The sequence below is a fragment of the Eleginops maclovinus genome, chromosome 4, assembly GCF_036324505.1.
Source record: "Eleginops maclovinus isolate JMC-PN-2008 ecotype Puerto Natales chromosome 4, JC_Emac_rtc_rv5, whole genome shotgun sequence".
Taxonomy (NCBI): Eukaryota; Metazoa; Chordata; class Actinopteri; order Perciformes; family Eleginopidae; genus Eleginops; species Eleginops maclovinus.
In genome coordinates, this window is record NC_086352.1 from 12283062 (window position 1) to 12426384 (window position 143323).

The window sequence follows — 143323 nt, forward strand, 5'->3', positions numbered from 1 at the left end:
ACTGAACTCATAATGAGAAACCTGTGCAGAAGCTCTCAGCGGTTATCAGTTACACAGAGAAGAGTAACAAGATATTGAGTGGCTCCAGTTATTAATGCATTTTACAGAGATGAATGCATTACTGTGACTTGTAAAAAGAACATTCCTTCTTACTTCTCCTAACATTGGCCTTGTGGATTTGTATCGACAAGTGTCTTGACTAAGAATTCACTGCACACATTAGTAAGATTTTGCATTTTAATATGAAATATAAACTAAACAGGTGTTTATTGTTTGTCAGTGTTTAGATTTGTATGGTTGGGACCTAAAGATTTAAATTATTGTTTTATTTGTTATCAGTTTATGTATTTTTATATCTTAGGGTGCCTTTTAAGATCTGGCTAGGGACAACAGATGGAAATTAGCATAGCAGCTAACTCTGGTTTATTTACAGTAATGTGTCTGTTAATCAATGAGCACTGTCCCTACCAACTAAATAAATGAATACAATTTTTTTTTTTAAAGATTGCTGAACTAAAGGTAAGTAAATATCCAAATGAACATTAATCATATTTTAGATTTTAAACAATAGTAGAAGAATAGAAGGAACCCTTAATCGTCCCACAAAGGGGAAATTTACAATCTGCATTTGACTCATCGTAGTGTCAGGCCATATGTGAGACGCTAGGGGGGGGGGGGGGGGTTGTAGGGAACGGTGCCTTGCTCAGGGACACCTTGGTAGAACTTGGTCTTTCGGGGACTTGAACCGGTGACCTTCCGGTTCCCAAGCCAAGTCCCCACGGACCTCGCTACCAAAACTATAAAACTCTATATATAGTACAAAGCAAAGTTATCAGTAAAACATTCAATTTTGAGAGAAAATATGTAGTTACAGACCAGGCAAAGCTAAATATTATTTAAAATGAGATTTGATAATAATCAAAAGTAGAAATATTTTTATCCTGTAATGCACAATATTATTCTTTGGTGGTAAATATGGATTGTCTTAAAGAGGATTTCAAAATTGGATGTAAAGGTCATGGACACAGTGCATGCTGTTGGGTGACAAAATCTATGGACATGCCGGCTTTTGATCAATGAAATCCTCTTTGTCATCTGTCTGCTGCATAAATCCATCTCTTCCATTACTGTGATATTTGCAAATACTGACAGATGTGTTTGTGTACTACCCGTGATTTGTGTTACATTTTAAAGTGTCATTTGCTTTTGGATGTCATTTTTTTTCTCAAGCTCAAATCAGTGAAAACCAAATTTGTCAAAATATGTTTTTGATTAAAAAAAAACTGTGCAAAATTGATAACACTTGCATTAAAAAAGAAATCCAACTGACTTGAAATGAAGAAAATATAGCATGCTAAGATAAAATGTGTCATGTTAATACCAAAAGTCTGGAGGTGTTATGAACACCCCGGGGTTCAAGAGGTTAATATGAAGAGGAAACCAACGGAGACGACTATAGCTGTGTGGTCAAATAATGCTATAAAATGATGCTGTAATCCAGATTAACAGATTGGGATTAGCAATATAATGCCCTCTAATGTATATTTTAGTGGAAGCTATCATCAGTCCCTGAAGCTTTTTCATCATATGGAATCAATGGTTTATGCAGGAAATGGAGCCTGTTGGCACTATTCAATTTGTGTCGGATAATGGTCAGAAAGGGACACACATAGATGTGTTTCTCTCATAATGCAATAATACCCGGCGCAAACACATCAGAAAACTCCATATAATCGTGTTCTGCTTTCTTGATAATCCCAGTAAACCTCATGCACTGACATTTAAGCAGACTTCTCAGAAAAGTAGTACATACCTTCTTGCTTTGAGGTAGTAGTTTACTAACCACTATGTCACTGTGTGGTCAAAATATCATCTGCTGAAAGCTTGTAAAACACCGCTCTTTTGACACCTTCAAGTTTGACGTCTTGCTTACAGAGTGTCTGGAAGAGGATTAGCACTGTGTAGACTTAACGTTGCATGATCACGAAAAGCCTTGATGTCTTGTTACTACTAGTAGAAAAAAAATCCCTTAAAAGCCAAAGATTGCTCTGGTCTCAGATTTAAATTTGGAATCATGTTGCCTGCTTGCTTTAAGTGGTTTGAGATGGCCGGATTAACAGAGAGGCATGCGGATGAGAGAGGGCCCAGAGATGGAGGCTGTTTGTGGAAGTATGAGGAGGATTCAGTCAGATAGAAACAGAGGCAGTGCACCGAGGGGAGAGAGGGGAGTGAAAACCAGAGAAAAAGGAAGTCTATCTTTGAATTATTGATGGACATCATCCACTATGTGGTCTCTTACACGGCACAGTATGCAGCAGCAGGGTGAACCGTGAGTCACGCCTCAACTCACGAAGGTCCAGACTCAGGAGGAACTCCACTCAACCGTGATTTACGCTCACCGACACACACACACACACACACACACACACACACACACACACACACACACACACACACACACACACACACACACACACACACACACCATCTCTCAACTCCATATGAAAAGGAAAGCTACGCTTACCTAAAAAGCCCTAATATAAACTTTGTATTGATCTTCAAATGTGATGCAGCACTTAAGATGGTGTGTGTGTGTGTGTGTGTGTGTGTGTGTGTGTGTGTGTGTGTGTGTGTGTGTGTGTGTGTGTGTGTGTGTGTGTGTGTGTGTGTGTGTGTGTGTGTGTGTGTGTGTGTGTGTGTGTGTGTGTGTGTGTGTGTGTGTGTGTGTGTGTGTAAATGTAGAAGGCTGATGATAAAAAGACCTCCTGAAGATTCACCTGACATTAAAATCTTCCTATTGTTAAAACTACATACTGAAAACTCACAATAATGTTTCTTAAAAAGAGAACTTCTTCATGTGTGTTTATTTTCTGGCATGTTTAGATAGTAGAGGAGATATTTACCACTCTTATGTCTGTCTATTAAATATAAAGTGACAGCCTGCTAGCTAAGCATGCATGCACAGCTGAAACAGACAGAAAGAATAAGCCAGGCTCTGTCCAAAGGTCACAGAATGTGCCTACTACTCTAAAACTCAGTATTTAACGCGTTATTTATTGCTAGTTTAATTTGAACAAAACCCCAGAATAGAAATGATAATTTGACGTTTAGAGGAGAGTTAATTACCAGTACTTTTTGACTCTGAACCGTTGCCATGCAACAGTATAGCAAAATAGTCTTTCAGTTAACAAAACATTTAAACATTTTTGAACAGGTTACATTAATAACATTTACAGCGGTTCGAAATCAGAGCAAGGCTGTTTCTGTACTATGTGCTAAGCTAAGGTAGGTATTTTGCTATAGCCTTATATTTTATGAATTTGCAAGTAAATGTTCCCATGTAGCTCTCCGCCAGAAAGTAAATACGTTTATCTCACAAAATGTCAAACTTTGCTTTAAACAATATATTACAATATTTTTCAGTCTGTGTGGTGACACGGACTGACCATAGAGTAGGGTTTTTAGATTTTCTGACAAGGAGTTCTAGTGAATTGGGTAGCTATGAAGCATTAACCTATTTTTAAGTGTTGTGGAATAAGGCTCTCAACTGTGTGTTATAAAGTACACTCTCCATGCTAAACTGAGATGAGCCAAAGGATTCCCTGAATCTGCTGGGTCAAGGCTTAGCTCTAATCCTATCATCACTTTAATGTAAACTTTGGCAAACCCAAGGGATGTTTGGCAAAAGTGAAAAGTGATATGGCTGTGGAAAATGTCATCACAACAGGCTTAGATGCATGATTATTTACTTTGAATGTTGCAGGTTTGAATTGGCTTCATTACCCAGTTTTTTTACCGGCCAGTTTTAAAACACAGTCTCCTGCCTGTCATTCTCTGATGTGTGCATCATGGATGTAGCCTACTTAGCCTACTACTACTTGTGATCTTTAATGGTCCTATTTGTGAGGCTTTTTGTATTAAATAGTGCTTTGCCAAGGATTGGGCACACTTCAACAAAAAATACAAGGAGAGCCAATGGCCTAAGAGGGCAAAAGGTCTTAACCCGAGTCTTGTTCTACTCTTGTGGTTTTAAAAAAGCCGACAGATTGTACCTCTCAGGAAATCCCCTCTGAAAGGCTTCTAGGATGGATTTGTGTGGCCGATGCAAAGGTGGTTGCAGCAAAGATAAGCCTCTGCAAGGTTAGGAGTCATTCCAACATGGCCCGAGTCCGTGTCTTTCATCATGTGGACAACCAACCCAACGGTCAAGACTTTGATCATTTTGCTCTGATTATCATTTCTTTTTCATATTTTAGAGATGTTTCTTGGATATCTCCAGCATAAACAGATGGCAGTGTGCAGTCACCAGAGCGTGGTCTGCTGTGTGGAATATGAATTAGTAGGTTAATACTATAACCTGCTATGAATTTACATTTAGAGAGAAGGCAAATCGATGAGCTAATCCCTGTTGGGAAATTCCGGTGTCAGAGCAGCAACAGCAGTTAGCGTGAAATAAAAGATATAAGAGGTACAATTTCACACAAGGAAAAAAAAGTAATGTAAGAAACGGGATAAATTAAACAACAAAGATTATGTAAAAGTGGTGAAATATTTACAGATATGAATAATTGTGCAATGGGTAAAAGTTTTGAACCTGAATCCAAATGTTTTCTTTACAAGAGACGGTTAAAATTAACATATCATTCAAATCACACACCATCCATTCGTGGTATATCTTTGCAACGCATGTTTCCATTCTACTTATACCCATAGTATTCCGTTAAGTATTCTAAATACCTTCATATAGCAATCCTACTGTACATGTACGTACTCTGCCTGGCCAACAAAAAGGTCACACTCTAATATTCGTTGGACCGCCTTTAGCTTTGATTACGACACGCATTCGCTGTGGCATCGTTTCCACAAGCTTCTGCAGTGTCACAACCTTTATTTCAGTCTTGCGTTAATTTTTCGCCAAGATCTTGCATTGATGACGGGAGATTCAGACCACTGCGCAAAGTCTTCTCCAGCACATCCCAACGATTCTCAATCGGGTTCAGGTCTGGACTCTGTGGTGGCCAATCCATGTGTGAGAATTATGTCTCATGCTCCCTGAACCACTCTTTCACAATTTGAGCCCGATGGTTCCTGGCATTGTCATCTTGGAACATGCCTGTGCCATCAGGGAAGAAAAAAATCCATTGATGGAATAACCTGGTCATTCAGTATATTCAGGCAGTCAGCTGACCTCATTCTTTGGGCACATAACGTTGCTGAACCTAGACCAGACCAACTGCAGCAACCCCAGATCATAGCACTGCCCCCACAGGCTGACCTTTTTTTTGGCCGGGCAGTGTAAATAACATGTCTCTGAATATCTGCTTGGCAATGATTCTGATACGACAATTTCTCATACCAATCATTCATTTCACCAAACTGCAGTTACGCCATTCTTCTGCCTTTTGTTCTCTCACTGTCTTTTTACCACAAATAAAGAGAAGTCAGGTCGTTGTGTTTAATTCAAAACACCAAGGCAATCCCGCTTGACGTGTTTCTCTATTTAAGAATTCATGAAGACTTTTCTGCTGTTTATTTTTAACAAAACATTTTCTTTCAGGTCTGAAAAAGGGCTCCACACTCTTACATTGTAGTTTAGGCCTGGGACTTTTGTCTTCTATCATATAATATAATTTAACTTTGGGAGGGGGGGCGGGTATGCAAGTAGTGCAAGTATGAGGATTCAATGCCAATTAATTCTACTTTTATGAAAGAAATTGTGTCCACAGGAGCAACACTGAGAAATGTTTTATCAATAAACTGCAGTGTTCTTTTGAACATCCCATGTTGCTTTCCAAGGATCTAATAAAACATGCATTTGAATCCTGAAAAAATAACCATGTGTTATCTTGAATGTTTAAATCGATGTTATCAATAGGAAAATTATTCCGATAATCAAAATGAATAATGTGTTGCATGGGATTACCCTTTTTATGTCTCTTGCTGCAAGTGAAACGAGAGGATTAATGGACCCCTCATGTCTTAGTAGTAAATATAAACCTACATTCATTCTCTGGTTATAGCTAAGCACAAAGACCCAACTCTTGGAAAGCAGTGATATCTGAAAAAATGAAGGAAAATGTTACATAAACAGTCTCTTAATGTCTTGTATTGCACCTTAAAATTCCACTACTCATGGATGTTATATAATTGTTACTAAGAAAACAACTCATTTATCGTCTCTGTGGTGTGAGTTTAACACTAGACCAGTTTGCCAGATTAGATAACAGACATTCTTTAAACACCCACAAATTCTTATCCTGTTTGTCTGCTCAATCTTGGAGACAGCAAACAAATAAGACTGCCCAGCTGTGGCTTTGTTCCCAGACCACATTGAAATAAGACTCGAAAGATTTTTCTGAAAATCATATTTTACTTGTGAGTTCTCCAAATGTATTTTTCTCTCTCGTTCCCACTGCAAGCAAAGACCCACATCCTTTTATTCCTGCAACAACACAAACCCACACTGTCAAGGGGACTCCCAACAGTCACATCAAACACCAAACCACTCGGCTCTCCACTCCACTTTGCTTCACTTCACTTCATTTCACTCCAAAAGCCAGCATGTCAACAGAGCGTTGGGGAAAGGGGGTGGGGCTGTGCCAAAACAATAATGCACATGGGAACCACGGCCCCCTAGGCGGGTGATTTTGTTTGTTACATGAGCACTTAGCATTCATTATTTAATCCAATACAAGACTCCTGATTAATTTGAGTAAAAATAAAAAAACTGGTTCCTAATCGCTGTTCTCTGTAATGCATATCCTGGTACATCTAAGTAGGATATGTTTTTAGGATTGTATATCATGGGGAGATACTTTAAGAAGATGCAGAAGAAAGTTTACATAAATCCATTGCTCTTTTGGCAGTGAGTTAGCTGCTCATGTAGCTATAATGGAGCGACTGAGAAAAGCAGTTCTGGAAATGGACAAGGCTTCTGTCCCCTCATTCAGCCTTTAAGCTGCTTTAGAGGATTGCAGGGTATTTTCTCTCTGCCTCTCTCTAAAACAGACAGCTGATATTGGCTCTGAATCATAACAGGACAGGGCAGAAGCCCTGAGCTTTCTCTGTGCAGCTGCACACACTGGTTAGAGACCCACAAGCTGCTTTTGTCTTGGCTTTTTAATCCACTCTTTGACCTGTGACAGCAAAACCTGCTGCTCCCTGCTGGGGACATGGGACATCTCTATGCAGCTAACCACAAGACACCCAGGGCAGTTAAAGCTAAATATATATCTCAAGTTTTTAAAGTTGTGACATCACTGAATGGATCCGATGTGCAACACACAGGACAGTTTTAGCTTCATAGCGAGCTTGACCCTTACAGTTGTCTTTTTTACTACCTATTAAAGGATTTTACAGATTTTCATGGTTATGGCTAAATGTGAAGAGGATCCAGTGAGTTAGTCTTTCATTACAGTCGTGGTTAAGATCAGGGACATGTAAATGCAAAGTATTTGTATAATTGTACTTTTCTTGCTTTCACGTAGTAAGTGACATATCAATATATGTATATGATATCAATATATCAAATGAATCTTAGCAATTCAGGTTTTGAGAGTTTGAATATGGAAAACCATGAGAATTAATATGTTATTGGAAACTAAATCTTAGACTGCAAGTCACAGATATCAGAATTTTTCTTTAGAGACGATCAACTTTCAAAAACACCTGTATGGTCCCTTAATGCAATTAAGTTGATATTAATAATTGGAAAATGTAAGTACTTCCAGGGCATACCATTTTGATTTAAGACAATTACTAACTTATAATATATTGTATAGGCTTTGGCTAATCTTTATAATAAAGTATGTATATTTATGTGCATCCATGCATGCTCTGGAGCATTTAGAAACTGCACTTTTAAAAGCTATAAATGATCCTAATGAAAGGCAAAGGGCTTTATTGTCATATGCACAGCTACAGTCTAGATATGCAATGAAAACCTGAATGAAAGTCACAGGCTCCTCAAACAATGCAACGTATATTGTATGTATAACAAAATTTAAAAAAACAATACCAACAGTGCAAGAAGAAATAGACTAGAAATAAAATATTGCAAGAGAATGTTGTAAATGTAATAAGCAAGTAATGCAGAATAAGTCAACTTTATGCAAGTAAAATGGGGGAAAAAATGAGAAAATATGCTGTACAATTAAATAAAATACTGCATATTGTAATAATGGATAAACATGTGAGATGCAAACAGATGAATGGTATGAAGTCGTGAAGGCACAGAGCTAAGGAGTTTAGCAGTCTAATGCTTGTGGGATAAAACTGCCCCTGATTCTGTTGGCGTGTGACCCTGTGCTGCCTTGCCGCCTTCATGACAGTTATAACTTTTACTTCTGTTTTAAATACTTTGAGTATTGTTTCTCAAAGTTAACTTGGGAGGGGTGTCATTTTATTCAGCCAATATCACCCACTAGTGGAAAACTGCAATTATCGCAGTTTTGTAGTGGCAATTCTCTCACAATCCACCAGGGGACGCTTTTCAAGCAAACACTATTTCTCCGGACATTCACGAACGCTGACGGAGAAAATCCGAGGCAAACCCCGGAAGCAGCGTCGTTACTGGTCACCGACTGTCAGTCAGCCCGTTGTTAGAGCGATATGTTGCTGCTGTTGCGGGCACGGCCGCGTTAAAACTGCACATTATCTCAAACGGGACTTCAAGATGTATTAAGACGGCGTTCCCACCACAATAAATTAACAGTATTAAGGTATGTCATTCAGCTGTCACTAGGGAGGCTCTGCACTGGCACTCCTCGGTCGTATCCTGCGTTAGCATGCTCGCGGTGTTAGCTTCTGTATGTGGCTAGTTAGCTAGACAGATTTACAATGCGCATGAGAAGTGTCAGTCTAGCAAACTGTGTATGTGAGTGTGTGTGTGTGTGAGTGAATGAGTGAGTGAGTGTGTGTGTGAGTGAGTGAGCGTGTGTGCATGCGCGCGCGCGTGTGTGAATAGTGTTCAGTTTAAGTCACGACCTTTACAGATATCATTGCTGCAGAGATTTCTGTTTAAATCAAAGTAGCCTAATATTTCGCTGGAAATGGAGGAAGGCTCGTCTATAAAATAGCGTTTCCTATATCCCAATTTCAATATTTAAACTGTCACTTACATTTCAGTGTAGTAAATGAAAAGAGGCTACAATGCATATTTTCGAGTTTTCAGTATCGACCAATCCGAATGGTTTCGCGTCAGGAAGGAGGGACACTCAAGCATAGTATTTACGAAATAAACCGCATGTTCTCGAAAGTGGTTCTCGGTTAATATCAGTCATGTCAGTATCTCAGTATAGCCACTGTGGTCAAAACACAGGACAGGATACATTTACATTCCAGATTCCAGACAGTATAGAAAGATCTGAGATCACTCAACATAATATTAGCAGTAAATACTCGCAGTGTCACTACATTGCTATGAATAGCAGTATTGTAGCAGTAAATGTTTTTAAATCCAGTTGCCAGTTTATAAGCCATTCATAACATAATGCAGTCTCATACAACTGACTACGTGAAGACTTTACTACAAACATTTCGGTGGAAGCTGTTAGAGAGAAGTGTTTATTCAACTTTTAGCCATTTCATTGAAAGGCATTTTTAAGGTTTGGTCCACACTCCATATAAATAAACCCTTTTAACAAAATTCATAGTGTTTTTAAGTGTTATAAAGAGCTTTAGTTTGGTGTATAATAAACAAACAGACTGGTGTGTTTGTGTGTTAATATATTTTGATTACATTTAATTCATTTTGTGTGTGTTTGTGTGACATTTTCCAGGTGTCAGCCTCCACGCCAGGCTTCATATGTACATTATCCTGAATGCTGCTCCAGGAGGTGAACAATAAATCATGTTCTTGTGAGGAGAGAAAATAAAAGGTCAGTGTGTTGTCTTCACTGCAGTGTAACAACTGAAGCTATCCAACAAGTTAAACTCTGACGCAATAACCAGGAGTCTGTGTCGTAGTTAACATTTCACTGTTGTTTACTGAAGATTCCAGCATTACATGGCAGAGTGAAAACTGCAACAAAACAAAGTTTGACATTTTTTAACATAAAGTTCAGCTTCACATGAAGTCTTATGAAATATCCTTGTAAATACATGTAAATAAAAACGATCTTTTAAGACTATTATTACCTTCTCTTTCAACTTTAAACTTAACTTAATCTATCAATTATTTAACTTAACAATGAGTTTTACTTACGACTTTGCTTCTAGCATCTTTCACGGTCAGGAATTCTTAAGTATTAACTGTTTTCAACAGATAGGAACTGAGTGGGAAGTAACTGATGACAAGGCAGGAAGTGGTAAGGAAGTTACAGGAAATTGTATCAAAGTAAAAGTTTGTATTCTTTCTCAATGTGTCAAAATAAAAGTCAAAATATATCGCCCTAATGGCGACACACTCCCCGCTGTGACCACTGTGAGGTCACTATACTAGCATGAACATTACATTCAACTAAGATCTACAACTGAAACATCAGTTCTTATGAAGAAGCAAAACCGTTTCCGTCACTGGTCTAAGGTAAGTCTTTGGTTGGCCTTGGTTTGCTGTCTTTAGTTCCACCTTACGGACTCTTCCATCTGTTCCTGGAATAGCCTTTGTGACCACTGCCAAAGGCCAGTTGTTGCGGGCAGCTTGGTTGTCTTTGAGGAGGACGATGTCACCGTCTTGCAGGTTCTGGTGGGACCTTGTCCATTTCTTGCGGCTTTGTAAGGTTGACAGGTACATTTGTCTCCAACGGTTCCAGAACAAGTTGGATAATGCTTGTACTTGTCTCCACTGCTTCGTGAGGAGGTCTCTGCCTGTGAAGTCACCTGGAGGTGGTGGGACGCCCACTTTCTGCGTTAACAGCATCGATGGTGTGAGGATGAATGGATTCTCGGGATCATTCGATACTGGAACTAGTGGTCTTGCGTTCAGAATTGCTGTCACTTCTGCCATTAGTGTGCACAGAACATCATGAGTTAGGCGAGTGCTGTGTTCGCGGAGCGTCGAATCCAGGATTCTTCGGGCTAACCCAATGAGGCGCTCCCATGAACCCCCCATGTGTGAGGCATGAGGCGGGTTAAACACCCAGGAGCATCCTTGATGTTGCAGATACCTCTGCACTGTGCTGTCTGGTTGATCTGCACTCAGCCCAAGTTCTTTGCAAGCCCCAATGAAATTTGTGCCGCAGTCTGACCTCAGTTGTTTGGCTGGTCCTCTTATGGCAAAGAAACGCCTCAATGCGTTTATGCAGCTTGAGGTGTCCATTGAGGTAATCACCTCGATGTGAACTGCCCTGGAGCTCATGCAGCAGAATAGTATGGCCCAGCACTTGCTCTGAGGTTGTGTCCCTCTGGTGCGTCTGGTGGAGACGTGCCAGGGTCCGAAGACATCCAGTCCCACATACGTGAAGGGAGGGCAGGTTGTAAGGCGTTCTGTGGGCAAATCTGCCATTTTTTGTTCCTGCATCCGTCCTCTAAGTCTGCGACAGGTGATGCACTTGTGAATAGTTGAGTTAACGAGCCGCTTGCCTCCCAGGATCCAGAGCCCAGCAGCTCGTACAGCACCTTCTGTTAACTGGCGACCCTGATGCTTTACTTGGGCATGGTGGTATCTGGTGAGAAGCAAGGACACATGGTGTTCTTTTGGGAGAATGACAGGGTTCTTTTGTTCAATGGACACATCTGCATTCTTCAGTCTGCCTCCAAGGCAGAGGAGGTCATCCTGTAAGACTGGGTTGAGAAAGCGTAGGCAGCTGCTTAACGGAACTTGCTTTCCTCTCTCCAGAGCTTCAAATTCCTTCACAAAGGTATTCCTCTGAACAGCTCTGATGATGACTTCTCTTGCTTGGGAAAGCTCATCCACTGAACGAGGTAAGTCACAGTGATGCCATCCCTTGCACTTGCCTGTCGGAGTGCTGAAGGATCTCCCTATATGAATAAGGAGTGCGATGGCTCGTTGGAGAGTGTCGAATGTGGAGAACCTTTCAAAGCGCTCTGTGCTGAGAACTTTCCCTTGTAGATCAGTAATGTAGCTCTTCACCGCTGGACGGACCTCTGCATCTGACTCTGGTGAGACTATGCTGAATGACTGAGGTATGACTGAGGCAGGGTCTGGCTGAACAGAGGGCTTGCGCAGGAAGGTTGGTCCGTTGAACCACATTGTCTTTGTGAGGTGTGCTGCTGGGACCGACCGCGACGCCAGGTCAGCCGGATTGTCTTCGGTGTTCACGTAGTGCCATTGTTCAGGGATGGTAGACTGGCGTATACGCTGGACCCGATTATGGACGTACACATAGAACCGTCTGGACTGGTTGTAAATGTATCCAAGGACAACTTTGCTATCAGTGTAGAACTTTGTGGCATCCAGCTTTAGATCCAGTTCATCCTGAATCAGCTCAGCTATTTCCACTGCTAAGACTGCTGCACACAGTTCAAGTCTGGGAATGGTCGGGTCTGATTGAGGGGCAAGTTTGGCTTTTGCCATGACAAATCCCACGTCTACTGTGTCTTCTTGGATGGCTTTCAGGTAGGCTACGGCACCAATGGCCTTCACAGATGCATCGCTAAAGACGTGGAGTTCTACTCGCTCAGCCTTGGCTGGGCAGATGCCTGTGTACATCCTAGGTATATGAAAGTGCCTCAAGTCTTGAAGCGAGTTTCTCCAAGCTTCCCACTTGCCTAACTTATCTTCAGGCAATGGGGTGTCCCACTCCGATGTCTCAGAATTCAACTCTCTGAGAAGGCCCCTGCCTTGGATCGTAACTGGAGCCAGAAACCCTAAAGGGTCAAAGACACTGTTCACCATTGAAAGAACCCCTCGACGGGTGAATGGTTTGGTGTCGGTTGACACAGAGAAGGTGAATGTGTCACTTGCTATTTCCCACAGGAGCCCCAAGCTGCGTTGGGTGGGTGACTCATCTCCACTGAGGTCTACATCCCTTTTGGCTTGTACGCAGTCCTCACTTGGGAAGGCTTCCAAGACAGCCTGACTGTTTGAGACAAATTTGTGGAGCCTCAAGTTAGACTCAGCAAGTGAGGCTTGAGTCCTATGAAGCAGCCCAATAGCCTCTGCATCAGTTGGGACAGAACAGAGGCCGTCATCAACATAAAAGTGCCGTTCGACGAAGTTGACTGTGTCTGTTCCATATTTTTCTGCGCCATCTCTGATGGCTCTTCTGAGCCCATAGATCGACACTGCAGGAGATGGGCTGTTCCCGAAAACATGAACTTTCATTCTGTAGTCAATGACCTCGTTGGCTACGTTGTTGTCCTTGAACCATAAGAATCGCAGGTAGTTTCTGTGCTTTTCGTCCACAAGGAAGCAGTAAAACATTTGTTGAATGTCTGCCATCACAGCGACCTTGTCCTTTCGGAACCGCATGAGCACTCCTAGAAGGGTGTTGTTCAGATCCGGTCCAGTCAAGAGCACGTTATTCAAGGAGATCCCAGACTGTTGGGCACTTGAATCAAACACTACCCTGATTTGATCGGGTTTCTGTGGGTGATACACGGCAAAGCTTGGTAAATACCAGCACTCTTCTTCTCTTAGCTCTGGTGCCACCTCAGCATGGTTGTTTTTCAGCAGTTTACCCATAAATTCCACGTATTGCTGTTGCATTTCTGGCTTTCTTTTGAATTGGCGTTGGAGTGAGCCAAACCGCTTGAGTGCTTGCTCGCGGTTGTTGGGAAGCTGTTGCCTAGGTAGTCTGAACGGCAATGGAGCAACCCAGCTGTGTGAATCGTTTCTGTAGACGTCTTTGTCCATCATTTTGAGGAAAGTTTCATCTTCGATTGAAGGTGCTAGCTTATTGTCCTGTTCCGTGCAGTCAAACACATTTTGACCCAGACTGTGTTCCTTAGCTCTGGGTGGTAAGGCACTGTTTCCTGGCAGTCTGTCGTGAAGTTCCTCTTTAATGTGCTTAAGGCTTGTGCATGGCTGGAAGAGTGAGGGCCGATGACAGTCGACCATGGCCGTCCGGAAGGAACTGACGTTCGGCTTGTGTGTGCTCCCTAGACAGACTTCTCCGACCAGCACCCAGCCTAAGTCAAGGCGTTGTGCGAAGGGTGCATTGGCGGGGCCATTTATTTGTTCCCTTACTTTGTGTGCCCTGATTGCGTCTCTCCCTAGCAGCAGGAGGATTTCAGCAGTGGGGTCCAGCTTTGGGATGTGTTCTGCTACCTTTGACAGGTGAGGCTGATGCAGAGCGGCATTTGGTGTGGGAATTTCAGACCGATTATCAGGTAAGTCATTACACTCAGTGAGTGGTGGTAAGGGAATCCTAACTTTTCCATTGAGGGACTCCACGATAAAATCTGATGCCCTTCTGCCGAAAGTGTCTACTATACCAGAACATGTTTTCAGTTGGTAAGGATATGGCTTAGTGTGGATGTCAAACTTGTCAAAGAAACTGGACTTGGCCAACGATCGGTTGCTTTGGTCGTCTAACACGACGTAGGCCTTGATGGCTTCCTCTGGGTGGTCTTTCTGGTACACTCTTGCCAGGCATATCTTGGAGCATGACCGTCCGACTTGTCCTGTACCACATACTGCTGTGCAGCTTGCGCTAACCTCACTGGTGTCGTTTACCTCTTCTCCCTCCCCGCCATGCTGTGGCGAGGTCAGAGGAGCCGTGAGGTGCGGTGCTGGTCCTGGGTGCATAGCTGAGATATGTCGGGTGCTGTCACACTCAAAACACTTAACAATTGTAGTGCAGTCCTTTGCCATATGGTTGGTTGAGCTACAGCACTTAAAGCAGATTCCGTTTTCTTTCAGAAATACCTTTCTGTCATCAAGAGTTTCGGCTCTGAAGGCTTTGCACTTCTTCAGTGGGTGGGGTTTTGCATGTATTGGGCAGATCTTACTCGGATCACTAGAGACATTTGACTCTGTGGGAGTGACATTGATCTTGTGAACTGCAATGGGTTTCTTGAAGGTTTTAGGAAAGGCACCTTCAGCTCTGACAGATGACATTGTGGTGGTATTTAAAAAGGCAAAGCTAGGGTCATTTCTCTTCTTGGCCTCATAGCATATGAGTTTCGTGAAGTAATCAAACGGTGGGAACCGTCCTCCATTTGCTTCTTTATACTTAGAACCGGCCGAGATCCATTTTTCCTGGAGTCCATAAGGCAGCTTGGTCACTATGGGTTCAATTCCGCGTGTCGTGTCCAGGTAGGACAGGCCTGGTAAGTAGCCATCTTCTTTAGCACACTGCACTTCCATAAGCAGGTCCGCTAGCTCTCGTAGCTTCAGATTTTCCTTGGCTGAGACTCTGGGAAATGCATCCAGTCGGGTAAAGAGGGCCTTTTCAATCACCTCTGGGGCTGCATAACACTCCTGAAGACGTTCCCAAGCTTTCCCCAGTGCTATTTGTGGACTTGCTATGTGCACTGCACGGAGACGTTTCACCTGGTTGCTGGACTCTTTTCCAAGCCATCGCGTCATCAAGTCCAATTCCTCAGTGGCTGTGAGACCAAGTCCTTGAGTGGCATTTTTGTATGATGACAGCCAAGCACGATAATTTTCAGGTTTATCATCAAACTCGTACAAACTTGTATTCACTAGGTCACGCCGAGCTAAATATTGTGCCAGGTGTTCAGTTGCAGGCATACTTTGAGTATTTGTTGGCTGGGGGTTGAAGGATGGAGCTCCAATATTCAAGTCACTGATCTGCGAGGTAAGAGTCTTGGGAATAACCCGCGGACCTTCTCGGGTAAATGGATTCTGGCTGACTGACTCTTTGGCTGCTGGTGGCGCATAGACTAAGTCATAGTCTGTAAAATCCACATTGTTTGTGCTGTCGTATGAAAAAACAGGCGGCTGATGGCGTGAAACAAAGGGGTTGTTCGGGCTATAACTGAGAGTGGCATAGGTAATTGGTTGAGTTGGTGGCGAACTAGCCTTCATGGCTGTTTGTTGGACGGAGTTAGTGGAATGGAAGTGAGTTTGGATGTATTCACTTGTCCGTTCAAGTTTGCTTTGTTCTGTTGAATTTGTTTCATCCAGCACAATATAATTGTTGCTTCCTGAAACTGCTGATTCCCAGACAGCTGCTACGGCTTCAGCTTCTGCTGCTTCACGGCAGATGGCTAGTGTTTCAGCCTCAGTCTCTTTTTTCACTTTTTCTATCCTAGCTTTGGCTTCTTGCTCAGCATATTCGGCACGCACTTTAGTAGCTGCTGCTTTTGCTCGTGCACGAAGTAAAGCATTGGTTGATGAGGCAGATGAATGAAAGCTGCTTCCACTTTTTCTTGATTTATTAGATGTAGTTTCCATCTTGACTCGTTATTCAATGCTAACTTCTCAGTCTTTTCACTGTGTTGTCTTCACTGCAGTGTAACAACTGAAGCTATCCAACAAGTTAAACTCTGACGCAATAACCAGGAGTCTGTGTCGTAGTTAACATTTCACTGTTGTTTACTGAAGATTCCAGCATTACATGGCAGAGTGAAAACTGCAACAAAACAAAGTTTGACATTTTTTAACATAAAGTTCAGCTTCACATGAAGTCTTATGAAATATCCTTGTAAATACATGTAAATAAAAACGATCTTTTAAGACTATTATTACCTTCTCTTTCAACTTTAAACTTAACTTAATCTATCAATTATTTAACTTAACAATGAGTTTTACTTACGACTTTGCTTCTAGCATCTTTCACGGTCAGGAATTCTTAAGTATTAACTGTTTTCAACAGATAGGAACTGAGTGGGAAGTAACTGATGACAAGGCAGGAAGTGGTAAGGAAGTTACAGGAAATTGTATCAAAGTAAAAGTTTGTATTCTTTCTCAATGTGTCAAAATAAAAGTCAAAATATATCGCCCTAATGGCGACACAGTCAGTTTCCCCCATAAATGTTCTCAATTTGTACGTCTTTCGTTTCAGAGAGTAGAATGTGCTGAAAGGGCGAACAGAGCAAAGCAACTCATGGAACCTCATGTCCTCATGTTCAATTTCATGTCTGTTCAGCTCTTATGCAAAAGCTGGAAGGGTGGCATTCCTTATTTCAGCTTTTGCTATAGCTAAACTGAGGTTTTCTTTGAAAACACTGAGTTGTAGACAATGACTAACTGCAGATCATTTGCAACCTTACTTGTTTCTTTCTTCGGTTTGTTTTTGTTTGTCACTGTCTTCAGTAGAATTGACAGTAGGATTGCCAAAAAGCTGTTCGGCAATTTGGAAATGCGACAGTGAAACATAAAACTCATTTAGCAAATCAAATCCTCTATCTTTCAGGAATATTTTGGGCTGCTGTTTCATCTCATTGATATTTACACTAGACGCCAGCCCTTGAAAAGACTTAGTGTGTGATGACTCTGCAACAGGGTGAGGCTGCAGAGTGAGCCGTATGACACTGAGGTTACTGCTGGTTGTGTATGCCAGAGAGAGGAGAAAAAGAGAGACAAGAAGAGGGGGAGAGACAGGGACCAGTGGCTCTTGTGTGGTTTCCTCTGACTGGGAAGGGCAGGCAGCTGGACAGCCAGCTGCTGTGGCTTTCATGGACCTCTCTTTCATTGATTGACCACAGGAATCAATACGCCTCTAAATGGCCAGTAGCGTTTCCTGCTCTATTAAAAAAAAAAAACCTATAGAAAAACAGCATGCTGCCGGTGATTAGTGGGAAACAACACTTTTTGTTTTTAAATAAACTTCAAAAAAATAGAAATGACAGAGGCGTCCTTTGGCAGGCACTTTTACAAATACATTTAATTCTGACCGGTAATATTTCTTGACATTTTACAGTTGTTATAGTCAAGTTTCACAGACTGTTCTTAATAAGAGGTAAGGGTTTCGTGTTGGTAGAGAGGGTGTATCTGCTGGTATTTCTAGCATGTGGAGCAATTCCCCTCAGCCTATAGTATATGGTTCCTTTATGAATACAATTTCCATCTTATCTTATTTTCACCAATAAAACCTAATTCCCGCACATGATAGGCTTATTTGAGTTATTCCTTATACCACTCGCCAGTATTTTTCAAATGTGATTTAGCCCCTTGTTTCCAATATTTCCTAACCTACAAAAACAGTTTGTGATTCATATCCCGTGATTTTGACACACTGCTCTGAATAAATCCTGCAAAGTGAACGCATGAGCCAGAGAACAATCAGTCACTTTCATTTTCGAAGATCCTGATACATCTTATTTTTGTCTATTTGTTCACTCGGTGATGCTCTTAACAAAAGCCTCAACCATTTAAATTAGTGCTATATTGATTCCCTAAAGCCTGATGTCCAGCCTTCATCTTTTTGTAAGGCAGTTCTGCTGTTTTGGCATCAAGCATTCACTAACTCAAAGTGTGACGGCTGTTTATTTTTGTCCACTCTCGTTATCACTCTGTTAAGGCTACTTGATGATGTGTTTACAGTTAATAAATGGGATTGGTCAGGTATTTTCAACTGCAAGCACAGCCAAAGTACAAAAATAAACAAAGAATTGAAAAAATTGTCAGGCGTTTAAGAGCAAACCTGCAGGTCTCCGCCCTGATCCAAATCAGCCTGAGACCTCCCTTGTCTTTTCATTATGCACAATAGAGAACACATCTGCTTCTGTTATTTAATAAGGATATTTTCACACATACTGTTTTATATTTGTCCTTAATAGAGACAATTGAATCACTACAGTGTTGAACACATACGTAAAGTATCATGATGGGGCTCACACATGTAGTCAAATGCCATTTATATATTAGTTTCATTCTTTCATAACAGCTATGATTTAAAGGCCACTGCAGTACACACCCACAATTACGCTGACTGATTACACCTGTAGTCAGCTGGAAGTTGGATGGACTCGTAAGAAAGATACAAATGTGTGGGTGGGGGACGATGTATCTTGCCCCATAATAACAAGATTGTGGGTGTCCAGAAGCTTTAGTGTACTATTTTGGAAGTAAAAATCCTGGGTAAAAGTCTCACCAAAGATAATCCTCTTACCGTTTTTTTTTAGATGGAACACACAAAATGAAAAGCTTATTTTTCTATTTCTTCGTACTGACTGTACTTCAATCCCCACTGACATTTTTGTGAGCGTTTTAAAAGCAGCATATTGAGCAGTCAATCTCTAAATGGGTATTATTTTTGCTAGAAAGGCAACTGGTCTGCTATCCTTACAAAAGTGTTCAACAGCAAGCCACAGTATGATTTAATTTCGGGGACATTAAATGATCTACTGAAGCACAGAAATCCAAATAATAAACCACTGTTTTGCGATAAGTGATGTCTCTGTCATGTTTAAATCAAATAAATAAGAAATGTCATTCGTTATTCTTAGCTAACATAAATGCTCATCAGTCACAGAGGACATGTGTCGGTTCTGTAAAATGTAACCTGACACTGCCATTTTGATGTAAGTTGACCCCTCCAAGACCCATAGAAAACTTGTTAAGCATATAAGTGAAAGTCTATGTTACATCTTATTACACATTCACACACTAGTCTGAACTCAGAAGCTACTGGAAAGTGTGTGTTTCTATGTCAGATATTGACATTTAAATGATGCGCCACATAGCGTTTGAGCGTCATAACCTCAGGTAAGCTGTTTTAAAGACAGCATTAGAGATTTAAAATCACTAACTATTACATTTTCTGGGAGAACACCACTAGCCTGTCACCAGACAAGTCTATAACCGACCCAATTACACCAGATTACCAGCCTCTTACTTTCTTTCCTGGCTTATTGCATAACAAATAATAGAATAGTCTCTAGCAGGAAACACACAAATGATACTTCCTCTCAATCAATGCCCATGAACTGGACTCCTTGCTGGGTCTCTGTTTTTCTGACTGCCCGGGAGACATCTTTATTGGGGTATGATTTCAGCTTTTTCAAACCATGAAGTCCGTCCTGTTGGCATATCCATTTTGCAAGCAGTTTGAATGACACCCGCTGACATGGACAGTTTAGGATGCAAGCAGAAATGTACAGCGGTGTGGCGTTTTAAATGCTGCCTGGTTGGCTGGTCAGCTGAAGACTGAAAGCTTAGCGCTGCACCACCCATATCACTGGAAATATCTAACTTGATTAAACTGTTTAGCAGAAGGAAGCAGTGATCTGCTTCAAAGCATTACACCACAGTTAAAGTAACAGCTAATGTAATAAACACTTCTACAGCTGGAGTCCATAGTGTGGCTAAGTTATGACCAAAAATGAGGTAGTGTTACCGCTAAAGCATAACTCAGTACGCTTGTTATTCCAGCTGTGTCTGTTTTATTTCAGGAATGAAGAGGCTGTATATAAATGAGTGGATCTGACAAAGACAGAGTCGTAACAGCACAACACGTGCATTGCAATTACAATCTTTAAAGGAATCTCAATGCCATGTCAATAATCTATTTAACAACTTCGTTTCAGTATATTATGGAGTAAAGGCTCTAAAGTTACACTGTTTAACTATATTTTTTATTATCAGTAGCCTCCCAAATGTTATTGGGATGAAGGAAAAGCTTTGATGTAGTTTGTGGCTCAGGATTTGAACACTAATCTTAATCTCCTAAATTCTGAATGAGCATATACTCATCTTCACAATAAATCTACTGGGCATCTTTTGTGTTTCATTAAGTCTTTAGAAGGAATAATGCATGTCTTTTAGTGTCTAATATGGTGCCAAATAAGAGTTTATTAAATACATTAATTATGAAGTATCTACATAATAAAGGTATTTGTGTAAGGACAGTTTTAATTTGAGTTAAAGTGAATCTAACTGTAGTTTAAATTGCGATGTTTTTAACACCAAAGAAACCTAAATTCACAGATTTATGAGTATGTTATTGTCCTGCTTCGGATTATTGGTATTGTTTGCCTCAGTGAGTCACAGTGAAGCGTGCCGACAGGAGGTAACTGAGTCTCCGGATTATTATTAGCCTGTATTCCTCACATGTTCCTCAGCTGGAGGATCAGTTTCCCAAAGGGATCAGGTTGGCTATTGATTTATCTTCAAGCTGCGGACATAGTCTCTCAGGCAGGTTGCCAACACTCTCTTGTGACCTTGACATTAAAACACAAGAGAAACTCCAATGACTCACGCGGCCTTGAGCATGAAGAGTTAAGTCCGCCTTGCCCTGCAATCTCAACTGTTCAATGATTAGAACGTTGTCTCTCTTTGGTTTGAGCAAGATGTCAGGTCCTGGTCAGACTGCCATAAAACATCAAACAATAAATCAGGGTTCTATTGCGATGTTTCCTGATGATATTGGAAACACTGTGACTTCTGCTCGATTATATTCCCTAAGTCTAACTGTAGACTTTTTCAGAAAAAAACTGCTTCTCTTACTTATTTAACTGACTGAAGAAAGCTTCATGTTTCATGGTTAAGCCGGCCTTTCACACTGCATAATGTATAGTTCAACCTAGTACAGTAATACTCTATACTATTCTTTTTAGTGTTTTTGTTAGCTTCTTTATTGAAGCACCCATTCTTGTTTTTATTTTCCTTCCTCATCTCTATGTGGATCTTTTTGGCTTCATATCAGTCTCTTCCAGCCCCCCCCCCCCTCCTGTTTCAAATATTTAATCTTTCAATACAAAAAGCTGCTTCCCATTTGTGTATTTTACCCAGCATGCATTAATCCAATAGTTGTGAAGAACAGTGTGTAGGCCTATTATGGAAATCACTACTGTATATGTGCAGTCTTTTTTTATTGGAAGACAGCAGCACTGAATTAAGTTTTGCCTCATTTATTTCTCCTCCTCTCTAGTGCAGGATGCAGTCTTCAAACCACCGGCTGCGGGATATGGAGCAGCACCACCCGCTGCTGTCGGCAGGTGCAGATGTGGAGGCAGGGAGTCTGGCAGCTGGGGTGATGGTTGGGGGTCCCCACACTGGCCCCGCCGGGGGGAACCGTACACTGTGGTTCATCCAGGACAGCTGTGGGATGGTGTGTGCAGGCATGACCTGGTTCCTGGTGCTGTACGCTGAATTTGTGGTGAACTTTGTCATGTTGCTGCCCAGCAAGAACTTCTGGTACTCGCTGCTGAACGGCGCCACCTTCAACTCCCTGGCTGTGCTCGCCTTGGCCTCACATCTGCGCACCATGTTGACAGACCCGGTAAGGAAGTGAAGGGAATCCAGAGTGGGTACGGTTGAAGATGTAGATGGATAAAGTGGAGAGGGAAAGAGGAGGAAAGCAGGGTTTGAGAAGAGTCCAAAAGAGGTAGTAGTCAACATTTTAAGCTTACGATATAAAAAAAAAAAGGACCAGGAACAAAGTCAGAAACTTAGTGTTTGCATTTTTAAATTATATTTAATTATCACAACAATGAGAACTTTTGCAGGTAACTTTTCCTCATAAAAATAAAAATTCATAAATTAAGGTTCAAAGGTTTTATTGGTCATATGCACAGCAGATAAAGTATATGATGGCAATGAAAGTCTTATATCCCATGCTCCTCCATCCACTCATCATACATAGTGCATAAGATAAATAAAATAGTGCAAAAATTAGACAAGAAAATTTATACAATAACAATAAAGATGTGAAATATATACATATGTAGAATACATTGAAAGTATTTAAATATACTGTACAGTCATTTAAATACTTTACATTGTTGTATGCAGAGGTATAGACAGATGCATATATTACGTATATTTATGACTGTCCAGGTTTTCACTAAACTACCTGCTATAGTTTAATAAACTCCCCTCTGGAAGGGTTATCCGGACAAGTACGGCGGATACAACTCGAGTCACTTTACGAAGTTTTATTGCGCACACATACACAATAAATTCACCCACTGATTAGCCCAACTGTTTCAGCTACACTAGCCCGTTGGTAACGTTAGTTACTTAGTGACATTTAGTTAGGTTGTAAACCTGCAATGCAAACACAAAACTAAACCTGAATTAACCAATGAAATTATACACTCGTTCATATTAACATTAATTCCTGATTTAACCTAGCTTAGTTTATAGTCACTCACCGACAAGGCGTACCAGTCCTGACCATCAATTGAATGAAAACAACAAAAGGGGGAGGCACCTTGTGGCGAGTCGTGCATATACACACACAGGTCGGAAACCAAGTATGATAACAAAATAAACCTTAATATAACATGAAAGATATTACAGCAATCAGTTACAGTAACCTGGTTTGATATACAATATAAACATAACTCTTCCTATCATTTATAAATATATATATATATATAAAGCAATAGTTTCCTCTGCTGGAAAGTTCTACAATGGCAGATGTGTATAATATAGTGTGTACTATAAACAGATGTGAGTAGACATTCACAGAGCTCAGGAGTTCAGCAGTCTTATAGCCTGTCGTATAAAACTGTCTCTGAGTCTGGTGGTCTTGGTCCGGATGCTGCGGTACTGTCTGACAGACGGCAGCAGACAGAACAGATTGTTGCTCGGGTGATGGGGGTCCTTTAATATCCTACCGGCCTTCTTCCTACACCGCTGGGTGTAGAGGTCCTCCATGGATGGCAGCGCCGTCCTGGGCTGAGCAGTTTTCACCACCCTCTGTAGAGTCTTACAGTTGAGGGCGGTGCAACTGCCATACCAGGCCGTGATGCAGTCAGGATACTCTTGATGGTGCACCTGTAGAAGTTGCAGAGTATCCTGGAGTCCATGTTGAACTTCTGCAGCCTGCGGAGGAAGAAGAGCCGCTGTCGAGCCGTCTTGGATATGAATTGGATATAAATTCATAAAGTTCTGTTGACAGCTGCTTTGAAATGTGTTTGTATATTAAGCCCTTTGATATTCATTTCTCCCACTTTCTTCCTGCAGTGTGTGACGGCACAATGAAGCGTCAGTGCCAGGGGGATAATTGTCTTCTTTGTTTCTAATACATTGTGACTTCTGTCAATTCAGCCAAATGATGCTTCAGGGGATATCAGGTCAAATACTGTCAGCGTTGCTCCTGTAACGTTGACTCATATTGACTCGGATAAACTAGCTCAACTGGTGCATTACAGCCCAACAGCCCAGTTGCTTCATTTTAAGGCCAACAATAGTATTCATTGTCAAACATACAGTATCTATGGCTTATGGATTTCCTTCACACAGCTCTCAACATGACAATGACTGAGAAAAATAAGCGTTACCCTGCTGTAATGATGCCGTTGGTCCAGACAACTTGTTCTATACTGCTATATTAATGTTCTGAATGTGGTCTATACACGCTAATCCTTTTCAACAGCCTAAAAACAATTGTTAAATTGCTTCACACAGACACAAGACACAGCTTGACTTCTCTGAACCGTAACGGCACAATCATTTATTTGGACGTTTGTGACGGAGAGCATTTGTCTTTGTCTGTCTTCCCCCCACCTAAGGGTGCGGTTCCTAAGGGCAACGCCACCAAGGAGTACATGGAGAGCTTACAGCTGAAGCCTGGCGAGGTCATCTACAAGTGCCCAAAGTGTTGCAGCATCAAGCCTGAGAGGGCACACCACTGCAGGTCAGTCTAATGCTCATTTACACCAGCTGTCCATCCAAATTCTTCTTTGGGAAACAGTTGTATATATACAAAGTTTGTGTAAACAGCAGCACTATAGTTGAGCACATTTGCAGCATCAATGTTTCATCCATTAACATCTTCTCTCTCTGCTGCCGGCAGTATTTGTAAAAGATGTATCCGGAAGATGGATCACCACTGTCCCTGGGTCAATAACTGCGTGGGAGAAAAGAATCAGAGATTCTTTGTACTTTTCACTGTAAGTACACAGAAAAAACTACGGATAACAGATGCACAGTTTATGGATACGTTGATTCCTTTCGTTCACTTATAATAACTGAAGTCATCAGCCGCCTTGACACCTAATGTTGTTCATTTCAAATGAATGAAATTACTTATTATTGCTACAGCTGAGGTTCACAGTAATGTAGTGCACAGCAGGCCGGCATGAAATGCACACAGATAGCCATTTATGACTCAACATCAGCACTTTTTTTATGGCTTTATGTGCTGACTGGATTTTTTAATGACAGGAATAAAAATATGTCATATATGGCTTAGCAGTCTGGTTTCAACTGTGAGATGACATGTTTAGTTTGTGCTCCTTACAGATGGAATATTCAAGAAACACAGCACAACAGGTTTTAAATGCATCTCAAAATATTGTATAAAATGTGAAATGAGCTAGCCAACGTTAACACACCATCTCCTAACCCATCTTGGGAATAGCTTCTCTTTTTTGTCTTCTCTATGTCCCTTTTTCATTATTTCCTTGCCTGTCTTTCTCTTCTGATTCCTGCAGATGTACATATCATTGATTTCTGCCCATGCCCTGGGCCTCAGTGGGATGCACTTCTTCACCTGTATTAAAGTCCAGTGGAACGGTAAGCCACCTCTCTGTGTCGAATTTGACATGTGTTTGAGTCAAAATGAAAAACACAGGATGCCACAGAGATGAGTCGGATGAGTCATACAAGCGATTGGGGCAGTTAAGAGATGAAGAGAGATGGCAGAGTGGAAAAGGAAGAGAGATTGTTATCCTGCTGGAGAAAAGCTGCTCTGCGCAGGTCATCACAGAGCTGCATCGATCTTTGCCTGCTCCCTTGTGGGTCTCTGTATGAATTAACTAGAAAAAGAAGACAGTATTTCCGTCCTTGTACTCCAACTTCTGCAGTCCTCTACAAGACGAGACAGACTGAGCAAGAAAATATTTTCAACTGATTGTTCATTCATGCTTACCTGTTTTGAAAGGGTACAGCAGTGACGTTTATAGCTCATCCTTAGTTGCATAGATTCAGTTCAGCCTTTTTTCTATGCATTCAGTTTCCATCTTGTTGGTCCGGTAACTAGTTTTTGGGAGGATACATACCGTATGCACATCCAGTCCTATATTAATATTTGCATTTTCATTAAGTCAGATTTTCACTTGACATTTCAGTTCTTCAATTCAAAATCCCCCTTATTTCCTCTTCTCCTGTCACCAGAGTGCAGTTCCTTCTCTCCAGGGGCGTCTGTGCTTCTGCTGATCTTCCTCTGCCTCGAAGCAATCCTCTTCCTCACTTTTACTGCTGTGATGTTTGGAACGCAGCTCCACTCCATCTGCAACGACGAGACGGTCAGTATCATCAGCTCTCAAAGGCGTTTCCCCTTATGTGTGTGGCAGCTCGGGTCACTGTCAAATGAAGTCGCTTTAGAATAAGATTACAGGAGAGCCCGACTCGGGATGAATACCTTCCGTCTCATCATGTTACCAATCTTATTGAATAAGCATTTATGCCCTACAGTTTTCTCTCAGTTTTGTCCCAAAGCTAATAAGGTGGTATATGTTAGCAACAGAAAACTTAATGAGTAATCTTTTATTCACAGAGGCGTTTGAATGTCTTGCAGGAGATTGAACGTCTTAAAAATGAGAAGCCCACGTGGGAGCGTCGCATGAGATGGGACGGGATGCGAGCTGTGTTTGGGGGGTCGCCCTCCCTGCTGTGGTGCAATCCTTTCACAGGCCTGCGTCTGAGGCGCCTTTTGCTGTTGACCTACGGCCGCCGCGGCGGGTCTGAGTTCTCTGTCTGAGAGCAGCGCAGACTGAGCTCACTAACACCGTCTCTCAAGCAAGATTTGTTGCCTTCAACAGCCATGGCTAGGATGGACCTTTGCTCCCGGAGGCTGTATTTTGTTGGTGAAAGGGAGACGTGCTGCTCCTCCAGTGGGACCCCGGTCATTCACAAACCATGACTGAAAGTTTGTATTATCACTCTAACATGCTGATGTGTAACCAAATCCTTGGGTCTGCACGAGTATTCTGAACAACTGGAATATTGTTTCTACCATGAGCAAAAGTTTTGGTTTGTTTTTAGGTAAAGCATGCAGTATGTACCTCAAGTGAGTCTTTTATTCCTTGTGAGACATCCAAGGTGAACTCAACTCATGCACCCTCAGTACACGACTTCAGCAGCTTTTTTTTTTGCAGTGCACATAAGATTCAAGATTAGTGTTTGAATCGGCAACATATCTTTCATCATCACTGGATGCAGACAAGTGGATATCAATGGGGAAATGTTTGAAACCCTTCTAGTGGACCCAGACAAGGGAATCAAAGTCAAGGACATTCAAAAACATGAGAAATACTCGATGTGGAGCACAGTGGACATCAGAAATTGAACTGTGCTGCCTTGATTTGCATGTAAAACAGCTCAATCAGTCAGCATCTCAGCCAGGAAATGAGACTTTCACTCTCTTCAACTCAATGAACAGGCTACTCTAAACACAAGCCTCATTCTTATTCAAGACTGAATGGCTTCTCCTGTCTGGTTTGTTTTATTCATTGGAAAGGAATTGTTGCTTCTCATGCCTGTAGAAAAAAAAAGAAGTTAATTTCTTTTAAAAAGGCTGATTTTCCATTTCTTCATTTCAGTACAGTGAACACATCAGTTGTTGATCATCGTGACAATCTGAATCTTCATTCGGACAGAAATCAAAGTTTTGTTAACTGTCAGTGAAACCCCCCAGACCACTGCAATGCCTGCCTGTGTTTTTATAAAGACGTGATTCAGTTTGATCCACGTTGGCTGCTGAAAAGACTAAATGTCATGACGTTTTAATTGTTTTGCTAATACATAGTTTTTTCTAAACTCTGAAAGCTACTTCTGTGTAAAGTAGAAAAACTTCATAGCATTTAAACTCTGAAAAACAGCATTACACACCATCGAGACGGGGCCAAGATACAGAAAACGTGGCGTTGCATGCTACTTGGTCACTGTGTTGTCCGACATTAAGAGAAGGAGAACGTAAATCACTAGCACAGCCTCCTTTGGCTCTTTGTGAGCTCACTCTGATTTGCAGAGCCAGGCTCCTTTGTGCAGTCAGCCAGTGTTAGAAAGGATTTTACTGAAAGAATCTGAGGCACCAGGCTCATTGTCCGAGCTCTAACACTGAACAAAGTCTGGCGGAGCTCAGCAGATGCTTGCAAGGACTTTCCCGCTACACTCCAGAAATATCTGGCCTGTACATCGGACAGTAGAAGAAATACTCCCAATTGTTATTAGAACACTTATCCATGGTTTTAAAAGCATACAGTAATGTGAGTGTGTCCGCTTGAAAGCTTTCGTCATTATTGCCATATTCATGAACGTCTTTTCATTTTGTGACAAACAATTTGTAATTCTGCATTACTAATGGGCCTGTTTGCACTGGATGAATGTGTCTTTTTGAATCTAGACTCCAGGCTCCCGTTGATTGGCTGGTGTTGTGGTGTCACATACAGATTCTCAAAGTCTCATTTTTTATGGCATGTTGGACAAAACCCTGCTGTTTGTTCTGACCTGTGGTTGTCAGGAGAAGGAACTCCACTGTTTACACTAAATTGTGATATCTGATGTGCTATGGCGTCTATGTTTTAAGCAATGTGCTGTCATTAGAATGTAAAACATATCTATTTTGGGACTAAGGGACACAGCACTGAAGCTAAACGATATCAGGGGATGTGATTAACGCTGGCCTCTCAGTTTTTGCATCACCTCAGCAACAGCTTTCCAATTAAATGTTGGGGGAAATATCACTTTTCTTTTCATGTCATACTTTTTCAGCATAGTTCATTCAGTAAGTCTCTTATCCTAACATGCTCAATACATTGTATGATTATCAGGTGCAAAAAATAAGGAAGTTTCTGCCAAACATACAGCATATCCATAAATATACACATGTGAAACTGCAATGAACAGGAAAAGCTGTCATGCTGTTTACTTTGCCAGATGCACAGTGTAATCAAGCAACAGTTGTTATTAGTTGTAGGTATTGATGGCAAACATGACATCCATAAGAAGAGCATAATACAACACATGACATTGGAATATGATTCAATATCTGAAGCAGGACTTGAGGTAACAGAGGCGAGACTAATACACTGTTAAACTTTTAATGATATGTGTAGGAAGTAGCAGAACATCAGCGCTAATGATGGATTGTGTTGGCTGTGTATGAATATTTGATGTTGACTGGTTAAATGTGGGTAAGCTTGGTTGATCTATAAAAGTATTTCACAATAGGATGGTCCTGTTTCATGGCTGAACTCAGATGCTGTAATTATAAAATCTTTAATGGGTGTCACCTTACAGGGTATGTAGTTTTACATTCAATCAAGACTTTTTAAATTCTGGTAAATGTATTTTCTCCTCCTTCTGCTGTTTGACTCATTGAAATACAATCAACATGTGGAGTGGGGTTTTTTCGACAATGTACAAAAATATGAAACTGATGACACAATCCTGTCAATGGTGTTACTAACTCTAGTTTGCCGTAGATTTGCGCAGAAAATGTGGAACTTTTGTCATTGAATATTCTTAACATGATGTTCAATCACAGAATTATCATTTAAATTGCCATGAACAGTTGAGAAAGATGATGTTTCCTACTTTCCGGGGAGAAGGTATCCTCAAGAACAAAAATCCTTCAGCTTTATAAACAGAGTATAAAGGTTACTATTAACAATATATAAATGGAATGTTTTACTCAAGTTTTTTTTTTATTAATGTGTCATAATCTTTAATGTCTTATATCTTTAATGTCATTCTTTTACATAATAAACTTGATTAAATTAAAGCTATACATTGTGATTGTCTTTCACTATCAGTTAGATGTCCTTGAAATGGATTTCACTTTCACTTAACTCAAAGAACATTATTTGTCTCTTCTTGGACAATTTCAAAGATGAGCTTTTGGTTAACAGTATTCTGAATTTCATTAAATTATATAAATTGTTCGGGGGGGGGGGGGGGGGGTTGTATTAAATAATATGATTTGCATAAAAAGCGCTAGCCCTTTATATATTATGCATTATCCATCCATCTTCGTCAGAGAGGAAGGGTTATTTTTTTAATTATTTTGTTATTCTATATTTAAATGTTTTGCTTGTGTCAAATCGGTTTAGTTTGGTCTTTTTTATGCACCCGAGCCGGTTAGTTTGTTTCAAATATCTGGAAGAAACGTTGTTTTGTAATTTTTTCAGATTTCGTCATCCTTGTTGCAGTCCAGTAGGTGGCAGTAAACGTTAGATCTGCCATTAACAAAGTAAAGAAGAAGTAGTATATATATATATATATATATACAGTTGGGTATTTTTCCCTGCAAATGAACTTTCAGGTTGGCATTTCCAAAGCCCTCATTAAACGTAATGTGTTTCATGCTAGAGTCTAAGGTTTCATGTGGATTATCCCAGTGAGGTATATTTAAATTACCTGTTGACATCTCGACTATATTTAATGATTTTGAAGGATAACAGCCAGTCAGCAAAGATGACTCGCTGCCTGAAACACTAAACTCAGGGTATACATGGCACACGGTTTCAGTTTGCCTCGGCTTCATAAAAATAAGATTGTTGACCACAGCCCTCTGTTGTTGCTTTTACGTGTTGTGGATATGGCGGCTAAAAGCCAAGCTGATTTGGAAGCGTTTGTAAACCACTGGATAGTCGACTACTATTCAGTTCTTGCATTAGAGCTGTTCAAAAACAAGAAATACGATGACTTCCGAGGGATTATAGCTATACTTGACAGTAAGTAACAAACGGCTCCAGAGTGTTTAGCTTCCTACCCGCCAAACTTCATTAGGTAGCTCAATGTGTCCGACAAGTTTGTAGTTAGCTCACTATTTTGTTTACAGTATGTATTGTCCTTAAAGGTCTTGCCCAAAGATATAAGGTGTAAGTGGTAAAATTGTATTGTTCGTAACCTACAGAAGGCGTTATTATCTCGCAGTTAGCATTAGCTCTGTCTCATCCACTCAGAAAAACCGACCAATCCCTTAAAGAAGCGGCTGGATGTAGGTTAAACGGACGTGCATTTTCACAACAAACCAATTCTCACAGGATGTTTTCAAACAAGCGCATTTTTTTTTTGACGTTGGAGGATACGTAGATTTACTCAAGAACTGTAACACTTTGAGGGACCTGTACTTTAGTTAAGTATGTCAATGTGTTGCTGCTTTATATTTCTACCTCACTACAATTCAAATATAAATTGTGATTAAAATTAGCGGCAGCTTTTGATAACACTTGAATTCATTAATAATTATTTTCAAACCTGTCATTTATATTATTCTGAAACGGGCCAATCTGCATAATGGGTGCTTTTACTTTAAATATATTCTCCTTGTTTTACTTGTAACATGTCTACACTCCGGTACTTTAACTTTTGCTTAAATCCACATCTGAGCAAGTACCACTGACTGCAGGCCGCAGATCGGGGCGGTAACCAACCACAAGATCTACTCAAATACTGCATGAAGAAAAAGATGATGAACACGGCAGCCTACAAAATTGTGAACTAATAACAATGCAATAGAAAATGTGACAAGTTAGCTTAGATCAAATTATAGCCCACTTAAAAATAGTGTAGGGTCTCCTATAAACAAAATGAAGCTCTTAACAGTAGAACATATCAAAATAGTATACACATACTACCTTTTTTAATAAAAGTCTCATATTTGCAGGAAGAATTAGTTATTTAAACATCTATAACATACTTCCAGAATGTGTGAGTTATGTATGCAAGGTTATATATGCCAATTTAATTGCCAGTCTTTTCGATTAAGTCTGGTGTTGTTTTGTTGTTGCTTGCAGTACTCCGTTACTTATATCGTGATGAGTCATCCGTCTATTTTGATAAATGTTAAAACTTTTATTTTATTATGTCATTGTTGATATATAGTTACTACCCATCCTGCCATGCTAATGACACATTGTGTAACATTTTACATTTACCAAAAACATTTTCCTCCTTGCACTGTAGACAGACTATAGTGACAAGCTGAATGTGCTTTGTACATTAACTTATACCGGACTCAGAAGGCCACAACATCATATTTTTATTAAACAACATAATGAACAGTTGATGTAAAAATAACAGAAAACAAATATAAAGAAAAGATAATAATCACAGCAAACTAATTAAACAAATAATCACTTATTATTATTATTACAAATAATCAACAAAATCAATCAACATGTTGCTGCCTCGATGGTGTCTCTCAGGAAAGCATCTTTTTCCTTGAAGATAAAGTCAGAATAAAGAGTAAGACTAGTGGCTCTGAGTGAAAAAAAAATGAAATCCCACTTCCCCAAAACCACGAAGGCATGCAAATAAAAGCAACTATTACTGAAGGTTTTCAGTGACATCTATAAGTACTCAACAAGTCATCACGACTATGTTCTCTTGCTATGCATTAAGCCTTCAGCATCACACACATTAGAATACATACCAAGTTCCCAGGTGCCAGTTCACTCTGCAATTGCTGTTCAGTATTGTCTAGAAAAAATACAGAATGTGTTCTGTGTCTCTACTGTGTGCGCTTGAGGGGCCACTGGGTGCTTACGTGCTTTTAAGTGCTTCACAACGTGCTCTGTTGTGTGCAATAGCAACAATGAAAGTGTGTTGAACTTTTGCAACTCAGAGCACACTTTATGATTGTGAACTCTTAAAGAAGTTATACAATGAAGTAAAAAACATAATATGGGAAATGTAAAATATGTTAACATCAAATATTTTCAATAAAGAAAGAAGGTGTACCTCTGTCCCTCACTGAAGCATGGCCTTTAATGTGGTACTCGAGCATCATTTGTGCACCCTTAAATGTGCAGAAGGGGCAGGGATAGAGACCGCTGCTGCTGGTCTTTATTTGGGGAGTCTCGCCCTCCAATATTACACTACCGTGTCTCTATACGTCAGAGAAAATATTGCATACACATAAAAAGCATGATTATTACAAATGCATAAAATAAGCAATATGCTTTTCATTTGATAACTGTATACAGTGAGTAGACTGTGTAAACTTGCGACGTGCAGATAATGGCTGTGGACAAATACAACAAGGCATACATTGAAGCAACAAAGCAAATTCAAATTCAAATGATTAGATATCTAAACATGTAGACCTAGACTTAACGTCACTGCTCCTGTTACGTGTGTGAATTTGACTTTCATTGGTCATTTCCAAATATACCACTGCACTGCTGTAACATTGTATTACAATGACAATTATGCATATTGGCAGGCTCACTTACTTCCATGTTTTATATTTTAATGTTGGCTTCGTCTAAGATGGAGAAGTGTGACTGCACTGGCGAACGAACATGCATCCATGTTGACATTATGTGACCTGGGGGCGGCGATCAACCTGGGGAGGAGTCAAACGTTTGACTCCTCCCCAGGTTGATCGCAGCCCCGATCTGCGGCCTGCAGTCAGGTGCCCAAATCACCCAGTAACCAAAACCACCTTCAAAATGTAAGCATAAATAATTACTTTAATACCCAGAGTTTAAACTCGTGTCACAATTTCATCCATACTTCATACCGTGATCTCTTTTTTTGTTTTTTTATAAATGATTTGAAATGAAGAACCCCTTGTGTCTGAAATATATACTTTCTATCTGAATAGATGTATATTATTTCTTGGGAATGAAACGTTTATTTATCATCCTGTTACAGGTATCTTGAGCCGTCCTGTTAACTCTTCTGATGTCATGCCAACAAAGATACGAGTATTGCACTTTCTTGCCCGGATAAATGAAGGGGAAAATCTTGGTGAGTTCAACCTTGTTGCATATCATCAGCCGTGTGTACGGGCCTGTTAACTTTGTCAACAAATGTGTGTTGCTTAATTTCATTTAAAAGTAACAAAGTATATCTGCTATGTCCAACCCCAACAGCAATGCATTCTTCTGCAAATGTTAGATACATGTTGTTTCGAAGTGTCACATTTCAAGATGTGAAATGTTAAAGTACATCCTACCTGACAACACTGAATTCAAGGTCTTCCCCTAAATCTGTACTTCTAAAGACATGTAATACAACAAGCATACTGTGACAAAACACAGCAGTGAATATAGGTTTGTCTTTGTCTACAGATGTTGTATTTGAGCAGGACCCGTCAGTGACTCCTCTGGAATCAGCCTTAAAGGTGCTGGAAGATATGGTAGTGGAATGCAGTGCACCAATACCAGAGAGGGATTTCGATAATGTGTGCGCCTCACTTAAAGAGATGGTAAGTGGGTTTCTGTTGTTTTGATGGCTCATTTTAGACGGTTTAGTCTGGTTTTGATTAAAACCCCTGTTTTGTTTTTGTTGTTTTTTATTAGATGGTGGGCCTGTTTATCAAAAACTATGAGTTTGACAAGGCAAACGAGATGCTCAACAAACACTTTCCAAAACCAAGAGTTGGCACGGTTAGTAAACAAAATAAAATGGCAATTTCACTCAATACATTTTTAATTTTTAAGTTCCAAAGAGCAATGTACTTGTTAACGTAGAGTTACACCTCCATAGAGGGTCATTCATGTCTTCCGTTTAGTCTTTAGCTGTACACCCAACAATGAAAATGTAAAACAAAATGATTAGTAGATATAGACGTTATATTCCTATTAATCATTAACTTTTCGTTTCCGAACCAACATTAAAATGTTTGACATAGTGAACAGTGTTGAGCCATAGGTTCCGTTATTACATCAAATTAATTTCTTCTTGCATGTTTATGCATTTTGTAGATGATACTGAAACTATACATGATTTAGTCTGATAATGGAATGTTTCTGTGCATGCCATGTGGTTCGCTTTATTTAACGCCTCTGTTCCTATAGAAAGCTATATTCAGTCGGCTCATCAATCAGAAGAAGAAAACACATGAGGTCATCGAGCAAATCGACTTCCAGAGTTTCAGGGAGGAGATGTTTGACTTCTGCCAGAGTCTCTTCAACGACGTTCCCTTTCTCTTAAGGGTAAGTAACATATCAAAAGTTTAAACGTTTTTTTAGATTAGACTTTGAAAACATTCTGATGAATATAACAACAAATCCCTTTTTGTTTATCAGGCTGCAACTCAGTTTATTGAGGAAAAAGAAGTCAGGGTTCAGGGAGCGAAGGCAGCTGGACCTGACGAGCAACAAGCAGCCGGCCCGTCCTCTACTCCAAAAATATGCAGCGTCCATAATCCACCAGGGTAGGCTCTCATTCACTCTGTGTTCATTTAAAACAAGCTCCACATTACTTTTAAAATACAAAAGAGTCAACTGTTCAGATGACAAATCATCGTCTCGCTGTCAATTAAGCCAATCTCGTAGAGAGCCATGCGTCACTTAATCATCTCACTTCCAGTATTTGTAGGCCTAAGGGGAAACATTGAGATCTGCTAAATATTAGACATGCTAACCTCATTTAGACCTATATTATCACTTTGCTCACCGGATCCAAGCAGTGTTTTGTTTTATGTATTTAGTGTTCATTACAACTGTTGTGTGTACCAGGACAGAATATTGTTTCCACTACAATTTATGAGAACCTTTCCCATTCAAAGCTAATGTGTTGACTGACATACCCTTTTTATTCTAAGGCCTGGTTACCCTGTTCGCTCTATTTTTCTGATCTGTTTTATTTAACAGTAATCATACAATAATCCAGAAGACCAGACTGGAGGCAGCCTTTAAGGAGTTGGCTACGTGTCTTGATTGCAAAACATTTGCTCAGCTGGAGGAAGAAGTGGAGGAAGAACAGCAGGCAAGAAAAGATCATTTTGCCCTGGTCCTCCCACCTTCTCTGGAAGAGGAGACCTATCAGGACTCTGAGCAGGATGGGATATTTCAGAGAGATTCAGGCAGCCCCATGGAAGCTTCCCCAGCAGACCAAATTCAAACAGATGTTGTTCCCAAAGCAGAGGCAGGATGGCTCTCAAAGACACCCTCGATGCCGACAAACAAGCGGCTTTACACTGTGGCACGACTGGTGGTGGAGCCGGACAGCCAGGGGAGCTCACAGTGCACAACAGCCTCAAAGGAAGTACAGACAAAAGTCAGAACAGAGCCGCCACAGTCACCGGCTGCAGCCAATGAAACAGAAGAGCAGAGCTTGGAAACGGATGATGAGGTCAGTCTACCTGTACGGAAGCTACCCAGACGAGAAGGCCGCATTTGTAGCAGGTAAATCTTTACACAATGTTGTCGTTTTTAGAAATCACAGAATCTTTCTGTGTCATTTTCTGGGTTAAAGGGGGGGGGGGGGACTTGTGAAACGGCTGCAGATATTTATTATAATAGTTTTACATTTATTGCTTTTTGAGAAAATATAAATAGCATAGAAGGTTGCTCAAATACTAGTTGCACTATATTGCTCAGTGTGTGTATGTTGAAACATGTCAGTTAGAACAGATGAGAAGTACACGTGTTGATGTTCACTGTCAAGGAAATTACAAAAGTTATTGGATATGATAAACAATGCAAAGCATGATAGAAGGTCCCTCCTTTTCTAGATATTTCCTGACTGAGTCTGAACTCTCATCATGCAGAAAGTCAGAACAGTTATCATCAGACAGTGGTGAGGAACCACAGGAGTCGCCTTCTCCCTGCAAAGCCCCAGTGCGTGAATCTCGGATAAAACAGGCCAGAATTCTTCTCAGCAAGCAAGTTCAAACGTGCTCATTTGTTGTTATTTGATGTCACTTAATCGATTTGTCTCAATGGGTGACATTTGATAAACTTTTATGTAACTATGCAGGTGTCCAGATGAAGTCCATATCCGGGGTTCTTCATTGGACAGCTCACCAGACATGTTCCCTACTCACCCCGTCCCTCAGACAAGCTCTACTCCAAACAAGGACTCTGCTCAGGACAAAGGTCCTTCCAATTCAAAATGGTAAGTAAATATTACACCAGAGGCTCGAGCTATAAATAGATTCACTCACCTGTTGTGAATACATCCAACCACACAAAAAGTACACATTTCTAAGTAAAACTTTTTTTTCCATTTAGTTTTGAGGTGTGGCCGTTGTTTTTCCAAGCTGTTAATCAATAACCCGAGGTGGCAAACTTGGTAAGAAACACTGCTCTTGTTTCAGGAAAATGCTGTACGCTAACGCTAAGGAGAGTAGGGATATATGGAGCGATGAAGAGACATATTTCCATGCCAAAAAGAATACAGGTAACATTTCAGCAAATATCTGTTTCTACTTAAATCTGTGTACATTGTAAAAAATCCTGTTCATGCAGTTATGGCTTTGCTTCCCCCTCCCCTCCTAAAGGATCGACCAATCAAAGCGTCAATCGGACGCACTCAGGCAACAGAAAGAAGGTGAGCATAATACACTTTTTGATACACGATCAGATCATAAAAGCACCATGGGTTGCATTATCCTTTAAAAACTAAAACCAAGCTTAGTAACTGTGTTCCTGTTGTGTTGCAGAAGTGGAGTGAAGACGAGACGCAAAGGTTAAAAGATGGGGTCAAAAGATTTGGAGAAGGCAACTGGAGTAAGATAAAGGCGTGCTTTGACTTCAAGGACCGGACAAATGTCAACCTGAAAGACCGATGGAGAACAATGAAGAACTTAAACATGAATTGAGTTGTTCAGGACTGTTCAAATGGGCGGGTGAATGACATTGTGCATCAACCTGTTTTCACGTTCACAATTGTCTCTTGGATTCTAGAAGGGAAAAGACATTTGCCTTACTTCTCCTGTTTTCAGACTCCAATTATGTTTTAAGATATTGTAATAGAATTCATGAGCGCTGTAGTTCAATAAATGTTCATGGTTTGTTTTTAAGATGATTGGTCTTTGTGTTTTAAAAAACATGCAATGGTGACTGCATTTCCACTGCAGGCCTGTATACAGTAGTACGCTCAACAAGACAAATTAATACAAACATCTTATGGATTTATTTGAAAGAGGACATTTACAAAAGAAACACGTAGCTTTTCCTTTCAGCTCGATCAGGAGCCTCTGCGACTAATGAATTCTGTGGATGGCAGGTTTTCATGTCAGTCCATAGACTGCATTGGAAATATGGGTGAGTTGACACATCGGCTACTAAAGTGCCTTTGAACCAGGCCTTCAGATCCAACCACCTCAAATAAAAAACCTTATTCTTTGGGTGGATTTGAGTAGAGGTTACCTGGTGTAAAATGACTAAGAAAAAGGGCATTTCACAGTTCAGCTGTTGCTTCTTTATGTTAATGTGTCTTCATTCCTGATGAATTCTCCTACGTCAGCCTGGTGGAACACTACGATGGACATGGGATCCACTCGCCGACACTCCTGGGTAGTCTTGGCTGCCACTCCAAAACCCTGAGAAATAAAGACGCATTACTGGTTCAGAAATCCCCTCTTTGAACAAGAGCAAAGGTCAAAATCTGTCATATGATGTCAAGTTGAGCTTCTCTAGCAAATATGTATTTTGAACACATGGTCTGTTTGGTAATATAAGATTCAGGAGTGATGCGATGACAGGGAGAAATGAAACTGATGGCAGCACCCTTGATATTGCAATGGTGTGTGTACTCTTATATGAAGTTAATTTCCAGAACAAGTGGTCCCAACTATAAGCCCTGAACACTGTAAATGGCTTTCTGTGAGAAATGAATCACCAAATGACCTCATCCTATATCAAATTTGTTTTTTCTAATCATAAATATCAATAAAAAAATATATATATTTTGTTATATTGTGGACACTTCTTTAAATCTGATGTTTTTAGCAAGAGTACAACTCTGGGTATATGAGTATATGCTGGGTAGGTCCAACTAAAGCATGGATCCAATACGTGTCAACTCTGAGGGTAAAAGAGGTGAGGTCAAAAAGGTACTGATTTCTGAGAGAGCACCCTTCAGCATCACAGTAACAAATCTTACCAGAGGCACATCCGTCATGGAGTAGACCACGACTCCCTGGTACTGCATGGTGTTCTCTGTGATTCTGCCAAGCCCCGATTTTAGCACATGGTTCCCGTAGAGGAAAGACTGCTCTTGTCCAGGTTTCACCCACACCTTGAACTTAAGGACATAACGAGAAGCTTCAAGTTATTTATTCATTCATGATACAATTCTTTATAAAAAAAAAGATATGTAGGCAGGACAGAGTGTTGTTCACTATTAGATTAACCTGCAATTACTACCCTACTACCAATTTAACAGGGTAAGTGAAGTCCTATATTTGTGCGACAGAGGCATGTTTTAGTTAAGTTCAGTATATGTAAGTGGACAGTAGCATGTGTGACATGGTGTTTGCAAGTGCCAGGTGACAGCAGATAAACAGTGAACACCAAGAATTATGAAATGTGTAACTGGACCATAAGGTTTTCCTCAGTTAATCCATTGCTCTTCCTGTAAGCTTTTCAAAGACTTATTTGACATTAATGCAAATTGAGGCTCTACTGAAAAGAATGCATCACTTCACATTTACATGGCTTCGATTACTCCTTACTGCATCTCTTAATCCAACTTCGTTGACATGGTCTTATGAGAGGAGGACATGCAAATGATGTAGTCAAAGATACAAATAAGTAACATGAAAACCCATAGTCACCTTTGCATACGGTGCCAGGAAATCCAGAGCTGTGATGTGCAGGCGGAATTTAATGGTCTTTGTGAACTTTCCAAAACATGTTCCCACCTGAAACAAGCTTGTCCCGGGAAATGTTTGTGGCCAATTTAAGAATTTTCTCACTGTGGACAAAACACGAGGGTATATGAATTTCAGAATGACTTGAGGATGTATACCAGCATATATAACTTAATCAATTCTATATTACCTCATATAGTACACACGGTCATTGTGTAGTCTGAAACAGTAGGAACCGTCAGGTCGGTCGACTAGAAGTTTAATGTTTTCACCGATGCTGTTGTGGGAGAAAAGACATGGCTTACTACAAAACACACGCAGGCTAACAAGGATGCTACCATTTTAGCATAATTGCAGTTATAATAGGCAGGCGAAACTGCCCTCTTGCTCAACTTACTATTTCGACAGCTTCTCAAACATAACTTTCGTCTCTTCTTCTGTTAGTGGCCTCATAGTGAATATTTTTTAAAGCAATCTCTATCCACGAATACTTGTATCTCATGTGAGACAAACGTGAAAACGTGGGTAAGCACGGAAGTCGTCAGTCCTCACACCGGACGTTGGTTGACGTCATCCGGGAGATAGTTCCTGGTTGTTTTTTTCTTTAGCTTTCAGTCGATCGCTCGCTTTTACTCCAATAAACCGGTTGCCATCTGGTAAGTTTATTCACTTAAAATCTTAAAAACTGTTATTTATGCGGTCATTATTCAGCTGGAAAACCACTACTCGAACACTAATCTGTTTTACATATCGTTTTTGTGAAACATTGAAGTCACACCTTCGAAAACGGGCTCGGTTAGCCTGGTTAGCTAGCTGTCAGTGGAAAAAAACACGGACCTGCTGCTATTGGTGAGCTAACTGTGTTAGCATCTGACAATGCTAACGCTGGTTTGCTTCGGGCAACGACCCCGTTCCACTTAAGCATTTCACACTGAAATCAATTCTGAAACAATGGGATTTCACAAGTCACTACATTAAGTCTCGCCCGGTCGTGATTTCACATCGCGGTTTGGAGAGGAGAGCCCGTGCCGCAGCGGTGCGAGTTACATAACGTTCATTTGTTTGTAAATTACGTTTTGGTGATCCAAACCCTGGCTTATAAACTCATCAGTCCATTAGATTGTCATTAAGCACCTCTGCACTCTCTATCTTGCACTTGATAAAATGATGTGCCTGCATTGGACAGTAACAGTTCAATGTCAGCAATGTGTAATGTCAGCCAGAGTTGGCTACAAATAAGGAAATCTACTTTGTCAGCGAGCTCTTTGCTCATGGCGGATCATTTGATCCTCCTCCTGACAGCAATAATAGCCTATATAAATCCCTGATATTGTTTTTCAGATGAGGCCTCGTAAAGGCATACCAGGCTAAACGATTGTTTTCACCAACAGGACACTTCTTGAAGTATCTGATACTGCTGCAGTTCAGTCATACATAGACCATTTGAAGTTGTTCATTTATAAAGAATGAAAGTTAGGGACAGCCTTAGAAGTAGAGCTGCCAAGATTAATCGATAAGCGGTTAGCTATTCAATTAATTGCCACATATTTAATTAGTATATTACTCTTAGTTACATTTTAGATTCTCAGATTGTAGCTTTTGAAACGTTCTCACTTTTAGTTTTGTTTACTTCTTTATGTCAGGAGTTGGGGACTAAAGAAGACTTGAGGATGTCATATTGGGCTTTGGGAAACACTGACTAACATTTTCTGACATAGACACCAAACAAAAAAGGTTTTATCAACAACATAATCGACATTACATTAAACTCAATTGTATCTTCAATTCAGATGCAAGTGTGATCCTGAGTTTGGAGATCCTATATTCCTAAAAGCAAATGTTTTTCACCTATTGTTTGTAATACACAACATAACATTTTTTGTATTAACAGTATATGCAATTTCAGACATTTTATACCCGAGATTTTATTTTCTTTTAATTCTCTATAAATGGAAAAGGCCTCTTCATTTTTCTCCAAGGAAATGTTCATTCAAATGAATACTGTATCATAGCTACAGCGCTGATGACGGCATGGTGAAAACTAAATTAAAGGCTGATCAGACACCATGAAAACACAAGGTTATATGCAAATACTTTATTGTTTGCGCAAGATAACAGATGAAAAGAAAGGTTAAACATATTGATCAACCTTTGACTATCCGTGTTTAAAGTAGGTGTCGGCTCAGGATCTCAACATGCAGTTAATGTTGACCCAATTTATTCTATTTTTAAGACGGGGAAAATAATTGTCATGATGTGCTACCTATTACATTTCTATATGTGAGGAAATAAGAATACATGACATGTTTATATAGTAAATGTTTGTAAAATGATATACTTGTGTTTATCTAAAAGAGCTACCTGCTTTTGGATTTGACCTGATTATCTGTGGTTCCCCCAGAAGAGAGAGCCCCTAAAATGGCACCACAGGCCTCAAAGTTGGCAACTAAATCAACCTGGTTATACCATTTTTCAATTGTTATTAGGTGGTTTACCACAACGTTAACTTAGAAAAGTAGACCTGTATCTAACATCAAAGCAGCTTTTACAAATCACTAATGCTCTAGAACGGAAAACAAAGTATTGACATTATGTATAACCTTGACAACAATGACATATATTTCTTAGAAGCTCAGCATTTAATGAAAATATAACAGATTTGTTCCTTTCTATACAGGAGCCTGCTGCCCTTTGTTGGGAAAACATTTCTTGTGCCAACGGTTTGCCCGAGAGAAACCAGTGGTCTGTTTGTCATCAGTTTCCGGTGTGTGTCTGTGCCTCTGGTAACACTGAACAGGAAGACAGACGCAGAGAGACGTCTGAGCAGAGAGAGGAAACGGCTGCGGCTTCTTCGTCGGCCTCAGTATGACTGAGTTCTGGGTTTGCTTCAGCTGCTGCATTGCAGAGCAGCCACAACCTGTGAGTATGAATGTGGGACTTGTAAGAGACATTAATGTACTCAATTAGATATGTAGAGGCATTGGTGACCTTGTGGAAAATGTTCAATGTAATATCGGTGAATAAATAGAACAGTGGACTGGCCCATATTTTCCCCTTTAATCAAGATATATTTACCAGAGCGAGATCAAGTTCCTTAAAATGTGTGGTTGGGTCATGCTGAAAATAAATATTACATTGCCCCATCCTGATGTCAGACTTGACAAGTCCAATGAGGTTTATCATAGTGACAGCCAGTCGTTGTGCCTCATTGTAGTCTGCCAGTGTGTTTGCTAACAGATGAGATAACAGGAATCATGATGTGCCTCCTTTAGGCTCCACAGCACAGGTTACTGCTTATCAATAGAAAAATAAAATGTGTACAGGAGAGGAATGAGCAACCTCTTCCTTTAGGCTGATGTTTGCCTCTTCTCCATCCTCACTGAAAAGTCATATAGCCTTGAATGTGTTTAATGATGGTAAGAGGTAGAGCTCCCGACAAATCAGTGGTCTTTAGTATTTTGAGTATACGTGAAACTTGAAGGATCTGGTACTAAAATAAAGTACCATGTACCATCCACAGCTTTTTGAGATGAAAAAAAAGAAAAGAGTGAGATGAGCCATGCCATAACATGCAATGGAATCATGGTGTTTCTGTAGTCTACAAGTCATTTTCAGTTCTCTTTATTTACGGAAAATAACTTAAAATCACTTATGACCACAAGTCTTGTTGACACAAGAGCAAATGTGGTTCTTCTGCCTGATTCTCTCTGACGTAACTCAGTTTAAAACAGCTGTTGAATCATCTCCACCATTCGATTATTTCCAAAAAGTTGATATTTATGTTGCTCATTATCAGAAACGGCGACGACGGATCGACCGCTCCATGATCGGCGAGCCAACAAACTTTGTTCACACCACACACGTAGGCTCGGGGGACATGGGCCTGGGTTTGGCATCGGTACGTCTTTTTTTCTTCCATCACCTTTACAGAACATTTGAAAGTAAAGCCAACGGAGATGTTTTAACTAACATTTACACTTCGATGTTTGTAGGTGGACCTTGTCCAGGCCCAGATGAAATCTAAAGGCGGCTACGTGCACGGAGGATCCGAAGGCTCTCAGTTGTAACAAGGTGAGAGATTCTTTACTTAGAGAAACTGGTATGCAGACTCACTTTCAGTACCCAACAGACATGCCAGAGTGCAAAGAGATATTTTTGATTTCTAAAATGTCAAGTTTGTTTTGAGGAAAAATGTAAATACCTGCAGATTTAACAGATGTAAGCATGTTCACTTCCAAAGAAAGCAAGTATTTCCTCCACAGTTTTATAAAACACATCGCTTTAGTTTTTAGCCTCTAGCTTGAACACTTGTGTCTGTTTACGATTAAGACACCCGTTATGAAGTTTTAAGAATTCCCCAAACTAAAAGTCACTGACTTGCCCCAAGCTTTTTCTGGTATATCATGCTTCCACACAACAGCAGGCATGTCTTATATGGCTTTAAAAGGAAACTGGCGAAATGCCTCACAGCACATATTTGTACTGTTCTGTACATGGTCTTTTTTTATTGGGGGAATTTAGCCCTGCCTCCATGAAGGATTCAATGTCCTTGTTCCTCCTGATTTAGCTCTCTTGTACAGATAACCACTTCCTGTATTCTTTTACCAATAAGACAGCTGGATCAGTTCTTAATTTTACTTTCTTTATTTGTAAGTTTGGGCTTTCCAATGCTGGCCTGATCAGGGCAGTAGCATTCCTTTCTACTGGCCTCAGGCAGCTGTTAGTGTGGCACCCTGCCTTGTTTTTAAACTCCCACTGGGGGTTGCCATGGTCACTTTCACTTTTAATTATTGTCCTGTTTGCTCTCAGAAAGAGAAACCACCTAAACTTTAACAGGCTCGTATTTAATGGTAAACTAGTGTGATCCGGGCGTGTCACCCACTTCCTATCATTAGTATCTCACATTCTAACATGTGTTTCACTCTTCTCCCATTCACAGCCCTTCACAGTCTTGTGGAAACTACTGTTGTTGATATGAGGAAGCATTTTCAAAAAGCAGTTCTGTCTGTAAAGGACGCAGGACCAAAAGACGAAACTACTGCTTTTCCATAATGTTGTATATATTTTTATTTTCCATTCCTTTTTTTAATGAAAGCACTGCTATCCGTTTGCTGCCATACTGTTGCACTGTATTGAGTAACTGTTAAGAATAGATCAGAGGGTTTAGAAAGCTCATAGTCTCATTCAGACGTATGCTTGTGTGTATGCATGAGGAAAATATTTTCAAAAATGTTTGCTGTTGTAGCCCATTTGGATGCCTGTATTTATTATCTGATTTGTAAACGGACCTCATGGTGGCTGGGCCACACTGGAGATTTGGGACATTCAGTTTCCTTCTTTATTCTCAGAGGTTTATCAAAGGACAGGTCGAGGTAGCAAGGCAAAAAGCTATATGTTCATTGTTTTGTTCTGAGAAGTACTCATGATTCTTTGAGTTGCTTTCAGGGTTTAAGATTGCTGTCTTGTAATAAACTTGAAATGAGTAGAGTACACTGGATCAAACATTGTACACTCACACTTGCTTAGGAATTTCGCATTGATTTCAACTGTTTATTTTTTTTATACTCATTTAGATTGAACCATATAGAATTTTAATAAACTATGAACTTCATATAATCTGCCTTCTGAAGTCATGTTCATTATTTGTTTATTCAGAGCTTGAAGCTGCAAATGCTTAGCTTAGTGATTCTTAGAGGATTCATATTTTTCTATGTACTTTCTTTTCAAAGCTTGTTCAACAGTAGACCAAGAATTAAACCAAGAAGTAACCAAATCACCCTGAAATACCGCTACACAATGTGGGTCAGTTTGCTTCCGTTATCAGTATTCCCCAACCTGTGATTTGCCTACACCATTTCTTAATTGTAACTTTCTGTATCTTTTTTTTATATTTCTCTGGATTATAACATAACAATACATTAATTCTGTAATTATCTTGTCCCTCCAGAGGTCCTTATACTTGCTTGTTTCTTCACCTCAAATGCCAGATCTCTAAAAGTTGACACGTGCTACGAAATGTCATTCAATCAACCGCGACCCACTTTTGTAGCAGTGTTTGGGATTAAGTTGCTTCAGTGTTAAAAGATGTTTTCCTGTGATGTTAAAAACTATTTTGTCAAAAGCATTTAAAATTACACAAATATACACCTCCTTTTTTAAGGAGGTGTAATTTCCTTTTAAAGGGTTCCTCTCTTAGGGGAAAGTAAATAAGTGCAGCTATCGCCTGATTACGCTGGTTGCCGGTTAATATTTTTCCTTTTTATTGAATGGCTGGTTCCTTTTGATCCCTCAATATTTTCACCATGTAGTCCACATTTCTAAACCAGGCTTGATTGAAAATACCTTGGTCAAATCTCTACAAATAGTGATGCAGCAGCTGCAGGATGAATATTAAATGCATGGCCCCTCCTGCTGCTCCTCACTGCCTTCTGTCATTCTTAATGAAAAGGTCAAATGTGACGAGCAAACCAGCCGGCCTGGATCTATTCATAGGTGTGATTATGTGTCCTCCATGTACATCCTGTGATCGACTAACAACAGAATGTGGTTGTTTTATCAATTCAAGCGAAAGTCTGTGTCAATGGGTGTTAAATGGGTGCTATTGTCATACTATTTATGATGAAAGAATGAAATATGTTGTGTTGGTACCAGGCAGCACGAATGACCTGATAGATATAGTCACATTTGTAATATCTTATCATTTTACAGCCTTAAAAACTGCTGGTGACCACTATCCCAACATAGATTTAAAAATGTGATTTATCAGGCTAAGGTATTGTCTCGAAGCTCATCTGTTCCTCTTTATATGTTTCTGTAGTAATTCCTTTGTGATAAGAGATCCTCATATGTGTAGTCTAGTTAGTGTTTTTCCAGCTCTCTGCTGAATGCTGTAGTGTGTGAAGACATACTGGGATTGCTGTGTGTCATGTGACCAGCAGGCTGCGCTAGCCGACTGGTTGAATGTGACTTAAAAAAAAAAGTTTCCTTTTGGGATTCCTGTTATGGGACTTCTTTTATGATGAAACTGTAAATACTTAACATGAAGGTAATGCATTCATGGTCGGTATGTTTTCGGGATCATACGTATTTTAGGTTCGTTTTCTGTATAACATTACTGGGAAGGCAGAGAGTAGGAGCAATGTTGTTTTGTTTTCCTTCCTCACTTTAAGGGAAGTTCACCTGTCTTTTCTGCATTTTTCAGAATAAACAATGAGAAATAAATGTTAAATGTTGAAGTTTAAACAAAATGTGTCTCCCATGTTTTTACTTCAGCCTAGAACTCCAACATTTACTGGGTTAGAAAAAAGGGGTAGATGTGACCAAAACACTTGAGGCATTCCTATCAATGAACATTAAGTGCAAAGATCTATTACCTAACTAAAAATGCTTTCCTAAGATATTATTCAGTTGTGAAGGCAGCTTTAGATATAGTTTACTTAAATGGATCATAACCTGTGAGTTTAGCCCCTAAATTAGGATCACAATAAATGTATAGGGGTCATCCGATGATTGGTTAGAGAGGAAAGAAAAAGTCTAGCCACACATAAAAGAAAACATGGATTTTTGTTTGTGACATAATAGAATATCAACAGTTTTTTAGATGAAACCTTAAGACGTTTGGATGTGAAGTTGGGTTGGGTGACTGCCAACATTCATTAATTCCACTGAAAACAGCCACTTACTTGAGTTCATATGCATACACGAGATTTCCGACAAAATTAGACTTTAGTTGCTTCACAGTTTAATTTAAAATGACAAGCAAACACAAAAACATGTTGTACAATTTCACCAAAAACCAGCTGTAAAAACAGAAAAATATACAAAATGGAGTTTCTCTGAAAACACCTAGAATTAGGGTTTAAACCAAATAGGTATAAAGGTGTATGTAGCAAATGCATATATAGGGCATAACATCCATACATTGTTTGCAGTTTATATCAGATGAATGTGTATTTCTATGGTGTTTCAAACTCCGCTCCCCAGCCTACAAACTGTTACAGGTACATTTCATGCCTCTGTGTGCTACTTGAACATCCAGTGAAACTCTAAGAAATAACTGATCCTGCAGTGAAGCATGGGATCTGTGAGCTGTGGTGAGAGCTTGGTGTCATGTCAGTAAGTTTGAGTCACTGAACCGTAGTGAACCCAAATGATAATGACAGAGGAAAGCTTGGCTTGGAACAGGATCTTCCTCTCAGCATGCTCAGCAGAAAGGATGACCGCCCGACTGAGTGACAGAGCAATATCCTCCCCCCCTTTAGTTTCTTGTTTTCAGTGGTCAGCTCAGCAGACAGACAGCAGGAACATAGAAGCTGAATATAAGCAAGAACTGCCGAAAACACGAGTTGTTTTTTGCAAAACTACAGCATCAGTGTTTGCTGATGTGTGGACCAATCGGAGAGGTCCTTGATGTAGTTTGGACCAAAAAGCTCACTGTAGTTGTCTGTGTGCAGAGAGTAGGGGTCAGCATCCCCAGCACCTGAGGAGCACAACATAACATTTAAACACAAATGCAAAAGCTCTTACCTGATATGACTATGTCATAAACATTATGGATTTAATCTAATTGAATACCTCAATTAATTATATAAAAATAATAATTGATTTGCAAACTATATGAGTATAAAGTCGTACGGTGCCAGTGATCCCACAGAGTTTGTGTTCTCCATTCTCTCTGCTCCTCAGTCTGGTTCCAGACGTCAGTGTTATTCAAGTGGTCCATCAACTACGAGAGACAAAACCCCTTCAGTCAGTCAGACTTCTAGAGCGTTACAGAACCCAAGATTCATCCCAGTGTCATTCAAAATTCAAAGGTTTATTCTCATAACAAATACAGCTGCGGTGTAAATTACTGGAATGTATGAAAAGCTCAGATAGCAAGTTCCTCAACAGTGCAATTACAATACATAACAAAGACATGACATTTATACTGCATTATACCACCGATCTCTTACCCACAGTGCTTTTTTTAAAACTAGATTGTCTCGGTGTGATTTCCCGAGTGTTGGAATCATCGTCCATAGAGATGCTTTCTCTTGGGTATAATGGGACTAAATGGCACTTGGCTTATGGTGCTTATAGCTTAAAAAGAATACAGTTGAAAAACTCAGCAGCAATGTTTCTTCAGGAAATCATGACCCAGTCAATCAAGATAATCCTAACAATCCTACAGACCTTATAGTGACAGTTTGATGCAGGAACTATTTTCTTTTCCCCAAACTACACCATTAACCATATTACAACGAATGGCATCCTCCTCGACCGAGCAGTAATGTGTTGAATATTATAGATGCAGGCTTCTTATGGTGATACCTCTAAGTTACATTCGATTTACGTGTGAACTGTCCCTTTAATTTAGGTCAATGTAGTTTCTTCAGTACACTTTTCCTTCTTATTTTTATGGAGTTACTCATTCTGCCAAAGAAAGAAACTCCACTAAAAAAGCCCCAAAATGTTAAGGCAGTCAGGACGTACCTTAAACACAGCTTCATTCTGCTCCTGTTCCTCTGGTCTGGCATCCCACATGCCTGAACATCAGTATCATTATTACCAGACTACAGAGACAACATCATTTATAATCACAGCCAAAACAACAATAAAATGCTTTGACATCCAGTGTCTTACCATGTGTTTGCATGTTACCAAATGTGCCTTCTGCGGGGGTCCCAACCTTCTGCGTTGTGTCTGAAATGGGTCTTGTTCTTGGTTGCCAAGCACGTGTACTTTGTGTTTCATCAACTAAACTCCCATGTCTTTCTCGTGTCCTTCTGAACAACTGCAGCCCTGGGAAAGGGCAGTACTGTCTCATGAGGTCTGTCTGAGGATGATTATCTTTGAAGAGATACATTCATTTTAAAGGTATGTCTTTCTTACCCCTCCTGCGTCGGTGTGTTGGTGTTCTAGGCAGCATCCTGTACACTCTGTATGCATTGCTGCCTCTCTTTCTGCTGTGCTCCCGCAGCTCAAGGATATCCGGCAGGGAGTTCAAGGCACAGCGGAAGTTTGCCTTCCATGTCTTAGGATCCGGTTCATGTTTGCTTGGGTGGTACCGCCCTGATGAAAAAAAGTGTACATATAATTGACAAATGCTCCTACCTGAAAAAGCTTCAGATTTCAAACAAGAAGTTGATTGTGACAAGTTTTTTCCCAGCAGCGGCACGTTTGAAGAGATACTATTTTATAGGACCAGATGAAAAGTCTGAAGTGTGTTTTACCTGTGAACACTTCCAGCATCACTTGCGTTTATTGTCCAGTATGGTCAGAAGTGTACATTGTTGCACCTGTAACTACACTCTGATGTCAGGGCGTACTTGACTAATCTGTGTATCGCTGCATCGAGAGAAGATGTTTAACAACTGGGGGACGGCAAATACAAGATTTCCAGTGTGTTGTGTGGGACAATTCCATTAAAGTTATCTCAGCTGTACGTATTATGCATACATATGGCCATTATGAACCGTTTTTGCTAGTTTCCAAAATAAAAATGATTTCTTTTGTCTCTGAAACTATTGGAAGGAGATCAACAAATCATCAAGGGTGTGACTTTTTCCATTGTGTTGAGTTCTCACATTTGGAACCAGGTAGTGATTTGGATCCCAGCCAAGCATCTGATTATAATTACTAGCTTCAATTATAAAATAGTTTGAGCTTAAAATATCCGCTGTGGATCATTTACAGCTGACAAAGGCTAACACGTAAACCGGGGGCACAGGTAGCATATTACACACATGTTGCAACCCCCAACTGTCATTAATGAAAGAGTCTCCACATGTTATGTGTATTGTGTTGTCTAATTGTTCAGTGAAATAGTCTGTATTCTGGTTTGGTTCTATTAAATTGTTTTAAATATTGAGCTGAATTTTGGAACATACCCCGCAAAGTGGCAGCTGTTACATGAATATCTAGATCTTGTGAGAAGCCTGTTGTACTTTGACAGCAATATGATCACAAGAAACATTCACAGCAACTGAACTGAAGCTTTCCCATGAAGTGATGCAGATAAAATCACAAAGCATGACTTTCCCAAGACTATAGTGTGTGTGTGTGTGTGTGTGTGTGTGTGTGTGTGTGTGTGTGTGTGTGTGTGTGTGTGTGTGTGTGTGTGTGTGTGTGTGTGTGTGTGTGTGTGTGTGTGTGTGTGTGTCAAATAAATGGAAATGTTTATTTTAATATATTTTAACTTCAGAATCAGAATACCTCTATTCATCGCACAGAGGGGTCATTTACATTGTTACAGCAGGTAAAGAGCCAAAGATAGCTTAATCTGTGAGTTGTACGTGCCTGATGAACTTTGCATGTGAAGCGTAAGAACAAGTCTGGGCAGCAACAGAGTCAATGTAAGCGCTAAGATCAACATAAAGCAATCAATCATTGTATTTTTTAAGTTGGATTAAGTTGAAGTTGTGTTTATGTGGTCATTTAGCATACACTGTTGCTGTCATTGTTTTTAGAGGGTGCTGTGCACTTCATATCTCTAAGCTTGAAACTGGGATAAAGATATGAATGTGGCAAATCTAGAAAGACATGATCCGAACAATGTAAGTGTGACGGCACTTCACTAGAAGAGATACTTCTGGTTACCAGGAAACACAATGTGTTAAATAATTGCAATACAAATTGCCTTATACTGCGAGCACATTTTCACTTTAGAAAACAGTTTTTATCTTAAAGAAAATAAATAAATAATCTATTGAACAGATAATTATTCTTTGGAATCTGTGTGGGCCATTGCAACCTTCACTGACAGTGCATGAATTGAACCAGTGACATGAACACAGGTTAAGTGTCTTTGCGCTCAATATACCAGAAAGCCATATAAGGGGAAAAGGTGAATGCCATTACAAAGGGAAGCAAGAGTAACAAGAATATAATATTGAGGTCCTGTATTATACATGTGTACACATTACAGAAGAACACAGTTAAAGCAATCAGCATTGATTCAAACGTGGTACACTATAGTCTGACATTACAGCAATGTACTAATTTGACAATGATTTCAACATATTGTGGCAGTCTAGGTACTAGTACTAGAGATAACAAATATAAGCTTATTGTGTTTTTACACATTGCTGCTGTAAAACAACAACACAAGTCATCGAGCAAACTCAGATGTATATAATATGAAAAGTCAATGTTAAAGATAATAAGAAACCCGCTGTCTAATTGGACAATAGAGAAGAAACACCCCTTATATTAGTGATGGGCTCCTACCTGTGTGCATGGCCCAACTCCTGAAGAGTGTAGCATCTTGGTCAATGCTCCATCCATGACGAGCGGCATGTTTCCATGGGATCTGGAAGATTTGTGCTGCCTGTTGAATAAAATACAAAAAATAAGGACCGGACATTGTGCCAATATTAATCCCTGATTATTTATTCTTTATATAAGGATTTGATGTACAGCAAAACTGTTTGCACCCAGGTGTGTGTGCATGTGTGGGATGATGGTGAGGTAGAGGGGTCTACCTGGTCCAGCCAGCTGACTCCCGGATAGTTGCCAGACTCAATCTGTTCCTCCAGCCATGGCCTCAGCCTCAGCCGGCCTGGGTGCTGCATACTGTAGTCAAAGCTTCAGGTATGCATAAAGGTAGAGAAGTGTTACCAGTAACACAGGAGTTTCAGCAATAACAGAACTTTTCCCTGAAATTCATTATAATCAGAGGTTACCCAGGGACACCCACCCCTTCTCTGCTGTGATCTTCCAATCACAGAAATCACAGGTACGACAAGCTCTCCTCCTCCAATAACTTTCCTCGCTGCTTATAGGTGGCTCCTCCAATTACAGGAAATGCTGTACAGTATGACTGCATGTAAATTGTAGTCATCCTTTTCCTGCTCTTCTACATGCTGAATTGTGCACTCATCGTTCGTTCAAAGTCACCTGCTTGGTTTAGGTCAGTGCTAAAAAACCTTTTGGTTTTCCATTAAGTTAGCGGTAGTAGTGAGGTAGTGTGTTTTCATGTAAGACCACCAGATGGAAGCAGAGCTAACACTGCACATACTTTTAGCTTTCCCATGTTGAAAGCATCTGTCTTGTCCCCCATTCATTTGATTAAAGTTGTTTTGCTTGAGTGAATTGTATTTATTTAGCTTATACTGGTATCCTAATGTTTATCCATGCTCTGATCTGTCTTTATTTGTATTAGTAGAGACAGTGTAATGTTTTTTTATTGTTTGTTGATTGTCATGTACCTGCTCAGGGAATGCGTGAGGGGATGAGAGGAATTTACTCTGGAAGGAACTTTGGGATTTTAGTTTCGTTAACCATTTGCATGCACAATAATCTATAACACTACAGGAAATAGGGCCTCTTTTCTTGCAACAGCACTTCTGAAGTTTGAACTATGTTTTGTTTTAACATTACAGCCATGAAAAGATAGTGTCTTCATTTTAGTGGCACTGAAACAGTGTTCTGTTTCAGGAGATGATATTACCATACTGTTTGTGTTGCCATTAAGGCAAAAATGTTTAAGGGACTTTTATTTTGACAAGCTGTCGCGGAGTTTGGGGTAAGAAACGGCCATTTTCCTGTAAAGTGGAAAGTAAACAGACAGAATCTATACAGGTCAAATACATCAGTTGTTAGCACTAGTTGCTTCTAGTGTCGTAAGTACAAATTCATTGTTATGTTAATAAGTTAATGTTAAAATACTGTTTAAAAAGGAAAGACTACACATAGGTACAACGTTTTATTTACATATATTTACAACTATATTCCATTTATGCTAAAACAGTCGAACTTTATTCCTTTGTTACAGTTTTCACTCTGTCATGTAAGATGATGTTGGAAGCCACAGTAAACAGCAAGTTAACGTTCACTACGACTTGACGTCATTTTGCATCAGAGTTAGCTAATTGTAGAGCTACAGTTGCTACACTGCAGTGAGGACAACACACTGTTTTATAACTTAATAAACATTAAGCCATGTTTACATTAACACAACACTTTGGGAGGTCAAGTAGATGTATCTGTAGGTTGAACCAATTGTCAACTTAACTCCAACAAGTCCGTTCTCTTTGAAAGCCCTAATAACTTTTTTCTTAAATATTCTTTTCACCCAAAACCATTGTCATTCTTATACCCAGTTTCAACAGAAAATGTGTTAAATTAAGGAAGTACATTTTAGGAAGTCTTAATGCCATCTTTCACAAGTTCCTTCAAATGCGATAAAGAGTAGCTAAGCACTTGGTTTTTATTATCATTTGCAGATATACATACGATGTCCTCTGTCACAACAACACAACTGACATAAGGAGAAAATTGCATGTTTTAAATTAAAAGCAATGTTCCTTTAAAGCACAACTCCAGCTCATTTGAACATCTTTGTTTCACTTATTCCACCATTTCAATGCATAATGATCTGTACTTACAGTAAAAAGAGTTCATGTAAGTTTGCATATTTGCTGTGACGGGGTGTGTTTCTGTGCAGGTGGCTCAGCAGTTCCAAAGAAGAGCAATGAGGAAGTGATTTCACAACCCTGAATAACCAGTATCAGAATCAAAATCAGAAATACTTTATTTATCCCAAACTGCGAAATTGTTTGATTGCAGCAGTGAAATACAAAAAAGAAGAAGTATAACAAATTACAAATAATTAGAGCTAAAATTAAATATGAGAAACATACAAATGCACAAATAATGCAGTGAAATGGAATAAGTAAATATAATGTAAATGTACAATGTTAAGTTTCAAGGTGTGCATGTTATGTCCAGTTCACAAGAGAGGCTATGGATCAGTGAGTTGTCTGCCAGCCAGGGGGGAATTATTGTAAAGTGCAGTGGGAAGGAAGGTTCTCCTGTATCTGTCCTTGTGACAGCGGAGCTGGAGCAGTCTGTTGGAGAAGGAGCTCCGCTGTCCTTCCAGCTCCAGGTGGAAAGGGTGGGTGGGGTTATCCATGATGGACAACAGTTTTTCAGAGTCCTCCTCTCCACCACAGTCTCAAAGTTGTCCAGTTTGATGACGATGACAGAGCCAGCTTTCTTAATTAGTTTTTACAGTCTGCTGGTGTCACCGGCTCTGATGCTGCCCCCATAGCAGACGGCAGCAAAGAAGAGTGCACTAGCAACAACAGACTGGTAAAAGATCTCCTACAACTTGCTGCACACATTGAAGGATTTCAGCTTCCTCAGGAAATAGAGTCGGCTCATCCCCTTCTTGTACACAGCGTCAGTGTCAACACCTGCTCATTATGATGGATGACTTGTTTCAAACACAGGGTTAATTTAATTGTCCTTAAAAGGCTTGGTTTTAGCTCAATTGGGTACATATACTATATTCTTATGATGACAGCTCTGGTCAAGTCAAGCTCAGACAGAATGAAGTAATCTGCAGTAAATACTCATTTGTTAACTCAATTTTCACAAGTCTTACTTTCGATACAAACTTGGTGGTTAAGTAAGCTTTACAACATTTCCTATGAACCGAGTGAGAAACAAAAGATGTGAGATACGGATAAGTGAGGTGGTTTTGTTTTTAACAAGCTTCTCTTTAAAACTCAAAACAAGTGCATTTAGCTTTTGGATAAGAGACTTTACATGTACATTTCTTATAGACAAACTTGCATATTTAACTAAATCAATACCATACAGTTGCAACCATACAAATTAATCATATCAAATGCTCTGAAGGTGCAACGGTTTTTTGCTTTTTCTGTTTTAGAATGCAGCTTGTCCCAAAAGAAGCGTATCCTGAACAGCCTTTAAAATAGTAATAGTAAAAACTTAAACTTTAGTAATCTTAAGGTCTAATACCCTGATGAAAGTCTGTAACATCCTCCCTCTTTTTTGTGCTTTCTCAACAATGTCTCAATATCATTTAAACAAGGAGAAATGTAACACAAAACATGAATGCATAAAAACAAAGTGCTAAACACTGTGATAGTCACTGTCTGTGATGATTGGCATTGACTGGTCAGCAGGGATCACGGCGAGTAACTGTCTTTGGAGGTTGGGGGGACACTGGACATTGTTAATAACTCCTGAAGCAACAGGTCCTAAGAAGCTCTGAGGCATCTTGGGGAATGTCTCCTCTGGATATTTGTTTAAATGGTCCTCTTCCTCGCCTCTTTTCTCCTCTGTAAACGAATAACAAGGCTGCTCCACCAGACTCTGAAATGGCTGGTAGTCGTCGTATACTGGTGGTAGGCTCTGCAAGCCTGCAGGTACAGCGCCGTAGGAGGGGTTTTCATCACATATAATCGGCCCTTTTGTTGCATCATGGATGGCTTCGTCAAAGCCCTCACTGTCAGACTTAACTCCGGACATATGATCCCATGACGCTATTGTGTTGGTTCCACTAGACACTGAGGACAAACTGGAGTCTTCCGCATGCGAAACACCCCAGGAATCTGCATTGTTCTGCTGGTATGACATGTCAATTGGCATAAGAGATGGATCCTGTGGTGGTAAATGAAAAAGTGGACAAGCCAGTGCCTGTTTGTCAACACAGGGTACCATGGTGCTCGTATTATGAAGGTATTCAGAGTCACAAGGAATTTCAGCCTTGACATCAGAGCAGTCCATCACAATCTGATGTGCAAAGTTGGGAAGTAGGCAGGAATAGGTTTCATTGTCAAAGCTATATGATCCAACACTTGTATCTTCAGCTCTGACATCACAGGGTTTGTAGGGAGTGGAGGGCAAACCACTGTCTTTGTTTGTTTCTGTGAGCGCATTGGTAATCAAAGGCGACATAGGGCGTATTTCAGGGAAGGCTAAACCAAGAGCATCCTGAACTCTGGCTATAATGTCAGCGGGTTCTGTATTAGCATAACTAAGACAAGAAGAGCCAGTATTGATTCCGCTGCTTTGCAGAGGGCTCCCACAGCTTGGGTCTTTCAGTGACCACTCCAACCTGAAAACAGAGAAATGGGTTGCTTAAACTGCCGATATAACCATAGAAATATTGAAGGAAATCTTCAATAGCCACACTAACCATTTGCTGTCCTCTGTATCGACGGAGTCTACCCAGACAGAAGAGATGACTAGCGGGGCAGGCTTCAAGACCTGAAACAAAGCAGATGAAAACAAACAACAATTAAGATCTGATCGAGCTGTATCTGCTAACTTTGCAGGCAAATATACTTAGCACCTTTCAGCTATTGTTAAATAGATATATATACAGTACATACAGTACACCGATTATTGCACTTCTTTATAACATAAAATCCTGTGATTTAAACAACCACAATTGTTTATTATTATTCTGTGACATCATTCTAAATAAGGGTGAAAATACAAAGAAAACCAATCTAATGCATGCTCTTTTCCTACCTTAAAACAACAAATAGATCACTTTGTAACTCACCTCTTGCTCACTTGAACGCATCGGCAGTAGTTTGGGATTTGGACATTTGGCGGCTGTTTCCAACCACTTAGTTTTGAGCCTAAAATTGCACAAATAAATACACACAAATGACACAACACAACAGGAGATACAGTGTTAGACTTTCAAAAAAACTCACAACAACACAATATCTTTTTTTCTGTACCACTTACTTTATACAACAGCCATACAAAGCAGCGCTGATGATGATAGCAGCAATACAGAGGCTGATGACGATAGTCACGGCTAGGGAATTCGAGGACATAGCTGTAAAAAAAAACATGTGTATCAATTAAGTTTAGATATGACTCCATTTTTGTACAGAATACATGCAGCAGAGATACATTAAAGAGGCTCTTGTTTGCCTGTAAATCTGCACCAGCCATGTGTTTTTTGTAACAGTACACAATGTGGGAAGATTCAACTGTTACAACTCAGCAGCTGTAAGCATAATCACGTCTTTAAATCGTGATTCAAGACTTATTTTTATTGGAGTGACTGCATCTCATTACAGAAATGCTAATGAGCCTAATATCCACCAGTAATGTTCACTCACCCTGGTTTAAAGATGAATTAAATGCATACATTGATACATTCTGTACACAGATTCACACATGACTTTATTTTGACTGACTAAAAGGAAAATGGTAGAGCTCCAAATCTTCCACTGCCACTGGGTGCACAATACCACATTAGGAGATGCAAGAGCACATCCCTGTAGAATACTTGTTCAAATGAAAATAGCTGGCAGATCCTGGTTAAAATCCAAGACATGGAAATCTCGGAAAAGACCAAATCGGAAGGATTTCACCAACGCAGATCAACTGTAACATATCCAGCTGCTGTGTGTTTGAGTAGCAATCTAGCAGGAGTAAAAGCTGTTGTGGTTCGACTGAAATTTTTTGGTGGATACACTATTAATCATACTTTGTTCTTTCATACTTCAAACTGCATTTAAATATGTGAAATTGCATCAGAACAACAACATGTTCATTATTTTGGAACACATTTCAATACACATAAAATACAGTTTACAGTTGAGATTTTGAAGGTCTAAGAGTACATCATATATTTCACCTTACAAAAGAAATATGAATATGCTGAAGTTATCACGTCTAAGAAATATGCAGTATAATTAAGCTTAAAAAATAAATGTATAAATATATATTTCACTTACGGGTTGTGAATTCACACTCTTGACTGCTGTCGCTGAACTTGTTACTCCAGGTTGTGAAGCTTTTCACGCTGACCCAATATGTTGTACTTGGCGCCAAGTCTTTTTTATATATCATCATGCTCATTTTAAAAACATTTCTTCTCAACAGCTGCCATGAACATGATCCAGTCAGTGACTCCAAATCCATATCAGATATAGATAAGACACACCTCTTTTTACTGGTCCAAATTCTATTTGATAAAAAAAAAGGACTTTCTTTGATTAATTGTATTTTATTTTAACCATCTTTACATGTCCCAAAGACTCCAATTTAATGCTTGGATTATTATATTTAAGGTTTTTATTGCATGCTGACTTATTCACTGATCTTATTGCATGGGTGAATTTATAGTTGTGTAGCCTATTGCCTTCAGTTGTGAGTTTTTTTTTTAACAAACATAAGCTTATTGTGTTTTTACACATTGATGCTGCAAAACAACAACACAAGTCATTGAACAACCTGCCTCAGATGTATATAATATGAGGAGTCAATGTTAAACAAAACGAGAAACCTGATGTCTTTTCGGACAATACAAAACACCCCTTATATTAGTGATGGGCTCCTACCTGTGTGCATGGCCCAACTCCTGAAGAGTGTAGCATCTTGGTCAATGCTCCATATATGACGAGCAGCATGTTTCCATGGGATCTGGAAGATTTGTGCTGCCTGTTGAATAAAATACAAAAAATAAGGACCGGACATTATGCCAATATTAATCCCTGATTATTTATTCTTTATATAAGGATTTGATGTACAGCAAAACTGTTTGCACCCAGGTGTGTGTGCATGTGTGGGATGATGGTGAGGTAGAGGGGTCTACCTGGTCCAGCCAGCTGACTCCCGGATAGTTGCCAGACTCAATCTGTTCCTCCAGCCATGGCCTCAGCCTCAGCCGACCTGGGTGCATACTGTAGTCAAAGCTTCAGGTATGCATAAAGGTAGAGAAGTGTTACCAGTAACACAGGAGTTTCAGCAATAACAGAACTTTTCCCAGGAGTTCAGTATAATCAGAGGTTACCCAGGGACACCCAACCCTTCTCTGCAGGTGCATCTCAATACATTAGAATATATTGAAAGTTCATTTATTTCATTAAGTCAATAAAAAAAATTAAAATCATTTATTATATCGATTCATTGCACACAAAGTGAAATATTTCTAGCCTTTATTTGTTTTAAACTTGATGACTACGGCTTACAGCTAATGAAAACCCAAAAATCAGTATCTCAGAAAGTTTGAATATTACATAAAAAAAACGATTTTTAATACAAAAATGTCGGAATTCTGAAAAGAATGTTCATATGTATGCATTCAGTACTTGGTTGGGCCTCCTTTTGCATGAATCACTGCATCAATGCGACGTGGCATGGAGGCGATCAGCCTGTGGCGCTGCTGAGGTGTTATGGAAGCCCAGGTTGCTTTGATAGCGGCCTTCAGCTCATCTGCATTTTTGGGACTTGTGTCTCTCATCTCCCTCTTGACATTACCCCATAGATTCTCTATAGGGTTCAGGTCAGGCGAGCTGGCTGGCCAATTAAGCAAAGTAATTCCGTGGTCATTAAACCAGGTCTTAGTACTTTTGGCAGTGTAGGCAGGTGCCGAGTCCTGCTGGAAATGAAATCAGCATCTCCATAAAGCTTGTCAGAAGAAGGAAGCAGGAAGTGCTCTAAAACCTGCTCCCCAAATCATCACTGACTGAGGAAACTTCCCACTGGACTTCAAGCAATGTGGATTCTGTGCCTCTCCACTCTTCCTCCAGAGTCTGGGACCTTGATTTCCAAATGAAATCCAAAAGTGGCTTGACACGAGGAATGCGACAGTTGTAGCCCATGTCCTGGATATGTCTGTGCGTAGTGGCTCTTGACTCCAGCCTCAGTCCATTCCTTGTGAAGCTCACCCAAATTGTTGAATGGCCTTTTCTTGACAATCCTCTCAAGGCTGCGGTTATCCCTGTTGCTTGTGCATTTTTTCCTACCACACTTTTTCCTTCTACTCAACTTTCTATGAATATACTTGGATACAGCACTCTGTGAACAGCCAGCTTCTTTAGCAATGACCTTTTGAGGCTTACCCTCCTTGTAGAGGGTGTCAATGACTGCCTTCTGGACAACTGTCAAGTCAGCAGTCTTCCCCATGATTGTGACGCCTACTCAACCAGATTGAGAAACCATTTAAAGGCTCAGGACCCCTTTGGAAGTGTTTTGAGTTAATTAGCTGATTAGAGTGACACCATGAGTATTGAGATGCTCCTGTGATCTTCCAATCACAGACATCACAGGTACGACAAGCTCTGCTCCTCCAATAACTTTCCTCGATGCTTATAGGTGGCTCCTCCAATTACAGGAAATGCTGTACAGTATGACTGCATGTAAATTGTATTCATCCTTTTCCTGCTCTTCTACATGCTGAATTGTGCACTCATCGTTCGTTCAAAGTCACCTGCTTGGTTTAGGTCAGTGCTAAAAAAAAATTGGTTTTCCATTAAGTTAGCGGTAGTAGTGAGGTAGTGTGTTTTCATGTAAGACCACCAGATGGAAGCAGAGTTAACACTGCACATACTTTTAGCTTTCCCATGTTGAAAGCATCTGTCTTGTCCCCCATTCATTTGATTAAAGTTGTTTTGCTTGAGTGAATTGTATTTATTTAGCTTATACTGGTATCCTAATGTTTATCCATGCTCTGATCTGTCTTTATTTGTATTAGTAGAGACAGTGTAATGTTTTTTTATTGTTTGTTGATTGTCATGTACCTGCTCAGGGAATGCGTGAGGGGATGAGAGGAATTTACTCTGGAAGGAACTTTGGGATTTTAGTTTCGTTAACCATTTGCATGCACAATAATCTATAACACTACAGGAAATAGGGCCTCTTTTCTTGCAACAGCACTTCTGAAGTTTGAACTATGTTTTTTTTTTAACATTACAGCCATGAAAAGATAGTGTCTTCATTTTAGTGGCACTGAAACAGTGTTCTGTTTCAGGAGATGATATAACCATACTGTTTTATAACTTAATAAACATTAAGCCATGTTTTCCTTTGTTACAGTTTTCACTCTGTCATGTAAGATGATGTTGGAAGCCACAGTAAACAGCAAGTTAACGTTCACTACGACTTGACGTCATTTTGCATCAGAGTTAGCTAATTGTATAGCTACAGTTGCTACACTGCAGTGAGGACAACACACTGTTTTATAACTTAATAAACATTAAGCCATGTTTACATTAACACAACACTTTGGGAGGTCAAGTAGATGTATCTGTAGGTTGAACCAATTGTCAACTTAACTCCAACAAGTCCGTTCTCTTTGAAAGCCCTAATAACTTTTTTCTTAAATATTCTTTTCACCCAAAACCATTGTCATTCTTATACCCAGTTTCAACAGAAAATGTGTTAAATTAAGGAAGTACATTTTAGGAAGTCTTAATGCCATCTTTCACAAGTTCCTTCAAATGCAATAAAGAGTAGCTAAGCACTTGGTTTTTATTATCATTTATCATTTGCAGATATACATACGATGTCCTCTGTCACAACAACACAACTGACATAAGGAGAAAATTGCATGTTTTAAATTAAAAGCAATGTTCCTTTAAAGTACAACTCCAGCTCATTTGAACATCTTTGTTTCACTTATTCCACCATTTCAATGCATAATGATCTGTACTTACAGTAAAAAGAGTTCATGTAAGTTTGCATATTTGCTGTGACGGGGTGTGTTTCTGTGGAGGTGGCTCAGCAGTTCCAAAGAAGAGCAATGAGGAAGTGATTTCACAACCCTGAATGACACCTGGTCATTATGATGGATCACTTGTTTCAAACACAGGGTGAATGTCTACTCACATCTGTTTATAGTACACACATACATATATATATATATATATATTATACACATCTGCCATACATATCTGTTTATAGTACACATATCTATATATTATACACATCTGCCATACATATCTGTTTATAGTACACATATCTATATATTGTACATATCTGCCATATACATCTGTTATATATAATATATGCATCTGTCCATACCTCCTCATTCAACAGTGTAAAGTATTTAAATACTCTCAATGTATTCCACATATGTATATATTTCACATCCTCAAATCTGTATTGTTGATATTGTAAATATTCTTCTCTCTATTTGCACTATTTTATTTATCTTATTTGCACCATGTATGTTGAGTTGTTGGAGGAGCACGCGACATAAGATTTTCATTGCCAACATATACGCTGTATCTGCTGTGCATATGACAAATAAAACCTTGAAACCTTGAAACTTAATTGTCCTTAAAAGGCTTGGTTTTAGCACAATTGCGTATATACTATATTCTTATGATGACAGCTCTGGTCAAGTCTGAAGCAAACTGTGCAACAAAAAAATAAACAAAGTCAGAAAGGGAAGTGTGACTGCATTATTCTGTATCACTGCCAACATTTTGACAGGCAACCCAAGTTCTGGCTATAAAATGTCCATCATAAATACACTGAAGGATCAAAAGATTTTCCTGTCTGTATTCTGACCTCATAAATTATATATCATGTGTTACCTACCAATGTACTGTATGCAACAGGTTGTAATGATAATCCTTTCTGTCCCAAATATCCAGAAAACAACAGCTTGAATGTTGACTATGAGGTTTCAAGGTTTCAAGGTTTTATTTGTCATATGCACAGCATATACAACGTATATGTTGGCAATGAAAATCTTATGTCCCATGCTCCTCCAACAACTCAACATACATGGTGCAAATAAGATAAATAAAATAGTGCAAAAAGAGAGAAGAATATTTACAATAACAACAATAAAGATTTAAGGATACATATGTGGAATACATTGAAAGTATTTAAACACTTTACACTGTTGAATGAGGAGGTATGGACACCATTAAATATAGAAGGAGCTAGAGAAATGACTAACTGTGTGAACAGAGTCTAAGATCTGGCACTGTGGCGGAGTGAAAGCCGGAGCTTTATGGCAGAGGAGATTGGACTGCTTGCAGCTGGCTGCCTGACTCCTTCACACCTGTTTTCACGAGGGGGAGAGGGAGAGGGTGCAGGCTGGGCAGAGGTAGAGGCCATGGGTACGGTCGAATAGCCAAAAATCAGCTCTTATCGTCTATTCTCATCTACTATACCTTGACCTTTGCGTGAAATGTCACGGGGTTAAGGAATAGTGGATAGGAGAATTCAAAAGGACTTAGGAAAAGACACTGCAGTGCTTTGAGAATCCGACTGCACTTACACTATCCCACATTTCAGTAAAAAAGTAACATTCATATTTCTCTTTTTGATAGAGTTGCATTTTCTCCTTTCCTTTCATAACGGAAGGTCCAGTGTTTCCTAAGCTAAAGGAGGTTATAAAGGAAGTTTCAGAGCTCCTTTCCTATCATCTAGAGAATTCCAACAGCTCTTATCATGGGTACTTCCGGGTCATTTCGCTCCGTTAGGAACCTTCCTAAGATAAACTGACTATTCGACCATAGGCTACCCCATGACAAAATTAATCATATCAAATGCTCTGAAGGTGCAACGTTTTTTTTTCTTTTTCTAGAATGCAGCTTGTCCCAAAAAATTGTATCCTTAACAGCCTTTAAAATAGTAATAGATCACTCACCAGGGAGGGAAATAAGGGTACTGAATATACTTATATTGCGTGTATGCTTTTGTGCATGCGTACATTCGTATGTAAGTATGTGTGCATGCATGTTTATAAGTATATAGGATTAAGTTTTGTATACGTATGTGCAGGTGTACGTCTGTATCTGCTTGTGCATGTAATGCCAATCTAAGTTAATGTATATATGTATAATATTTGCTAATTACCGGGTGTATGTACATGCACAATATACCATGAATTTATATAAGTTTAATTTAAAACGATATCTGTATCTGTATACATGCTCTTTTCTGTTAACATGAATTAATCAAAAATAACAATAAAAAATGGTTCACAAAAAAATAGTAATAGTAAAAACTTAAACTTTAGTAATCTTAAGGTCTAATACCCTGATGAAAGTCTGTAACATCCTCCCTCTTTTTTGTGCTTTCTCAACAATGTCTCAATATCATTTAAACAAGGAGAAATGTAACACAAAAAATGAATGCATAAAAACAAAGTGCTAAACACTGTGATAGTCGCTGTCTGTGATGATTGGCATTGACTGGTCAGCAGGGATCACGGCGAGTAACTGTCTTTGGAGGTTGGGGGGACACTGGACATTGTTAATAACTCCTGAAGCAACAGGTCCTAAGAAGCTCTGAGGCATCTTGGGGAATGTCTCCTCTGGATATTTGTTTAAATGGTCCTCTTCCTCGCCTCTTTTCTCCTCTGTAAACGAATAACAAGGCTGCTCCACCAGACTCTGAAATGGCTGGTAGTCGTCGTATACTGGTGGTAGGCTCTGCAAGCCTGCAGGTACAGCGCCGTAGGAGGGGTTTTCATCACATATAATCGGCCCTTTTGTTGCATCATGGATGGCTTCATCAAAGCCCTCACTGTCAGACTTAAATCCGGACACATGATCCCATGACGCTATTGTGTTGGTTCCACTAGACACTGAGGACAAACTGGAGTCTTCCGCATGCGAAACACCCCAGGAATCTGCATTGTTCTGCTGGTATGACATGTCAATTGGCATAAGAGATGGATCCTGTGGTGGTAAATGAAAAAGTGGACAAGCCAGTGCCTGTTTGTCAACACAGGGTACCATGGTGCTCGTATTATGAAGGTATTCAGAGTCACAAGGAATTTCAGCCTTGACATCAGAGCAGTCCATCTCAATCTGATGTGCAAAGTTGGGAAGTAGGCAGGAATAGGTTTCATTGTCAAAGCTATATGATCCAACACTTGTATCTTCAGCTCTGACATTACAGGGTTTGTAGGGAGTGGAGGGCAAACCACTGTCTTTGTTTGTTTCTGTGAGCGCATTGGTAATCAAAGGCGACATAGGGCGTATTTCAGGGAAGGCTAAACCAAGAGCATCCTGAACTCTGGCTATAATGTCAGCGGGTTCTGTATTAGCATAACTAAGACAAGAAGAGCCAGTATTGATTCCGCTGCTTTGCAGAGGGCTCCCACAGCTTGGGTCTTTCAGTGACCACTCCAACCTGAAAACAGAGAAATGGGTTGCTTAAACTGCCGATATAACCATAGAAGTATTGAAGGAAATCTTCAATAGCCACACTAACCATTTGCTGTCCTCTGTATCGACGGAGTCTACCCAGACAGAAGAGATGACTAGCGGGGCAGGCTTCAAGACCTGAAACAAAGCAGATGAAAACAAACAACAATTAAGATCTGATCGAGCTGTATCTGCTAACTTTGCAGGCAAATATACTTAGCACCTTTCAGCTATTGTTAAATAGATATATATATACAGTACATACAGTACACCGATTATTGCACTTCTTTATAACATAAAATCCTGTGATTTAAACAACCACAATTGTTTATTATTATTCTGTGACATCATTCTAAATAAGGGTGAAAATACAAAGAAAACCAATCTAATGCATGCTCTTTTCCTACCTTAAAACAACAAATAGATCACTTTGTAACTCACCTCTTGCTCACTTGAACGCATCGGCAGTAGTTTGGGATTTGGACATTTGGCGGCTGTTTCCAACCACTTAGTTTTGAGCCTAAAATTGCACAAATAAATACACACAAATGACACAACACAACAGGAGATATAGTGTTAGACTTTCAAAAAAACTCACAACAACACAATATCTTTTTTTCTGTACCACTTACTTTATACAACAGCCATACAAAGCAGCGCTGATGATGATAGCAGCAATACAGAGGCTGATGACGATAGTCACGGCTAGGGAATTCGAGGACATAGCTGTAAAAAAAAACATGTGTATCAATTAAGTTTAGATATGACTCCATTTTTGTACAGAATACATGCAGCAGAGATACATTAAAGAGGCTCTTGTTTGCCTGTAAATCTGCACCAGCCATGTGTTTTTTGTAACAGTACACAATGTGGGAAGATTCAACTGTTACAACTCAGCAGCTGTAAGCATAATCACGTCTTTAAATCGTGATTCAAGACTTATTTTTATTGGAGTGACTGCATCTCATTACAGAAATGCTAATGAGCCTAATATCCACCAGTAATGTTCACTCACCCTGGTTTAAAGATGAATTAAATGCATACATTGATACATTCTGTACACAGATTCACACATGACTTTATTTTGACTGACTAAAAGGAAAATGGTAGAGCTCCAAATCTTCCACTGCCACTGGGTGTAGAGAATGTGGTTGGGTGCAGCAATTAGTGTGCTCGATATTATAGTGGAACAGCACAGAAGAAAACACAGAGTAAGGAGAGTCCATTTATGGCTAATACATCCATGAGATATCAGACAAAAAACACGGCACAGCTGTTCAAACGCCTTGTTATTCATTCCAATGAGATCAATGTGTCTGCAGTGTGGGCCCGAAGTGGACGGCTTTTTCCATCAAAGTTGACCTTTTTCTTTTTGGGTTGTGAAATGCAATAAAGCTCTCTGACGCACAATACCACATTAGGAGATGCAAGAGCACATCCCTGTAGAATACTTGTTCAAATGAAAATAGCTGGCAGATCCTGGTTAAAATCCAAGACATGGAAATCTCGGAAAAGACCAAATCGGAAGGATTTCACCAACGCAGATCAACTGTAACATATCCAGCTGCTGTGTGTTTGAGTAGCAATCTAGCAGGAGTGAAAGCTGTTGTGGTTCGACTGAAATTTTTTGGTGGATACACTATTAATCATACTTTGTTCTTTCATACTTCAAACTGCATTTAAATATGTGAAATTGCATCAGAACAACAACATGTTCATTATTTTGGAACACATTTCAATACACATAAAATACAGTTTACAGTTGAGATTTTGAAGGTCTAAGAGTACATCATATATTTCACCTTACAAAAGAAATAGGAATATGCAGTATAATTAAGCTTAAAAAATAAATATATAAATATATATTTCACTTACGGGTTGTGAATTCAAACTCTTGACTGCTGTCGCTGAACTTTTTACTCCAGGTTGTGAAGCTTTTCACGCTGACCCAATATGTTGTACTTGGCGCCAAGTCTTTACCAGTTATTTCATAGTAATACAGTCCACCAAGTGTACTTGGTTTGATAGAGATGGATTTCTGGTAAGGAAACATAAGGAAAAAAGAAAAGGTAGCACAGTTTTTATAGTTTCTGTAACTTAACAGCAACTTGACATAATTCAAAGTCCACAAGAAAGTCACCAGGGGAAATGTTTGCTTATACAGTGCATCTGACATTGCTCCTACATTTGCTGTGTCTCCTTTTATATGGTAAGTGACTGTAGAATACAAAGTATCCCCGAAGTGGTCATTATAGTTTGTCTTCCACTTGACTTGAACATTCCCATTGGATTCTTCGACAGAGACGATTATTGGGGCTTTGGGTTTAACTGTTGAATAATAGAGACAAGGAAAGTAAGGGCAGGTTATTTCCTATCCTCAAGCCAGTTTAACATTTATTCACTGCTTTTCTGAATCAGTATATTTCTGAGGGCTACAGATTAGATTTACAGACTCTTTTTTAGAATAAATTAACTTACCGGTGTTTTTGATGTCAATGATTTTAGACCCCATGGTTTTGTTTCCTTTGAAAACTGTCGTTATATGATGCTCCCCGTATACAAACATCATGTTGTGAATAGAGCAACAACACTGTCCAGCATCACACTGATCGAAAATGCACTGCTCCTGCCTGTGGAACACAACACAACAAACATTACTTTTACAAGGGGAAATTCTGCTCAAAATGATGGCCTTTAAGGAAGAGGGTTGGGAACCACTGCCCTATGAATCCTGAATCGGAATCGACACTTTTTATTTATATGAACTGTAGTAAATCCCTATTGTTTACATTGGATGAGTGAAACATGCTAAACATCTCACTTGCTCGAGTAGTTGTTTTTTAGAATCATATGGTATCCAGTGCAGTTTTGCGCTTCAAATTGGCAACGCATCAATATATCGTAGTCGTTGAAACAGTCAAACGTCAGTCCTGAAACATACATATCACCAATATATTAATTATGAGGATGATGTATTGCATATATAACATAAACACACTCTCCAATATACGTAGCCTACCAGAGAGAGCTGTTGCAATATTCCCTAAAATAAGCAGGACGAAATACATCCTGTCGCGAACTCGCCTGAAATCAAACAGAATAGCAGCGTTATTTCAATGATAGGAATACTGAAGTGACAAAAACAGTTTCCTAAAACCCAGATTACCTGTTTGGCTCCATTTAGAAACGATGTATTCCACTTCGATTTGACAAATACTAAACCAATTTAACAGCAACGACCCATTTCGTGGGAACGTGCTGCGTGTTTGCAGTGTAATGCCGTAGCCTCACAGGCTTCCTGATATGGAAAACTGTTACGGGAAATGTTGCACCACGAACTCAGTGGAAATGCATCCCCACTCCCACTTCCTCGAAGAGTTCTCTGTGAGCAAGTCTCTCTTCAGTTGACGTCTGATCTCTGTGACATATGACTACTTTAAATGGAGCTTTTATTGTTGATGATTTTCACCGGGGAGATGTTAGTTTTAGGTTTGATATTGGACAAACATTCACTCTGCTCTTTTGCCTAAGTAAGAGGGCGGTAGGCTCATATCCGATCCCTCGCTCCTAAACAGTTTCATGTAGGGACCATGAATATATTACATTTTCAATGTCACAAAACCACTATTATTTTATATATCATCATGCTCATTTTAAAAACAGTTTTTCTCAACAGCTGCCATGAACGTGATCCAGTCAGTGACTCCAAATCCATATCAGATATAGATAAGACACACCTCTTTTTACTGGTCCAAATTCTATTTGATTTGAACAAAACAAAAAACCTTCATTTGATTGATTTGATTAATTATATTTTATTTTAACCATCTTTACATGTTTTCTGACCCAAAGACTCCAATTTAATGCTTGGATTATTATATTTAAGGTTTCTATTGCATGCTGATTTATTCACTGATCTTATTGCATGGGTGAATTTATAGTTTACTGCCTTCAGTTGTGAGTTGATAGTTTATGACAGATTGCTCCACTCAAACAATAAACAGAAAACAGAAAACACTTCCTATTAATTGTTGTACCTTAATAATGATATATAACAATAGATATATAGATATCGAATCGATGCCCTAAAGATTAGATAAACAATAATAAGAAGAGCTACACATGTGACAAAAAGTTTTTCCTATATAACAAATAAAGGTTAATTACATACCAGTTACAGTATGGAACCTCTGACAGGCAGAGACCACAGACAGGCCTATCGTATGGGCTACCAGCGAGGAAACGCATAGGACACACTCCGCCATCTAGTGGACATGTTGTGAATGTGTTCACATGCGACAAAAAGTGACATTTGTCAGTTTGACCTGTAATGTTTGAATTTAACTAAATACATTTCCCCAACTTGTGTGCCAAATCAAACCAAAATCAGATAAACCAGAGAGACCACAAAGCTACAGAAAGCCTTTTTTTTTTTAGTAGGGAATAAGTACAAGCTTAACTGCCCTATCCTAGCTTGTTCAGAAAAGTGTATACAATCTGAATTCTATTGAAGAGTATATATTTAGTTTTTCTGTCTGGGTGAATGCTGCCACATGGATTAAAATTACTTCACATAAATACATTTTGTTTTATTCTAGCCTTTATTAATAGACAACAGGGACAAACGATAAATACTGGTTCCAGGAAAAAAATCCCCATCTGGTAATGAACCAGTGATGCTCTACTTTCAATAGGCAATATGCATCCCAAGGCCATCAAGATGCTCTGTCACTTTTGAGTGCCCTCCAATCTAATTTGAATCACTGCTCCACGTCTGCTTGTCTGCTGCTACCGTGTGTGTTTTTTCAAGGGTGTTAATGTACGGGATAAGTTTGTACAGTGTCATGCCAAACAACTAAAAATAGCAGTCAACAGATATCATGACCACAATGTTCTGGATCTGTGAGTAAAATAGAGAGTGTGAGATAAAGATGGTGTTACATTTGTAAAAATGGAACTGGGAAAAGAGATAAACAGCTTGAGCTTTGTACTGGAAGTGTTACAAAGCAAGCTGTTTATAGTATGATGTGTTGACATGCTTGTTATAGCCTCTTATGCAGTTTAAGTTTCTATTTGAAGAGCCATATGTACATTTTTAGCAATTGATCTTGGGATCTTTCAGGACTAGTTTAAAGTGAGATTTCCCTTATCTTTTAGATGTATGACCAGGCATGGACTTGTTGTAAATATAGTTATTTGCAACAATTGCCTGACTACTCATATAATGTGTGTGTGTGTGTGTGTGTGTGTGTGTGTGTGTGTGTGTGTGTGTGTGTGTGTGTGTGTGTGTGTGTGTGTGTGTGTGTGTGTGTGTGTGTGTGTGTGTGTGTCAAAGGGGGATCATCTCTCCTCAGTGTGCAGTTAGTACAGTACAGTATGTGAGCTATGTCACATATCACTCTATGAGTGGTGTCACTCAAAACCACCATTGTTTAGCACACGTGTTTGGGTGTGCGTGTCAGTTTTTTTTTTCTTAAGTTATTTTAGTTTTAGTGAGGGACGGGGGGTGGACATCCACATGGGTAGAGCAGAAGGAATCAAACCCTGTATGTTGCGGTAAAATTACATAGTGTGCGCCTTTAGCATCTACATTCTAACGCAGCATCTCACTACATGTTCAAACAGTTCAGCACTAAAGTAGAAACCAGTACAATGTTAACACTTTACTGTGAGTGTATTTACAACTATGGTCAGGAAAAAGCAACATAGTGGTTGTGAATTATATTCTATTTCAGCATTAAACATTAGAAAAAGTTTGAGTTGAGTCTCTTAAATTATTTAAATGTAATGATACAGAATTTTTATTTGGTACCAAATAAGGTCAGTTGTGTGCTGAGTTATTATTATGTTATACTGTATATGTATATATGGAACGTCATAAAATGGTTCACTATGTGATGTGCGCTGCAGTAGCATTTCCATTGCACTGTGGCCAAGGAAAATGTACTACCCAGCAGTGGAGAGCGAACGTGTGACGGTAACATTAGAGCGCTTTAGAGATTAAGAGGAGTGACAAGCACATGGTGTGGAAGGGTGGAGAACTGGCTTAGTATGGAGTTGTCAACAAAGCGTAGGCCAGGGGCCGGCTCTGAGTCCTGACACTGGAGGAGCGTCCTGTGTAGAAGTAAAGCACATAGAAATGTTTGGATCACAGATTTCTGCTTCAGTGCATCTGCAATGCATGTGTGTGACTAACAATGCAGTGGTAGACTTCAGTGGTAAATCAAAGCTGACAATTTGAAGCTTTGATAATAGATTTAGTTTGTTATGCTTTGTCAACTCGGGGTTCTTGGTTTCAACCTTAAACAACAAAGTTCAAGCTCTCTGCATAATACGGATCATTTGTTAAATGACCATAGCCTCTGACCTCCCTGCATGAGATAGACAAAGCAGGAAGCTGTGGAGAGAATTAAGTAATTTTTTGGTTTTAACATGAATGACCGGCTATGTCAAGTAATTACTTTTTAAATTACTAAATTCATAATGGTGTTTTTTTAAATGGCTTCCATGAAACCAACAAAAAACAACATTGGCCATCAGATAAATAAAACAGTTGGAAACTAATGCACCAGCAATTACAATGGTTTGGTTAAGGTGAAGTAAACATATTTGCATTTTTCTTGTTCTGAGTTTGTATCTTGATGGTTTTTTGCACTAATTGCAAGTCGCTTTGAATAAAACTCTCAGCTTCATGAATTCTATTGTAATGTTATGTAATGTTCTTTGTAATGCAATTGTGATATGATTGGAAATATTGTCTCTGTGTGCTACAGTTCTGTGGTGTCCTGTTGGTTTTCTGGGGGCTGGTCTCAGTCCCCCTCCATATTGGGTCATGGAGATTGTGACGTTAGACGCCAGTACTCCTTATAGGCACCTGACCCTCCGCGTCACACTGAGCTTCCAATATGAGCGGCGTGTGATTGTTTTCCGAATGAGCCGTGTGCGTATATAGTAGACTGGGAGTATACAGCCTGCATAGAGGTTATTTTCCTCATTCAACTGAAAGCAAGAGCTGCTAGGACACTGCACACAGGGAGCTTTGCACACCACAGGATACTGGAGGTTTGTTGCTTCCCATATAACATGCAGGTAAGAAGACTTTTATTTATATCTAGTCTTTACTACTTTTGATGACTGATCTGACTGCTATGAAATATGTTGGTCTGAAATTAGTTATATATTATTTGATTATAAAAATGTATTATTATGTAAGCTATGCATATTGAAAGAATACTAAGAAGTTAAGAATGAACTGAACAAATGTAATCTCCATGTGATTAAAGGTGTTAGTAACATAAAATGAGACTTGTGAGCTTGTTCAAGAAGTTGTGGGCCAGTTATTTTCATGTGGCAGAAATAAGAACATAAGGCTTTGAGTAGGATCATACATTACCTTCCAAAGTCTTATACCTGTTTAAGCTTTGAGTGGCACACCGTGTTGCATGTGAAGTCCGAGCCTATAAAGCAGTCAGAGAAAAAACAAAGTCTCATTACACAGGAAAGACAGAATCAGAAGAGTTTATTTGAGCTTTTTTCTTTGCCATTCTTCTGTTTAATGTTGTCATTTAAGCTGCAACAACCACTGGACTCTGTGCTCTGCAGGTGGCACCCTGTGCCAAGGAAGCCAGTAGCCACGCAGCCTCGCTGTTAACGAGTCTGAATGTCCAAAGAGAACGAGCTCAGTTCTGTGATGTCGTGCTCAGACCAAAACAGGACCCGGGTGAACTCTACCCTGCACACAGGTGAGCAAAACTAACAGACAAACAAATATATCATGGCAAAAATATTACAAATACATGTGTTTTTGGTTGTTATTGTCCAGATGTTCATGATTTTATGCAGCATTACACAAATCCTTACTTTTTGCACCCCCAGGTGTATCCTGGCAGCTTCTAGTCCAGTGTTGGCTTCTATCTTGTCGTCTACTGGTGCCCTGGTGGAACTACAGGCTACATGTATGTGTGACTCCATACTGCCACTTCTTTTAGACTTCATTTATACAGGAGATTTGCCATACTCTCACAGCAAGCACCAGTATCAAAAGCTGCTCACTGCTGCCTGCTACCTGCAAATGGATGGTCTACAGGAGGCTCTAATGGCTAGGCAACAGACTGACGCAGAAGCCAGAGACAATGCAAATGTCTCCACTGGAACCTTCATTAAGTATCTGCTATTATCACTGGAGACAGAGGTTCATCCATATTCAGCCAATGTGGACACATGCAATGACATAGATCCATGTAGAAGTAGCAGTAAAAATGGTACAAACCACTTCAGCAGAACAAATACAAGCTCTTTAAGGGCTGTAAATACCTGTCATAGTATATCTGAAAGCACTGAGAGCAGTGTAAACACAGGCAACTATAGACAAGAACCTCAGGATTTGATTCAAAATATCCCTTGCACATTGGAAGTGCTTTGGGAGTCAGGAGATGATAGAGAGGTGCAAAAGGATCAGTTTCATTCAGGTCATTCAGCTGGCTCTGTGAAGACAAAGCCATGGCAGGGGAGCACAGATGGGGAGCTAGAGAGGACAGTTGAGGAAAGGAGGAGGTCGAATAAACCCTGCACTTCTGAGGTGCAAGAGGAGGAGACAAGCAGAAAGGAGAAGAAACAGGGATCGTTTTTGACATTGCCAAGTCAAGCAGAAGACACGCAAACTAACAGAAAAGAAGTCACGACTCAGATACGTCACTCTCTCCCTCTTCATTTCTCAACCTCCCATCTGAAGGACAGCGTTTCTCCCTCACAGTGCTCCTCCTCATCATCTTCCTCACCACCACCTCAGTGCTGTGGGTGTGTGCCTGTTATCTGTCACAGCAGTCGAGTAGCTATGCTCCAGCTGAAAGAAGTAGCACCAATGCCTCCTTACCATCTAGTATCCCAGGCCTCTGTCAGCTCCAGTCGGACCCCTTACTCTCGGTCAGGACGCACAGACAGTGACAACATCGTTGAGGGAATTACCAATACACATGGAAATCTTTATGGGGCACAAAATCAGGCCTATATTAACAATAAAGACCACATTGGGTCACAGAGTTGGGATTACAAGGGTATTTCAGATCAATCTGATACCCTCAAACAGGATTACAACATTAGCAATACATATAATTTAATCAGACAGGATAGTGAACAGATGAGCATTACAGATTCTACTGATCACCATGCTCATCGTGGTTCAATTAAGAATCAATACATTAAACGTCTTAGGGATGATTCACGGAATAAGGATTACAGCAATTTTGCCAGAGGGTTAAATTATAGCATCGAAGATTTCCCCTCCAAACATCAGCGAATAGATTGCCAAAATGTCTGGATGGCCAATGCAGCGGAGGAACAGTCCATCCAGTCACAAGATCTGAGGGATAAAGTCTTACTTCCTGTACAAGACTCAGACCCAGGAAGTGATTTTCTTTTTGAACATCACTGTGCCCAGGAGGAAGTGAAAGAGGAACAGAGTCAGGAAGAACGAGAGTCAGTCAACAGAGACACAGCCAGAAGGGACAAGAGATACAATGTCCGTCAGCTTGTCTCCCCGACACATCAACCATGTTTGGATGGTGTCACCGGCGATCTCTCCGGCTCTGATTGTCCCACATCTGCAGAACCTGATAATATTCCAGGCTCTGATATCAAAGAACAGCCCTTTACCTTTACAAAGCGTGCTGCACACATGTCTGACACAACGTACAGTGTTGTGGCGCCATCATACCGTGGACACCTTCAGTATCACTGCCTACCAGAGGAGGAAACACACTCAGCCCACCAATACTCTGGTCGCAAACGCTCCCACCATCCCGATCATTCATACCCGTCTAGTGATGAGGAGGAGTCAGGAACTTTTGCCAGTCAAGGCTACAGTTCTCTGAGGCAGCACTTTGCAACAGGGACTACAGACCAGATTCTACTCTTGGACATCAGTACTAAACCTGCCGAGTTTCTATTTGCTAATTCATCACGCCAAAAGGAAACATTTGGAAACGGGTTTAGGAAGAATACTAGAGATAAATTAAGTGAAGCAACATCTGTAGCAGGTGTTGACTCTAAATACTGGGTTGGAGAAACAAATGTTAAAGAAAGTAAATCTGTTGGTAAAGACCAAAGTAGGCCAAGGATTGAGGTTATACATCCATCAGCGGTTGAGAAGAGGGTTTCCACACATAAAGATGGTGATAAGAAGACCCCTGCCTTGACAATTTGCTCACCTCCTAATGTGCAAGACTCTGTGCAAGCCTCGATGTCATCAATCTTGTCTGGCTGCATACCTTCCTTCCGGTCAACCAGTATGCCAACAACTATATCTGCTCGAGTGTCAAACCCTGTTCATCACCCTTTCCAGTGCTCTATGTGTGACCGCTCCTTCAGTCAGCGTGGCTCACTGAACAGACATGTGCGGAGTCACCTTGGAGTACGGCCTTTTCCCTGCCCACGCTGCCCTATGACATTTTCCCGCCAGTACCGTGTCACAGAACACATGCGTGTTCACCAGCGCTGTGTCATCCTGAGTGACTTTCGAAGGCACCCTGCTTCTTAAATCCGAAACAAGGACAGGCCTCAAAGTGAAATGTATTTTCCTGTATGTAGCCTATATATGTGACAAATGTATGGAAGACAGTTAGATGGACAAATTAAAATAAAATTCTTAGATTAATATATGAACCCATGGATACCTTTGCCCTCGAAAGGTGATGGAAGTTAACAGGGATCGTGTGCATTGCAATAAAATTGTTCATACCAAATAATAGAAAAAGGGGAATTGAAAATGAATGAACTTTTGAATGTAATGCGCTGCATGTCAACATTCTCAACCAGCAGCTTTCTTTTCTATCAGTCTTCTGTAAATATGGAGGAGCACTTTCACCTTAGTGCAGGGCTACCCAGAGGTTTAAGATCCAGTGACCAGTGTTTACCCTATATTCATTTTATGAGCACCTTTGCTAAAATGTCACACGATCATTAATATCCTCTGCTCTCGTGTTTCGAGTGCCAGAGCTCGAAACACGAAGTAACAGAGACAGTAAACACCAGGAGAAAAAATTGCTGTCCCGTGGACTATCTTTTAGTACTCACTTAAAAAACACAGTCTGGAAAAGCAAAGGGTGTATGATTAGCTGGTTATGTTCGCTGAGCAACATCAGAATAACCTGCATCAGCACCCTTGAACATGGAACAAGAGTAGGCATCCAACGCATGACTGACATGTCTTGCATTTTCTATAACCAGCCAATTAAAGACACGCCATATGTTTGGCCCAAGAAGTCATGTGTAGACTGGTTCTTTTCAAAGTATCAGTTACATTGAGTTGATACTTGGAAATATATCAACCCTTTACAGCTTTGATACTTCTTGCATAATATATCGTCGGTTTCTCTGTGACACTACGTTTGACTGCTAGTGTTCCCGACCCATAAAAGTTCTCTTCAATGCATTACCTTTTGATGTTTGTCCGTTATTGCACATCACTATCCTAAAGTGAGATGCTAGATGGTGACCATAGCAGCTGAACAGCAATTGCTCTCAGAGAAGTAGCTTCCCTTAGCTTCAGAGCTTTACATTGCGTTTCATGTCATTGCTAGCCAGATTTACAATGCATGAGAATTGTCAGGCTAGCAAGCTGTGTGTGTGTGTGTGTGTGTGTGTGTGTGTGTGTGTGTGTGTGTGTGTGTGTGTGTGTGTGTGTGTGTGTGTGTGTGTGTGTGTGTGTGTGTGTGTGTGTGTGTGTGTGTGTGTGTGTGTGTAAATGTTATCCTCTTTTTTGATTTTGTCAATGCTAATTATTTGTGAGATTTACATTTGCCTCCATTCCATTCAGAGTTCAGAAGTGTGAGTATTCTGTATTACAGGTCGAAAAGTTACAACGTTTTGGTTATGGTCTTTCACACGTGTCTTGAATGTAAATCATACTCCCTGTTCACACTCAGTGTATGATGTCAGACATGTGTTTTGGAAAGATTGCAGTGTTGTGATAATCTAATGAAAGAACTTCATTTTCCTTGTGATTTTGCATTTTATGCATTTCCTTTTAACTTTTATGGGAGCTAAAGTGTGTGTAATACAGAAGTGATTCTTATTGGTCATATAGTCTATTAGCAAGTCTGATGAATGTGTGTTTTTACTAAATGGTGTTTGGTTTTACAAAAAAGTTACTGACACTGTCTAAGGTCGCTGCAACATAATGAACGTTTTATGTAATGGCATGTTAATTTATTCTGTATTCAAAGTGAAACTGTCAAATACTCATTTTCAGATGTGCGGACAATAATTGTTCATGCTTCTGACCCCAGTGTAAACATTCTTAAAACATATATAATCATATATGATATTTAAGTTGCTGAGAGATTTCCCTTTGTTCTGGTGAATTTAACCATCATTTAAATGAAATTAAAGTGCTTTTAGCAAACTTAAAGTGACGGTTACACAGGAAGGGTACAGACCTGTCATGATTTGAATCACACTTCCCTTCATATAACTTAATTTATGAGTGATATGTCTTACATGGTGTCCTCTGTAAGTACAGACAGTATGCTGGGGGTACTTGGGGGTTGGGGGTTGCTGCTGCTGAAACATGAGCTGACATTGTGAAAATCATCGTCAAGGACAGCCTTGTGGTTCTGTGCAGCTTCGGTCGTGTTTATGCCAAAATCTTCTGTAAAGGACGGGGAGTTACTGCATTCAACAATTAATAGAGAACAGTAGAGAACACTTTACAAGAGGTGACATGTTTATGGTTTGAGTTTTTGACATTACATTTTCATTTTCCGATGTTACCACTGCATTGTCTAAATACAAACTCTAAACTCAACACAGCTTTGTGTTACTCTCTGGTAATAATACAATTCTACAGCTGCCATAAATACTCACTTTCTATTGAGTCGTCAGTTCTGTGACGAAAATGAATAAGCATTAATGAAGAATCAAGGTTTCAATCAAGGACTTTGAAACTCTTGCTTTTATGAGTGAGAAACCTTAAATAGTGAGTCAAGAAGTCATCGATAATCTTTCTAACTCAATGACTTTTTCTTTTTTTTTCAAATATACTTTTAGAATTGCTGAAATGTTTGGATATAAAGCATATAAAGTCATGTTGGAGAAGGATGACAGCCTCTCAACCAAAAATATGTTGTTAATAATGGCATATAACTGATCCATCAAGTATCAGTTAATGATCTATAAACCATTGATAAAGACAGTAGATACATGATATATAGGAGCACGAGCAAACATTGATCATTGAACATTGATTTATATGTTTTTGAGGAACTAAAACAGCCCAGACAAACTATCTTTAACTATCTCAGACTTTTGTCCTGTGGCATAAAAGTGCAAATACAATGTGCTGACAGGCAGTTCCCAAAGTTAGTATCAGTTAATTGCCTGAGCAGTGAAAGTAAAACATCAATGTTATCATCCTGTTGAATCTGCTGGCAAATGTTCAAAAGAATGAAATATAAAGCTCACATGCTGGTGGTGGAAGTAGTGATAGATCACATAAACACCACAAGGCAATACATATACACACATGTCTGTATTGCATTGTATATAGCCAACACATTTTTTAAATGCTATTTGGGAATCCTATTGCGCTTCTTATTGCTTCTCTTTGATATTCATCCCGCTTCAGACCTTCCTCTTGTTGTTGTTATTCCACTGGTGTTTCAGCCTGTGTAGCAGTCATCACTATGATGGCCTAAAGATAGCAGAAAGAAGAGAACAGTAATGGTGGCCTACTTCTGTTCTGTTTAGGCCTATTAGATATTGCAAGACATTCTCTTAGCAAGTGGGACATGCACAGCTCTCAGCACAGGGTGTAATGTGTGTAAAAGTGCTTTTTTTTTTACCTCACTCTTTGTAGAACGCAGGGCAGACACCGCCAGACATGACATTACTATCAAAGTCACTGCCCCCACAATACTGTAGAACAGGAATATTAATTCAACGGAGAATCCCATGACCTGGACGAGCACAAGAACACAGAGCAAAAACACAACTGAATCAATGATAACCAGATTAAAATGCATTAAATCTCAATATGTTTACATGTTTATAGCAATAATAAATAGAGGCCAGTGTTCATTATCATTATAGTGCTCATTTTGATTCCTTATTAATATCATTTCAATCATGTCCATCAGACACCACAATATCTAAAATAAAATGATGACAGAAATGATAATTACCTCAAATGAATAACTTGAATATGTGTCATTGTCAGGGAGATAGATTTCGGCGTGAACTACTTCGGGCAAAATGTGCATGACGGTCCAACATGCCACCAGTATGTTCACAATACTCAGAGCCAGCGATATGGTTACCTGCATGTAGACACCAACAGATGGAGTAAAAAGAGGAATAAACAAATGTTGGCAGTATATGGACAACCTGAAGAAAGTCACTGACAGCAATTACTATTAATCGTTCAAAATGACTACTAGGCCTATGTCGATATGATTTGTCTGTTATATTTCTTATAAGCAGGTTTCTCTTAGTCCTCTAAATAAAAAGTGATTATAAAACGTGTAAGTATTGTTACTTACTGTTTTCTTGGTTGGACTGTGCTCTGTCACCATATACAGAATCCCACATATGATGAACTACAAGAAAGAGGAAAAAAAACACATTTTATTATTCATCCCTTTAAGGATTTGCATTAGATTTTAATTAGAAAAGCAAACACAAAGCTTTTTGTCAAGGCTTGACTATTGAAGTGAATTGAAATTACCCTCAGCCGTGATCAATTATTTTACAAATTTCAATTATTGCTGGTTTTACTAGTTTGCCTGTTAAGTAAAAGATCCATAAACCACTACGATTCACTGATTTGATCTCTTATCTTGCTACCAACCAGGCTTCCCAGTATGAAGCCAGGCGGGATGGTCGTCCATAGGTAATGACTAGAGTCATTTGGTCTGATCGTGATGGAAACGATGACAAAGGACAAACCCAAAACCAGCACCATGATCTGAGAGAAAAACAAGAACAACTTCAGACATGACCTCTTGACCCCTGTTTTAGCCTCAGTAGTGACCCTCACATGTTAGTCCCTTGGAAAGTACTATAGTATTCCCTTTTTTGAGCACAGTGTGTGTGTGTGTGCGTGTGTGTGTGTGTGTGTGTGTGTGTGTGTGTGTGTGTGTGTGTGTGTGTGTGTGTGTGTGTGTGTGTGTGTGTGTGTGTGTGTGTGTGTGTGTGTGTGTCTCACCCCAACAGCCTTTGGTTGCCCCTTGATGAAGCGGTGTAAAGGTTTGCTGCCCCCCACTGTGGTGCCTTGGAGACCTGCATTAGTTCCTCCTGGTTCGCTCGTAAGGAAAAGCTCTGCAGACATCTTATGGACCAACTGTCAGAACAGAGAACAAGTGAAAATCTGAACAGATATCAATTATGATGGACACCTTTATTCTGGTAAATACAGATGTGCGTTACAAAGCCTCAGTTTATCCTTTTTTGTCAAGATGTTGAATCCCAAAATGTAGATGCAATAAATCCAAGAATTTGCTAAGGAAAAGTAGCCTTATCGCCTTCAATAAATAGCTGAAATGAATGTTTCTTTGACAAGATATTGACACATTATTATTTTTATTTATCATATCAACCAGCAAACCCAGCTCTCTGGATCAATGAGGACGTTATTGCATCTGTTTCATTCACATTTTAAATATATTTATAGCAGCCTTTTTAGGTTGAAATTATTTCTTGTGTCTTCTTTCCACAAAAAAATCAAGAGACCTAGATTTTTTGTGCAGGACACCTACTCTTCAATGTCAACATCACAAATGTTCTCACACATGGTATTAATTAAACGTGTAACAATGGCCTCTATGAAGCTCTGACAGCGCAACATCACATGGGATATGTATATCATGTTCAACTTTAAAATGGACTAAATAATTAAAGTGAACTCTCCAGAACAAGAAAAAAGTACCCAAAAAATATAATAAGAGTAGTTTCTTTGAAAACACCTACTGAGTTTAGGATGTAACAGCAAAACAAGTCTGTAATGTTTGGGATTAAATGATCTGCCAGCGTAAACATGTCGGAAATCCTGATGTTAATGACAAGCAATCATTCACTGAATGAGTACCCTGCCACACATTTGTCCTTATGGAAAACATTGCCCCTGAAGTTGCAGAGATCAAAAAGAATGAGATAAAAATAAGACGATGTGAATTTGAATCAACTAACAGTAGACAAGAGTTTCATTTAACTGTGAAGTTTCAAATCCCATTAAAACTGTTAGAAATCAAAATGTATTTTATAGAACAAAAGTAGAGTCAGACCTTGTGTCGTCCTTTGGTCGGTTATGCAGCTCAGCGCTGGCTCTTGTAAAGATTCACATCATGTTCACATCTGGATCAGCGTAAAGGGGGATTGGCGGACGATCAGTTCATTTTGAACACAATCATTCCTCTGTCAGAGAGGTTTGTTTTGGCTCAGGATTAAGAGGGTTCAGTTGGTTCAGTATTATTGTACACCATTTTATTTCTTTTATCATAAGATTAACTTTCCTAACTGACATGATTGAAAAATAAAAAGCACTAATCACTTTGCTGATTGGTTATTTTAGTTAAGTTCAGTTCAGTTAAAACAAATGTAAACAATGATTATGTTGTCCCTTCCCTTTTTCTAAACTAAGCTATTTCATAATAAAGGCAGATATGTATCTTCTGAGCAGATCACAAGACTAAGTGATATTTCCCAGAGCCGAAAAACATCTTTGTCTCTGGCCCAAAGACCTTAGAGTGAGACAAATACATGAGTATGTAGTTGAGTGAACTTTTCCTCTTTTTATGAGTCTATCCACATATGGAAATTGGACACCTTGAGAAGTGTTTAGATTATTAAGTACGTCACAAAATTCCGACAAAAACAAAAGTAAACTTTGTGCATCTGTGTTTACCTTGCACTACAATATTGTTGTTGAGTAAGGTTAACACACATTCATTCTTCATTTTATTTGTTGGGAGAGAAGTCTCTGTCCATTATTTTATGTCAATTTAGTCTTTTACACAAAAACTCAATGTATCTGTATTGTTAGTAGTTAACTGTTATTGGAGGCATTGTGACATTCAGTTTCCTACAGTAAACGTTACTACAAAACCTGGTTTATGGGTTTGTGGGCCAATCTCAGCAACAAACAATCAATAGCATGAACAACTCTTTCCTAACGTGCTACAAAATGGTTGAATCCTAAAAAGCAACCGAACTTCCCTTCAGTAATGGGGTGGGGGGGAGGGGGGCTCTGTTCATATAGGGTCATTAGGGGCCAGAACTGAAATGGAGAAGCAAGAGGAATGTGAAGAAATAGTTTAAGGGAGAGGGGAAAACAAGGAAACGTGGTTTCCTGTATTACAAAATCTGTCGCAGCTGTGTGCTTTTGTCCAGCTCCATCCATTAAAGGGAAAAAAGAGGACGGGGAAGCATGAGCGAATGAAAGCATTCATGAATGGTAAACGAAGTTAGGAACAGATACCGCTGTAATGCTATTCAACATTTTATTGAGATACACATTATTACATTGTTTGAACAGTTTTTAATTATAATAAATCATTACCAAAAGATGAGTAAAACATATATTAGGATTGCATCGAGACGTATATTCGTAACAGATTGTCCATAGTTAACAATTAGTTTAAACACCCTAAAATTACAGTAGCAGCTGATGACTATACCACCTAGATAAATGGCAAACTTTGTCAAGCATCTATAGTGTTATTCATATTTTTATAACATTTATCAATGTTTAAAAATGTGAAATCCATCTATAAACATTATGCTTGATGATTTTTTTTTAAAGGTTTACAAATATTTTGGTAATAATTAAGAAAACATAATGCGTGCAACAGTGTTGACAATGTGCTCTTAATCATTTGTTTTCTAAAGTAATCAGAATGGAATTGTTGTTGTGTCTTATTAAATTGAATTCAAGATCACTTATTAATAAAAAGATGTTAATACCAGGTTTGAACACGCTCATTACACATTATATTTCATCTGCAATACGTGCAAAACTGAAATGAAACAAAACATGCTTCATTCCAAGAACAGTTCGAAACTGAACATGAAGAAAAGCTTTGTCAACAAATGTATCAAAAGTGAAACAAACTTGTTATGCAGAAGTGTGAACAAGATGTGAAACACAAAGTAGCAATCACCTTTGAGTTTATTGAAAAATGTGTCTATTGTACAGATTTATTCAAACCATGTTGTGGACAATAGCTTGAACACTGCTTCAAGGTGCCCTGAACATAATGTTTACATGGGAAAGCAAACCGGATCAACATCCATGTCAACACAGAGACAGATTGCACATCTGGTCAAGAGTTTATACGATCTTTCACAGAAAGAATCAGGTGATAATGACCTACACAGATGATTCACTTTAAAAAAATGGGAGGAGCATTGTGTTCATTAAGAAGCAAAAACAGCTCTTACTTCTTATTTCCATATGAAGTTGTACATTTAGTATATCTCTGTGCTTTAGTTAAAGGAACAATTTCACGACTATCAAATGAAATGACCTCACACAGATCAAAGTTTGGCTTAAATAATCACAAGGTATCACGCCTGTGCATGTTTGACATACTTATATCAATACGAGGGCAATGTGCTTTCCTACAAAGGTGACAATCGTCATAACATCCACATAAATTCACATCTTAGAATCACAACAGCATGCGTCCTCTGTGTCTTTTCTCTGGTACAACGAACACTGGACTCCCCAAAGGCATTTCAAAATCAAACATTTTAGATTAAAGGTTCATAACGCATTAGTTTTTCTTTTTGTCAATCACAGTACAGCAGTAGACATACCTATGCACAAAGATTATATAGCAGTATAAGAGACAATCATTCATAGGACTTCTTCAGTCTTGTGGCATTTTGATTTCATTTCTTTTCTCAATATAGGACTGAGCTGGGCTGGTTTAAAAACAGCTTCATAATAAAACACAATAGCTGTGAGTACACCTAAATGGGAACCAGTAACAAAGTATTTGAGACAATATATCAGCTCTCAAAAGATTAGCGGAGCTTTTTAAATATGTTCACAAAAGATAACGTTATTCATGAGTGGTTTCCCCCAATTTTAGTGAGACATGTGGTAAAAATAAACACACAGGCTTCCATGTTGCATAAAGGCAGTACAGTAAGTGTTATTTGATCAATGGATGGAAACATAAACACATGATTACAAATGAAAAGAAAATGTACAAACAGTTGAAATAAATGTGTTTGTGAGTGAACGGTATTTCACTATACTGTTCTCCTTATTCTACAAATAAGTGCTGCACATTAAAAGTATACTGTTCTGTGCATTAAAAACTACATCTTACCGCAGTCCTGTACGAGCATCAGCAGTTATTGCATTGATGAGCATTAGTTACTATAATAACATACACTCTGAGTTAGGTATAGACTACATTCTATCACCTTGGTTAACCTGCACATATAAAAACAGACGTAAAGAACACACACTGGTATTTGCATTGACCTGCATTTATCTTGGGTATTGAAGTTAGAATGTTTTTCACAGTAGCACGGTCAGAAGACCACACACACATTTCTCTGGACCTGCAACGGTGCTCGGCACAGAAGGGATCACTGGATACACCTTCTGTGCTGTTTTTGCTTGTACTGGATGGTTTCACTGTAATGCAATGTGGTGTTTCTGAAGTAAAGTATGCTTTATCTTTTATAGTTGAGGTCAGAAAAGATTACTAAAGCCACTAGACTGGACCAGGTAAAACTACAACCAGGTCTCTGTTTACTATCTGCTAAAATATTGCATGTGATGGGTAAAATAAAAGCCACTGTTCATTCCAAAACCAAGATCAAAATTGAGTAATGCACCGATTGGCTGAATTGTATAATTCATATCTTGTTAACACTTTTGGGAGGGCTTTGTTTAAAATGTTACAGCTACATTTCTGCAAAAGTAATTGCCTATGTAATTCACATAGCATCATTCTTATAATGAATATTTGTCTTCAGGGGAAAATAGTAAGGATGAATCCATATGGATAGCAGAATATATAAGCCATATTGGTGAAACAAATAAAAATAATCCTTATCATTGTCACCCTCTTGCAAACACCAGTGTGAATTAAGAGTGGTATAGGCTGAAGGAGACGATGGGAAGCAGCCACAGTCAGGGTTACTTACTCATGCTCTGCAATGTTATGCAATGGAATGCATTTACATGATGTACTTCCGTGTGTGTTTGTGTGTGTGTCTGTGAGTCAGTGCAGATTGAAAGTGTGCTGAAAGTGAGTCTATGTTGTGCGCTTACCAGGCGGAACCATCAGTTGAATACTTCCTAGCAGCTACTGAAATTCATCAGACATTTCTTTTGGGTTGTTATGGTTTTTTTCCAACAAAACAGTCAGTTTTAATGACCCCTTAGGATTAATTATGTCCTCTATGTTGAATGACGGCAAGGTGGTTTGTTAATTTAGGATATTGAAATCACATTGAGTTACTTGAATCAGTAGTCACAGTTACCCATCTTCATAAAGTCTTTGATCCTTGAAGAAGCCATGAAGCTTGATTCATTCATCAGGAACAGTTCTTGGATCAGTGCTTCATTTCCTGTGAACCCGGGTTGGGCTACACAACGACCCCTGAAACCAACGACCACACGTTGGGGCGCAGCGGGAAGGGGCTTCCTCAGCTTGCCTGAAGAGGCTTTGGGTCTTCATCTTGTTTGTAGATCCCTTCAGGAAGTTCTTTGTTCCAGTAGCACTGGTCGAAGGTGTCGGAGCGGGGGAGGTCTGCTCCCTCATTTCGAGCTAGGAGCGGGAAGTCATGGTCGACCATCTCGCACAGACGCACAAAGCTGAGAGGGAGAGACACAGACGATTCCAACCTTTAACCAGACTTTAACAGTCAAACATCCGTACACGTCCATAGTCAGATCAAATGGATGGAAATCAAGTGTAACAAATAGCATAGCTTACGAGGAGATATTGGTTTTGGCATGCTCCTGTATGAGCTCCCCCTTGGGATTGACAGTGAAAATCCTGTTCAGAGGAACGCCCACCTCCTTATAGGAATACACATCCTGAAATCACAAACAACCAGCATCACTCCCGAGGTTAAGTGTTGGCAATACATGTTCACAAAGCTGAAAGATGTGATTTAAAATGATGCATTCCCTATTAAATATGATCAAAAAATGTTGCTGAGTCTCACCGTGGCTCTGTTTCCAAAAGCAGCGTAGAAAGGCTCAGTGTTGGGGTAGAATAGCTGCTTTATGTCTGTGAGACACTCAATCTTAAACTTCTCTGGTTTCTTCTCAATCACCTCCCTACACAACAGAAAGTATGTGTTAGCTAATAGATGAAAAAGACCCTAAAATTCTAGAACACAATACTTGGCCATGACAATTATATCACATTTACAGTATATACTGCTGCTGGTGCCAAATAACATTTTTAAATACCAAATTATAGTAACTATTATTCATTACTGAGGCTATTTTGAGATTGTTTTTTATGGCTATGAGCCCATTTGAATCCTGATTACTAAATTTTTGTACATGTGGTATTTGTCTGACCTGTGCAAGGCAGAAAAAAGGCTGCTGGGGCTGAGCAGCACCGGGCCCATAGGTAGCATGGTTCCCCTCTCATTGACCCAGTGCAGGTATCCTCGCGTCATGTCAGCCATGCCAATGGCCCTCGCTGAGCAGAACATGAATTTATATCCATTCCTGTGACAGAGAGAGAGTCACACATTGATCAAGCTTCAACAGTTGTGTACTCGGGTTTATAAAGGACTTCATAGTAAGATGCCACGCTATTAGTTATATGTCAGTTATTACAAAATAACTAAATACATACGTCTGATATTTGTATTGTGAAAGTTCATTAAGCCAGATTTCCTTAGCTATACGGCATCATCACTATGTAAGCAGTATGGAGATTATAAAGCAGCACTCACTGGCTAACTTTGTGGTAGAGTCGAGCGATACCCTGGTGGGTCCAGTCTTTACCCAGAGTGGGGAGGATGTGACCCAGGGTGTCTGACCTACAGAGAGGCAACATCACACAATCAATACAGATACACTTCTTTACTGTGGAGACACATCACTGACATTACATCGGTGTCAATCCTGACATCTAGTGGTGAAAGGTTGAAACTGAACTTCCTTCTGGCACAGGTTGCTTTGTTAAAGTCCCGTTGGATTATAACAATGACAGGGCGACAGTCTTGCGTTCCCTTACCTGGTGATGGTTCCATCTATATCAGAGATGACTATCTTGTCATCCCAGCTCCACAGATAGATGGTGCCATGGCAGCGACACGTGCCCTGATACTGAGTGGTCACACTGAACACCACTTCATTAGCACCCTCCTTCAACTGCAGGCTAGCCTGTAAGCGCGCACACACACACACACACACACACACACACACACACACACACACACACACACACACACACACACACACACACACACACACACACACACACACACACACACACACACACACACACACACACACACACACACACACACACACACACACACACACACACACACACACGGCAAGCAGTGTTAAGCTTGTATAGTGCAGGTAGGAAACACATGCAATACCACAAAAATGCATCAGAAATTCTGATTACATTTCTTTTAACAAAATATTAAGATGACATTCATTTCATTTAAAGATACAATAAATCTGGGTCTGAGACTGTGGGCTCTCCCTCAGACAAAAAGTTTTAAAAGGCGGCCCCCGCTTCCCCTTAACTTGGTTTGGCTCAATTCTTGGATGCCTATGGGATCATGAATATGCTATTTGATAGCTAAAACTTTCAGTTCAGACTAAATTAAATACTTTGTGTTTCCACTGCAGTATTTCTTCATGTTCTTAATGTCTTTCATTTTTGTAAAGCACTTTGAATTGCCTTGTGTTGAAAGGTGCTATATAAATAAAGTCGCCATGTCTTTTGTAACAAAAGGCATTTATAAAATATGTCTTTCATCAAATATTACACATATTTTAGCTGTTATGTGCTCTTCTTTTGATTGCTAATGTAATTGTGCTTTTTTTTCCATTCACTGACACAGTTTGGAGCCTCACAGGATAGAGAGTGTAATCCATAAAGCAACATTTTAAGATTGATGTGTGTTATACAAGTGTAAGTAATGTATTTACTTTGTCCACATTCTTGCCTCATTGCACAATATGTAATAAGTCACTACAGAGCTTTAAAGCAGCCATAAACAGCTTGTGTGCATGCCTTATCTGCATTAAGGTTAATAAAACCAACTGTAACAATGCATACAAGCTGCTCTGAGTTGAGCCGAAGAGTCTTCTTATAACAGACGCTGCCAGGACTCATGAGGGGCTCCGGCTGGCAGGATCGTGAGGCCTGATTGGACGATCTGTTGTCCTCATCACTAGAGGATGACTCATCCTTAATGCTGAAAAGACAAACAATTTTAGTGAGAATATGAAAAGTGATGAAAAGGGAAGCATTGCAAAAGACATATTTTGATAATTTGTTTTAAAGCTAAAAAAGGGCCAGTCACCTTGAGGGCATAGTGAGTGAGCCTTCTCCACTGTCTCCTCCAACGTCTGTCACCGATTCCTAAAGTGCAGAAAGGTCAAAGGTCACTTAATCCGCTCAAATATTGTTGCTTGTGTTGATGTAAGGAGCACATTTGGCCCCCCACTTTTTCCACTTATCCCTTTCCTCCCACTGACATGCTTTACCGTGTAGAAAATAAATGCTTACAAACACTAGAAATGTGTCTCCTGGTACTTACTGATTTGGAGTCGCTGTTCCGGCTCCTCCATGAGAACCACCAGCGTCCTCCTTTCTTTGGCATCTTCTCCTTCATGATGTTCTCCACTGAGGCCTGAAGAAAACCATGCATAAACAACTCAAAACTGACTGGAAATGTAACTCAAAACTGACACAAATAATGGAATCAAAGTGAAGCAGGAACTACAGGTACACCCATAAATAAATGACGAGATAGCACGCAAAAAATAATAAAGCAACATTTCAAACGACACTGAACTGCAACTTAATCACCAAAATAAAGGCAGTTACAGGTTGGAGTTAAAGGCACAAAACATAGGAGGCAAAGTAAAGAGAGATGTCTGAAGATTGTGAATGGACAGCAGTCGGGAAAAGGGAATTAAGTAAATAAGACAGACAGACAAACATGCCCTGACCAACACCCAAGAAAAGTATTGTACAGGTTGGGAAGGCCTGGAGCCAAAAAGACCAGGGAGGCAGTATGAGAAGAGGCCAAAAGCAGAAAACATGTAACTCAAACACCAACACTTAGCACACATAAACATCAGATGAATGATGGGAGAAAAGTTTAAATAAAAGGAACACATGAGAAGGGGGACAAAGACACGGCATTATTAACGCGTTAGAAAAACAGTAAGATTTAAAAGGCAAAAGTCACTGTTGTGTAGGAGAGGCAGCTTTCATGTGCTTTTTCCTTTGTGATTATAAAAAGTCAAGTCCAATTAAATCATAGGGAATATCCATCACAGAGCTTTCAGCGTTATCCAACACAGTTAGTGTTCAATAATAAGTTGTTGCATTAAAGGAAGTCTGGACACTGGCAAAAGACAACACTGAAGGACAGGTGCATGTCGCTCCACGTGGTTCATTTTAATCCCACAACATACATTTATTGTGTCTCACTGTGTTAGTCTTACCTGCGGCAGTGGTTTCTGATAAACCTGCATGGCCAGCATGACAGGAGCTGCTGTGTTCCAGTTGTAGTACCTAAAAGCAATGACAGAGAGCTATAAGTGTTCTTTCAAAACTCAGATTTCCGTCTGACTAAAAACAGGTGTCAAATTTAATTCTAAATGAGGGATTATCACCATAATCTGCTTTCCTGACAAATGTTTATGAAGCGCTAGTGAGCAGATTGCGATCATTTTGGATAGAGGGATCCTTGCTTTTTCTCCAAGTTTCCAGAATTCGTGCTAAATGATGCTAACCAGCTGCGAGCAATACATTTATATCTAAGGTATTGACAAGAAAGATGGCATTGTTCCTTTTATCAACCAACAGGAAAGAAAGCCAATGAGCACATTTCCCAAAACTTCCAAATTTTCCTTTGAAAGCTCAATTTGTAGTTCAGCATGGTGGCAGAATAAATGTGTTTTAAACGGCCATAATGAATATATTGGTACATACTTGTTTCCTATCCTGACAACCAGGTTGGGGTCATCGATAATAGAAGGGGTTTCAGAGAACTGCTTGTAGGAAATTGCTCTCTCCTGGAACTGATCTGTGACATTAAGCACACGCAGACACGGTGGAGAGAAGTGTTTAAAAACAAAGAACAGGAAAAGAGGTTTAAATTGAACTTTTTCCACTTCAACATTCCCTCTTGCACATTCCTTGTCCTACCTCTTGTGATCTCTCTGTTGTCAGTCAGTCCTCCGCACAAAGAGATGGCAACATGAGGCAGGTCCCCTATGTGGTCAGACAAACTGTCAACACCGCTGTCCATCCCACTGCTGCCCATCCCACTGCTTCCCTCTGACTGAGGGGACTGATTTGCACTCCGCACACCCATCATCATCAACTCAGAGTCGCCTCTCATGGAGCTGCTGCCACCGTCACTGAGGAGAGAGATAAACATACGCTCTCAAACAGATACATCTCTGAAACCTGTTGTTGTAATCATGTAGTATTTACAATAGGTCTCAGACTGAAAACACATGTGATCAGATTTGTAAAGCAGGACACAAATACAATTAATGTCAAACATTTTGAATCCTACTGAGATACTCAGAGGGTGAATAACCACACACAAAAGCCATATATACAGTAGGTTTGTGTATTGTTTTGTACATCACATGTATTTGATGTATGATGATGGTTGTTACTGAACCTTTTAGGGAAGTAGAGAGCAGCTACTTCAGGCTCCAGCTCGGTTATGTCATCCAGGTAAATGCCATCAGCACCAAGGTGTTGGCTTCTTTTTTCTAATAGAATACAATATCACGCATCACCATCAGCATGATAATGAAGCATATAGACATTTTTATGTACAAGAAAAAACCTTGTACTCTTTGAGATCATTGGTACCTTTCCTCTTGGATGGTGAATCAGTTACTCTGCTGGGACTTCCTCCAGGCGCACCTTCTTCAAGATGATCTGGGATAACCCTTGGAGACAATGAGCTGGCTGAGAAACCCTCCATCTCTGCACAAGGTGGCCCAACATTTTCCACCTCTCCCACTACAGGAAAGAAAGACGGTGAAAAAAATGGAATTATGTATAAAACAAGCTCATGGGTCCCTGATACATGAGGTTCATTTGAGAACTGTCCACAAGGGTTTTGGAAATTCTACAACCCTTTAATTCCAGACTCGAAAAAGGCTGTTCAGTTGATTTATGATTCATTAACAAGTCTCATTTGATTCATTCAGACGTTTGCACAAAAAAACCCACTAACTTAAAAAAACTAAGTCAAAACACCACTGGAGGTCACTAAAGGGCAGCTTCTTCAAGTCCGACAGAGAGGAGTTGATTATATAATAAAGGAATGTCATTTTAGGCTTGTAGAGAGCAATTTTCATATATGCAAGTAGTAATTTTGTCTCCCAGATTACTACCATGCTCACCTCCAGGTCTGACCGAAGTCTGCGTAGTTATTCCAGCCATGCCTCCACTTTTGTTTTCTTCAGTGTCCTTGTCCTCCCTGTGAGCAGCAGTGTCCTCCAGCTGGGGAGCATAGAGATTAAAGGAGGGGGGTCCAGTGTCAATGATGGTTCTGAAGTGAGTGCTGGAAGACACCGGGATGGAGACCGCTGGGGGAGGGTCCTGCTTCTGGAGGGCAGTCAGGAAGTCGGGCTATGAAACAAAGAGAAAGGGATCACTTTGCATTATTTTTTATCATGATGACAGTTGGGAGGAACAGCTCAAGTGTTTCAGTCCAAAGGTAACAAAACCTACTTACTAAAACCTTTGAAGCTCACAAATAAACACAGTATATCTCATTTGTCAAATCCATACAGCACAAAAACGAAGGCATAAAGGTTACATTTTGATTTTATGGTTGGTTATATGCCTAGCATCTTCTAATCACATAAGATTTCAGTCTCCATGCTAAGCACATTTTTATTATTCCTTTAATAGTTGTGGAAAATGTCTAATTCAAATGAGTTCAACTGATAAAACATGATTATGGTTTTGCAAATGCTGACTTATGTGTTTACCTGGGCGGCTTGTGGCAGCTCCCCCCAGGTCCACAACATCTCAGGGTTGTTCTGATTGCTTAGCTCTGAGTCGCTCTTCGGTGTTGATGACCTAGAATCGTCGAGGCCTGCTGGAAAAGTGTAATGACATCAGTTTGTACCCTATAGTTTAACAGATACAGGATCTTTAAAAGATATAGTAAACTTTGAAATACTAGGATGAAGTAAAGCAGCAATTATAATAATAAATAAGTTTTGTTTCCTGCAAACATTAAACTTTACATCTATTCGTGAATTATTAAATTACCAGCATTCAGATAGAGAAACATCGAAAGTGATACCTAAGATGGGAGGGGAAGTGAGAAACCTGCTGAGGACAAGAGATGGACAGACCACAGGCTGAAGGGATGGACAGCGTGTCGATCGTCTTGACCCCATGACTACAGAAAGATACAAACACACAAAGAAGACAGGGAATCAGGATTATTATCACACTAAAAGCATTGAGGATGCTTTGTAGAAATGTGTCCAGAATGAAAAAAAGGGGTTTGCCAAACAGTTAGACAAAAAAGAAAAGTTAATCATAAAGTGTGTGTCTGTGTGTGTTTTGTATACCTCTGTGAACGGATCCAATCAGTGCTGGGGTGTGTGAGCGTGTTGGCTATAGACCCCTGATCACTGTACACAGGTCTGAACACAAACACACACACATGCGTTGAGATGACATTCTTATGCAAACACACATTTCAAAGCTTGTGCACACACCATACTGTAACAAACACAGTGTATCTGCAAGTCTAAATAAAGTCAAACGAGGGATTTGTTTATGCTCATAAAAACGTCACGAAACATTTGTTTGACGTCAACCAAACAGAGTTACAGTAGAAGGCATCACATGATGTGAACGCACATTCTTGCATCTCCTCAAGGGTTTCCAGAGAATCCCTGCGCTAGTGGTTCACGTCTTTAAAACAAGAGTTATTTATTTTGAAGACACAGAGAGCACTGTGGGAACAGGAAGAATCCCTGCAGAGCATCCCACAAACCGAGCTGGCTTTCAAAGGGCTTCACACTTGCGTAAACACAACATGTGCAAACATGCAGAAACACCCATTCACTGCGTCTCTCTAAACGGTTTCTAAGATTTTTATCTGAGCCATTGTTATTAGAAAGATGTGGTATAAAGCTCAGTAAACAGACTACTCATTCAACTTTGAGCATTTCTATGGATATATTATTTTCCCCCCCATTGTTTGAGGAGGGTTTGTCTCACTTGTAGAAAGAAGATGTCACAAACTTGCACCATCAGGATTTCAACAATCGTTATTAGAATTCATTAACAGTTGGTAGTTTTTTTGGTCACTGTCAATCAAATCTGAACAAACCACACATCCTGAGACCCAGTGGAGCAGGCTGGCTAAGCTTTCAAGTGGAAAAACACTAAATAATAACCCAACACATGTTTACTTTAATTGTTACTTTTTTACAATAAGCATTGTTATTTTGAGCAGGCACAATTACAATGCTGAGACAAGAGTATGATCTACTATATACACAATTAGATGGAAAGCCATTGGTTTTGCAGGCACCTATATCTTGTTATAAACCTGGACCTGATGATGGCGCTAGATCACCAAAGTCATTACAGCTCATCCTTTCGAGGACATGATACCATGGCATCAATCCAAAAGCTGTGGAGATATTTACAGGCCAAACCAAAGAGGTTGACATGGCCATCTACATTGCTATATATGGAAAACAATCAAATTTCTTCTGTTTCATGCTGTGAAAATACACATGCCCTCTTTCAAATTGCTGGAAAACCCACTTACCCTCATTCATGCGTAAAAGACATAACCACACAGTCTCTATGCTTAACACAATTACTGGCACTGGCCCATCAATTTTACAAACATCCTTGTGACTGTTGAGAAGAAGCCCTTGAGGTAATTTACTACAGACATGGAACAGAGTGACTGTTATTTTATTAACCCCTCTCTCAAGCACTAACACCTAAATTGTTTAAACTGAAACCCATAATCCAATTATATTTCATTTACACACACATACACACCTGCTGTCACCCTCTCTCTCTTCATCGGAGCTCAGGTCAATAGTAAACATGTCCTGGTCCTCCGAGAACTCTTCTTCACTCTCCTCTCTCCTGCCTCCACCTCCTCCACCGCCTGCCTCTGGTCGTGCCTTCCTCCTCCTCTTCCTCCTCTTCTTGATCATCCCGACATCACTTTGCAGCAGTCCAAGGCTCTGGACAGGAAGTGAACCGCAGGGGATGGTGTCTATGCCATGTGAGAGAGTGCAGTGAAAACTGTTAGCACACACACATTTACAAAAATCACCAAATGTATTTTTAACTGCGCCTACCATGATGACGGAGAGTGCCCCTGCCAAGCTGGGACTCCATTAATTCCGCACCAGTCGACACGATGGGTGAGGTTGCAAGGTAGGACGGAACTATTTCCTGTTAACACAGAAACATGACATGATAAAATGAGGTGGTCTATATTGGAAACATCCATATTACCTTCCTATGCTGACTTAAATCAACAATCATTTATGTAAAATAAAGAGAATTTGGAATTAAATCAAACGGGAAAGTGAATGCGAAGACATAGAAATGCATATTATTTAGACCACAAAAACATAGTGGAATTGTACCTGTGTTACTGTTTAATGAAACTGATCCCCTCCCACTACAAATCCACATAATCAGTTTGAATTTGAGGTTGAGCTTAGATTAGTTGAATCTCGTTGAAATAGAGAGCCAGATAGTAACAGGGACAGATAAAGAGATGATCCGGTCTGCAGACTGACACATGTCTTGCAGTTCACGTGTCATGAAACAGTCCAACACAGCCAATGTCATTTTGATGGGTGAAGGTAAAGGGACAGTGGCCAGGATGTGCAATATGCCCAGTCACAGTTTATCTGTTGAGAGCAATATATGCTGGGAACATACACTCACTTTGGTATATCATTGGAGACAAGCGCATTTAACCAACAAAGCTTTTTGCACTGTACAAGTAATGAAAACAAACACATTTAACTGTCTGTTTTCACCTGCAAGGCATTTCAACTAAACCACATCAAGATACATTACAACATGTGGGTTGTATAACCACAGGTATTCAGAGATTCGTGGTGTTCTAGCCTGATGATTACATTTTCCCGGAACAATTGGTTAATGTTTCCCCTGCAGGATCTTATTGCCACACACAAGCCCCAACAAATCCTCCAATTTAGTAAAGGGCAAGTTGGATAGAAGAGTCCCAGGAGACTTGGCTTGATGCCAAATAGTTCCTTAAAAATGCTGTTAATCAAGAAAAAAAAGAGACACACTGTAAAACAGTGATGGCACTGATCATCTATTTTAAAATGAAACAGACAGACATAAAGCTGCTGACAGAAAAGTATTTCATTCAATGCATGTTTATCTGTGCTTTAATACTGTACACTTCATGTTGTGTGTGCTGTCTGGTTTGTCCTGTTCCTATGTCATTCTCCATTTGTGTGCCGAACCGTCTCGTCTGTCTGGCACACAGATCAGTGACCGCCTGTTTTAGAGTGCAGACTCAGCACAACAGACTGTAGGGAGGTTTTTGCCCGAACTATAAATAGCCCTATGGTTTTCCACTTTCCAGAGGAAACGTTGGGTGAAGGCGAGATTATGACACAAGACCCAGACAGTGGGACCCAGATGGCCAAAGATAATTTGCATATGTATCTCAATGTGTGTTGGAGTTTAAAAAAGCGTCTGAAAGATATTCAATTAAAAATACTTTATTTTCCCGCTCATAGAGGACGAAGGAATTCAAATATTCTTGCAGGAACCCCTCTTAAGAGCACCCATGTCAGACCAATGTAATCCTTCAGATTAGGTATGAGATCTTCTCAGAATAATTCCTTACTGGGGAACATTGCCAGCTCCCATCATGCTCACCACTCATTCTTGTTTCCTTTAGTCGCCCCCCCACCCCCCCCCCCCCCCCCCTCAGGCCCCTGACCCTTTAACTGCCCATGCATTCTCACCTATCACTTGACAGAATCAGTTGTCAAAACAAACGGGAATGTTTGCACGTCAGGTTGTTCCTGCTCTATTTCTGCAGTACCTAGCTCCATGTAACATGATCTATTACAGCTGCATGGAACTGAGCTAAACATATTTATTGTAAGGAAAATAAATATGTATTTGATGTATGAGGATTGGGCAAAGGCTATGACACGGATTGTAAATACTTTTTCCTAATCCTTATCCTACAACCAATAATAATATGCTAGTCAATGACATCGTGCGGTGTCCTCTGACCTAAATATGAAGGGAAGAATGAGTACTTGGTTTCTGGGTGCATATCTCATAGCACACACAGAAACACACAATGAGGATTCTTTATGTAATGTGCTTTATGGTGATGTACGTGCATACATTTTTTTGTTTATGTATCCCTATTAATGACGGTCGCTGTATCTCTTCCAGCAGTGGGGTTCAGATGCACATTAAAAAAAATAGGAGATGAATGGAGTTGATTTGCATTACAAAGGAAATAACACCATACACTGCTGTGTGTGAAATATCTTCCTCCCCAGTATACGTTTCTGTCTGTCCTGATGGTTTACTTCCAAGAAACTAAAGGCGGACAGGATGTAAACCAGGGACAGAAGCTTTTGTCCTTCATCTTCTATTTCTGCTGGTGGAGTCTTTATCTGCTTTTGTACAACACAGAATCTCAGGTCAGCAGATCGTTTTCCAGAATTTCCAAAATAGACTAATGTCATTTAGTTATTTGACCCAAAGGTCTTCCATCTCACTGTCACTGTCCAACTCAGGATGTGTTTTCCTGTATCTTCACATCATCTTGTGTTTCCATGTATATTATATTTTTGTGTTCGAATTTTTTTTTTTCCATTTTCTATTTGTTGTATTTCCTTGCAGTCTCTTCGTCCACTGACTTATGATCTTATTATAGCATTTCTGCAATTTAATTTGTTGAGTAGTGTGCATTATCAATGCCAGGATATTGCACTTATTGGGTTCATAGAAAACTGTATCTTTAGGACCATTCTGTTTTGCTTATTTTTGGCCAAACAACACATCGCATGATGACAACAGACCGGTCCCTATTAAAAGACTTTGACGTCTCCACTGGCAGCTGCATGCACCACTCAGTCTCATGTTTCATTTCATACTACTGTAAAGCAGGGGGCACAGTTCTACTCCCTCTGGACGGGTCTGTGCAGAAAACTATAGATCTAGATCTGATAATGATAACAACGTGTATTTGCAGATTCACCAGTAAATTAATGAATGTGAAATCAATTATTAATTAAGATGACGCCACAAACAATTTTAACTACCTCTCCTATTCAAGCTCTTTACATTTATTTTTGTTTAGCCTCTAAGACTTTCATGTCAGTATGTTATGTTCCATCCTATATTTGTGTTTGTTTACTGACTCAGTGTAATGACTCTGTCAATCACCACTTACCATCGTGTTCTCAGTTTCTTTAACGAAGAAGGCCTCTCCATTCTCTCCCAGCTTCATGTGCAAACTCACCGGCTCTCCATTAACTTCAATATCAACCTGCGGGGGAGAATCATGAACTTTTAGCACGTTTAAAAACCTTTTCAGCATGAATAAATCCTTTATTCTTGAGACTGTGCTAAAATATTTAGTGTTAATGTAAATTTGGTAAATTAATATCTGTGTAATCTTACAAATAGCATTTGTTTGTGTGAAATCTGTCCTTTTTAACTTTCCAATATAGCAAAACTCATAGAATGTCGTACAATATTTTTTCAATCACTGATTATAACTTTTGTCATGTCCTTATGTCATCACGACTTTTTTCACCTTTGCTTCTATGCTGTTGTTAGTGAATAACAGTCTCTGAATACAAAATCTACTCTGTACATTAAGATGAATAGGAAAGAGAGTGAATGTGGGAGGGAGGCAGCACCCGGTATTCTCACCAGTTTCTCACTGGACCGCAGCACACCCATCTTGCCGAAGCGGACGTGGAAGGGGGAGCACTGCAGGGTGCCATCGGGCTGCCGAACCACGATGACATCTATACATCCTGACAGGGTTGCAGGGTTGAGTCCCCTGTAAAGCTCTTTGACCTGCACAAACACCTGACCCGCCAACTGACCCACATAGTTCATGGTCTGTAGCTAGAGACAGTCAGGAAAGCAAGGGAGAGAAAAATGTAAGCCCATTACTTTTTTTGTTCTTCATACTTGGTCATATTTATACTTCAGGCCTTTGCGTATGCACAGCATCATGTAAATTGGATTATAATGGACTTATGAGCTGTCAGAGTTTGACATAAGGGATGTTTTAAGTAACCACAAGGTCTCCCTGCCACAAAATAAAACACATTATTGATTCACTAAGTCCAATTACTGCCTGCATAAGCCAGCCAATCTCGCAATCTCTGCTGAAACCATGAACAATGACAGCATAGTGGTGACGTAGCTGAACATGGGACCGTGTGTTTGTGGTTTTGACTAGTGTTGGTATGGGGGTAAAAGTGCCTATTTCAAAAAAGTGTTATTTCTGTGTAAATACACTCTTTCATTGATGACAGTGATCATGCGGTGCTGTGCTAGTCTCTCTGATTCACATTCTCTCATGCTCTCTGTCTAAATTGCAGCCTGAGGGAGTGACATGAAGAAAATCATTCACTGAGATGCAAGTTAAGTGGTTGTTGATTTGGGTTCACTTTTTGAAATAAATGTCCACCCGACACCTGTGTTGGCTGACTCATCTCCGAACATGATCACACACACACACACACACACACACACACACACACACACACACACACACACACACACACACACACACACACACACACACACACACACACACACACACACACACACACACACACTATTAAAGCACGCCAAAGTGACAGATGGCTCAGTATTTTGGCAGACCATGAGAGTACATTATGTCACAAGTTTGGTTTGTTAACACTCCTGAATGACTGTCAATACTTTCAGAATGACGCATCTCTGCTCTAACAAAACTTTATACTGCTTTACATCCATGAAAAGTAAGACAACTCAACTTAGATTTGTTCTGATGGGCCTGTGCTATAAAACAAATGAATAAACTGTGTTCAGACTGAGCGTCATTGTGTTGCCTTTCCTAGGGACAACTTTTAAACCGGCACTGTTTCTGGACAATTAAAGGTATTAATGCTTTGAACTCAAAAGAAAAGTTACCTGAATGGCTAGGACACCTCTAGCTATTCAAGTAAAAGTATGGCTGATATTATTCTTTGTCATTTGTGCGAAATTCCCCTTTAACTTCCTGGTGCGCTTATTGCTCAATAACTGGGAGCGGGACTGTTTGATCATGATTACATAATTATTTGACCCATGGTATTTCTTTTCTTTCTCTCACAAACACACACAACATACACGCATTATTGGACATACCACAAACCTGATATCACTGTCAACATTGACCACGTGCACAAACAGATACACATAGGCACACACACACACACATAGGCAGGCACACACACAGCACACACACACACACACACACACACACACACACACACACACACACACACACACACGAACGTACCGTACGCACACACGCACGCATATACACATGCAACCAAAGCCTCGCCCACTTTTCCAGGAAACCCTTGTGTATCAGCCAATCACAATGCTTTCTTATTATGTAACAGCCAATCACGATACAACTCGTAGGTCATTCAATGTAATGCAATGCGATTTCTGTAGCCGTAAATAAATCCTGTTGAATACATGCTGTTTTATCTGAGGCGATTAAGCAACAACAAGGTTATTTTGTGTGTTAGTAAATATAAACCTCCAGTATCTCAATCACTGCAGCAGCACAGACAATGAGATCAGCACACATATAAACAGAGAGTTTTTACAGACAAATGTTGATAAATATCCAATTAGCCTATTTCAATTCAATGGGACTGAAGCGGCAGTCAGACAATCTGGGATAACCAGCCAAAGCCTACACGGACAATCAGAGATCATTAATACACATATTTATTCGTTATCGTATATAAATTGGGTAAATACAAAGAAGGAAATGTCACATGAACATGCCTACGTTGACGCTGAAAACACGAGGTTCATGAAGCGATAGTAGAGTCATGCGTGGCCTGGGAGCAAATATGTAAACATCTGCACACGGGTGAGGCTCTGCAGTCTGCACCGGTGCTCATTCAACACTCGTACAATGTAAATACGCCAACCCCTTTAATTCAACCGACTGGGAAAAAACTGAATGCATAGTAAATAATGATGCCTTTTAATTCCCTAACGCAGCGTTACTGTACGGTGCAGTAAATCCTACTTACATTATTTATTGTTGTCGCTCTTCGCTTCGAAATCTTTCCGCCATCCAAATGTTCCACCAAAAAGTGCTCTGCAGTGTTAGTCCGTTACATGATAGCCTGCAGATTAATTATTGTCTGTAAGGCTTTCTTCACATTTGATCTTGACTTCACTGCTCGAGGCTGCTTTGCTTTTTAACCGCAGTTAAAACAGTCCTCCCAGTTCCACAGGGGCTGCACGAACAGGGCGACCTGATTGGCTGAGCAGGTGCTGATGTCACATAATGTTATGTATGAATATTTCCCTCTAAAAATCGTTATCATTTATGTGTTGTGTTTGTCACAGTAAGATGCAGGCTACTATGATTGTAGTGCCGTAGTAGTGTTTGTGATGTTATATCGCTGTATTTAACTAAGTGTTAATATTTGTTTTCTGATATCTTAACTTGTTCTACTTTGAACTTATAATGAATGACTATTAACGATTAGAAAAACAACTATAACCCTCTGTTGTTGGGTTGTCCTCACAAGTCATCATGTCTTAAATTAGATGCTTTGAATGTTAATGCTTTGAAATTAAATTCTCTATCATTTTCATGTGCATAACACACAATAAATAACAAGAAAAAAGTATGAAGTACATATTAACAGTTTGCACAAGACACAAAACAATGTTAGGCGCCACAGTTAAATACTGAAAAAGTATATATAAGTGTTTGGCATACATTTGTATAACTGATAAAATACAACAGTTAGAAAAACTTAAAACTAGTAACATCTTGTTTCTTATTTTAAAGAAATACAAGACAAGTATTTGGGGCAGATGAGACAAGAATAGCAGTGACATTAGGAAGACTTGAAGGCATGTGTAGCTGTGCAATGCACCTGTCTCAGTTTTCAAAATGTAAATCTATACCTGCCACAACACATCCAGGCAACACCAAAATATTCATTTTTGTTAGTGTGATTGATTACCAAGTGGCAGACTTCCCTGTAGCAAATGAGATTGAGATAAGAATGAAATGCTTATGTAGTTTATAACTAAGTGTAACATATGCAAGTTGGACTCAACTGTCCTAATGTGTAAAAGGAACCCTATTATCCAAAACTATGCAGCTGCTCTACATTGTATTCCCCATCTGTGTAGAATAAAATGGTTTCAGAAAGTTTGATTTGAGCCACAAATTAAAGTATTAGTTTTGGCAGTTAGGTGTTGTTTGCTTTCTTGTATACTGCATGCCTTTAGTTCATAAGATTGATACCACGCGCATGACATGACTGTGGTATTGATGTTATTATATAACTCTTGGCAAGAGGGCTCAAATCGTCAAGGTATTCCAGAGAGACATTTCATTGTTTGGCACATAATGATTATACTTATAACAACTAATGCGCTGCGGTAATGTATGTACAGTATGAAACCTACAGTATTTTAATCATTGGTGTACTGACATCACTATGCCAGCTGATTAAAAACGTCAGAGTTACAGACAGACTAAAGTACTGCTGGTATATGTACTTGTACATATATAAATATACCCTTTACAGAAATAGGTTTCAGGCTCACAGAGAAACAGGCACTGTGATGGCACAGGCACTGTAATGCTACAGAAACAGAAAGACATGAAGATATGTGTGACATCAGTTCTATGGGACCAAGAGGCAAACCAGGCGTGATTTAATTTATTAAGAAACATATGAAAATGTTCACTCACAAATAATAGGTTTCATGCTGCAAAAACAAATGATGTTCTTGAGCAAAGTCTGTGCAAGGAAGCCTTTTATCAGTGTATTCCTTAGCTGTATTTAATGCATGGCCGCAAACCAAAAGTACTTCATAAGGACTTTCAAATGAAGTATTTCTTGTGCATAGACAAACACAGATTATAAAGTTACTCTAGGACTTGACAAACATTTATTTCAATATTGTACATATTTAAGTGTTATTCTTTACTGTTATTATACATTCCTGACTTCTGTAATCAGATTATAGGACAATTATGTAAGGTGCTAAGAGTCGAGCCAGGACACAGTTCCAGCTTTAGACAATTAAACACAAAAGTGTGTCTTCCCTGAGTGGGTCTCATGGTGTTACTCTGCTGTTGCTCAATCATTCTGGAACCAACCCTACCAGTTACAAACAAATCCAATTCTCCCGCTTCTCTTTGTTATTATTGACATTCTTAGAGTGGTTATTCAACACACACACACACACACACACACACACACACACACACACACACACACACACACACACACACACACACACACACACACACACACACACACACACACACACACACACAGCACCAGCCAGCAAGAGAGGGAACAAGGACACACGTGTTGGGTTTTCTAAGAACTGAGTCATTCACAGGGAGCAACAAGAAGCCAACTAGAGGAGGAGTGGGAGAGGAGAGGGAGGGGAGAGGGGGACACATAGGAGAGTAGGCTGGAGAGAGAATTTGCAGAATGTCAATGTTTGTGTGGTTGTGTGACAAAGACAGAAAGTTGAGGTGTGAAAGAGGAACTGGTTACTTAATTGATTCACTGAGGTCATTTAAACACACTAATGACTACAATGTCCTGAAAGTCCAAAAACATATTTCAATTTGCATCATCTAAAGTACATTACTGGAGATTGGAGTTAGAATAGAAGATGGTTACTAGCTCACCATTTTGTTTCTATGGTCTATATGGTTAGCTTGTATTAGAATAAGGAATGGAAGTAGTTGGGTAGCTATAGCTTTCTCATTTCAATGGTAACAAAGTCATCCTGCCAGCACGTCTAAACCTCACTAATTATCATAATATTCTGTCTGTTTAATCTGTATAAAAAACTAAGTTTGGATGGCTGTTTCCCCTTGTTTTCATACTTCATGCTAAGCTAAACTAAATAGCTGCTGGCTGAAACTACACAGTTCACTTACAGGTGTCAATATTCTCATGATACTTTTAACAGAAAGTGACAATTTCTTTAATAATTATTATTCTGGACCGTAATAAACAGCTACAGAACCAATGTTTAGACCCATTTTATGGATCTGGATATGAGATATGAGATTATATGTGGTTTTAACCTGTTTTTTTTATGATTTGTGTTTTTATTTATATTTGAACGGGGGTATCATTGAGTCACACAGAAGCATATTCGAGGAAATGACATTGTAAACACTGACAGACGCTTTGTGTAATTTCAGGAATTTCCTTCATTAGAACTCATTTGGTTGTTTATTTAGGGATAGGTTAGTATTTGCTCTCTGCATGCACATCTATGCATGCATATGTGTGTCTGTTTGTTTACAGTATGTGTATTTGTGTTCTGGGGGATATGTTCTCCAGCCACCGCCCTTCAGTGTGCTCATCTCAGACACTTGTGAGAGAGAAGAGAGAGAGAGAGAGAGAGAGAGAGAGAGAGAGAGAGAGAGAGAGAGAGAGAGAGAGAGAGAGAGAGAGAGAGAGAGAGAGAGGAAGGAAAAAGTGGTTTGTTGAGATAGGGGGAGCCCAATCTCTCCCTGAAACCCACTCTCAACAATGCATTATTTCTATCACCACCGAGACGGAGTCGTTACTTAGGGGATGGGCAGCATCAGCCAATCAGAGGGCGGCCTGAGCCATACATTGCAAATGCACTATTGAACCTTCCCTCTTTGGAATCCAGAGGCATGCCTTAGGGCTTGAGAAAAATCTAATGGTATGGTATCAAAGGTCAAGAAATGGATGCATAACACTTATCTTACTAAAGTAATAATGCATGGTATGACTTAAATGAACATTCCAGGTACAAACAAATGCTTTATGATTAATAATCATCATGCAATGCTATACATTGACGCCAAAAAGGGACATTCTTCGCCTATAGTAAAGAGATAAACAAACAGCATGTGGCCATGTTATATAATGTGGAGAAGTCGTTGGATTCCAAGGGTTATTAGTTGACTTGTGACTGTGCATATAGATACTGTCACATAGTTCATCTGAAGTTTCTTGGATGGTGTCATTAATTGAGTGTAAAACACAGTATATTGTGCCTGACAACATAAATTGCTCAGTCAATACTTTTGTATGTAGTTTGCGATTCCACAGTTTGTGTTTGCATTGATCATAAAAATGTTCATGGGGAATTTAAAGTTAACATGACAACCAACATAGTCTTTACCTCGAGGAAAAAAAGCTCAAGACTATTAAGATAATATATCATATTAATCAAATAATCACAAGATAAATGATAGAGACTGACGTTAACCAGAAGGACAAAATAGTGGAAACTGCAGGCAGATATAATCAAAATGAGGAGGAGGAAATGTGAAAGTGCTGCCTGAGTGCACAGAGACACTAACAGGCCTCTGGGACTGTTATGTAATAGCTTGGCTAGCTGAGGTGTATGCCTTTAAAAGTACCCATGTGGGCTTGAGGTCATGCAGACAGATATGAGCTGTTGATTTTGCACATGGTTATGCTGCACACAAACAAAAGAGCACAAACTCTGTAAACCACACTGAGAACTAGCATTTAAATGCAGCAGAAGGACACACTCAAAGACACACACTGTTCCTCACACTTACAAACACACATGAACTGAATGGGAGCGTCGTTTGATCACAATGTTTTTAGGGCCATGGCCTGTATTCTTGGAAAGCAACTTAAGAATAGTCAGGTGGTTCCTCCTCATCATGCCTTTTCTATATTTAAAAAAATCCCTCATGTAAAAGTTTTACTATTAGAGATCATTTAAACTAACAACTTGTTATACAGTACATTTATTCTCTCTGTAAGAAGTCAATCCCATCATTTCCACATATTTTGCACTTTTCTTCATAGCTCTTATTCAGCTCTACTTAGCTCAGTATTTCTTTGCATTTACTCCTGTGTAACATGGGAAAACCAGGCCTATTTCCCTGCCACTGTTTTTTTTTTTGTATTGTTGCAGTTTTTAAATTGTTTTCTACATTAAGAAGAAACACAGGGAGAGTTATATTGATTGGTATCTTATATGAGTGTAGAGGTCATAGGGATGGCAATATAATTGGCACAACAAAAATGAAAAACAAAACATAAAATGATTATAACACAAAATACAGTTATTTTAATTTTGTTACCCAAGACCAGCTGTCGTTGAAGCTGCCATCCTCAATGTGGCTGCTGAAGTCTTGCTCTTCCATGTGAGTCATGGCTCCATGTCTTGACTGATGCAGATTGCTGTTTGAAGCTACTACTCCTAATTTCAGTTGAAATCTCTTCAAATGATCAGAAAGCTCTGCTCTTTCTGGACGAGTCCCCCGACTCAAGAGTTAAATCTGAGTAGTTGACGCTTGTGCAACGTGCTGTGAATGTTTTAGACTAAAATGATCAACAAGTGTGTTCTGGGAATGGGGTTCTTGGAGGAAATCTGAGAGGGTCAGGAGCTGCTGGACTGTAGTACTTCTACTGGTGCACACACACACACACACACACACACACACACACACACACACACACACACACACACACACACACACACACACACACACACACACACACACACACACACACACACACACACACACACACAGTCCACGCAAAGACATAGAAACATGCTGGATTTGTGCAAATTGTCAATGACATGCACACTTTCATGTACTGTATATTTGTTCTATCTGTTTATGTTTTTATTTTGTAAAATAACAAGATATATTATTTCACACTCAGAGACTCAGGGTTCATCTCGGTTCAGCAGTGATCAGTCTGTGATCAAAGGACTTTGGCACTATTTGCCTCAAATCTTTCCTTAAAACTGGCACAGGCCCTGCAGCATGGAGCTCTGTCTGACATGCACATTATCTTTTTTGTGCACTTTAGACCGTTTTGACCAGGCTGCATTTTATGGTGTAGCTTGAGCTATTCTGACAACTGCACTTGTCGGTTATCCTGAAAATAAAGTATTAGTTGGAGAACACATCAGTGTGGTTTCTGTCCTGTTTTTAATTTAAGTGACAGTGACTAATTTGTCAAATCCACCCTGGTCTTTTGGCTGCAAAACTTCAAGTCCAAAGTATAAAAGTATTATTAGTAGAATAGTGACTCTTTATCAGGAAATTCAGAGTGATTTGTTAAGGTCTGTTTAATTCTGTGTTATAAAGACACAAACAAAGAGTCATTATAAAGACTATTATCTTTGGCACAGATTCTGACCTTGAGATGGGATGATACATAGCAGTTGGACATAATGAGCAATTCATGAAGATATAACCTGGCATAATTCATTCTTTGTTTAAACGTCCTTCAGTGTAGGAATGTATGAGTATATGAACCTTTACTTTACTCTACCGAAACATGTGTGTGAGTGTATACCTCAGGTCCAAGGTTGAGATAGCAGTCCACAGACAGCACCGGGTGTGTGTAGTTCTTTGTGCTGTGTGGAAACAGCTTCTGGCTGGTGTGTTGAAGGATTTGTTAAGTCTGTTTAATTCTGTGTTATAAAGACACAAACACACACATGGAAGAAATCTAAAAAGGCTGTACATTTATACAATTAAAAGCATGCAAAACTGTACATTGTTTTTGTTTCTTCAACGGTTACAATTAAACCACTATACAGTCTATGAAGCATAAGGCATAACCGATGTTCTACATTCAAACAAAACCTTACTTATTGTACACACAGTGAATAAGTACTTGTTTTTTTTTTTACATAATACAAATCTGACCAAATTTATTCAAAGTGGTCAATATGAAAAAACATACATGCAAAACAAACTTCTACAAAAACAAGCCAATAAAAAAGATTGTTGCCAAAAATCAGCTACCATTCTACACAAACGATTGTATCTACCCTTTTTAAAGCTTCTCATATTGTGTGCAGGTGCAAAGAGGTGTGCAGAACTCGCTATATTACAATATAAACTTGAATGCAAATAAACCTGCAAAGACATATAAAGAAACACGAAAGCTGCACCAGCAATTTCTGAGATTTGTACGTTTCTTTAACCCTTTTATCACCAAAATACTCAAGTTCTGGTAGATCATAAATACTCATCTTTTCAGACAACAATGAAAGTGATTTATGGAGTGTTGAATACACAACACTAACTTAAACAACACCATATCACTAATAGGAAAAGCAAAACTCATTGGACAACCATGAGTCAGTAAAAACCACACAACGGATACACTTTGAAAAATATTTTCCTCTTGTTTGCTTGGCCATAACATCGTATTGTCCATTCAGAACGTATGTTAGTGCATGTCTTCTTTGTGGCAATTAAAGTCATTTCAATCCTGACAGTGACTCTGTGTAGTCCAGTGTTAGAGTCATATATGTTTTCCTGTAAGGAAGAAGAGCGGTCGGTCCTCCTTTGCGTTGGCAGTCTGGAATTCATCGCTGAGCCTGAACCTCCACTCCTCCTCCAGCTCCAGCCTGCCCACGGTCTGCCTCAAAGAGCTGCGGTCTGCACTGATGACACACAGAGTCGCACCTACAGGGAGGGCGATTCAAACTTTGAATTTGATACAGAAATAACCACACAACATTGCACCTTTCATTTTTACAGGGCCTGTATTTAGTCTGCCTTTGTACCTTTGAGAAAGGTGAACTTCTTGAGAACCCAGCAGTCACAAAGGAGTCAGCAAAACAGAGGAGGAGGCCACTGAACAGCAGCCCTGTGGTGCTGATATTCACAGAGTGAGGTCTGGAACTCACAAAACACACAGTCACCTGCAGGAAGAGAGAAGAAAGGGACTTTAATACACTGTGGGGTGAATTCACATAACAATTGCACAGCTTTGGAGTACGCTAGAGCTGTGCAAACAAGACACGTAAGTAACCATGTAATTCTCAGATGGGTCAAAATATGCAAGACTATTATCTTTGGCACAGATTCTGACCTTGAGATGGGGATGATACATAGCAGTTGGACATAATGAGCAATTCATGAAGATATAACATGGCATAATTCATTCTTTGTTAAAACGTCATGAGTATATGAACCTTTACTCTAGCTCTACCGAAACATGTGTGTGAGTGTATACCTCAGGTCCAAGGTTGAGATAGCAGTCCACAGACAGCACCGGGTGTGCGTAGTTCTTTGTGCTGTGTGGAAACAGCTTCTGGCTGGTGTGTTGAAGGTATTTTTCCAGGAGCAGCTGTGCAGGTGTAGCCAGGAAAAGGTGCTTGCTGTCTGGGGCACAGATGTACTGCGAGGGCCCGACTGAGGTGGGAACATCTGTCGTCTGGAGAAATTGAAAATCAACTTTTGTTAAAAACTCCTCTTACCTGCCATAAAATATTTGTGTTATTTGCTTTAACTGCTGCACACATTCATAGGTATATTGATTACTAGTTAAATATGTATTAGTTAGACGACATACCAACACCTGTTTTTGAAGCCTGGAGCCAAAACAAGTCCAGTATTTATTCTACTACTTACTTTTTCCTTGGCATTTACTAAAATCTTCTTGAAATGATAAATTATTAGATTGTTTTTGTACACTGGCAAATTATATACGTTACTGTGAAGAAATGAAATTGTTTTTCAAATCTGTCCCTTTGTTCTGCCCTGAGAGTGATATGTTGTTGTGTTATGAGTCTTTAGGATCTACCTTGGTCTTGATAATAAACGTCCTGTATCCTCCGATGGCGATCTGCTTCTTCATGACGCTGAAGCTGTTGAACCGGCAGACGAGCAGTCCGGCACTGTGCAGCCTCAGGGTAAAGTCCACATCGTGACAGGTGAAGCGGTTCTGGTCGTACTGGACATTTTGGCTCCGGTCAACATTGAGCAGAAGGAAGTCATGAAGGTGACCTCTGGAGAAGGGCTCCCTCTGTTTATTATCTGGATGAAGAAAAATAAATGCACATTCATATTTGTCAACAAGCAGAGACATTTGGTTTGTCAGATCTGAGATATTGCTTACAGCCAGACATATAGTAGTTGTGCTTTAGACTAATGTCTGTAAGATCTTTCAGATCGACAAGTTAACACTGAAGAGTGGAAGACACAACAATCTGTATCTGCAGTTCAGATCTGAGGCAGTTACAGCAAGAAAAGTCAGCCCTGAACGCTTCAGGGTGACTTTAGGAGTATGCAGTAAACTTCTGTGAATTCCTAGAAAACAAAAGAGTAGGTTTGGCTAATCCGTGGTTTTCTGTCAGAGCCTTCGAGGATTGGAAAACATTGACTCAACTATTTGCCATGCTATGATAATAACGTCTGTGCTTTTACTGTAACTATTGCCTTCCCACGGACAACAGATAACAATGAGACTTTCTGGCTAATTAAAACATTTTGTTAAGATGCTCTGTCCCTGTCAAAGGTAACTAATAACACATCTTGGCATGAGAGCCGTTCATTTGAATAGTTACTACATTAGCTAGACTTATGATGCTACATGTGTGTAAGGTTACTCATTTATGTTCAGTTAATTTGTATTTGCAAAGACTGAAATGCTCTCAACATTTTCCTGGCTTTTTTGGGAGGGGATTTATGATGTGGTGACCCCTGACCTGTGAGTCCACGGCTGCTCCACTTCCTGATCCCGCACAGACCGTAGTGTGCCAGGTCTGGACAGGCCTCCATGTGTTGTAAGATGTGTTTCAGTGACACAGCGTGCTCCACTGCTCCACTAATAACAGCAGAAAGCAAACATAAGTTATGTTAAAACCAACTCATAACATGAATCAATTTATTTCTACCTCTTATACAAGCAGCTGCAATTTTGCCTGAAACACTTTTTTAAATGAACAATGTGCTCTACGTACTTGCGCGCGTCCAGGTCCACTGTATTCCACATAACGCAGGAGTCATCAGTCAGGATGATGAAGGGCCAGACGTCGCATGCTGGGCCCCCTCCCTCCAAACGCCGACTGCGCTCCAACTCCAAGTTGTGATACGAAAGCTCTTTTATCAGGAAGTGAGCAGCACCTATAAACAGATGTCATGACTTTTGACTTCTGTATGTGTCAGTGTAACAGTGAAGAATCATTAAATGACTCCCCATATATAAAAACAATCAAGCAGTGACATACCTATTCCAGCTCCGTTGAAGACTGTGGGCAGTACCAGCATGATGTGGTTGGGCCAGTACTTTTTATACACAGCCATCTCATACTCTTTGACTACCAGAATATGTAGATGTGAGGCTCCATCCATAGCATGGTACAGGTTAAACAGACCATGCTCATGACGACCTGTGGTCGGGGTGAAGATTGGACTCTTGATGCAATCTGGGCTCTGGATATGGGGGGAAACATTGAAACATTGAAAAATCTAAATATCACGAAGAACATAATTGTTGCGATTAGAGACATTTTAAAGTCACTTAAAAAATAACTAAATCAAAAATCAAAAAAACATCCTCTCAGACAAAAACCAGCTGTGCACAAAACAAATTGCATGAAAACAAATAGGAACCAACAACTTTCCCATAAGGATCAAGTCATATTCGAGCCTGTAGCACCACCTAGTGGAGTGTAGGGATGTTGCACAGTGCCCAACCCAGCAAATCACCACCAATAGTAATGTAACCTAGAAGAGTCTACCTGAAATACATACACTGATAAATGTTTCTAAGCAGGAAATTTAAATTTCATATCATCATTGTTCCTTTGCAACTCAAGAAAGGCTAACTTGGTGGTGCACATTACCTTCTATCTGATTTATTTTTAGAATTTCTTAACATGTTACATAACATTTTAGCAAATCTACTGTCAGGGTGACTCTCAGCCTCTTAAACTTTATATATCCTCTCTTAAAGTCTGGATTTTCAGCCTAAAACTCCAGTAGACTCCATCAGAGGTGTTTAAAGACAGCAATTCCAACTCTAGCTGCGTGAAAATAAATCTAGGTTTAAGCAATAATGAGCCACTTTTATTTTGTTGCACTAAGGAAGGACTTACCCAATCTGAGGTGAGCGGCAGCCGCATGCTCTCCAGCTGGCCTCCTGTTTGGCTGAAGCTGAAGTAGTGCTCTTTGGACTTGGGGATGATGAAGTACAGCTGGATCTCTTCCCCAAGCAGTAGATGGGTGAATGTGAAGGCATGCAGTGTGGACTCGTACATCTGGATATAAGATTAGAGAGGACATACATTATCAGCTGAGAAATATAGCTTTCAAAATCAGTGTGTGATTGTCAGTAATCAGATTGTGTGTTCTGCTGACCTGGTATCTGGGGTTGAAGCCCAGGTACTGATGACACTGTTCACAGTGGTGGTATGTGTTGTAGGCCGCATATTTAGACAGCTTGATTCTGGATGTTCGCCTGCGTAGGTAAACATCTTCCTGGCGCACCGGGTTTCCTTGGAAAGACAACAGGGGCAAAGACAGATTAGGACAAAAGCAAAACATACATACAAGACTTTAGAAAACATCAGTGTTCTTTAAAGGAAGTTGTAATTGTGTGTTAATGAATTGTAATGTGAGTTTGTGTGCGTGTTCTGACTGTGCCTACCATCAGAACTTGATTTATATCCAGGGCAGTAGACAGAGCTGATGTCCTCATATTTGGGGTCATGGATGGTATAGTCAAAGGGCATCGTCTTCACAATGTCTGGGCTGGGCCAGGAAGCATTGGATGGGTGGTACAGCACCCCCTCGGCCTGAGCACCTTAATAAACACATTTAAAAATGTATGCATTACTTTCAGAGTTTACGGCATGATGAGATTTAAATATTAGCATCTATTCTGAAGATGTTTGACCAAATCCTAGATACAATCAGATGATGTATCATCAATAATAGCAAAACCTTTTGAAAATAACCTGAACATATGAAAATTAAAGCAGTTAAGGTAGCCCGGACTCCAATATACTCACTGTAGTTGATGTCTTCTTCATCGTAGATATCCACCTCCATCAACCTGATCAGCATCCGGGACAAAATACCCAGGAAGTGCAGGTACGCTCCAGTCTTACCCACCTGATAATGACAAGAGAAATGTTAACAAACAGCCTATCATGAGCTTGAGTTTTAATAAAAAAAGAATTCAAGACAATAAGAACCTGTGGAGGTCCACTGAGCAGCAGCCTGCGAGGATGGAAGTTGTCACTTCGTCCTTCAGTGCGGTTGCTGCTGTCCATGTGGTAGGAGCGGGGGACCGTCCACTGGCGATAGTACAGTGACTGTTCTGTACATGTCATCATCTTACTCAGCAAGGGCCTGCAAACAAAACACCTCGTAAGGAATTTCCTCTGAAGTAACATCTGATATTTCCCTGAAACATTAGGTGAAAGGTCTGGAAGTACCAATCTGTATTATCCATTCTGGTAATTACAAAATAAAACAAGATCACACTAATTAAGCAAATCACCCTAGGCATACGATACCTATTTTACCCTCACACGATTATAGTTCCTAACATTATTTCACACTGAGCCAATTTACTATATCCCTAACAGTAAGATGAACGTGTGCTGGTCTGCCTGAATTCCAACAAATCAACCATTACTGATTGCTACACGCTAGTGGCTAATAAATGGTAAGCGTTTATATCTTTATATCACAATGCATGTATTGTTGTGTTTCAGTTTTACCTGAAGCTGCTTGCCCATGCGACAGACATGTGTGGCAGGAATGAACTACATCGGGGAAGCCCGCTGCTGTCACTGGCTGTGATAATATCGTAGAGGGCCCGAGGGAGGAGCACAGAGGGTGGGCGACTCACACCTCGCGCCCACGAGCAGCTCAGGTGAGGAGAGGATGCTCGTGGAGACAAGGAGCCAGAGGAGGTGGATTTGGAGTGTTGGCGACGTGATTGCGCAGAGGGAATGGGTTGAGGGTGGGGTATTTGTTGTGGCTGAGTGAAGGGTTGGGAATTTGTTTGTGCCGGGGAAAAACTCTGCACTTGAGTTTGGTGTAATGGAGGTGGAGGATATGGGAAAGACTGAGACGTCTGAGGTTGTAGTTGAGTCTGTGATTGTGAGGGGGTTTGTATTTTGTCTGTTGTCCCTTTCTGAACATTTGGAGAGGTGGTGCTTTGTGCAGGGAAGGGATCTGAAGCTCCACCCTCTGGGCATGACTGGAGTTGCTGGCTGCTGGACAGAGGGGAGTCCCCTGGAAATAAAAGGAAGGGAGGAAGTAGAAAATAAATAATAAGTTGCAAGTGAACACACATTTTGAAATCTCACAGAGCAGTGAATTGTATCTCACCATTCTCTTGTCCCTCCTCCTCCTCATTATCAGTACTGCTGAGTTTCTCTGCGTCACTCTCCAGCAGGTCACTTCCTGGTCCGGGGTTGTGTGGGGGTCGTGACTCTGCTCTCACTAGATAAGCAGCCAGACCTAGCTCTTGTTCGAGTGTGGTTCGCTGAAGGTAGGCACAGCTTATCACTCTGAGATCACAATACTTCAATGACCTGAGGGCAGAATAAATTCACTGTTTAAACTCCAGATTAAATTTTTTCAACATCTGTGGCCTACCTGGAAGCAAACAATGGTGTTACAATTTGTAATTACGTAGTGGAGATTTCATTAGTCTTGCTTCGAATAAAACGTTACATAAAGAGTTATGATTGGAGCTTTTGCTGTGTACCTTGGCATAGATTCTCCCAGGGGCTCGGCTCCTGATAGGATCAGGATGCAGGGAAGGGCCTCCAGCTCCAGGTAGGTCTGAGGAACCCAGTCAGCATCCTGGATCTTCAGCCATATCTAAAGGACAGATAATATAAAATGTTCCCAGTCATTCAGTGTATTTGTATTCCTCTACTTGGAAGATTATGTATCATTTATCATTACTCCTGTCTTCCATGATATAATAACATCCTAGCCCACCTTGATCTGATCAGTGAAGCTCTGTCCAATACTCAGAGCCTGGTTTGGATTCCCCAGTATGATTTCAAAAGTGTCCTCCAGACCCAGCTGCCTCCTGACTCTGGAGAGCCGCCGGTGGGCCCACGCTGCCAGAGACTGAGAGGGGATCCGCAGCAGGACCATGTGCCCATGGTGGGTGGGACATTGCTGTGCCGCAGTGAGCAGTGATTGAATAATCTCAAGGGTCTCCACTGAGGTGTGTTTGTGGAGATTGTGGGAGCTGCCGATTTTGCCGGATGCAGCCATCAGAGCCACGCAGTAGTGTTGGATCAAGACTGTCGTCCGGATCACAGAGCTGTGCAGTTTAGGGAACCTGAGAGAAAGAGAGAAAGGTCAAAGGCTTTTTTCTCTCTTTTTTGGAGGCACTCAAGTTATTCAGACTTGCTTGTGAGGGTATTTGTGTCGATTAATCATGCATGTTTGTTTTACCTTTCTTCCAGAGCGGATGCCATGCTTTCAAAGGATGAATCGTAACGCATCAGAGGCAGGCTGCTCCCTGAGCGGGTCGACTCTATAAGCTCCGACACACCAAAGTACCGCGTCTTCTCATGATATAGGTCCACATCCTACACAAATACAAACAATGTTACGTGTGTAAACTTACAACCAACGTGCAGATATGTCCCACGATTGTACGTTAAACACAGTTTTTGTATCGATTTACATTACTGAATGCAGAGGGCCAGTGGATCTCATTGTAGGGACTGATGCGAGTATACTGTGTCTGCAGAGCGAAGGGGAAGGAGGTGACGTGTAGTATCAGGATGTTTGGAGCATCTCTGACCTGACGGGAGTTTAACAGCTGATCCACCAGACCCAGTCCACTGTCTGAGTTACTGAGGGATGCATCGAATGAGAGAAAGAGATACAGAGTCAGAAAAGGAGAAAAACACACTTGACTGCTTAGTTGCTCTTGTATGACCAGGTTGTTGTGTTGAATAAAGTTATCATTCTGCACCAATTTCTCTGTCACACACACACACCTGTTAATGTCCCAGTGGGCGTGGTCATGGACCAGGATGTAGAGTGTGTAGGAGTTGCTTTGTGCTTCCTGGATGAGGTTTTCAATTCTTGCCTGGGCGTTCTGGTCCATCTTGACCACATAACGCTCAGCCTCCCGTTGAGTCAAGCACTCCTGGTCTAAACCCCCAAGCTCCTGAAGGACACCTGAGATAAGCAGCCAAATAGAGTGAGGATCAACATAAAAACACACAATAATTAAAAGAAAACAAATGAATGAAAAAATACTGCTTAGAAATAAAGAGCCGTGTCACCAACCAGAGCTCCAGAGGTGGAAAACCGTCTGCTGAAATGTGACCTCAGAGGGTGGGACCAGGATGAGGAAGCTGACCCGGTCAAAGGAGCCAAGATCCAGGTTCTGTGTGCTGGAGTCTGCTATGGCACAAACATGGGACAGCAGCTTTCTGGCCACCGCCAGCTGAATGGGACGAACCTCACGCCACTTTACCGAGTATTCTACACAGAGAGAGACAAAGGTTCATGTCATCATATTCAATCAAAGATGTATTTTAAATATATTGATAGTCCTGTTAACAACTCTGCTGAATGAAAATGGGACATCAAAATATGCATGAAGGTATCATCGCTGACTATTCTTCCATATTTTAAATTGAATAAAAAGGAATTCAAAGGAAGAGTTGCATAAGCAAAGTGACAAAAGGCAAAACAAAGAAAAAAAACACTAAAGAAAAATGAGGTTGTAAATCGAATTTAAAAAATATATAAGAGTTTGGATTACAGTTTTTGGAAAACTTGGCATAAACTTTACATAACATCTCATCCAAATACCAGTTCCAAGGGTATCTTTCAAAGAGTCTATTCAACCTTTCTGTGTCTCACCTGAACAGATGTCTTTGGGACTTGAAGCTCTCTCTTTAGGGCTGGGGGAGTCTTTCGATTCCTTTGGACTGGGTGTGTCTTTGGGACTGTGTGTAGTTTTGAGACTCTTCTCTTCAGCTGAGTCCTGATTGCTGGATAAGGGAGAAGGCTCGTTGCTGTCTACAGTGGCACTATCCAGCAGGGAATCCAAATCACCATCTGAGAACCAGAAAGGAACATCTCAGGTTTATGAATCGTGACAAAAACACACCTTAATATAAACAGAAATGTAAAGATAAAACATTAAAACAAACCCTGTCCGAGAGAATTGCAGTAGTGGATGAGTTCCTGGGCGACACCAAAGGAGAGCTGGTGGTTCATTTCTTTAAGACCCTCACAGGGGGAATACATACTCTCTGCCAAGGCACGACACTGGTGTTTACCTGGAACACACACAGAGCAATGAAATTAAAATCTGCTTAATTATTTCTGTTTAATTCACAACAAACAAAAACTAAACTCCCACCTGTGACGACCACACAGGACTGTGTTTCCTGTCCCGGTACAGTGACAATAATGACCACGTAGTTGGTGTTTTCAAGACGTCCTTCCATTAACCTGCTGACTGTTTGCTGAAGGCCTTGAGCCAAAGATCCAATCTTCTCCCCTAAAACCACCACGCCCTCCCCACAAGACGACGCTGCCAGCTGGGCCAGCCAAGGAAGCTGACTGGCGGTCAGAGGTTGTTGGCTTTGGGGAAGTAAGGACAGATGCTGGGGGAGCCCAGGCAGGATGGATGAGGTCTGGAGACAGTAGAGAAGGATGAGCAATTTGTACACTTGTGCTGTCTTACTCAGTCTGGTCATCAGTATTTGCTTCTAAAACATTTTGCTTTATGAGGACAGCAAGTCAAGGTTGATGTGAGGAAAATCTAATGCTTGTCTCTATAATGCTTTTTCATATATACTTTTTTTTTAAAAGTGTTTTTGTTTGTTTTGTAAAATATATTCTGGGTCTCAATCGGAATATTCCTGGTAAAACATTTTTTTTAAATCTAAAAATGTGGTATTAATTTAATATGTTTGCTTATTTGATTTTCTTTCTTTAATGGTTTTCTCTCAAACTTGACATTTGACAATAAGACAGTTTGCAGATGTGTCACCTCTATGCCGTAGTGCCTCCCTTGGGTGGCGGGTGTTTGAGGCTGCTGGTACTGTCTGATCTCGCTGAGGTGAGACTCCCTCCATGACCTCATGAATATCTGCTCCAACTCCTCTATCAGGGGCACCTGCTCAGGACCTGGGATGAATAGATTTGAGAGATAAGGGGAAAAGTGAGTGTGGTAAACAACAATGCAAAAAATAACTTAGATAATTTGTATTATAAATGTTAGTTTGATGATAAACAAAAGCCAGTCAGAAGCTTGACTCAGTCTTTTAAACTCTGCCTCCTAGTGGCAATTATCCAAAACAGCAATGAGTATATAGTATAGTACAGTATAACTTGAACTGTGTATGTTGAAAGCCTTTATTTTAGAAGAAAGTTTTATACTGACCTAGCTGAACAAGGTAGTACACTGTGAGCAGAATCTGCATCTCTGTTGACAATGGCTGAATGGGTGAGGGTCCATAGTGCTGGTAGACTCTGGGGAGTGTCTGAGAGCTCAGGTAACAGCTCTGGAGAAGAGAACTGACGAGCACTTCACTGATGTTTCCAGTCAGCTGAGGGAGAGAGCCATGACCTGTATCAATGAGACAGATGAAGAAAGTGAGGAGGCCAGGTATAACATGGACTCTGACTCAAGTGTTGGATTTGACAATACCCCTTAGCCGATCAAATTCCCTTCTTTATACTTGTGAATGTTTCTTTCAAAAGAACTGTTTCCTAAAAATGACAAGAGATAGCCACACTGCCTACACTTCTGTTTCATGATAAGGAAAGACTCTAAACTGCTATATTAGATTTTGAATTGCTTTGTGTGTTTCTATCAGTTACATAAAAAATTCTTGCAATGAACCCAAGTGGAGAACAGTTGTTGTACAGGCTTGATTCGTGGGAAGATGCATTCCTTTTAAATCCCTAGAGACAAAGTGGGGTAATAGTAGGGATAGGAATATATAATGGGTGACACAAAGGGAACTAGAGTGGAACTGACAAGAGTGTTGCTGGGATAGGTGAAGGGCAGATAGGTGATGAATACAAAAACACAGAGCATAGGTGGTGGTTGAGAGCAGAGAAGATGTCGAGGTGGATGAGTTGACAGGTGATACAAAGGGGTGAAAAGGTTGGAGGGCGGGCACATGGACTGAGGAAAAGCCTCAGGAGTTGGCTGACCTCTAACCTGCGAGGAGAGGCATGCTAACCTGGCCATCTGTTGGGTAAAAACCTGAAAAGATGTGGATGGACCTGTTTGAGAAAGTCCAGTACATAGAGCTGGTTGTCAAATGATCACCAAACACCAGCTGCCATTAATGATTGACTGATTTGTCACATAGTATAAATAAACCTGTGTTAAGAAAGTGAAATTTATCACCCTTTCTCAGTGATAAAGTTACTGATCTGACCTTTGAAGATGACAGGTTGCAGTCTGCAGGTGTGCAGCAGCTGATCGGGGATTGTTACTGACAGCCCTGGTGGAGACAGCGGGGTCGAGGAGGCCTGTGAGGAACTCAGAGGGGCTGCAGTCTCTGCTGAAACAAATATATTTACCTTTAAAAACAGACACACACAAAAACTTAATTTCTGTTCATATGCTAAATGTCTCTTCTTTTACCTAATCTGGCTCCATTTGTGAGGAGACAGGACACGGATGAAGCTGCTGAGGCTGATGAAGATGGTGGTGTCTTCACAGTGCTCTCCGTCACCGTGTTGGCAGAGGACTCGGGCGACCAGCCCTTGTGCCTCTTTTTTGGAGGACCTGCATTTGCATGGGACCCTGCAGAATAGAGAAGAAATATCACAGAGCACATTAGCCTAAAAAGTTTATACGTTCAATGTCGACAACATACTAAGGGATCATTTCACCCATCTATACAATTCAACTATTTAATATAAAAATGTCTATTTTATTCTCTGTTAATATTCCTTTGACAGTTTTTTTCAGCTTTTTCCCGCTCTTCGCTCAATTGATATTAACTTACTCTCTGCAGTTTTTAGGAGTTTTATTTTTTTCCCGCCTTTTTCAGTGTTACATTTTTCTACAAAACTGTTTACTTAAAGAATGATTTCCTATAGAGCGGAGGAGTCACCTTTCTTATTCTAATAACCCACAAATCAACCGAATAAACCCTAAATTATGTTTTAGGGTAGGCCTCTGTGGATACAGTAATGCAGTTGTATTTTAGTCATACATTAACCTGTCTCTTCCTCTTCCTCTCTAACTCTGTTGAAATGCAGACACATAAAAGCTCCACTTGTTAAAAGGGTCATGAAAAAAACAACATTGACAGGAAGGAAGCTTTTCATTCAGCGGGAAAGCTAAAAAATGGAAGACAGAGAGGGAATTTTATAACCCTTGTTTAATAGAGGTGACAGACAGAGGGAGAGGGAGGGAGAGACGGGAAGACAAAGGACAACCCCCCACACACAATGCAGCTGGCCCCTGTAAAGCAGAGAGTTACAACACCAACACACACACACACACACACACACACACACACACACACACACACACACACACACACACACACACACACACACACACACACACACACACACACACACACACACACACACACACACACACACACACACACACACACACACACACACACAGTGTTCCCAGTGAGAAATCAAGGGGAGGGGCTTAATGACAACAGACCATGTCAGATAATATAGTTAGTTGGTTAGTTTTCAGATTTCTTCAATAAGCCCTTCAGTTTTAGCATATTTCAAAAGAGGTTTAACAACAATTATTTAAACTATTTAATATTTACCTTTGGCATAATACTGCTGGCATATTTTTCTCAATGGGAAATGACACAGGATCCTTTTCAAAAACTACAAAATGAAAAGTTGTGGAATGCTTTTCTCAAATGTTTTTTCCCTCTAAATGTTTAAATTATATATCACACATACAGTACACAACCTTTTGGAAAATAGCAGGGTTATATAGCTGAGGTATAGCTGTGCACCCTTTACCTGTCATGGAGGGTTTCCCAGGCCCTGACTGATTTAAAGATGGCTGGGCGACGGAGGGAGCAGCATGGATGCCATTTGTCAGCGGGTGGGGGGTGTCAGCTACTTGTTGCAGATCCGAATTTGGGTCCGAATTTGATCCAGCTGTTTACACATAGAAGAAAATGTATAAAAACATTAATTACTATGACTTTTCATAGAAAATAGCCATCTGCTAGTTTAACCAAGAAATGGATGTCTGCCAAAAACATTTCCCATATTTATTCAATGATCAAATTATAATTTTTCAGTATCAATTATCTGCCACTATTTCCAAGGTGTATTTCTATCCCAGTTTCTTAATTTCTTAGTTTAATTCCTGATCCAAATAACAAAGATGACTTGCCTAAGCATGACTACTATCCAGATTTAGTTTGTGTGTGTTACCTGTGTAGCCACCAGGAGTGTGTATACAGTGTGTAGGTGCCGTGTTTGGTGGCGGTTCATCTGATGTCACATGGCCTTCTGGGAGAATGGACACCGTCTGTCTCATCCTGCCATCTGAAACAGACACAGACACACAATTTGAGTTGATTTATATGCAGAGAGACAGAAACATTTCAGGAGTTAGGTTATCACGATAACTTATTTGTGGTGTGAGTGTGTCTGGAAATACTTTTGAGTAATAGTTGCTGGACACAGTTTCTGTTTCAATCTGCAGGACACACATTTTATAATCCTTTCTCCTATTTCATACCCCTCTCATACTCGGCTCTGCTGTCAAAAACATTCAGACCAACCTGTTTAGTTTGACTAATAATAACTTTAAGGCCTCAGTAACCTCTTATGGACACAGAGTAATCAGAGTTAACCATTGCTGCATAGCAACAGACTTGTTTTTCCGAGAGGAGAGGGCCTAATCAGTTACACATTGCACAATCTTCTCAATATCAGAACCTATTCCTGCTTTGAAAGATGATCTAAAGAACCTTATGGCAATAACATGTATTTTCATTGTCAACACAGATACACCCATTTTTCGGATAAAGAAGTCTAAACTCTTTCCCTCTGTAATAACAGGAGTAAAGAATTAAGAACCAAGTGGAAACAACATGGTAATGTTACAAGATCCACATGATTAGTGTGTATTTTACAGGCATTTTTACAAGGCTGTGTCCATAAAAGCATTTTCATTTGATGGACCTAAAGATAAATACCTCAAATATTTTTCTTCACTTGTTTGACTCCCATAAAGAACCCCTGCAGAGAGATGCACTAATGGCCACTGCTTTTAATTTAATCATTCAGGGTGAGAAACAAAATCCCCCAAATTCCACATTTTGCTTGACAAAATGAATCTAGTTGCCAAATAAAACACGGTATCCATCTCTCACCATGTCCCCTCCAGCAGATGGGAGCTCCTTTCACCAGCACGCCCTGGTTGTTCCTGTACAGATGGTGCTTCAAGTGCTTCTGTTTCTTGGGCTGGGTGCTGAGCTTCAGGTTAATGTGGTTGGAGAACTCAGTGAAATAGCGAAAGCCTTTCTCTCCGCAGCCCACACAGTTTCCTAAGAAGCCTGGGGGGGAGCACATATGGACAATGTAAGTGTTCAACAGGCTGCACTTTATGTTTCTACAGTTGTACATCTAAAGGAATAGTGCACCACCAGGAATCATAATAATCACAGTATGTTCGTTATTTGGAGAGTCTGGGTTGCTGTTTGCCTCTGTTTAAGGACTTGTTGCTAAGCTAGGCTTTCCCTATCTCCACTGTATTTGAACCACAGACCCAAGATGGATTCAGGAGTCCTGAAAGTTGACATTGTGACTTAGTTTGTCCCTTTTTATCAAACAGTGATGATATTTTCCTGTTTCTCTGTGAGTCTCCTGCCTCACCTAGCAGTGCGTTGTGGCCCCGTTCGTCTGGCAGGAAGCGGCGGTCCACGGCACACACCAGCAGGGTCTCCGGGAGGGAGGGGGACTTCACCCCAACCAACATGAACCCAGGGGACACATCCAAGGGATCTGATGCCAAAGAAGACAGGCGCAGGTCCCGGCCCGCCTGACAGAAGCCTGTGGGAAGGAAAAGGTTTTTTCACAGAACTATTTGGTAACTTTTCCAATGTAATCTTATTTTACATCAAGTCAGAAGAGCACTGATATGCAGACTGCAACTTTTCTGCTCTTATTGTCTCCTGGTGCCAATAGTAACTGTAATGATGTTTTCTTAGCTCTTGTGTGTGTGTACAAACCATCTGTTGTGCAACATCCCTCTGGTGGGGGCTTCATCTGATAGGGTATTGGAGGACTGTTAGACTCTGAGCCATCTTCATCGTCTTCATCATCATTTTCTGTACGGCCTATTGGGACACACATACAAATACTCAGTTTTAATGGTAAACAAGACGATCAAGATGCAACAGAATTCAAATATAAGGAAATGCACTCTTTTGCTGACAATGTTTTCACACCTCCTCTTTTGCATCGCTGCAACCCACCATTTTGTGTCAATGGCTGCTCTGTCTCGAGGTAAAGCTGTGAGAAAACAGGTCGGGGCACCACGGTGTTGGACCTCAGCGATGCCTCAATGGAGTTATGGAGTACTTCCTCAAAGCGCGTGGTCCGCAGCTGGCCTGCATAGGAGTTCCCCATTGGTGTCCTGCAAAAACAATGTTGTCTCAATATGGTTAGTGTCTAATTAAACAGTCAACCTTTGTTACTTTCAGGTATTCAAAGTATAGACTTACCAGCCCTTTTATTTACTGCATGATTTATTTTTAGTTTCAGTTTCAGTATTAGAAACAAACAAGAAGAACTGAATAAATCCCAGTCATATCTGACTAACTGGGTCCTTTTAAGAAAGTAAAGATAATTAAATAAACGATAAAAGGATTTTGTTGGTCATAAAAGACAGTATACACAAAACAAATGAAATATTGAAAGTGCAAGCCCTCTGACAGTGAGACAGATGTACTGCTTTATATTGTCAAGTCTAAGCCACAGACCCACATGCGCACACGCACTCACCCACACACACACCCACATACACACACACACTCACACACACACTCACATTATGCAACGATGAATGGACACAAACATTGAAATCCAGTGAAAGCACATCCACATCCACTTTCACAGAAACACACACAGGCCTGCACACACACATTGAGAGTGGATGGCGTCTGTCCAGACAGCATGCCGTAAAATCAGCTGCACTGACAGAGTCAGGACACCCTGACCTAGACGCTGCACACTGTTATTCTACTTTCTCTCACTATGCATCTCTCGTGCTTTCTCACTGGCTCGCCCTCCTCTGCTCTCCAACCCAAGAGGAACATGCCAAAAAATTAATTCTTGGAAAGTAATATGTCAAAATGTGCCCTGAAAACTGTTGCTGTTCCACATGAACATATTAATACATTTGCTCTAAATAACTTGGTTTGTTGTTTTCATCAATGTGTTCAGGCTTTTCTAGTTTTACATTTTTATTGTTCTTAAAAAGTGTGTTTGAGGCTTGAAAAAAAAAAGATTTAAAAGACCTAAACAAATGCTGTATCATTTGTTTCAACCAGCTGATTATATTTTTAATAATATTGTGTTAGCAGTAACGCATGTCAATTCTGCAATCCTCCTTTTTTAAATGAGATGAACTGCTTGTTAAAAAATAAGATGCAATCAAAAACGGACTAACCCAAAGCTGTGTCGAGTGCTAAATAAACTGGATCACTGAGGAGGGAAATAACAAGGATGGATTGTAAACAGTAAACACCAACTTAATCCCCATCCTCTAAACCATTGACTGCCCATATGCTAACTGCTACACACACACACACACACACACACACACACACACACACACACACACACACACACACACACACACACACACACACACACACACACACACACACACACACACACACACACACACACACACACACACACACACACACACACACACATATGCTCTACTGACTGAGGAACTGTGTAGCATGTACTCACTGACATGCAACCTGCAGGTCATCTTAACGAAAAGACAAGATAGTCAGATTACAGATTTAGGGCTGTTTGGGTCTTACATTAGATTTGAGCAGGATTACAGATTTCCTTTGAAATCAGAGTGAGGATTTTCTCTGTTTCAAAACATGAGTCTTGGGACCAACAGCATTTACGGCAAAGACAGAATTAGTCAAACAACATCATTTATATGAATTTAAGGCACATATTAGATGGACGAAAAACAAAGCTGCCTCTGAAGGAAAGAAATGCAACTCTTTTACAGCAATACCTGTCATATTTACATGTAATTCAAAAAAGTCTGTAGCCTCTAAAAGCAAGCCAAGAAAGTCATTAACACTGCCAAAAAAACTAAAATGTTTCTTTATTTTTTGGCTTTCTGCATGGCCACAGATTTTTTGTAACTTTGCAATTGTTTCCACTGCAATAAGATGGGGCAAATTAAGGATATACCAAGTACAACCGCAGCAGGTTAACCTAAAACTCGAAAAAGTGTTTATGGTAAAACAAAGTAACATATCCAACATTTTTGATAATAACAGCTCACTCTTAGAGAGCATACTTTGGTGTTGATTTATGGCAAAAAACCTAAGCACAGCCACAGTCAAATTGTTCCACATGATTGTATAAACAGGCCAAATCCGAGATATATATTTTCTCTGAAATTCAAGCTGGGAGTAGACACAGAAACAAACACACTCTCTATTTCTCCTGCAAAACCACCTTACCAGCAACCTTCTGCTTCCCCACTTTCATATGTAAAGAGGTGGAGCAGACTTTTAAAGCCTTGCACCACTTTGTAGAGAGACAAAAAGCCCTGTCATAACACAGCCGGCGCTGAGAGGAAGTAATCACACCTTCTACCAAAGAGCGCACTGATCTTTTTACAACCAGAGGAAGAGGAGACAGGGAGGGAAACGGGGAGAAGATGAAAGCACAGAGGTGTATTCCACCTTTTATTGAATATCCACCAAAATCCTAAACTTCTGACCAACTGTCGAAAAAAATTAATCAAATACACACATAATGTAAGTCTAAATCTGAAGCCATGTTTACATTGGAGGGTTGCTACATCTCTGCCTTAAAGGAGTAAGCCTAACATTTAAACACAATTATAATAATTTGTCTTTTTTAGGTGTCTTGTGTGGACTTACAGATACTTAGACAAGTAAAACCTTTTCTAGAAAATATGAATTTGGATCAGAAACATCAAAGGTAGGATTTAAAGCAGGTATTGATAGAAGAGGATGCAAGTTTCTTTGAGGTCCCCATAATATATTTTTAAAAGTGCTTTAAAATCTAAGGCTGTCAAAATGCCATTTACTGTAAATCTCTGGCTGCATGCAAACTCTCCAAGTGTTGTTCCACCTCACATTTATATTAAAGTAATATCTCTTCTTAACAAAACCCAAAGGAGCCATTGCACTTAAAAGAAGAGATGTATCAGAGATGAGAGAAATGTAAAACTTTTAATGAAGCTTTGTTGATTCTCCTCCCACCTCCCCCTCTTTCCTCTGTCCCTGACGTGGAAGTGGGAGATCCTTTCATCTCCCCCCTCCTCTTCTTCTCTGCCTGTCCTTCTTTCACCCTGGGGAGAGAGACACTATTGTAGTGTTTTATGACCCCTTGGACCGCCTTCCCACCACCAGCCTCAAACACACAACCTCACACATACAAACCTGTAGTTAGGATCCCTTTAAACTCGGAGTCCCTTACAATCTGCAAGTTATACTACCACACAACAAGAAGTATTTCGGCCCTTTTAAGGAGTTATCTTTATAATATTATTGATTAAGTGTCAATACAATACTGCTGATCTACCGTAAACATTTAAAAAAGATATTTAACTTTCGTAACCTGCTATGCATCAGTGTCATGTCTGAAAATAATGATGTAGGATCATTTATTATCATCTAATTGTAAGCTCCCGACATATCTTATATGAATAATATATTGGGGGGATACTCAATGTGCTGGTTCATGCCCCTTGAAAACATTTGCGAGGAGGACTTTACATTGTGCCCTGCTCAGCTCATGCTAATACATGCAAACCCACATAAATCTGCTCACAGTTCTCAGGCCACTGATGTATTAGTTTGAGGGACGTCTCATGACCGCAAGGTCAAAGGTGAGTCCAAATAACAATGTATAAGTAAGACTTTGATGTGGGCTATACTTCTAATAATCACTCACACAAACCAATGCGGATGCACACACACGCACCTACGCACCCACACGCTCTCCCATGGGCTCAGGCTCAGTGGACACAAAAGGCTTGTCTTGTGGGGTGAAAGGTCATCCTGGGAGAGGTCAGATAAGAACCCCAGGCTCTTTCTCTGTTGGCCAGGCCCACATACCAGCCGTACACACACAAACACAAGCAGCATCCCTGCTATTCTTCCTTTCTTTTAGGCTGACAAGCAGAGTTGCACTCTTCAACCTCCACCATGCACCTTCAATAGCAGATCACACTACACAATCATACACACACTAACAGAAACACACATACATCATGCAGAAGTTAACAGTTCATCCAATGCATGCATTTCAGTGTGTGGCAATTTGCATCCAAATATTTTCACGAGTGGCAATGTTTGTTTGTGTGCAAGTGTGTGCAAGTGTGAAGAGAGAGAGAGAGCGAGAGAAAGAGAGAGAGAGAGAGAGAGAGGAAGAGAGCTAAGGAAGACAAATGTCAGCTGGTCAGTGCAGCATCTCTTTCAGGCCTCAAAAGACACAGTGACTTAATAGAGAAAAAAATTCCAGCTTTGCAGATGCTCTGTAATTACTGACCCGGAGCCAGACACATATGCAAAGAAATGTCAGCTGTACACACTCACACAAACGCACAACCTCTCGCACACAAGCAGACCCTCAGATGGGCTAATCACTGACCAGTGACCCACATCAAATGCTCTCATTCACAGTTGTCTCAACAGACACTGGATCGATGGCCAGCTCGCCAACTGGCCAACTGTTCAGCCAGCCATTCAGCTTTCTATCCACACACTCATCCACACACACTGAGCTGCTCCACCACTCAGCTGAAGTGTCAAACTGCAAGCACCCTCTCACTCATCATTTAGAAAAAGAAAAAAAAATCTCTTTATGCCTATAAAAACCTGCAATCTTTAAAATGTCAATTATCCAGCATGTCATTACAACACATGGAAAACACACACTGTCTGCTACGAGCTACAGCGAGGCAACACATATGCTGTATGTCTATCTTCTGCAGGACACTAAGTGTGTGTCTACATACTCACAGAATACTGTCTGCCAGAGTTTGTCTGAAGAAATGGCTGGAAGACACTGAAGAGGTCCAACTTCTTGGAAATTCAAAGCCTGCTCTGCCTGTTGCTTTGCTATCTCGCTTCACGTCCTTGAGCAGTTTTTTTTTTCTTCTTCTCTCTCTATCTTGCATAACACCAGGGGAACTTGTGTTGTCTACAGGCGTGCAAACCTGAGTGGAAATGTACCTTGGTTTAGTTTTAAAACGTTCAGATGACAACATTAACTTATGTGTTGTGAGACATTCACATATCAAACTCAGCATTAGATGTTATAAAGAGCCTCAGACGCCAGTACACGCAAACACTGTACCCACATTATCATCTCAAAACAAGGGTTTATTTAACAGCCATATAACAACTTGTTCATAAAACCAAACACGAGAATCTATAGAGCTCCTGCAGATGATGTCATATATGCTGGTCACGTGACGAGATACGACAGGGGCAGCCATTTTGGCAGTCATCGCGGCAGTAAATTGACAGGCACTGGCAGACTGTCAAGGATGGTGGATAACTGCTGTGCACCAGGTTGCACAAATAGGCGTGGGAAAAAGAAAGGTGTATCGTATTATCGCATTCCTAAAGACGCGGAGAGGAGGGAGAAGTGGATTGGAGCGATTAAAAGAGCCAGGAGCCTTCAGAAAAAGACTGAAAGATGGGACCCCCCGGCCGTTGGCTTTCGCTTATGCAGTGATCACTTCATATCAGGTGGGTGAAGGAATACAGTACAATGCTACAAAAAGTTTCTGGTCAGTTTAATTAAATTTAATTAGTTTAATTTAAGAAGTAGCACCCAGTTATTATAGCTAACGGACACTGTGATGTCCCTTTTTAACTCAACAAGTGTGGCTCTGGCGCAGCCTAGCCAGTTAGCAAGTTAGCTTGTAGCAAGCTAGTGGTAAACAAACCCGTGTTGAAATATTCCTTCTTATTTTGTAGGGAGAAAGAGTGATAATCCGTTGAGTCCGGATTTTATCCCCTCAATTTTCGATTACCTTCCATCTCCAGAGAAGAGGAGACATAAAACGAGACTGGAGGTTTTTAACAGAAGGCAGAAGGCTAAACTGCACAAAGTAGAGCAGGCAAAGATATCTGCAGAAGCCATCAAAATACAAACTAGCAAGTTACAGATGCACTGCAGTAGCTATCCAAGCTAAAAAACATGCTAACGTGACACTTCCGTAGCTAGCCAAGCTAATAAACAAACAATGCTAACGTGACACTGCCTATCAAACTGGAATAATTTAATACTTACCCTTGCAGTGATGATGCCGAAGTTTTTGGATGTAAGACTCCACAGTTGAATGTTGTTTACGAAGCCGGACTGACACCATTTGTAAGCCTCCAAGCTTTTGTACGCTCTGAGGGAGTCTCCTGAGTACACTGATGGAAAGCTTACAAGATAGCTGTGGATGTCTGCGTAGCGCAAGTCGGGTACATCGTCTTCAGAGCAGGAGGTTATGCTCTTGAAAAGCACACCGGGTGAATTATATGGGTCGCTTATATTTAATCTCTCTAATTTTGTACTATAAAGCCGAATTTCACTTGAATTAAAATGAGAAGTATACTCGCTCGGTAAGAAAACACTGGCACCGGTGGTCATGTTGACTGCCAAAATGGTGGCTCCCAACCAAAAGTCACGTGACCGCAGGAGCTCTATTAGAGAAATATATTTACAAATATACAATTGTAACACATTTCCAATACATCAGTTTCCTGTTGCAACAACTATGTAGAAAAATGCACATGCATTTTATTGTGTTACATAATATCAAGGTAAATTAAAATAGTTCATATTTTTTGTAGCCAACATGTCTTGACTAATTCTTTATTATTTGACATGTATTTATTGTATTTATTTTTGAAAGCTTTTGAGCTGTATTTTGAATATAAGTTAAGGCTTTGGGTCAAATATGTACTGTATAACACACTTTAAATAAAATAACAGATAAAAAGACCAGGTAGAAATGATCTATAGCTTTGAAATAGTTACACATTCGAGAAACATGTTACTCTTGTACAACTAGTTAAAACATTAACCCTAGTTATAGGGATAACAATGCTGGATAAAACGGATTCCCAAGTATGGCGATGAAGATAAACATGAACAAAGTGTGAATGACACATACGTAGGCTACCAATTATTCCCCAGCACAACAACTGCATTTAACAACACAATTATGCAGCGCCATAGTTCTTGCTCATTCAAAAAACGTTTGTTTTCCTGCATCAGCAACAACTGAACACACAGTGAAGGGTTACCGTGCTCTATCTGCAGAAAAAACTACGGTAAAACCAACAATGCACAAACAACATTAAAAAGGACTTACCTCTACAACCAAGCGGGAGAGGCAGAGTAACTATTATTCATGAAAAGCCTGTAAATTGATCCAAAGTGCCGTCACCATGTCTTCGGCGCGAGACCTACAGCCGGACTGGGTGTCGCGCGTGTCATCACCTCTGATCCTCAGAGAGTAAAGGTCCCTCCCCCATTCTCACAAAAAATGGTATGATCCGAGCGGCGGATGGCCATTCTACTGCGTTTTCCCAGTTTCTCTCTTCAAAGGTATGTCGTATCGTAAATCATGCCACATGTAGCGAATAATACATGTGGAAAGTCATTTAACCCAACTCTGGATGTAAATATATCGCCAATATATCGAATAATTAAGGCTAGTCAGTCAATCGAGTCAATGGTCTTCTATGACCTTACAGGTTAACTAAGCCTATATACCACGTGTTTCAAGCTTCCTCACAAAACATGTAAAACGTATTTTTGACATATGGCTTGTGACAAAGTCTGGCCATCCCGAAAAGGTATCATCTCACAACAAAGAAGTAAATAAAACAAGACCGTGGGAGATGCAACTTCAATCAGGGCAAACAGTCCAACAATCTTATGTAACATTGAATTCCCTCAGATTTAGGCTACAGTAGACATGAGTCTACTATTGTTTCTATTAAATATAGATTTTGAAGAGGGATCAAGCTACATTTTTTGCATAGCTTCTAACATACAATGTATGTTTATGTATTTAAATATCAATGTCACTTTTATATGTTTTAATATTTTGTGATTATACAACAATTCAAACTAATTCGATGAATAGTCGAAGAATACATTTTTGTGTTAGTTTGTATTCTGTACAACATTGCACAGCCTTGGTTAGGGTTAATAAGAAATAACTCCATTAAAAATATGTTAGTGGCTAGCAAATCATCTTAATTGTTGTCAAAAATAACAAAAACTAAAAACATTGTGACTTCAAAAAAAAAAAGGCCTAAATCAGAATGTTTTATGCTCATTTACAGACTACTGTCGCCCTCTACTGGACACAACGTAGAATTACATTGTGAAGGTAGAGGAGAGGGATGATTGCAACTTTTAAAATATACCTTTGTTAGGCAGCACTATATACGTTGCCCCAGATATAGTCTAATTCCTGTAAATAGATGGCATATTACGTCCTTTTCTGAGTAGAAGAGATTTTGTCCAACATACACCCCCTCTCTTTCCAACAACATGGGCAGAAGTAAGAATAATAAGTGAGTATGCCACAGTCTCAATGGAGGGATCCCACCTTTGTAGCAGCACAAAGGTTTATTTCTCATTCAGCACCTCCCTTCTCTCCCAGGCAATCTGTCATGCTGATGGGATGAGATACAGACCCCCCTACCCCCTGTACTTAATGTTCCTGAGGCCAGAGCGGACCAACAGACAGACAGGTGAGTACGTAAGGGACACTTAAGCCGTAATACCCAAGTTTTGCATGTCAAGTTGGTAGAAATGCACAATGAAAAATTGCCTTTTCTGTTTTGTTATCCCTGAAGAGTGCAGGGCAATTAGTGTTTGACGTAGGATGCTGAAGAAATGACTGATGCATTATATAGAATTTTTTTTTTATTGCTTGCCTAAAGATGCACATTTGATTATTCCAAAATCTCAGGTGCCATATTAAGTCTTAGTGCTACCAACAACCAAATTCTACAAAATACAAAAAGACAATGACAAACTGATCAGTGATTTAGTTATTTGAGAATAATCTGATCTTGGATTTATTTGTCTGCACCTGTGTGAGATTAACATCTTTTTTAGTTCACACATAATAAGGGATGCACTGGCAACACACCTATGGTTTTATTTGTGCTGTATTATTGGCATCCTTGTATTCTGTACTTTGGATGCTGCAGTCTTTGGGAGTTTTAACACATCACATTTACTTTCAAGATACTTTTGATGAAGAGTTTTTTTTTAGATTTGTCCATGTTTTATGTCTGGCAACATTTCACTCACCAGTTTATTGCTGAGACTTCAGGATGCAACAGCTTTGCAGGAGAACGTTTTGCAGTTTTATATAATAGGCCAAGAAACATAAGAAGTCAGTCAATCATATTATTTTTGTAGAGTAACTGAGATCATACCCAACATCATATTCTGTATCATAATTATTCTCTAATGATAATGCTGAGTAAATCCATCAGCAGATTAGATGGTTCTTCCATCTGAAATAAGTCATATTGTAGTTTTATTCATGATACATACACTAATGTGTTTGTTGTTAAGACCTCTTAAGGCTTTTATTCCAAAGTGATACCTACATCTATATGCAGAGGATATTTATAATAGCCACAACAGTTTTCCAATGTGGTCCTCCCTCCTAATTACAGCTTACATTTTGTCACTGGGAATCTCATACTTCATCCTTTGCGCTGCCCCAACTGGGCAGTGCCAATCTGTACAGTGGCATAGCCATGCCACGCCAACACAACATCCCCTGATGGGAGAACAGGTGTTGGACAGGGTCCAGTGGAGCAGAGCGGAGTGGGCTGCCATGATATATCAGATGAACCGGCCAGCACCGTCTCCTCTGGCCCGAGGGAGGGGGACCCAGCCATTTATTAAGTGTGTGTGTGTGTGTGTGTGTGTGGGGGGGGGGGGGGGGGGGGTGTTGTACGCAGAGGTTCTGTGAGGGCAGCAGCAGTACGACAATGAGCCCGAATAAAACTGATTGGGACCCAAAGACCCAACAGGGAGGCAGGCTAATCTGGGAAATCCCTGAACAAAAACTGTACACTTTAGCTTGAAGCAATTGCAAATTGTACAACCCACAGAGGGCATACTGTTTTGGCATCATGTAGCAGGACATAAGGCATACATATGACAATAAATTAGAACACAGCATTGGGTTTGCATAGGTCTTTTTATCATTTTGATTAATTAAAGAATAAATATATCTGCCAGAATTGCATAAACAGAGCAGGGGTCACCCATCTATTATCTGTCACCTTTACTTGCTTTTTTTCTTGCATTATATCTAAATGAATGTATCCTATCCTTTTTTAAGGTGGCCCTAAAACAAGTCCCAAGACACATTTCTGTTTCCTGACTCAGACCTTAAGAAAATGGTTTATTGGGCTTTTGATGACACTTTCTTAAGTCCCTTTACTGCTAATTTTACAGCCAATATGACACTTGGTATGATGATTTGCTCAGTCGCTGTGGAGCCATATTGGCCTAGGCAAGGCTTGTAGTTCCTGTTAATGGGTTGAATATAATATTTTATGTCCCGTTGCTATAGCCACGGTGCTTAACTTGTGATGTAAAAATAGTCAGGCCCATTCATTTTAGTATAAATACTTCACTTCGCTTCAAGACACAGACTGAGCTGTATGTAAAACATGTCTATTTGAATGTGCCCCGGCAGAGGGAAAAGGTATTGCTACTTTACACATAATGACGGCCCAGGTCATTTGGCGGAGAATAATGGAGGCTCCGCTGTTAAGCATATCACTCTCATTAGGTTTTTACACACTGGTCCAACCTAACTGGAGATGCACTTGTTTGAACGCACACACACACATGCATGCATTCACATAAAGAGTGCACCCACACAGGCACACAAACACACACACGCATACCATCTCCAAAGTCATTAAATCCCTTTGAAAAGAGGCCTCATTTGAGAGAAGCAATATAATTTTTAATCATTTTATTACCAAAAGAGTATTTAACAAGTGGGTAATGAAACGCCAAAGGCAGGTTAGCTGAGTTTAACCTTCATAGAGGAAGCCATGTATCACATGCTGCCCCGAGGCATGGTGGGACAGAAATGTCATCCTCCATTATCCACCATACCTGAAGTGTGGCGTTGCGCGGCTGGCAGGCAGGCGTCTCGCTCTGCAAGGCGAGGCTGACGGGAAATTAGGGGAATTCAATTAATGGACATTTTTTACGCACCAGGGATAGGGCAAAGCTGCACACACACACCTTAATGCGAGATGCACACACATCGTAACAAATGTAACACACTTCTGAATACATGCACGCAGACCTTAAAGCATATCCTACACATCTCACACTGTGTGGGGCTACTGACGGAACAGGAGAGCAGGAGGAACACATGTTCTTCCCCTGGTTAACAATCACTCTCTTTCTTTAGCTCTCTTTTTATACCTTGACTAGATAGTTGTTTCGGTTGAATCCCCTTTTCTCTCTCTATCTCTCTTTTTGATGTGATAGTATAGCGGGGCAGCTCCTCTAGTTTCCCTCAGCAGGTCAATTAAGGGGAAAATTAGCCAGAGGGGGACACTCTCAGTCTGTCACCATAAAGGAACCATACCTCCCTACCTGCCTACCTGCCTGCCAATTGCTCTTATAATATACCGTTAAAATGCCCTGCAGTGTAAGTGCGAGTCTGACCATGTTTGTGTGTGAGACGAAGCAGAGAGCGGGAGTCAGGTAGAATAGTGGAAAGGGAGGGGTTGAATCACACAGTATATGTACCTGTTAGCGAGTGAAAAAAAGTGCTATTTCCAGAAAAGCAATCGCCAAGTCCTTAAGGGAGGGGGAATACACCAGCCACCTCTGATAGCACCAAATACAGGCCCATACATTACGTCTTTCAATTTCTTTGACACGCAGGAATAATTTATGGCTGATAACAAAAATACTCTATTTTCAATAACAAGCTTCCGCGGTACTTAGAGGGACTGGCCCCCAAAGTTAATTGAAAAGTGTCCTGGCGCTCATTTGCATAAGAAACACATTTAAAGGTGAAAAATTATAAATAAATATGCGGCCACCTGTGAAATATGGCTTTTGGCCTGCTGGTCATTTATAACTTTGCCTTTAATTACGTGACAGGCTGTGGTTCTGCAGCTGTAATGAGAGGCTGGAGTGATGGAGAGGAGTGTGTGAGAGACAGAGGGCTATAGGTCATTTAGTGTAGGAACAGACAAACATGCATGCACACGCACACAGATGGACGGACCAGAAGCAGGTGAAAAGATATTGTAAATGACACAAACACACACACAAATGTACACACACACAAAAGTTGACAGTCTATCACATACCTACATAATAACTATACACTGATTTTTATTGTGAATAGTGAGTGAAATTTGAGTTATGGATAATTTGGCCTTCAAATCCCTTCAATCTAAATCAGTGACAACATTTTTTGTTCCCCAAGACATCTGACAGTTGTTTTGTTTTTCATTGTTTTTTATATATATATATAAAAAACACAATAAAGCGTAGAAAAAAGTTTAAAAAAAGAAAGAAAACCCCATCTCATTACCAGTCAATGCCCCCACCCGTTGCTGGGAAGATGTGATCCCTTGTTGAATATTTATTACACAATTTGTTACACTGTATTATATTCATCCTCATTTCCTCAGTTTAAAAAAATACTTTAAATATAGGCTTCTATGTGATTTACTGAATTACTGCATTTTGAGTTACTTTTAAATATCAAACTGCCCTTGATATGTTATTTTTGTTGAAGCATTGCAAATTTGCAGCAGACAAATAGGCAGCATCATACAGACAGGTTATGAGAGGAGTCAGGCAGAGAGACAGCCAGGTAAGCATTACAGAACATCAGACGGTAGTTAGACAAAAGACTGGGTGGATATGCGGCGTGTGGCACTTCTGTCCCAGTCTCTCCTCCTCCCTCCCTCCTCCCTCCCTCCTTCTCTTTTATGCATAAAGAAAACAGCTTGCATTGCCCTGCAGGTACTACCAGAGCGCTGTGCCGCCACGCACCGCTTTCACTTTCACCTTCACACCTTCTCTGCGGTCACTTCCCGGTAGAGCTTGCGTCGTAGCAGCGGCGCTTCCTGGGGTGTTCTTTCCCTCTCTCCTCATCTCCTTTTTTAACCCCTTTTCTCCATCTCTGAATAGCAGTAGGGAAGGAGGGAGGGAGGGGGGGGAGGGAGAGAGGGAGGCACAAGCATACCCCGGCCCGGCTCACTAAGTCCTATTAAAAGTAGAAGAAGGAAATATTTCACCATTTCACCCCCCAGAAATATTACAAGATAGACAAGCAAGCGGGGGCTAATCCCTGGGATGAAATTAGCAGCGGAGGGGTTAGCGGCAGGATGTAGGGATGATAGAGAGGGGGGGTGGGGTGGGTAGCTGAGCCCAGCTAGAGGCAACTCGTCCACAGGGATAATTACAAGATGCTCCCGGGATCTGTCTGTCTGTCTGTCGGCTATGCTGGGCCGGCCTTCATTTTTGATGGCTCTATTTTCAACAAGGGGGACTAGTTCTCGCTCTGAGTGTGTGTGTGTGTGTGTGTGTGTGTGTGTGTGTGTGTGTGTTTTTGCCCTTTCTTTCTGTGTCTCCAGTGCTTCAGATACATAGTAAAAGCTATTAAAATTGAAATTGTTCTAGGGGCAGTGAGCGAACAGGGAAGAGAAGCGACACACTCAACCCCCATGACAGACTGTTTTAATAATGGGTGGAGTGTGTGTGTGTGTGTGTTTGTGTGTGAGAGTGCGGGTGTGGGAAGTGAGCCTATGTCCAAACTCGGAGGCCCGGTGTGAATATATTTCTTCTTATTTTAAGCTGCACTCGCCTCTTACACAATGTAAGCAGGTTGCTTAACTTCAGAATCATGTGGTTGAACAGCCACATGGAAAATAAACTTATTCTGTTATGTGTTTAATGCAAGACTTCCTGTACTTAAAATTACAATTATAAAGAACTAATATTCTAAATAGTTTAAGCAATAATAGTGAAATAGCAGCCTGTTTTAATTTCCCTACATTACAGGTATAAATGAGCAAGTGTCCCCCTCTTTCTCTGGTCAGTGGTGGGAGGTGAGCATGGCAGCAGAAAGCTTTGACCAGCACACTGACCCCTCTCTAGGGATACAATGACTTTGAAAGAGCTGGAACACACACACACACACACACACACACACACACACACACACACACACACACACACACACACACACACACACACACACACACACACACACACACACACACACACACACACACACACACACACACACACACACCAAATGAAGAATGGAATGGGCTAACTCGTTCATCACTTTAACAAATATAAGGCTATTGTAGGAGCCTGCAAAATAGAAGACAAAAGCTAAAGCAGTTGCACTTTAGCCAAACTCTGCATTCACTCAGCTGTTCCCTCACCGTGCAAAACACACACAAGCCCGCACACAGTCACAAGATCTATATTCATAAGCAGTATGGTGCATGCCTCAAATGTTATCGGATACAACTTATCTTTGAAAACTTTCCTCTAACGTAATTTATAATAAATATAACCGCCCATATGTTGCTGCAAATGTGAAGGTAACAGTACCATACTAAAGTAAGTGACTTCATTGCATTATTTTCTTGTGAGTAGTGCTTTAGTTTCATCAGCCAACCCACTGAACAGACTGAGTATACCTCTTTAGAGAAATTGGCCTTTTTTAATGTATTCACCTTTATATATAAATATTGAGTGCACTTTTGTTGACACTACTCAAACATCACAGTCATTACTCCTCTCGAGCATTTTGTAGAGTCTAAAACAGTTTCTTTTAAACCAGCAAATAGGAGTTTTAGATTTGAGTTGAAGCTGAGGGGATCATCCTCTGAGGACCTGTAGATGGCGCTCTATACCAGGAAATATGGCCGGACTTTGATGGAATGTGGTCCGTAGCGCAGGATACGTGTGTGTGTGTGTGTGTGTGTGTGTGTGAGAGAGCGAGAGGGAGAAATGGAAAAATAGAGCAAGAAAGATGGAAAGTTTGTGTGTTAGAGAGAGAAAGAAAAAAGGGAAAGAGAGAGGGGGGTGTACAGTACCTGATGTTACAGAATAGTCTAATGACCGTCCTTCTTTGTCTTTGAGGTGGCAGACAGAGTCATCCAGCACATTCAGCACCAGAATAGCTACAGAACAACCACGCATAAAGTGAAGTTATAAACAAAAAAGAGCACACTAGATCATCGAGACAGGCAGAGGTAGGATGACATTTTCCCTCTGATAACTGCAACCTCACATAATTCACAGATTCATACAAATTCCTGGTCTGGAAGCTCCTGTGGGTTCAATTACTTTGGAACAGTATTATTTTGTTCCTAAACTTCTATTTAGTATGTGCAGTTAAACGGATCCAGCTGAATAGGCTATGTATCACTTAAACGGGTTTACATCCTAAATCACGGCCTAGATACAAACAATTACACACACAGAATTTAGTGGTACATTTAGAGCTTAGGGTTAAAAAGCAAGAAGGTCACATAGTGTTTGATATTTCCAAGTAATCAGAATTAATTTGTTTTATTAAAGCCCTATCAGCATGTCATTACCACCATTTTCCCCTCCAATTTAAACAGTTTATTAAATAAGAAATTCTGAATTGTTCTACAGGAACTGCTACGATGAGAAGAACACAGGACAGGTGGTGTATTTGTCTTGTGGTGTCACTACGTCTAACGGTGTGATTAGTAAATTCAGTCAAGGTCAGGTGAGTAATTGGCCTGGTGGATGCAAGCAGCTGTGTCACATTTTGTTACACGAAGTTACATTGTAATTACTCTGTAATTATAGAAAAAAAAGAAAGTGGCAAAATAACTGCTGTGTTAGTCATACTGAAAGTAATGTGATGTCTGCACTGTCTTAATTATTTGTCACGTTGAGTCACAGAAATGCATTTGATTTCTTGACATTAATTATTAAAGATTGTTAAGACAAATTACACAATGGCATATCACAAGCTATTTGCTCATTAAAATAATTCACAATTGTTTAAATCATTAAAACATATAATGTTATTCATTGAGTAACACACATGTCATATATTTTTTAACCAGCTACTGAATGATGATGTTTCAGGACTCTGATTATAATTGTGTGTGGGCAATGACATTCATCTGACTGGGATTCCAGTCTTAAAATAGTGTTACAGATGTGACCAAATAACGTGCAAGGGGCTGCGATCTTGACATATGCATGTATTAATAGCATGCATTCCCCAAATGCAGAAAAATTGAAATGAAAAAATTGAATTTTAAAATGCAAGGATGATCAAATAAATGAATGTAATCACAAGAAATAATATTCAACTACATTATGAACAAGTACATCTGTTTTTTTAGCTGACTCTGTCTTTATTGAATGTCATTTAAATCAAATGATTAAACGTCTGGATGGTAATCTATGCACAGATTGTTAAAAAAAACAACTCGAAAAACATTCAATGCTAGATATCTTGATCAAACTGGATTTTTAGAATTGCTCCACATTTGGCTTGGATAAAACCTACATATGCAGAAATTATAGATGTTAGACTTCGTCTTTTAAGAATTTAGTTGCTGATTAAAAAATGCAGAACACTTTTGGAACATATGCTGTCTTACTGCCGACAGTACAGTGATCATGTAATATGGCTGCAGATGCATGATCGCAAAATGTCCTACTCTGCACTGAATATAAAAAAAGATGCCCTTGAAAATGACTCAGCCTTTCTGAATGGATGTTTTCTGTACTTTTACTTATTTAATGGAACCTTCCTTAGGTTTTGTGTTTTGTAACAGTGGTAGTAGGTAAAGCAGTAGGGGTTTTAGGACATATAACAGAAAAACCTGTCTTCCTTCTTTTTGTAAATTGTGTTTAAAAGCATTCAAAATATTTTTGCAATATTCCTTTTATAGGAAAACAATTCAGATGTTGTTTCAATGTATGCCTTATTATGATATTTATAATATTACACACAGCTGCTATTGTTCCTGTGATGATGTGTGTGTCCACAACATATTCTCTTAAAAGGTATTGGGAAAATTTAGCATTTTAATCTTTCATTCTTGTATGGTAACTTATTTCATTTACCGCCTCCAGGGAGGTCAGAGGGAAAGGTTAAATATGAAATGGCAGCCATGGGAACCTTGGAGGGTCCAGTTTATTGCTCAAGGACACTACAGCAGCTTGCTCAGAACACAGCAGGGAAATTGCCTTAAAATAAAAACCCCTGTGTGTGTGGAAACAGCATCAACTGCCAAGACACATTTGTAAAAATCCCGTTATACACACAATAAATATCTTAAAAAAGTTATGGCGCATAGACACATCATTTGCTGATACTTATTGTGTTTTAAATGACATGTTTTTCCTCAACCGACATGCTGCATATGTGCTTAAATTTGCTCGTCTTTTCTGCACAACCAGACTTGGGGTCAAAAAGGCATTGATGTCATTTATTTAAAAACTGTTGGATATAATATTTTTCTCCTCACACACATCATATAAATAGTGCGCATGTCACCAAAAATATGTTGTAATTTTAGTTTCCTTCATCTTGTTTATAGTTCGAAATAGGCTTTGACTTGACCATCATCACCTTCATACCCCCTCAAGGTGTCTCTCACTTACAAGGGCGTGCATATGCACACTCACACGCATGCACGCACACACACACACACACACACACACACACACACACACACACACACACACCGGCTCTTTAGCACTCACAATTTTAATGTTTCGCATGTCCCACTCAGCGGTGTATGAAAATAAAGACATCACCCTTGACAAAGAGTTGCTAATGTTACGAGTCTGCTTTCTGCTTTCTTTCAAGTTTTCGGAATTAAATTATTTTTCTCAACGCGGCTTTAGAAAAAATACGGGAAATTAATTTATTTTCATACAAGAATACGTGTTGGGAATTAACTCCATTTGCTGTTATTGATATCATTATTATTAGTAGTAGTAGTAGTAGTAGTATAAGTAGTTGTATTATTATTAGTAGTACTGTATTGCAATAAGGATTATTAGATGTATTTCAGATGTAAAAAAAACAAGTTAGTTTGGTGATACATATTGGATTTTAAGATTAAACTAAAATTAAGAAACTGAAAATGATGTATACCATTACATAATAATAGAGACGAGACTGTTTTAAATTATATATCATTTATTTGTATCAGCTGTGTTGTCTAATAGCATTTTTATTTAATCTCATTTGGTTAGTAGGATTTTAAAATACATTTTTATATAAGATGTTTTAAATGTGTTCTGTCATATATCTTAGAATAATATGATAAACAAAATCTCAATGATACATGAATAGATGCGTGCTGCTGCACACTCTTCCTCTTTCTCTACGCCCTGACTTTGTTGTGTGCGTAATAGTTCCTAACGGTTCCAACTAATGAATTGACCAGCCTCGGGGAGGTATATATAAACCTATTAGCTTTAATAAAGTCTGAAGGTATAAAATTACTCTCTGAGGTATTTCACTATACACTTAGTACTCTCCCCAACCTAATAATACCAGCTTCTTTTCCAAGTACATTGTACCGCACTTTGATTGCATTCTGGGGTCTGTCTGCACAATTATTTTCAATTTAACCACTTAGAGGACAGAGAAGAAAGAGAGGGAGAGGGGAAGAGAGAAAGAGTGTGGGTGAGATAAAGTGTCCCCTGCTTTGAGATGCACATAACCTCAGAGTCAACGAGGAAATGGAGAGAGGTGAAAACAGAATGAAAGTGGGATCAAGAGGATTTAAACAAATAGCCGGATATAGAGAATAACAGAGAGGGACTGATTAAGAGAGGAACTTACAAAAGAGAGACGAACGCAAATGAAGAGCCGAGGAAATATGAATTCCCTCCAGTTAGCTGAGTACGTGTATGTGTGCTCATTTGGCTGCCTCCTAATCCCTGATTTAATTTCCAGCCTTTAAACATGACGAATTACATTCCTGTCCTCACCTAATGCTTTTAACACATCCCTATAAGAGGCCTTAATCAGGTGAGATGGGCCCCAATGCTGCTGGCTGTACACACACATACACACACACATACTGACATACACACACTGATTAGCCTAGCCACGGTGCTAACCGCTCTGGATAAGCCACCAGGTGGATAATGTGCTGCTTTAGCGCCTTAATTACGCCATAATCTGTTCAGCGACTCAACCCCCTGCACAGAAGGACAGAGAGGGGGTTGGGTGGCGGAGGTGAGGGGTGGTGGGAGGTAAGGGGGACTAAAAGACGGGACGAGAGAAGAGTGGGTGGAGGGAGAAAGGGAGTTGGGAAAAGAAGCCTTGAGGCACTCAGCTTCTTAACCTATACCTCCTTCCCCCCCTCGTCTCATCTTAAAAATATCTCTGGTGGTGCTGTGTTTCACCTGCTTGTATTGTGTCTTTCATTCTCCCCTTCTTACGCTCCTGACATGCTTCCTTTCTTCCCAAATTACATCGTACACCCCCCTAGACACACTTTTAAACCTGTTTTGTTGCCTAACAGACCTCAGCTCTCTCTGTCCAGTCTCCCTCTCCTTCTGTTTCCTGTGCGTCTTGAAGCCCTACTGTATTTCATGTCAGCCTCCCTCCCTCCCTCGTTCTTTTCATCCCCCTGCCTCCCCCGGCCTCTGTCCAGCTCTCTCCTTTAGTTGCTGTGTGTCTCAGTATCTCGGGTCCTCCTGTACCCTGTACCTGTCACCGTGCGCAGCCCTTTGACAAATCACGTGAAGGGCAGACTGAGTTTTGTAGGACGAGACAAAGCTTAAACATATGGCCGTCGTGTCCCCAGGTGCTCTGCTGTGTGCTGTACCAAGTCCCTGGGAGTCCTTATATATAACATTAGCTAGCTGTCTGTCCAGCAGGATATAGCTGCCTATATGTCTATCTATTTGTCCGTCTTTCTGTCTATTGTACGCCTAATCTAACTATCAGCATTACAACACCTTTCCTTTCTGTTTGGCTTAACGTTGGCCTTTTTGACATTTGCATTGTATTTCAACCTAACCTAAGTAAACGTATTGGTCAACATTAATAATGAACAATAGAAATGATTAAAAATGATATATTTTCTGTAGATTCTATTTGACTGCATGCCTTTCAGTCATATGAAAGTCCACCATTTATACATTATTGCGTGCCAGATGTCAAAAGTGTATTTTTACAGCTGATTTAAACCAGAATATTGTTTAATTCAAGCAGATGCATTATTATTGTTCTTTTAAAACTGAAGGATTATATTACTTTTTATGTGTTTAACGTTTTCAATTGATACTTTGAAATTTGTATCCAACAACTCTGATTAAAAATTACACATGTGAAACAATAATATGTTTTATCAACGCTCGTTGGTTACTGTTTTTTTAAAGTACACACACACACACTCACAAGTAAACCACATCAGTTTTTCCCTCTAATGAAGATGAAGTGAGATATGAGTGTTTTCTCACTGCGCTCAATGCCAATAAAGTGCCCCATTTAATGCCAATTAGCCACTGCACCTCAATTTGTGTCATGTTATTTATTCTTCTGAGTCTTTCTTTCTTCCCATAATATCTAGACAGGATGTAGTGGCCAAACTCACACAGGAGATTAACTATCTTTCAAAGTTGCTTTAAGCAGACACAGACATGTTACACACTCTGATCCCAGTGAAGTGTTTACCTCAACACATCCATCCGACACTTCATTTAACAGTTTCTCTATCAGTTTCTGTTACTGTCCGGCTTCCAGTGTTTTCTTCATCCATCAATTTGACCTTACAGAAA

General features: G+C 40.0%; 10 protein-coding genes across 19 annotated transcripts; 4 read left to right on the plus strand and 6 right to left on the minus strand.

Annotated features, from left to right (window-relative positions):
- Positions 1-8553: 8553 nt before the first annotated feature.
- Positions 8554-29493, plus strand: zdhhc7 (zinc finger DHHC-type palmitoyltransferase 7). Of its 3 annotated transcripts, none has more exons than XM_063881533.1 (8): positions 8554-8720; positions 9780-9878; positions 21684-22034; positions 24274-24398; positions 24558-24654; positions 25198-25279; positions 25880-26010; positions 26262-29493. In XM_063881533.1, exons 3-8 carry the CDS (start codon positions 21690-21692, stop codon positions 26463-26465), a joined length of 984 nt encoding a protein of 327 aa, XP_063737603.1. In that variant the 5' UTR covers positions 8554-8720; positions 9780-9878; positions 21684-21689; the 3' UTR covers positions 26466-29493. The 3 variants fall into 3 exon arrangements, with proteins under 3 accessions (XP_063737603.1, XP_063737605.1, XP_063737604.1); XM_063881535.1 differs by having other exon boundaries at positions 26283-29493; XM_063881534.1 differs by having other exon boundaries at positions 21689-22034.
- Positions 29494-30210: 717 nt separating this feature from the next.
- On the plus strand, positions 30211-37469 carry terfa (telomeric repeat binding factor a). Of its 4 annotated transcripts, none has more exons than XM_063882367.1 (12): positions 30211-30441; positions 33371-33466; positions 33790-33926; positions 34021-34107; positions 34519-34656; positions 34750-34877; positions 35317-35850; positions 36180-36341; positions 36425-36562; positions 36765-36847; positions 36948-36997; positions 37110-37469. In XM_063882367.1, exons 1-12 carry the CDS (start codon positions 30219-30221, stop codon positions 37266-37268), a joined length of 1935 nt encoding a protein of 644 aa, XP_063738437.1. In that variant the 5' UTR covers positions 30211-30218; the 3' UTR covers positions 37269-37469. The 4 variants fall into 4 exon arrangements, with proteins under 4 accessions (XP_063738437.1, XP_063738438.1, XP_063738439.1 ...); XM_063882368.1 differs by having other exon boundaries at positions 36180-36329; XM_063882369.1 differs by having other exon boundaries at positions 36216-36341.
- A 90-nt stretch (positions 37470-37559) lies between these two features.
- Positions 37560-40374, minus strand: nip7 (NIP7 nucleolar pre-rRNA processing protein). The gene is given in 6 exon segments (XM_063882371.1): positions 37560-37991; positions 38555-38695; positions 39228-39314; positions 39316-39367; positions 39454-39540; positions 39661-40374. Coding segments are annotated over 6 exon segments (543 nt in total). The 5' UTR covers positions 39717-40374; the 3' UTR covers positions 37560-37871.
- Positions 39764-44879, plus strand: cdc42se2 (CDC42 small effector 2). Its single transcript, XM_063882372.1, has 5 exons — positions 39764-39919; positions 41941-42182; positions 43060-43161; positions 43256-43334; positions 44203-44879. The coding sequence occupies exons 2-4, from the start codon at positions 42129-42131 to the stop codon at positions 43328-43330; spliced, it is 231 nt and encodes a 76-aa protein (XP_063738442.1). The 5' UTR covers positions 39764-39919; positions 41941-42128; the 3' UTR covers positions 43331-43334; positions 44203-44879.
- Positions 44880-46987: 2108 nt separating this feature from the next.
- Positions 46988-51911, minus strand: LOC134863767 (uncharacterized). The gene is made up of 7 exons (XM_063882445.1): positions 51728-51911; positions 51474-51573; positions 49137-49316; positions 48888-49046; positions 48738-48790; positions 47898-47988; positions 46988-47742 (listed from the first exon to the last, which is right to left on the minus strand). The coding sequence occupies exons 1-7, from the start codon at positions 51815-51817 to the stop codon at positions 47624-47626; spliced, it is 792 nt and encodes a 263-aa protein (XP_063738515.1). The 5' UTR covers positions 51818-51911; the 3' UTR covers positions 46988-47623.
- Positions 51912-53918: 2007 nt separating this feature from the next.
- Positions 53919-58710, minus strand: LOC134863766 (uncharacterized). The gene is made up of 6 exons (XM_063882444.1): positions 58624-58710; positions 58370-58469; positions 56760-56853; positions 56569-56647; positions 56197-56267; positions 53919-56115 (listed from the first exon to the last, which is right to left on the minus strand). The coding sequence occupies exons 1-6, from the start codon at positions 58708-58710 to the stop codon at positions 55128-55130; spliced, it is 1419 nt and encodes a 472-aa protein (XP_063738514.1). The 3' UTR covers positions 53919-55127.
- A 2547-nt stretch (positions 58711-61257) lies between these two features.
- On the minus strand, positions 61258-68329 carry il4r.1 (interleukin 4 receptor, tandem duplicate 1). The gene is made up of 10 exons (XM_063881336.1): positions 68091-68329; positions 67944-68008; positions 67746-67854; positions 67403-67554; positions 67110-67252; positions 66800-66962; positions 65557-65650; positions 65366-65444; positions 64992-65062; positions 61258-64910 (listed from the first exon to the last, which is right to left on the minus strand). The coding sequence occupies exons 1-10, from the start codon at positions 68102-68104 to the stop codon at positions 63923-63925; spliced, it is 1878 nt and encodes a 625-aa protein (XP_063737406.1). The 5' UTR covers positions 68105-68329; the 3' UTR covers positions 61258-63922.
- Positions 68330-71838: 3509 nt separating this feature from the next.
- LOC134863300 (uncharacterized) lies at positions 71839-80610 on the plus strand. 2 transcript variants are annotated; one of them, XM_063881740.1, is made up of 3 exons: positions 71839-72013; positions 72527-72666; positions 72800-80610. In XM_063881740.1, the coding sequence occupies exons 1-3, from the start codon at positions 72008-72010 to the stop codon at positions 75456-75458; spliced, it is 2805 nt and encodes a 934-aa protein (XP_063737810.1). In that variant the 5' UTR covers positions 71839-72007; the 3' UTR covers positions 75459-80610. The 2 variants fall into 2 exon arrangements, with proteins under 2 accessions (XP_063737810.1, XP_063737811.1); XM_063881741.1 differs by having other exon boundaries at positions 71910-72013; positions 72495-72666.
- Positions 80611-83063: 2453 nt separating this feature from the next.
- lpin1a (lipin 1a) lies at positions 83064-105738 on the minus strand. Of its 4 annotated transcripts, none has more exons than XM_063881228.1 (23): positions 105554-105738; positions 98095-98295; positions 97610-97705; positions 94491-94587; positions 94183-94405; positions 92724-92798; positions 92450-92548; positions 92130-92235; positions 91536-91764; positions 90997-91149; positions 90800-90893; positions 90313-90527; positions 90097-90190; positions 89607-89676; positions 88691-88783; positions 88454-88512; positions 88207-88345; positions 87142-87290; positions 86858-86944; positions 86475-86627; positions 86111-86225; positions 85876-85979; positions 83064-85754 (listed from the first exon to the last, which is right to left on the minus strand). In XM_063881228.1, exons 1-23 carry the CDS (start codon positions 105623-105625, stop codon positions 85586-85588), a joined length of 2892 nt encoding a protein of 963 aa, XP_063737298.1. In that variant the 5' UTR covers positions 105626-105738; the 3' UTR covers positions 83064-85585. The 4 variants fall into 4 exon arrangements, with proteins under 4 accessions (XP_063737298.1, XP_063737301.1, XP_063737300.1 ...); XM_063881231.1 differs by lacking the exon at positions 105554-105738 and adding an exon at positions 100482-100780 and having other exon boundaries at positions 98095-98289; XM_063881230.1 differs by lacking the exon at positions 105554-105738 and adding an exon at positions 100482-100773.
- Positions 105739-106536: 798 nt separating this feature from the next.
- greb1 (growth regulating estrogen receptor binding 1) lies at positions 106537-129920 on the minus strand. The gene is given in 35 exon segments (XM_063880592.1): positions 106537-107908; positions 108010-108033; positions 108036-108147; positions 108462-108662; positions 109032-109264; positions 109936-110054; positions 110191-110353; positions 110458-110662; positions 111328-111489; positions 111590-111726; positions 111879-112034; positions 112243-112345; positions 112429-112585; positions 112960-113479; positions 113576-113781; positions 113958-114073; positions 114197-114548; positions 114665-114801; positions 114900-115071; positions 115219-115402; positions 115514-115711; positions 116096-116293; positions 116389-116517; positions 116601-116877; positions 117237-117373; positions 117630-117815; positions 118639-118761; positions 118848-119009; positions 120215-120355; positions 120638-120751; positions 121585-121767; positions 122087-122263; positions 122443-122550; positions 122689-122849; positions 129831-129920. Coding segments are annotated over 34 exon segments (5910 nt in total). The 5' UTR covers positions 122843-122849; positions 129831-129920; the 3' UTR covers positions 106537-107744.
- Between the last annotated feature and the right edge of the window lie 13403 nt (positions 129921-143323).

What these genes read in the sequence shown, in the direction of transcription:
- LOC134863766 (XM_063882444.1), bottom strand. Translation starts at nt 58,710, where the DNA reads ATGCACCCAGGTCGGCTGAGGCTGAGGCCATGGCTGGAGGAACAGATT. An exon ending in GAGTCAGCTGGCTGGACCAG is followed by an intron (nt 58,470 to 58,623) that starts GTAGACCCCTCT and finishes TTTATTCAACAG; the next exon opens with GCAGCACAAATCTTCCAGAT. An exon ending in TTGTATGGCTGTTGTATAAA is followed by an intron (nt 56,648 to 56,759) that starts GTAAGTGGTACA and finishes GTGCAATTTTAG; the next exon opens with GCTCAAAACTAAGTGGTTGG.
- lpin1a (XM_063881228.1), bottom strand. Translation starts at nt 105,625, where the DNA reads ATGACTCACATGGAAGAGCAAGACTTCAGCAGCCACATTGAGGATGGC. An exon ending in GGAACAGCGACTCCAAATCA is followed by an intron (nt 88,513 to 88,690) that starts GTAAGTACCAGG and finishes TCTGCACTTTAG; the next exon opens with GAATCGGTGACAGACGTTGG. An exon ending in CTCTACCACAAAGTTAGCCA is followed by an intron (nt 86,628 to 86,857) that starts GTGAGTGCTGCT and finishes TCTCTGTCACAG; the next exon opens with GAATGGATATAAATTCATGT.
- terfa (XM_063882367.1), top strand. Translation starts at nt 30,219, where the DNA reads ATGGCACACGGTTTCAGTTTGCCTCGGCTTCATAAAAATAAGATTGTT. An exon ending in CTCAGCAAGCAAGTTCAAAC is followed by an intron (nt 36,342 to 36,424) that starts GTGCTCATTTGT and finishes GTAACTATGCAG; the next exon opens with GTGTCCAGATGAAGTCCATA. An exon ending in GGTCCTTCCAATTCAAAATG is followed by an intron (nt 36,563 to 36,764) that starts GTAAGTAAATAT and finishes CTCTTGTTTCAG; the next exon opens with GAAAATGCTGTACGCTAACG.
- zdhhc7 (XM_063881533.1), top strand. Translation starts at nt 21,690, where the DNA reads ATGCAGTCTTCAAACCACCGGCTGCGGGATATGGAGCAGCACCACCCG. An exon ending in GCACCATGTTGACAGACCCG is followed by an intron (nt 22,035 to 24,273) that starts GTAAGGAAGTGA and finishes CCCCCACCTAAG; the next exon opens with GGTGCGGTTCCTAAGGGCAA. An exon ending in CCATCTGCAACGACGAGACG is followed by an intron (nt 26,011 to 26,261) that starts GTCAGTATCATC and finishes TTTTATTCACAG; the next exon opens with AGGCGTTTGAATGTCTTGCA.
- LOC134863300 (XM_063881740.1), top strand. An exon ending in GAACTCTACCCTGCACACAG is followed by an intron (nt 72,667 to 72,799) that starts GTGAGCAAAACT and finishes TTGCACCCCCAG; the next exon opens with GTGTATCCTGGCAGCTTCTA.
- il4r.1 (XM_063881336.1), bottom strand. An exon ending in CATTGACATCAAAAACACCG is followed by an intron (nt 67,253 to 67,402) that starts GTAAGTTAATTT and finishes ATTATTCAACAG; the next exon opens with TTAAACCCAAAGCCCCAATA. An exon ending in AGAGTTTGAATTCACAACCC is followed by an intron (nt 65,651 to 66,799) that starts GTAAGTGAAATA and finishes TTTTTTTTACAG; the next exon opens with CTATGTCCTCGAATTCCCTA.
- cdc42se2 (XM_063882372.1), top strand. Translation starts at nt 42,129, where the DNA reads ATGACTGAGTTCTGGGTTTGCTTCAGCTGCTGCATTGCAGAGCAGCCA. An exon ending in TTGCAGAGCAGCCACAACCT is followed by an intron (nt 42,183 to 43,059) that starts GTGAGTATGAAT and finishes GCTCATTATCAG; the next exon opens with AAACGGCGACGACGGATCGA. An exon ending in TGGGCCTGGGTTTGGCATCG is followed by an intron (nt 43,162 to 43,255) that starts GTACGTCTTTTT and finishes CGATGTTTGTAG; the next exon opens with GTGGACCTTGTCCAGGCCCA.
- LOC134863767 (XM_063882445.1), bottom strand. Translation starts at nt 51,817, where the DNA reads ATGCAGCACCCAGGCCGGCTGAGGCTGAGGCCATGGCTGGAGGAACAG. An exon ending in AACACACCGACGCAGGAGGG is followed by an intron (nt 49,047 to 49,136) that starts GTAAGAAAGACA and finishes GCCCTTTCCCAG; the next exon opens with GGCTGCAGTTGTTCAGAAGG. An exon ending in TGGTAACATGCAAACACATG is followed by an intron (nt 48,791 to 48,887) that starts GTAAGACACTGG and finishes ACTGATGTTCAG; the next exon opens with GCATGTGGGATGCCAGACCA.